At 44.8% G+C, this 118,788-nt stretch overlaps 1 protein-coding gene across 1 annotated transcript; it reads left to right on the top strand.

The window, feature by feature from the left end:
- The first annotated feature begins 25,442 nt into the window (after positions 1-25,442).
- Positions 25,443-113,138, top strand: CCDC38 (coiled-coil domain containing 38). The gene is made up of 11 exons (XM_040413412.1): positions 25,443-25,484; positions 27,029-27,192; positions 27,261-27,341; positions 54,959-55,134; positions 56,516-56,627; positions 63,705-63,768; positions 75,698-75,849; positions 77,909-78,044; positions 91,302-91,504; positions 92,687-92,780; positions 113,019-113,138. Exons 1-11 carry the CDS (start codon positions 25,443-25,445, stop codon positions 113,136-113,138), a joined length of 1,344 nt encoding a protein of 447 aa, XP_040269346.1.
- The last annotated feature ends 5,650 nt before the right edge of the window (positions 113,139-118,788 follow it).

Raw genomic sequence — 118,788 nt, 5'->3', positions numbered from 1 at the left:
TTAGTGAAAGACGCATTTCATCTGGATGCCTTCCATTATTCACACAAGCCCCATTCACTTCTATGGAGCCAGAGCTGTGTAAAAAACACACAATATAGAACATGCTGCGATTTTTTCTGAACGCAAAGATGATGCATGAAAAACTATGCTCATGTGCACAGACCTAATGGAATGAATAGGTCAGTATTCAGTCTGGATTCTATGCATTCACTACACACATCAGTGGCGTAGCATGGGAGGGGCCAGGGGGGGCGTTGCCCCGGGTGCAAAATTGCACAGGCGCCAGCAGGGACGCACCGCCAATTAGGCGAGCTGCAAGCGCTCATCTCCATAGTCATCTGTATCGCCGTCCTCAGGATAGCGATACAGATGGATGTGCTGAGGCGGGGCAGGGGAGGGAGAGGAGTCTACCTTCCCCGTTCCTCTGATAGGCTGCAGGCCTAGTGCCTGCAGCCTATCAGAGGAAAGGGCAGGCGGCGAGATGACGTCATAGCCCCGCCTGAGCCGTACAGCACGGGACACAGGCCGGAAGAGGCCTGCATCACATCGGTGCCAAAGTGTTTATTTTTTTTATACGGTACAATACAGGAGAAGAGCGCTATGGGGGCACTTGTTACTGGCAAATGATTGGGGGGGCATCTATGGGGGGGCACTTGTTACTGGCACATGATTGGGGACACTTGTTTCTGGCACATGATTGGGGGGCATCTATGGGGGAATTTCTTACTGGCACATTATTGGGGGGCATCTATGGGGGCACTTCTTATTGGCACATTATTGGGGGGCACTTTTTAATGGCACATTATTAGGTGGCACTATGGGGGATTCTATTGAGGCCACAAAGAAGGGGTATTTTATATGGGGGGCTCTGTATAGGGGCATTTTATACTGGGACACATTATGGTGGGTACTATAGGAAAGGGGGTAGATGAGTACTATGGGGTCATCTATAGGGGCACTAAGAAGGGGTATTTTATACTGGTACGTTATGGGGGCACTAGGAGGAAGGATGGAGAGGAGCACTATGGGGGCATTTACTGGGGGCACTATATAGTGGTATTTTATACTGACACATCATGGGGGCAATATGGGGACATTATCGCAACTGGGGGCATTTAAAGGTGGTATTTTTTGCGCTAGCACACATTATAAGGAAGCATTTTTTGTACTGTCACATTATAAGGAGAATTATTACTACTGTGGGGCATTATGATGGGCTTTATTACTACTGGGGTCTATGGGGAACATGATTATTAGCATGGGCACTATGGAGCATTATTACTTCTGGGGCACAGTAGGGACATGTTGGGGGCACTGTAGGAGCACTATACTACCATGTGTGTTCTAGCAGAGAATTATTCCTATTGGTGGGACTTTTGGGAGCACTATTACTGTGGGGGCACCTTGGCACAGTATCGGCTTACCACAATTATTTTTGGGGGACCTTATGTTTACACTATTAGTGCCAGGGGCACTATTTGCTGGGTGCAGTTATTTTATGGCATTTTGTGCCAATAATTATTGAAAGGTGCTATCTGCATGGTACTAATATTATCAGGGGGTTTATCTGTTTCTGCAGTATAGAATTGGGGAGCACAGCGGCACAGTATTGGGGGTGGTAGGATGATTTGTCCAGAAGATGGGAGGATGATGGAAAAGTAGTAAACTAAGATTTTGTTGTGGTGGTCTGGTCTGAAGGTCTGAAAGGAGAAGATGAGGAAAGAGAACATCTACATCAAAGAGACGTCATTGGATGGAAGAGGTATGGTGCGCTGTATTAGGCTACTTTCACACTTGCGCTTGATCGGATCTGTTCTGAACGGATCCGATCATATTAATGCAGACGGAGGCTCCGTTCGGATCCGCTTGAAGATTGAGCCATATGGTGTCATCTTTAAGCGGATCCGTTCCCATTGACTTACATTGTAAGTCTGGACGGATCCGCACGCCTCCGCACGGCCAGGCGGACACCCGAACGCTGCAAGCAGCGTTCAGCTGTCCGCCTGGCCGTGCGGAGGCGAGCGGAGCGGAGGCTGAACACCGCCAGACTGATGCAGTCTGAGCGGATCCGCATCCATTCAGACTGCATCAGGGCTGGACGGAAGCGTTCTGCTCCGCTCGTGAGCCCCTTCAAACGGAGCTCACGAGTGGACAGCAGAACGCTAGTGTGAAAGTAGCCTTACCCTGTATGTTCTGTAGTGATAGGAGGGTGGATATAGAATATGGCCCACCGTGCTGCCTCCTGGCCCCAGACTTCAGGTCACACTGTGCGTGTTCTGAATTCTGGGGGCTCACACCCATCTACTACATTATCTGTATTCAGAGAGTTATCACTGTGTTATCTGTGGTGTTACATAGGACTGCAGGGGAATCTACTACATTATCTGTACTCAGAGAGTTATCACTGTGTTATCTGTGGTGTTACATAGGACTGCAGGTGACATCTACTACATTATCTGTACTCAGAGAGTTATCACTGTGTTATCTGTGGTGTTACGTATGACTACAAGTTATATCTACTACATTATCTGTACTCAGAGAGTTATCACTGTGTTATCTGTGGTGTTACATAGGACTGCAGGTGATATCTACTACATTATCTGTACACGGAGAGTTATCACTGTGTTATCTGTGGTGTTACATAGGACTGCAGGTGATATCTACTACATTATCTGTACACGGAGAGTTATCACTGTTATCTGTGGTGTTACATAGGAGTGCAGGTGACATCTACTACATTATCTGTACTCAGAGAGTTATCACTGTGTTATCTGTGGTGTTACGTATGACTACAAGTTATATCTACTACATTATCTGTACTCAGAGAGTTATCACTGTGTTATCTGTGGTGTTACATAGGACTGCAGGTGATATCTACTACATTATCTGTACACGGAGAGTTATCACTGTGTTATCTGTGGTGTTACATAGGACTGCAGGTGAATCTACTACATTATCTGTAAAAAGGGGCATGGTCACAGGTTGGGGGGCACAATACTTGGCTTGCCCCGGGTGCTGGCAATCCACGCTACGCCACTGACACACATCCCATTCTGACAGAAAACTTGATTGTGGGAAAGACGCCTATTTCATCCGAATTTACATGTGTATTCCTTCCTTCCTGCATTTTTTGATGCACGCCATAGTCTATAATGTGCACATTTGGCAGCAAATACGCACAAAATTAGGACATGCTGCAGATTTCAAATACTGACAGAAATTATATGCCCATGTGAATAGCCCTATAACCTATAACATTAGCAAAATCTGGGCCTTATATGCTAGCCGGTATGAAGATTGGCTGTGATATGGACCATTGAGCCTGGTCCTTTCAAAAATGGCCCAAGATTATATCTGAGGAAACCCTGCCCTTCATCTTGCACTTCTCATGTTCCCTTCTCACCATCATCTTTAGCAGACTGTAGAAAGATAGGATACTTATGAATGTTATGCTTAGCACCCTCCCTAGATCTCCGTTGTAACATCCAGCATAGATTTTATAGGATGATCAAACCCCCATCAGCTCCCTTTGGTTCTGTCTGTCCATGATCGATATAGATGCAGACAGTTGCAGTGACCGTTAAACCGACAGCTCAGAGGAGACGGAGAACAGGTCCGGTGTGTGCAGGTTGTAGAAGTCTCTTATTATATTTGGAGATTTCCCTATTTAAGAGTATACAGTACGTGGAGATGTCCCTAATCATTGCCAACATCAAAGATGTATTTTTATACTTCAGTGATTTTTGTTAAAATGTATTTTGGATATCTTTTCAGTGACATATAGGAGGCATATAGCCTCAAGAGTTTTATTTCATCTATCTAGAGCCAGAATGTTATGTTCACCCGTGTTTGTTTTATACATCGGAGGTATATCTGGAGTATTCGGAATGTATACCTCTGACATATACCACTACATGTCTATACATCAGCCATTGACCACAATACATACTTTTTAGTGGTGGCTCACTGTTTAGTAAAGTGCATTCCGCTATACTTTCCTATAAAGTAGAAAATGGTAAGCTGGCACATATCACTCTAACAGAGGCCAAAAGAACACTCCTTTAACCTCCACTGCCTGAAATGGGGGCCCAGTGCTCTATTTAATGTATATGTCAGGAGCTTTCCCACCACTTGTGCCAAACGTATACTTCTTAAATGCAGTGTTAATGTAGCCTAAGGGTGTCCATAGTACAAATAAATTATTTTTGGAGAATTCACCCTAAGCACCATACGATAACCTTAAAGCCTCCAATATGGGCCACCCTTGCTACTCAGTGTTGCCATTATGACTACTTGACTGCTGCAGGTCCTAGTGCTGAATTCATAGAGATGCATTTAGTGTAGGCCAACCCTGCTCCTTTGTGTGGCAGCTGTAGGTCTAGGAACGGCAAACTGTAGAGTTCTAAGGTGCTCCTGAATTAGTGAGTATACCTACTGTATTAACTAAACCAGACATGTCAAGAGAGTTGACAGGTTCTCTTTAAGGAGAGAATATCATGCCTCCAGCATCAGCAACTCCATGCACATTGTGGCTGTCTGGCAGTTGTGGGTACTGGAATTTATGTTATGAGTATAGCAAGCCTTTCGACAGAAGCCATCAACATCCACCACTGTGATTTCACCATGGAAGGGGCCTTAAAGGGGTTTGCATCAAAATCCTTAGGATAGGCCATCTATGTCTGATCAACAGGGGTCCAACACCTTGCACCCCCGCCAATCAGCTCTGGCAGAGGATGTTGGCACTGGAACTACAGCTGATTACTTTGTAGTGAAGTTGATTACCGCAGGGCTGCTTCGATTCACTTCAGTAGAAGCATTACTGCAATATTTCCGTCCACTACAGAAACGTTAGGCACCATTGCTACTTTAGCTACTGCAGAACAGCTGAACGGTGGGGGTAGCGGGCAACATTACTTCTGTAGGAAGTAGAGTATGGGCCAAAAAAGGGTCGATATTACTGTAAGGGGAGTAAATTGGGCCAAATGACTGTGTGGAGCACAAAGGAGTGTACTTTTACTGTGTGGAACACCATTCAGTCACTATTACTGTGTGGAACACTAGCTTTTTAACATTATGATTTTTGGAAACACTATCTGCCATTGTTTTTGGGTCATTTTCCGTGTGTCACAATTTTTTTTTTAAATATGGTATTTAGGGGTCATTTGCAGCACAACAAGTACAGTAATGGGGCAGCAACAAGCACATAATTTAGGATAGCAGTAGGATGAGGACTTTGTGTGAAGGTTGGGGAATAGTTGAAGAGGATGCTGTAAATACAAGTAGCCAAATATGTCTGGGCAGCAAACTGTACAGAAACAATTTCAATAAATAAGGTCGAGCAGTCCTACGAGAATGTCAGGTGCTGCGTATCCAAGGGTGCTGTAGCTATATATTCCATGCAGTCTGCAAGATTTAAATGCCAAATTCGTAATGTACTGAATGTGAGACAAAAAGTGCAAACTTGAAAGGTGCAATCAGTTGCCTTCTTGGTGGTCAGTCACCACAATCTATGTTGTACTATGTAATTCTTGCAAGGCCACACATTAATCCCACTGTTTCTGTCCATTATGGACCTTTTTTATAGTGTGAGATGATATAACCAGTGCACACTGTGCCTTATGCTTTCCCTACTTCATATTCACATTGCAACACTATGAAAAAGGTCTCCACAGAAATAAGGCATGGCTGGAAGAAGTTGTCATTATGGTCTGTGCCAGTTAGAGAAGAAAGGGGAAAGCAAACTACTTCAGTTAGAGAACTGTTTTATAATGTTTAAGTTACTTTGAAGACATAAAGTTCTAATGGACAATGTTCAGAAAAGGGGGGCACTCACGAACCCTTGGCCAACTAACTTATTTAAACAGCCCTAATTATAAAAATATTAAAGGGGTTGTCCTGACATTTATATTGATCCCCTGTCGTCAGGATAGGTCATCAATATCAGATCAGATTGTGCAGTGTAATGAATAGGAAGCAGCAATCTCATGGAACCCTGACGATCAGATATTTAATGACCTATCCTGACGATAAGTCATCAATATGTATGACAGGACAACCCCTTTAATATAGCATCAATATGTATGGCAGGACAACCCAACTTTATAGTTGAAATTTGTACTATGTTCTGATGTGTCTGCAGACTGAAGCATGTCCAAGTATACAGCGTCCCTTCCCCGACATCGGATCACTGATCGGACAGGTATGTTGCGTCATTTCTTAAAACTTGCAGATGGAAAAAAAGCCATCTCATAGAAATCAAGCAGTTTCCAACTTTCATTTTGAAACCGTAGGATAAAAAAAATAAAAGCAAGTCTAATGGTTAGGTCCCTTTCACACGGGCGAGTTTTCCGCGCGGGTGCAATGCGTGAGTTGAATGCATTGCACCCGTACTGAATCCGGACCCATTCATTTCTATGGGGCTATGCACATGAGCGGTGATTTTCACGCATCACTTGTGCGTTGCGTGAAAATCGCAGCAAGCTCTATTTTGTGTGTTTTTCACGCAACACAGGCCCCATAGAAGTGAATGGGGCTGCTTGAAAATCGCAAGCATCCGCAAGCAAGTGCGGATGCGATACGATTTTCACGCACGGTTGCTAGGAGACGATCGGGATGGAGACCCGATCATTATTATTTTCCCTTATAACATGGTTATATGGGAAAATAATAGCTCTCTGAATACAGAACACAATTCACAGTATTGGTTTGAAATAAATATGTTGTAGGAGCAATTAAACTGTATCACTGATTTGTTATCCTACTAAAACTTAACTTTTATCAGATAATATATATAAAAAATATGTCCCACAATTATAGTAGTAGATGACTGCATATAGAAGAAATCTGACCAGGCATATACATCAGCAATAATTACTTGGCACTACGTATATGTATATACAATACAATATTATGCATGAATATACACTGCGTGCAGAATTATTAGGCAAATGAGTATTTTGACCACATCATCCTCTTTATGCATGTTGTCTTACTCCAAGCTGTATAGGCTCGAAAGCCTACTACCAATTAAGCATATTAGGTGATGTGCATCTCTGTAATGAGAAGGGGTGTGGTCTAATGACATCAACACCCTATATCAGGTGTGCATAATTATTAGGCAACTTCCTTTCCTTTGGCAAAATGGGTCAAAAGAAGGACTTGACAGGCTTAGAAAAGTCAAAAATAGTGAGATATCTTGCAGAGGGATGCAGCACTCTTAAGATTGCAAAGCTTCTGAAGCGTGATCATCGAACAATCAAGCGTTTCATTCAAAATAGTCAACAGGGTCGCAAGAAGCGTGTGGAAAAACCAAGGCGCAAAATAACTGCCCATGAACTGAGAAAAGTCAAGCGTGCAGCTGCCAAGATGCCACTTGCCACCAGTTTGGCCATATTTCAGAGCTGCAACATCACTGGAGTGCCCAAAAGCACAAGGTGTGCAATACTCAGAGACATGGCCAAGGTAAGAAAGGCTGAAAGACGACCACCACTGAACAAGACACACAAGCTGAAACGTCAAGACTGGGCCAAGAAATATCTCAAGACTGATTTTTCTAAGGTTTTATGGACTGATGAAATGAGAGTGAGTCTTGATGGGCCAGATGGATGGGCCCGTGGCTGGATTGGTAAAGGGCAGAGAGCTCCAGTCCGACTCAGACGCCAGCAAGGTGGAGGTGGAGTACTGGTTTGGGCTGGTATCATCAAAGATGAGCTTGTGGGGCCTTTTCGGGTTGAGGATGGAGTCAAGCTCAACTCCCAGTCCTACTGCCAGTTTCTGGAAGACACCTTCTTCAAGCAGTGGTACAGGAAGAAGTCTGCATCCTTCAAGAAAAACATGATTTTCATGCAGGACAATGCTCCATCACACACGTCCAAGTACTCCACAGCGTGGCTGGCAAGAAAGGGTATAAAAGAAGAAAATCTAATGACATGGCCTCCTTGTTCACCTGATCTGAACCCCATTGAGAACCTGTGGTCCATCATCAAATGTGAGATTTACAAGGAGGGAAAACAGTACACCTCTCTGAACAGTGTCTGGGAGGCTGTGGTTGCTGCTGCACGCAATGTTGATGGTGAACAGATCAAAACACTGACAGAATCCATGGATGGCAGGCTTTTGAGTGTCCTTGCAAAGAAAGGTGGCTATATTGGTCACTGATTTGTTTTTGTTTTGTTTTTGAATGTCAGAAATGTATATTTGTGAATGTTGAGATGTTATATTGGTTTCACTGGTAAAAATTAATAATTGAAATGGGTATATATTTGTTTTTTGTTAAGTTGCCTAATAATTATGCACAGTAATAGTCACCTGCACACACAGATATCCCCCTAAAATAGCTAAAACTAAAAACAAACTAAAAACTACTTCCAAAAATATTCAGCTTTGATATTAATGAGTTTTTTGGGTTCATTGAGAACATGGTTGTTGTTCAATAATAAAATTAATCCTCGAAAATACAACTTGCCTAATAATTCTGCACTCCCTGTACGCAGTCCAGTATTATAGATAACAAATGGCAATATGGTTTGACCACTTATTATGATCACCACTCACGGTTTGTTGTATGGAAGATGCGTGATCTTGGTATCCAGACAGCTGAGTGATCTATTGGATCCGTAGTAGTCACCTTTGTCTGCTGAAAAAAGTGGTTCCAAACGATGTTTAGTTGCTGAGTCACTTAGGTAATAGGTCAGGCAGGTAGGAGAATGTCCCTAGTGAGCTGTTATTCCCCTGCCTAAAAGCAGAGAGGTCTCCCGCCTATATGCGGGAGAATCACCCCCTAAGGAGCGACCCCACTTCTCGAAGGCTGGCCCTATTATTCTCACCCTATTGTTGTCTCCTGGTGCTGGCCTGGTCAGATATTTTTCCCAGTAGTCGTTCCCGACGCGTTTCCTCTGACAGACAATGCTGTCAGATTCATCAGGGGTTAAAGAGATGATGTAAATACGGTGTAATAACCGTCAGCTCGATCGCTTTTGATGGTGTCCCAGCTGAATAGATGCAGTCCAGACAGATGTCTGAAACTGCCCCCTTATATATACCATCATATTGTCTTTAATTAGTGTGTAGTTAGTCACTTACAATGCATTCCGGCGTGCGTTCCATTAGGTTGGGGCCGGATCCGGAAGTATGTCACTCTGCGCATGCGCAGTAGTTGACAAAGTACTCTGTGGAACGCATAATGTCAGAGTCATGCGTCCAGGCTCGACCTAGGATACCGCACGTTTGTGTGGAACACATCGACGTCAATACCAGCACTTGGCGATACCACGTGATACTGTGGAACGCATAGACGTCATATTATTGTGTCTCAGGAAATCCGATGGGAACGCTATGAAAATATATCGATTGTATCGTCGAATGTACAGGGATACATGCAAAACACATTTATTTATTTATGTATAGTGCCTGAATATCATAAGTAGTCCAGATACATATGATCTGGTCCATTATGAGGTTAGTTGTATGACACGGTTATCCTGCAATTTGGTCCAAATGCATTCCTTAATGTTATCTATATGAGACCTTGGGTATATTAGTTTTAGGGGCTACACTGGTACGTAGGTGGGGGGACTTTTTTGGAGTAGGAGGAAGGTTAGTCTGGGGTCATGTGCATTATGTAAAAAATTAATCATGTGCCCAGGACCATTGTATCTCGGTAGATGTAATGTTTTTCCTATCCCGTCCATATTCTTTTATCTTTACACTTGTCAGTTGGTTTGGAGTATTTAGATATATCGGGCCTAAATAAAACACCCAAAGGACAATATTTCGTTTAGGCCAAGTGGGCTCACTGTTTTTAACCTATGAGTCCACTCTGTCTCTTTCTGCAATATTTTTCTATTGAGGTCACCGCCTCTGGGGGATGGACGTATCACTTCGATTACGCAGAATTTCAGTAACCTGAAATCTCCATCATGACAGATCTGTATATGTCTTGCGATTGGAGTATCTCGTTGGTGTCTAATGTCTCCCAGATGATCCCCAATCCTCTTCCTGAGTTCTCTTTTGGTCTTGCCCACGTATTGAAGGTTACAGGTGCAAGTGCATAAGTATACAACCCCTGTAGTTTTGCAATTTGCAAAATCCCTAATAGTATATATTTTCTTGGTAATGTTACTGATGAAGGTTTTGGTCTTAGTAATATGTGGGCAGGCTATGCATGAGCCACACTTGAACATGCCTAGGGGTTTCCTATCCAGCCAGGTTCCAGGTTTTTTGATCGGTATGTAATGGCTGTGTACAAATCTGTCCCCCAGTGATCTTCCTCTACGGTATGTAATTGCCGGGAAAGGAGGAAGGGTGTCCTGAATGTCAAGGTCAGTGAGCAGCAAATCCCAGTATTTTTGGAGGATGTCCCTGACTTGTCTATTGCAGTTATCAAAAGTGCCTACAATACGAAAAGTGGGATCTGTTGTGGATTTTGTCACTTGTTTAGGAGACAGTAGTTCTGCTCTTTCTACATTTAGTGCCGATTTAAAGGCTTTTTGTAATGGACGATCCGGGTATCCCCTTTGACTGAACCTGGTTCTCAGGTCCCTAGCTTGGTTATGAAAGTCTGTCTTCGTAGTACAATTTCTGCGAATCCGCAGATATTGTCCCTTAGGGATACCGCATTTGAGATTTGTGGGATGATGACTCTCCCATATTTGTAGCTGTGGGTTTCCTGTATGTTTTGGTGGAGATCATGCCATTGTTTAGAGTAATGGATAAATCCAGGAAAGCCAGTCTGTGTTCATTGACCTCTGAGGTAAAGTGCATACCTATTTTGTTGTTATTTAGGTCAGCTACAAAATCCGAGAACTGTCTTCTGGAGCCGCTCCAAAATATCAGTATATCGTCGATATAGCGGCCCCAGAAGACAATCCTCGACATCCAGATGCTGTCCTCTGTAAACACCAAAGTGTCCTCCCACCAGCCCAGGAACAGGTTGGCATAAGTGGGGGCACATAGGCTCCCTATCGCCCCTGAGCTGGTGGAAGTATCTGGAATTAAAGAGAAAGTAGTTATGTCTTAGAACAAACTGTTAACTTATAGATGAACTCATTGTGGGCTGTGAATTGAGTACCCCTGGTTTTTAGAAAGTACTCAACTGCATGTAGTCCCAGATCATGGGGGATATTACTATAAAGCGCCTCAACATCTATTGAGGCTAGTAAGATACCATCCTCTAACTGTAACCCATCAATTTTTGTTAATAGGTCCGAGGTGTCTCTAATATACGATGGGAGTGCTGAGACAAAAGACCTAAGTATCTTATCAACGTATATACCGATGTTTTTGCTGATGTATATGCCTGGTCAGATTTCTTCTATATGCAGTCATCTACTACTATAATCGTGGTGCATTCTGAATACAGAATGCATAGTACAATAGGGCTTGAGGGGTTCAAAAATAGAAAAATAAAATTTGAACTCACCTTAATCCACTTGTTCGCGCAGCCGGCATCTCTTCTGTCTTCATCTGTGAATTCCTCACTACGCTCATCACATGGTCCATCACATGACGTCATCAAAGGTCCTATTCCTCAAAGAAGAAGACAGAAGAGATGCCGGGCTAAGCGAACAAGTGGATTAAGGTGAGTTAAATAATTTTTTATTTTTTTAACCCCTCCAGCCCTATTTTACTTAGCATTCTGTATTCAGAATGCTATTATTTTCCCTTATAACCATGTTATAAGGGAAAATAATACAATCTACACAACCTTGAACCCAAACCTGAACTTCTGTGAAGAAGTTCGGGTATGGGCACCACAGTCAGTTTTTTATCACACACGTGCAAAACGCATTGCACCCGCGCGATAAAAATTGAACAACGGAACGCAATCGCAGTCAAAACTGACTGCAATTGGGTACCTACTCACACGGGTTTGCCGCAACGCATCCGGACCTTATCCGGACACGCACTTGCTTGCAGAATTTCTATGGGGCCTGCTTTACGTGAAAAACGCACAAAGAGGAGCTTGCTGCGATTTTCACGCAACGTGCAAGTAATGCGTGAAAATCACCGCTCATGTGCACAGCCCCATATAAATGAATGGGTCCGGATTCAGTGCGGGTGCAATGCGTTCACATCACGCATTGCACCCGTACGGAAATCTCGCCCGTGTGAAAGAGGCCTTAGCCCCTGTCTGGGTACCACAGTCAGTTTTTTATCACGCGCGTGCAAAACACCAGGGCTGGGACAAGGTCCACCACCAACAAAGGCTGAGCTGCCCAAGTGCGACCCCCCCCCCCCCCCCCCCCGCCGCCATTTAGATATGTATGTTTGTTATTAATCATCATCCAGATCCCCCTCCCCTAAACAGTGCCATCCACAGATCCCCCTCCGGTATTAGGTAACAGCAGTAAGTGCGGGCGGGCGGCGCTCACTCACTGACGTCACGCGCCTGCGCCGCCTAGTGGGAGGAGCAGGCGCGTGACGTCAGTGAGTGAGCGCCGTCCGCACGTACTTACTGCTGTTACCGGAGCTAAGACAGAGTAAGATATTCAAGTAAAGAGATCAGCAATGATTAAAGTTAAAGTTACTGATTAGTTTATAAATGTGCTCCTGGGGGCGGCGTGGCCCTGTATATTCTACCCCTCAGGCAAGCGTCCCTGTCACCATGGGAACGCCTGGGGGTTAGTATATACCATCGGATTTGAGTTTTCACACTCGTGAAAACTCAGATCCGATGGCATATTCTAACCCCCAGGCAAGCTCCCCGTCACCATGGGAACGCCTGGGGGTTAGAATATACCATCGTATCTTCTGGCTCAGTGGCCTGCCTGCCGCCCAGAGGCTGGGGAGCTGGCCTGCGCCCTGAGGCTGGAGCCTACCCAGCCTCTGTGTCGGCCCGGCCCTGCAAAACACATTGCACCCGCGTGATAAAAACTGAACAACGGAACGCAATCGCAGTCAAAACTGACTGCAACTGCGTACCTACTCGCGCGGGTTTGCCGCAATGCACCGGGACGCATCCGGACACGCTTGTGTGAAAGAGGCCTTAGAGTACCATTGCAGAGTCATTTTCTCATATTTTCTTTGAATGTGCATAAAAAATTGTTACATCTTTTATGCTGTGGTGGCCATTGTGAATGGAGAGGTGGGCACACATGCTATTGGAGTTCTGAAAATAGCCGCGTAAGCACACTCTGCTGTTTCTCAAGATAGACTCAGGACCCCCTTTGGGACCTCTGTAGCTTTCATTGGTACCATTTTGGGGCACATGGTATTTTGAGGATTTTTTTCTTTCATTTTTCTTTTGTTCTTCAGATCAGTGTAATTATGGCAATAATATATATATATATATATATATATATATATATACACACACTGCTCAAAAAAATAAAGGGAACACAAAAATAACACATCCTAGATCTGAGTTAATTAAATATTCTTCTGAAATACTTTGTTCTTTACATAGTTGAATGTGCTGACAACAAAATCACACAAAAATAAAAAAATGGAAATCAAATTTTTCAACCCATGGAGGTCTGGATTTGGAGTCACACTCAAAATTAAAGTGGAAAAACACACTACAGGCTGATCCAACTTTGATGTAATGTCCTTAAAACAAGTCAAAATGAGGCTCAGTAGTGTGTGTGGCCTCCACGTGCCTGTATGACCTCCCTACAACGCCTGTGCATGCTCCTGATGAGGTGGCGGACGGTCTCCTGAGGGATTTCCTCCCAGACCTGGACTAAAGCATCTGCCAACTCCTGGACAGTCTGTGATGCAACGTGACGTTGGTGGATAGAGCGAGACATGATGTCCCAGATGTGCTCAATTGGATTCAGGTCTGGGGAACGGGCGGGCCAGTCCATAGCATCAATGCCTTCGTCTTGCAGGAACTGCTGACACACTCCAGCCACATGAGGTCTAGCATTGTCTTGCATTAGGAGGAACCCAGGGCCAACCGCACCAGCATATGGTCTCGTAAGGGGTCTGAGGATCTCATCTCGGTACCTAATGGCAGTCAGGCTACCTCTGGCGAGCACATGGAGGGCTGTGCGGCCCTCCAAAGAAATGCCATCCCACACCATTACTGACCCAATGCCAAACCGGTCATGCTGGAGGATGTTGCAGGCAGCAGAACGTTCTCCACGGCGTTTCCAGACTCTGTCACGTCTATCACATGTGCTCAGTGTGAACCTGCTTTCATCTGTGAAGAGCACAGGGCGCCAGTGGCGAATTTGCCAATCTTGGTGTTCTCTGGCAAATGCCAAACGTCCTGCACGGTGTTGGGCTGTAAGCACAACCCCCACCTGTGGACGTCGGGCCCTGATATCACCCTCATGGAGTCTGTTTCTGACCGTTTAAGCAGACACATGCACATTTGTGGCCTGCTGGAGGTCATTTTGCAGGGCTCTGGCAGTGCTCCTCCTGTTCCTCCTTGCACAAAGGCGGAGGTAGCGGTCCTGCTGCTGGGTTGTTGCCCTCCTACGGCCTCCTCCACGTCTCCTGATGTACTGGCCTGTCTCCTGGTAGCTCCTCCATGCTCTGGACACTACGCTGACAGACACAGCAAGCCTTCTTGCCACAGCTCGCATTGATGTGCCATGCTGGATAAGCTGCACTACCTGAGCCACTTGTGTGGGTTGTAGACTCCGTCTCATGCTACCACTAGAGTGAAAGCACCGCCAGCATTCAAAAGTGACCAAAACATCAGCCAGGAAGCATAGGAACTGAGAAGTAGTCTGTGGTCACCACCTGCAGAACCACTCCTTTATTGGGGGTGTCTTGCTAATTGCCTATAATTTCCACCTGTTGTCTATCCCATTTGCACAACAGCATGTGAAATTGATTGTCACTCAGTGTTGCTTCCTAAGTGGACAGTTTGATTTCACAGAAGTGTGATTGACTTGGAGTTACATTGTGTTGTTTAAGTGTTCTCTTTATTTTTTTGAGCAGTGTATATATATATATATATATATATATATATATACACTGCTCAAAAAAATAAAGGGAACACTTAAACAACACAATGTAACTCCAAGTCAATCACACTTCTGTGAAATCAAACTGTCCACTTAGGAAGCAACACTGAGTGACAATCAATTTCACATGCTGTTGTGCAAATGGGATAGACAACAGGTGGAAATTATAGGCAATTAGCAAGACACCCCCAATAAAGGAGTGGTTCTGCAGGTGGTGACCTGACCACTTCTCAGTTCCTATGCTTCCTGGCTGATGTTTTGGTCACTTTTGAATGCTGACAGTGCTTTCACTCTAGTGGTAGCATGAGACGGAGTCTACAACCCACACAAGTGGCTCAGGTAGTGCAGCTTATCCAGGATGGCACATCAATGCGAGCTGTGGCAAGAAGGTTTGCTGTGTCTGTCAGCGTAGTGTCCAGAGCATGGAGGCGCTACCAGGAGACAGGCCAGTACATCAGGAGACATGGAGGAGGCCGTAGGAGGGCAACAACCCAGCAGCAGGACCGCTACCTCCGCCTTTGTGCAAGGAGGAACAGGAGGAGCACTGCCAGAGCCCTGCAAAATGACCTCCAGCAGGCCACAAATGTGCATGTGTCTGCTCAAACGGTCAGAAACAGACTCCATGAGGGTGATATGAGGGTCCGACGTCCACAGGTGGGGGTTATGCTTACAGCCCAACACCGTGCAGGACGTTTGGCATTTGCCAGAAAACACCAAGATTGGCAAATTCGCCACTGGCGCCCTGTGCTCTTCACAGATGAAAGCAGGTTCACACTGAGCACATGTGACAGACGTGACAGAGTCTGGAGACGCCGTGGAGAACGTTCTGCTGCCTGCAACATCCTCCAGCATGACCGGTTTGGCATTGGGTCAGTAATGGTGTGGGGTGGCATTTCTTTGGAGGGCCGCACAGCCCTCCATGTGCTCGCCAGAGGTAGCCTGACTGCCATTAGGTACCGAGATGAGATCCTCAGACCCCTTGTGAGACCATATGCTGGTGCGGTTGGCCCTGGGTTCCTCCTAATGCAAGACAATGCTAAACCTCATGTGGCTGGAGTGTGTCAGCAGTTCCTGCAAGACGAAGGCATTGATGCTATGGACTGGCCCGCCCGTTTCCCAGACCTGAATCCAATTGAGCACATCTGGGACATCACGTCTCGCTCTATCCACCAACGTCACGTTGCACCACAGACTGTCCAGGAGTTGGCAGATGCTTTAGTCCAGATCTGGGAGGAGATCCCTCAGGAGACCGTCCGCCACCTCATCAGGAGCATGCACAGGCGTTGTAGGGAGGTCATACAGGTACGTGGAGGCCACACACACTACTGAGCCTGATTTTGACTTGTTTTAAGGACATTACATCAAAGTTGGATCAGCCTGTAGTGTGTTTTTCCACTTTAATTTTGAGGGTGACTCCAAATCCAGACCTCCATGGGTTAAAAAATTTGATTTCCATATTTTATTTTTGTGTGATTTTGTTGTCAGCACATTAAACTATGTAAAGAACAAAGTATTTCAGAAGAATATTTAATTAATTCAGATCTAGGATGTGTTATTTTTGTGTTCCCTTTATTTTTTTGAGCAGTGTATATATATATATATGTGTGTGTGTTTCACTAATTTTCACAATAAAAGCAAAAAAAGAAAGTTTATGTGACGCTGCATTCAAGTCATAACATTTGTAGTTTTCCATTGAATACTTATTTTTCTGCAGGATGAGTTGTGTGTTCTATTGGTACCACTTTGGGGTACATTTTAATCACTTTTTATTACGCTATTTTTTTGGGGATAAACAAAAAAATACCAATTCTATTATTTTTTTTATTTTTTTTACCGCTTTCAATGTGTGGGTTAAATAACATGAGTTTATAGTTCAGATTCTATAAGAGGTGGCAATACAAATTACAAGTCTCAGTAATGCTGACAGGCATCCTATTAGGCTTTGTACACAGAGCTGACACTCGCTGCAGATGGCACAGGCGTACATGTATGGTAGCTGTCCTTAGTGCATTTTTTTGTTTAATTACATTACCTTTACTTGTATGAATAAACATTTGTTTAAAAAAAATAAGTTTACATGGGGTGTCCCTTTTTCGTCTAACTATACATAAAATATATAGTGACAATGTAGTACATATGCTTATAGGGGTTTTCTGACCTCCACTGCAATTTTACTTATGTATCCAAATCTACTCTGCCTAAAGAAGGAAAGGCACTTGCCTAATCACTGACACTTCATTCCAGCGCCGAGGTCCCATCCCCACTGAATCCAGTTGCCTGTGCACTGGAAGTTACATAACATCCATCATCATCTGCAGCTATTCACTGACCTCAGTGATAACGTGACCCAAGTGGCACTTGACTGCTGAAGTCAGTGAATGACTGCAGCGGACCTCATGATGACGGACAGGACAGCATACTTGCGATCCACTGGAGACTAGAAGCAGCGAGGACAGGATCCCTTAGCACAGGAATGGAGCATCGGTGACCAGGTAAGTGCCTTTTTTTCTTTGGCAAAGTATACCACAATTGCAGACAATTCCTTTAATTTTAATCAATATCTTTTCACAGCTATATTTAAGAAACATGATGGCCTTACTTCAAACCCCTTTGTATGCCAGGACTTACTTACTTATAGGATTAAAGAGGCAGAAGAAATGGTCAGTTGATCTTTGTCAGTTTGCTTTTCATTGTGTATTGGTTTTATTATTTCTTGTTGACTTTTTATTGTTGTTTGGTTATACAGAGTCACATTACTTATCATTTCTGTATCAAAATTGCATGTTGACTTGAGCAAAATGCGCTCACCTTAACTATACACTGTAACAAAAAACCCTAAATGTAAATAGAAACTATCATAGTTTGGGGGGTACTCTCTCTCCTTGGGGAGGGAACGCCTTAATCGGCATGAGGAGACTTATAGCTTATACATGTTCCTCTGTCAGTGTTAGACCCTTTAAATAGGCCTTGAGTCATGACTCGGATATTAACTAAGCTGATGAGATGCTGGCTTGTTAAGAGCTCATTTTCATATTATCTTCCTGGAGGGGAGGAAACAGGGGAAGAGGATTTATGATTATGGACATTTCCCATTGTCAGAAAGGAGATCATTAACTGTTTAATGCAAAAAAAATAACATAGGTTAGTCTATAGTCAAGGAAGGGAAGCCATTGAGAAAAATGCAGAGCGTGTTAAGAGCTCATTTGCATATCACCATGTAAGGCCTCTTTCACACGGGCGTCGCTAAGAAAATTAGAAATGGAGGGGTTAAAAAAAATAAAAATATTAAACTCACCTCATCCACTTGATCGCGCAGCCCGGCTTCTCTTCTGTCTTCTTCTTTGATGACCTGGGAGGAAAAGGACCTTTGTTGACGTCACTGCGCTCATCACATGGTCCATCACATGGTGCATCACCAAGGTTACGCCACTGCATAGACATAGTCTTACGGGGATTTCCAGTAATTCTATATTGATGGTCTATCCTCAGGATAATCCATCAATATCTGATCATCGGGGGTCTGACAGCCCGCAACCTTGCTGGTCAGCTGTTCTGAAGTAGCTCCAGTGCGGAAAATACTGGAATTACACAGCTCTGTCTATTGTGTAGTGGATGGAGCTGCTTACCCCAGCATTGCTCCCAGTGAAGTGAATGTGAGCAGCACTGCAGTCACCAGCTTCATCCACTACACAATGGATAGAGCTGTGTAATTCTAGCATCCAATGTTGGTGCTGGAGCTACTGCAGAACATCAGTAGGCCATGAATATAAAAGGACCAGAAAACGCTTGCCCAGCCACCTCTTATTTTTTTTAAATAGCCTTAGAATATTATAAATTAATAAAGAAGTAATACTCGCCTTATCCCCCACCAATCCTGTTCCGACCACTGAAGTCACATCTGTGGCCGGTGTTTGGCTGCAGTGGTCACATTTCCATATTGACGTGTAGTTGCTGGAGACCATTATACAGAGAATGGGACTGGAGAACAGCAGGTTTGGTAAGGTAAGTATTAGACCTTATTCATGAAACCATGTCCAATGAGCATTGGACATGGTTTCATGAATAAGGCCTAACACTTACCTTACCAAACCTGCTGCTCTCCAATTACACTTACACCCGCACTGTCCATAAAAAAAAGGACACATGTGCATTTATTTTCCTCACTTTTCTCACATTTGAACAAGCAAATCTGATTTGCAAAAATGAACCAGAATATGACATTCTTGGATCAGGCACACAAATGTGTGAATAGCCCCGTACACTTTTACTGGTCCATGTGCTGTTTTTTAGTTTTTTTAAAAAAAATAGCACACAGAAGGTAAAAACACTGCATAAATAAACCCTTACTACTTCAATTGTTTTAGGGCATTCTAAGCATTTATTTTTTATTTAAGTAGCTGGATAACCCTTCAATACAATATTTTGTATTGGCCCTATGTATTGTATTATTGCTGTATTATTTTATGTGTTTTTACTGCAATATAGGCTCAGAACAAAATCCTCTCCCGAGAGCTGAAAGTTTGCGATAAGACTACATACGCCTCCAGGGAAAAATCGGTTTCATTTCCTTTAATAGATGTTCTAGAAACTGATGCAAGACCAAATGAAGATAAAGAAACTGATGCAAGACCAAATGAAGATAAAGATAACTTTTATTTGTCTATAAAATATGACCAACAATCAACTCTTTCTACACCAGGTTGTGAGATATGCTTTGCCTTTATTCATTTCAGCATTTCATATTATTTTTGTCAGCATTTCATATTTCATTGTTCTTTAGTTGACTGCAGTTCAGAGTTTATTCAGTGTTAAGCCTCATGCACACGTCCATGAAACACGGACCGTGTGATACCGGCCTGGATTTCTTCTGAGTGCAGGAGCGCACGGCGTCATTGGTTGCTATGACGCTGTGCGCTTCTTGCTGCCAGCAGGAAGCGCACGGTGTCATAGCAACCAATGACGCTCCAGGCCGGTATCACACGGTCCGTGTTTCACGGACGTGTGCATGAGGCTTTATTGAATGGTTTAACCCCTTCACTACTTTTCACCTTAAATCCTAGGCCGATTTTTGCAAATCTGACATGTGTCACTTTATGTGGTAATGACTTAAAAACACTTTTACTTATCCAGGCCATTCTGAGATTGTTTTCTCGTCACATATTGTACTTAATAACAGTGGTAAAATTTACAAAATTTACCAATAATGTGGAAAAATTAGCAAATTTAAATTTCTCTACTTTTATAATAGATAGCAATAATTTCAATTTCAGTTATTACTTTACATTCCCCATATGTCTACTTCATGTTTGGATCATTTTGTGAATGCCATTTTATTTTTTGCGGACGTTAGAAGGCTTAGAAGTTTAGAAGCAAATCTTGAAGTTTTTCCGAAAATTTCCAAAACCCACTTTTTAAGGACCAGTTCAGGTCTGAAGTTACTTTGTGAGGCTTACATAATAGAAACCACTCCAAAATTACCCCATTTTAAAACCTACATCCCCACAAGGTATTCAAAACTGATTTTACAAACTTTGTTAACCCTTTAGGTGTTCCACGAGAATTAATGGAAAATGGAGATTAAATTTCAGAATTTCACTTTTTTGGCAGATTTTCCATTTTCTACAGTAACAAAGCAAGGGTTAACAGCCAAACATTCGATATTTTTTGCCCTGATTCTGTCGTTTGCAAAACACCCCATATGTGATCGTAAACTGCTGTATGGGCACACGGCAGGGCGCAGAAAGAAAGGAACGCCATATGGTTTTTGGAAGGCAGATTTTGCTGGACTGGTTTTTTGACACCATGTCCCAATTGAAGCCCCCCTGATGCACCCCTAGAGTAAAAACTCCCGAAAAAATTACCCCATTTTGGAAACTAAGGGACAAAGTTGTTACAGACGCGACAATACCAAATATACCAGCATTTTTAAAAAAAAAAATTTGCGTCTCCATATTCTGAAAGCCATATTTTTATTTTTATTTTGGGCGACTGTCTTATATAGGTGCTCATTTTTTTCAGTATGAGATGAAGGTTTGATTGGTACTGTTTTAGGGTGCATATGACTTTTTAATCGCTTGGTATTACATTTTTTGTGATGCGAGGTGACAAAAAATGGCTTTTTTTACACAATTTTTTTATGGTGTTCCCCTGAGTGGTTAGGTCATGTGATATTTTTATAGAGCAGGTTGTTACGGATGCGACAATACCTAATATGTATACTTTTTATTTATTTATTTCACTTTAGCACAATAATAGCAGTTTTGAAGCAAATCATATTTTAGTGTCTCCATTGTCTGAGAGCCATAGCTTTTTTATTTTTTGACCAATTGTCTTAGGTAGAGTCTTATTTTTTGTGGGATGAGGTGACGGTTTGATTTGTACTATTTTGGTGATGTAAGGTGACAAAAAATTGCTTTTTTTGGCACTGTTTTTATTTTTTACGGCGTTCACCTGAGGGGTTAGGTCATGTGATATTTTTATAGAGCAGGTTGTTACGGACGTTGGCAATACCTAATATGTATACTTTTTTTATTTAAGTTTTACACAATTATATCATTTTTGAAACAAAAAAAAATGTTTCATTAGTGTCTCCATAGTCTGAGAGCCATAGTTTTTTTTAATTTTTAAGGCAATTGTCTTAGGAAGAGTATCATTTTTGTGGGATGAGATGACAGTTTGATTGTCACTATTTTGGGGTGCATATGACTTTTTGATTGCTTGCTCTTACACTTTTTGTGATGTAAGGTGACAAAATGGCTTTTTGACATAGTTTTTTTTTTTTTTTACGGTGTTCATCTGAGGGGTTAAATCATGTGATATTTTTTATAGAGCAGGTCGTTATGGACGTGGCAATACTGAATATGTATACTTTTTTATTTATTTAAGTTTTATACACTAATATCATTTTTGAAACCAAAAAATTATGTTTTAGTGTCTCCATAGTCTGAGAGCTATAGTTTTTTTTTTTGCGCGATTGTCTTAGGTAGGGTATAATTTTAGCGAAATGAGATGACCGTTTGATTGCCACTATTTTGGGGTGCATATGACATTTTGATCGCTTGCTATTAAACTTTTTGTGATGTGAGGTGACAAAAAATGACTTTTTTGACACCGTTTTTATATATATATATATTTTTTTTTTAATGATGTTCATCTGAAGGGTTAGGTCATGTGGTATTTTTGTAGAGCAGGTTGTACGGACGCGGCGGTACTTAATATCTCAACTTTTTTTTTACATTTAACACAATAAAAGCATTTTTGAAACAAAAAAAATCATGTTTTAGTCTGAGAGCCATAGTTTTTTTTAATTTGTGGGCGATTGTCTTAGGTAGGGACTCCTACCTTTTTGATCGCTTGGTGTTGCACTTTTAGTGATATAAGGTGACAAAAAATGTTTTTTAGCAGTTTTTATTAAAAAATTTTGACGGTGTTCACCTGAGGGGTTAGGTCATGTGATATTTTTATAGAGTTGGTCGAAACGGATGTGGCAATACCTAATATTTTCCCTATTTTTTACAATTTTTTTTACATTCTTTTTGGAAAAGGACGCTTTTTTTTTTTTTTACTTGAAACTTTACATTTTTTGGGGGAAAACTTTTTTTTTTTTACTTTGTTTTTCACTTTATTTTTTGTCCCACTCTGGGACTTTAACTTTTGGGGGTCTGATTCCCTTTACAATGCATTACAATACTTCTGTATTGTAATGAATTGGCTGTAAGTGTATTACCACTGTGATACGCTTACAGCCTGCTTGCCTGTGAGATCCAGGGGGCTGGATCTCACAGGCTCTCCCGGAAGGCAGCCACGATGCCTAAGGAAGGCATCGGGCTGCCTTCCCTGCCATGGGGTCCCCGTCACAGTAGCGCAGGGACCCCATGGACACTGGCACCCATGAGGATACGGCACGTGCTGCCGTCAGCGCTGACCGTGGCCGTGCAAGGGTTAATGCGCCGGCATCGGTGATTTCACCAATGCCGGCGCATACAGCAGGGGTCCGGCTATCAGTGACAGCTGGACCCCTGCCTCTAATCGGGCTGGAGAAGCTCCTGCACCCGCCCGATCAGCGCGCCGTACCTGTACTGCGCTGGGATTTCTGTTCTGCATTTCTGCGCCATACACGTACGGCGCTGGTATCCTAAGAGTTAAAGCAGGGAAGCTTGACCTGCGGCCCTCCAGCTGTTGTAAAACTACAATTCCCATAATGCCCTGCTGTAGGTTGAAAGCTGTAGTCTGTCCGAGAATGCTGGGAGTTGTAGTTTTGCAACAGCTGGAGGGCCGCAGGTTGAGCATGCCTGGTTTAAAGAGTTACTGCACTTTTTTTAAAATCTCTGATATGTAATAGCAACATATCAAAGGTTTTCATCTTTTCATCGGTGGAGGGGTCCAAGTGCTGGCGATCACTAGAAAAAGGAATTAGAAGCTCAAAGCCGAGCGTTGTTTCTTCTCGTTGCTGAATACGGAAATGAAGATGGGGTCAGTAGAATGTCTATGAAAAAAAATAAGATGAAACAAATTAAATGAAAGGTGAAGAAAAAAAGAAAAAAAATTGCCATGATAAAGATCAGTATAAGGGCTCATGCACACAAAATTGCAAATTGTGGTCCCCAATATACAGGCACCCTCCGTGTGGCCAGCGCTTACAGATGCAGACCCATTCAACTTAAGCATGTTCTATTTTTTTTGCGTAGCGGAGGTATAGACCAAAATACCACGGAAGCACTCCATAGTGCTTCCGTGACCTTCTGCTATGTGCCTCCACTCCGTATGTTTTAGATTGTGGACCCATTCAAGTAAATACAGTGCGCACTTGGCCGGAGATACAGTGGGCACATGGCCGGTACCCGTATATTGCGGACTCGCTGTTTGCGGGCCTCAAAACGGGCACGGGCGGCACATGAGGCCTACAGCATAGTGCATATTCAGGCATTTTTATCCGTATCTCACACCTGTGAAATCTGTAAAGGTGTCCAAAAATTGTGATCCCCCCCCCACCCCCAGTGTATTTAACTCTTTTCTAAAGCCATCTACCTTTTTTTAAGTTCAAAAGCCGTAACTTTTTTTTTTTTTTTCATTTACATAGCCATATCAGGGCTTGTTTTTTGCAGGACAAGTTGTACTTTCTAATCACACCAATTAGTTATATATACAATGTATTGAGAAGCTGTAAAAAATGATTAATGGGGTGGAAATAGAAATAAGGTATACTGCCTGTTACAGTGGCCTCAATTCGCCTGCTGCCTACCCAGAAGGTCTGGCCACCAGGTCTGCTCTATTTCTTCACCCAGGCTGCGGCTTGCTTGCTGGCAAGGCCTCGCCTTCTCTGCCCATTGGGCGCATGCACTCCCTCTAGCCCTTAGAGGCCCAGCACATGCAACCTAATCTTCACCAGCCAATGGCTGGCCACCCTGGGGTACTTAATGCCCCCTACCCTGTGGGAGGGTGCCTGAGCAATAGGTTTCATAGTTTGCTAAGTTTCTTTGACGGTATCATGTCTCTGTTATCTGCCCGTGTACCGATTTTCTGCCTGTTTACTGGTCCTGACCTGACATGTGTCTAACCTCAGTCTAATCTGTTGACACAGTGGTTTCACACCCACTGCCATAACACTGCCATTGTTAACACTGCCATTGTTAGCACTATTAATAACTCCCCCCCTTGTGTTAATGTTGTAGTGCCTTCTGTAGTATTGATGGACAATAATTGTGCTGTTTATTAAAAAATATATATATATTTGTATTTAGGCTACCAGTTTGGAAGACAAACCATAAGAGACTACATAGCTCAAAGGAGAGAAATGTTTCTTGCTCAGGTATTTTTCACATAAAGAATATCTAATAATAAAAAGAATATGGCTGCACTGAAACAAAAATTCCCAGATCTAATTTGTTGTCCACACTTGGGCTTATCAACTATTTTTGTACTGCAGCCTCACCAGCCAGAATAATGCAATGCCAGGGATTTGCCTTTGGTCAATATTTATGCAAAGATTATATAGTATAATACAGCATAATATATTATTTAGTATGTCCACTGCTGAGCTTTCTTATGATGCCACAGTAGCTTACCTGACTAAAACACACTTGTGATGTCACAGCAGTTTACCTCACATAGTTGTGATGTCATGGGTGCTAACCTTAAAGAAACGGAGTGTCCATGTCACAGCATCTTACTTGTTTGAAAATTTGTGATGTCACATCAGTTTACCTTACTTCAACACACTTGCCATGCCAAAGTAGCTTACATCTGAATACAGCCTCCAAAATATATGACTGCCCCATGGTTCCTGGAGGACTGTAGCATGTCTGTGAGCAGAGCATGATGTGCTCCATTCATTGGGGCTTGGTGAGTATTCAGCGGGGCTTGGTGAGTATTACTTTATTTTATTAAACCTACCAGTAAAAAACTACTGTGAAGGGGCACTAAGAGAGTATTCTACTGTGAAGGGGGCATAACTACCGTGTGGGGCCACAAAGGGTACTGGGGGGATTGGGTGTATAGATAGGCATTGGGTGGAGAGTTAGCGGCATGGTTCTCTTGTCCCTCCTTGGGCTTCTCATAAGTTGGGAGGTATGTATGTTTGTGATGTTACAGCATGTTACTTGGCCAGAAACCTCACTTTAACAAAATTGTGATGTCACAGATACCGACATCCATTTATCTGAATAAAAACTACTTGTGATGTCACAGTTGCTTACCTAAGTGCCACACATCTTTTGCTGTGTGAAACCCAGTTGTGATGTTACAGCTGTTTATTTCACTTTAACAGACTTGTGATTTCACAGATGCTGACAGTCAGTTACCTCATGAATACCTCTTGTGATGTCACAGGCGTTGTCTGATGGAAACATAGTTATGATGTCATAGTAGCTTACCTGAGTGATACAGATTTGTGATGTCACACAAGATGTTACTTGTCTAAAACCCATTTGTAATGTCACAGAAGCTTACCTAAGGGAAGCGCATTTGTGATGTCATAGCTGTCTACTAAATTGGAAACACTCATGTGATATCATAGTAGCTTACCCAGGGGCAGACACCAAAACAAAGTGCAATAACAGTATATGGTGCTAGCTGTACGACACCTGATTCCTGACTGGGGCTGGAGCGGAATTTCTTTATATGACAAGTTTTTTTTGTTTTTTTTTCCCTAAGCTTTTAGACAGTTCTTTAATTACAAAAGAGAGACTAATAAAATCCTACCGCACAGTTAGGTATACAAATTCGTTTAACAATATTCTGTCCTATAGGTAAATGCCACTTAAGCATTCTTAGGGTGTGTCCACATGTAATGGATTTCCTATGGAAAATTTTCCACAGCAAATCCCTTTAAAGCCACAGGAAAATCAGCATCAGCAAATCCGCACAAAATCACGTGGATTTTGCTGGAGATTTCCTTGTGTGGATAATCCTTTCAAGAAATATACTCCCCTAACAATCGTTTGTTTTGGCACAGCTTTTAACTTCCCATTCAACTAAATTGGTAAAATTGGCAACAAATCCACAACTGACAGATTTGACAAATTGACATGCTGCAGATTTAAAAATTTGCATTGCCAATCAATTTCACTCAGAATGTTTCCACTGTATGTAGACGTAGCATTTCCTCCCATGTGGGCGTACCTTTAAAGGGGTTGGTCCACAAATTAAAAAATCTCAGACATGCCACTGATTGCTGTAAAATAAAAAAATTATAGTATGCTTGGTATATCTCTTTCTCTGGTGCCATTCTCTGTGCTAACAGTCTGGTCCTCCTGTGGCTGCTTATTTAAAGACTGTAGCGGTGACTTGCAGGCACACATTGTGTGACCACTGCAGCCAATTACTGTCATCAGTGGTATTCCACTGCAGCCAATCACTGTTATCAGCGGTTCATGTCTCTGATGCAGTCTGTAAACAATCAGTGGCAGGAGGACTGGACCAGCAATATAGAGAACAGTGTTGACAAAAAGAGACAAGTATACCATCATTTATTTTATTTTACAGTATTCTAGGTCATGTCTAAGATTTTTATCTTGGACAGCTCCTTTAAAGTAGCATGTTTTCAGTAATGGTTAGCGAAATATACTGTAGGCTGCTGTATCTGAGCTTAAACTGTCTTATTTTCATCCCAGTTCTCTATCAACACAAAACAAGATGCAATAAAAGAGATGAAGAAAATTCTTTTAAAAAACAAGAAAAAAATAGGTGATGCTGAAGGGAAACTTGAAGAGGACACTGAAAGATTTGAAGAATTTTTGAAGGAAACTGATAGAAATGTAGTGGAGGCTTTGAAACTGTAAGCATTTGTCTAATTTTTACTCAACTAGTTTTACTTTGCTTGTTACAGTTCTTATTTTCTTACAGTGCAGACCAAGAAACTAAAGCTAAACTTGAAAAGATCACAGAAACCAAGAAAGTCACTGCAGAAATTCTGGCACTTAAAAGGTATGGCTGCAGGATGTCATGTAATGACTACTCACGAGATACAGGTATAACCAAACCTTTAGGATGTTGATCACTGGGTGCTGCCATTTTGAATATTTAGGTCCCACACAGTCAACAGTCAAACCTCTGTGGACTTCTTCCTGTCACAAACATACCTGCTGGGTGCTGCTATCCTAGCGATGCTGGCAGAGGTGTTGGTTGGCTTGTGCAACAATTACACAATCGTATTGCTAGTTGTGGCCTATTTACTCCACTGTTCCTTTCTTGCTATCTGGACTTTATGTTGCCATGCTTTCTGAGTTGTTTTTGTGCAGTAATTGCTAGTTAAGGCTAGGCTCACATCTGTGCTGTGAACTCCGGCAGTCTGTTCTGGCGGAGGAGTTTACCATATCCGGCATAGCTGGATACCACAGTGCACCACTGGATCGCCATTCACTGTAATGGGAGCTGGCGGTAATCCGGCCTCTTTGTCCGGCTCAAAGCTGGAATGTACGCCAGAAACGGTGACGTAATACAGTACTGGAGTTACAGCAGATGTGAACCGGGCCTAGGTAATCGAGGTCTGTTTTTTCCCCAGGATGCCAGTTATTGAGTTTATTTCTGGTTCACTGTTGGCTTAATGTAGATTTCCTGTTATTCTGGCCTTGGTTTTGCTCTTGACTATGTCTTCCAGATTAACCTTTGTTTCACTGAGTGCTAGAACCTGGACTGTTTATTGGACTTGCATCTGTTTTGCCCTTTTGTGCATTGTGCTTCTCCAGTTCTGACCCCGCTCAGGGCCGTCTTTAATATTGATTGGACCCTGGGCAAGAATTTACTTGGGCCCCCTGGATCCCGCCTTCCCACACCTTAAAAAAAAGCGAAAATCTTATACTCACCTGTTTCCTTTCACTGGCGCTCACTAGCTGCTGGTACGGCGAGGGATGGTGCAACGCAGACGCGCACACCTCACCGCGTCCTGGCACAGGCGGGCGTGATGACATCATCACGCCTGCCTGCGCTGGGATTTCACTACCAAATAGACCTCAGGCCTGTAGTCTATGACAAGTCTTGTCGCCATCTGCAAATTTTAAGGCACATTGGCGACCATTTTGCTCGCCATCTGGAGCGCTGTATTGCATCAGTGACATGAACACTCTCCACATATAATGATATATTACATCAGTGACATCACCGCTCTCCACATATAATGTTATATTGCATCAGTGACATCACCGCTCTCCACATATAAGTGATATTTTACATCAGTGACATCACCGCTCTCCACATATAAGTGATATATTACATCAGTGACATTACCGCTGTCCACATATACCGGTAAGTAATATATTACATCAGTGACATCACCGCTCTCCACATATAATGTTATATTGCATCAGTGACATCACCGCTCTCCACATATAAGTGATATTTTACATCAGTGACATCACCGCTCTCCACATATAAGTGATATATTACATCAGTGACATTACCGCTGTCCACATATAGGCGATATATTACATCAGTGACATCACCGCTCTCCACATATATGTGATGAGCGGTGATGTCACTGATGTAATATATTACTTACCGGTATATGTGGACAGCAGTGATGTCACTGATGTAATATATTACTTATGTGTGGAGAGTGGTGATGTCACTGATGTAATATATCACTTATAAGTAATATATTACATCAGTGACATCACCGCTGTCCATATATAGGTGATATATTACATCTGTGACATCACCGCTCTCCACATATAAGAGGCATATTACATCAGTGACGTCATCCCTTGGCGCTGGGGTGTGCAGCCAGGGCCGGCCTTAGGTGTTCAGGCGCCCTGTGTGAGCTAACCTTGTGGTAGTGTTACCTGCAGTCCTATGTAAAACCACAGATAATACTAGTGCTAAATAATGTAGTAGTGTTACCTGCAGTCCTATGTAAAACCACAGATAACACTAGTAGGGATCGACCGATTATCGGTTTGGCCGATATTATCGGCCGATATTGAGGATTTTGAACGTTATCGGTAGGGTTGTCCCGATACCGATACTAGTATCGGTATCGGGACCGATTACGAGTTTTCTCGGCGGTACTCAGCCGCCGATACCCCGCCCCGATACATAAATAGAATACTTTTTTTTTTTCCCGCAATGAATATTTTTGCGGCCCGGCAAAGATGCAGCATCGGGAGAGAGGAGGGGCTGGAGTCCGTAACTATGGGCGGGGCCCGGTGCAGTCACTGTACTCTTACACCGGGCCCCGCCGCTCACCAAAGTATTTATAAACGTGAATCCTTATCCTGTTATTAAGTTGAACTAACGCTGCCCTCTCCCATGTTCCCATGTTCCCCTGTAAGCTTCAATAGCAGGCAGAGCAGACGGCAGCAGTAACGTCACTCACTGACGTAGAGCGCCTGCTCCGCCCACTTTATGAATGAAGCAGGCGGAGCAGACGCGCAACGTCAGTGAGTGACGTTACTGGTGCCGTCCGCTCTGCCTGCTATGGAAGCTTAAGTAAGTGCTGTGGGGATACAGGGGGATACAGGGGAACATGGGAGAGGGCAGCGTTAGTTCAACTTAATAACAGGATAAGGATTCACGTTTATAAATACTTCGGTGAGCGGCGGGGCCCGGTGTATTGGGGGACACTGTTATGAGGGGGATCTGTGGATGACATATAGCAGTGTCATCCACAGATCCTCCCCATAACAGTTCCATCCACAGATCCCCTATAACAGCACCATTCACAGATCCCCCACCAAATAACAATGCCATCCTCAGATCCCCCCACCCCATAACAATGCCATCCACAGATATCCCACCCCATAGCAGTACCATCCACAGATCCCCATAACAGTGCCATCCACAAATCCCCATAACAGTGCCATCCACAGATCCCCCATAACAGTGCCATCCACAGATCCCCCATAACAGTGCCATCCACAGATCCCCATAACAGTGCCATCCACAGATCCCCATAACAGTGCCATCCACAGATCCCCCATAACAGCACCATCCACAGATCCCCATAACAGTGCCATCCACAGATCCCCCATAACAGTGCCATCCACAGATCCCCCATAACAGTGCCATCCACAGATCCCCCATAACAGTGCCATCCACAGATCCCCCATAACAGTGCCATCCACAGATCCCCATAACAGTGCCATCCACAGATCCCCCATAACAGTGCCATCCACAGATCCCCCATAACAGTGCCATCCACAGATCCCCCATAACAGCGCCATCCACAGATCCCCCATAACAGTTCCATCCACAGATCCCCCATAACAGTGCCATCCACAGATCCCCCATAACAGTGCCATCCACAGGTCCCCCATAACAGTGCCATCCACAGATCCCCCACATGACAGTGCGTCATCCACAGATCCACAGATCCCCCAAAACGGTCACATGACATTTAAAAAAAGTATCGGTATTCGGTATCGGTGACTACTTGAAAAAAAGTATCGGTACTTGTACTCGGTCCTAAAAAAGTGGTATCGGGACAACCCTAGTTATCGGTATCGGCATCTATTTTGCCGATATACCGATAACGTATTGGGAACACAGAACGCGCTGCTCAGCGCTCTCTGTGTTCCCTCCGCAGCACAGGGGAGAAGGAAGCAGTGTCTCCCTCCCCCTGTGCTGCTGCTGCCGCCAATGAGAGGAGAGAACATAAGAGGAGGGGAGGGGCTCTTGGCCACCGCTCCACCAATGAAGATAAGCCTTTCATTCATTCATATACAGGAGGCGGGAGCTGGGTGCAGAATCACATAGCCGGCTCCCGACCTCTATGAGTGGTAACTGCGGTCCGCGGTAGTTAATTCCTCAGGTGCAGCGGATCGCAGCTACCGCTCATAGAGGTCGGGAGCCGGCTATGTGATTCTGCAGCCAGCTCCCGCCTCCTGTATATGAATGATTGAGAGACTTATCTTCATTGGTGGCGCAGTGCCCCCCCCCCAAGCACCCCAGTATTAATCATTGGTGGCGCAGTGCGCCCCCCATCCCAATCCCAATAGTAAAAACATTGGTGGCAGTATTACTCATTGGTGGCAGTGGCCGCAGGATCCCCTCTCCCCTGCTCCTCCGATCGGAGCCCCAGCTGTGTAATCCTGGGGCTCCGATCGGTTACCATGGCAGCCAGGACGCTATTGAAGCCCTGGCTGCCATGGTAAGCTCCATGCTGCTGTGTGCACAAAGCACAGAGCAGCAGGGACAGTGTGAGATCCTATTCACCCTGATAGAGATCTATCAGGGGGAATAGGACAAGGGTTCTAGTCCCTAAGGGGGCTAAAAGTTAGTAAAAAAAAAAAAACACAAAAATATTAAGTATAAATGAAAAAGATTTAAAAAAAACTAAAATAAAAAAATACACATTAACAATTAACAAAAAAAATACACATTAACAATAAACATATTAATTTTCAGCAGATTTGTGTAGGAAATTTTTTTTTTTCTCAAAAATTAAAATTCCCAGAATATCGGTATAAATTATCGGCTATCGGCCTGAAAGTTCACAAATTATCGGTATCGGTATCGGCCCTAAAAAATCAATATCGGTCGATCCCTAAACACTAGTGTAGATCATGTGGAAGTGTTACCTTCGTCCTTAGTGTGCCTCCCTGTGTCTATCGCACAGACTCCATGCTGGCGCTGCCTCCTCTTCCATCTTCTTCCTCTTGTCCCGCACAGAACGTTCTGAAGCAGCTGCGTCAAGACATAGGAACACTGTGGGCATGGTGATACACACAGGGAGAGACACACACACACAGGGCCAGACACACACACACACAGGGACAGACACACACACACACAGGGACGGACACACACACACACACAGGGACGGACACACACACACACAGGGACGGACACACACACACACAGGGACGGACACACACACACAGGGACGGACACACACACACAGGGACGGACAGTCACACACACAGGGACGGACACACACACTGGCACACTCAACATCAGCAGCAAGGAGTTAAAGGGCTTCTGTCACCCCATTTAACCGTTTTTCTTTTTTTTCTTTACTAATAATCCCTACACTGCGATCTCATCATACATAAGCTAATTAATGATTTTCGTTCAGTAGAATTTGTTAAAAATTGATTTTTATAATATGTAAATTACCTTGCTACCAGCAAGTAGGGCGGCTACTTGCTGGTAGCAGCCGCATCCTCCGATGGTAATGACGCCCCCTCTGCTTGTTGATTGACAGGGCCAGGGAACCGAATCCTTCTCTGCTGGCCCTGCCTCTCTTCAATCTGCGCAGGCGCACTGAGAGGCGGCCACTCACTCGGCCGCTCCATCCTCAATGCGCCTGCGCCGATGACGTCACATCTACACCCGGCGCAGGCGCATTGAGGAGCGAGCGGCCGAGTGAGTGGCCGCCTCTCAGTGCGCCTGCGCAGATTGAAGAGAGGTACGGCCGCGGCGCAGGCGCCAGATATTGAATCAAAACAGGCAGGGCCAGCAGAGAAGGATTCGGTTCCCTGGCCCTGTCAATCAACAAGCAGAGGGGGCGTCATTACCATCGGAGGATGCGGCTGCTACCAGCAAGTAGCCGCCCTACTTGCTGGTAGCAAGGTAATTTACATATTATAAAAATCGATTTTTAACAAATTCTACTGAACGAAAATCATTAATTAGCTTATGTATGATGAGATCGCAGTGTAGGGATTATTAGTAAAGAAAAAAAAAAAAAACGGTTTAATGGGGTGACAGAAGCCCTTTAAAGTCCAACCCTTAATGCCCCCAAGATCCCTGGGGGGAGGGGGTGGGGTTGATGTAGTAGCAGGAAAGCACACACTGTCCCCCTGTCCTATATGAGCCCCCCCCTGTCCTATATGAGCCCCCCCTGTCCTATATGAGCCCCCCCCCTGTCCTATATGAGCCCCCCCTGTCCTATATGAGCCCCCCTGTCCTATATGAGCCCCCCCCTGTCCTATATGAGCCCCCCCCTGTCCTATATGAGCCCCCCCTGTCCTATATGAGCCCCCCCTGTCCTATATGAGCCCCCCCCTGTCCTATATGAACCCCCCCCCCCATGGCTACCACATACCTGTAAGTTCTGTTAGTTGCTTGGCTGGCTCAGGCTGTCTGTTGTGGCTGCCGGCTGGGGCTCCGCCTCCTTCTTCTCTCTGCCTGTGCGGCAGCTGCGTCATGCTCCAGCAGCCACTGGTCTGCTCTGTTAAAGAGACAGGCAGGCCAGGCAGCAGAGCGGCCCCGGGTCCCGCCCCCTCCTCACTCTCTCTTTCTATAGTCCGGACCATGACTTTGTTATGTTACAGGGCCAGCGGGCGGCGGCGGCAACAAAATATAGGGGGCCCAAGTAAAATCCAAGTAAAATGCTGCTTGGGCCCCCCAGGAGCAACTGGGCCCGGGGCAGCTGCCCCTTTTGCCCTGCGGTAAAGACGGCCCTGACCCCGCTAGCTGACTATTCTTTTTCAGTGCACCCATCTGATGCTCTGTTGAATGTCTGTTAGGCTAGGTTCACATGTGACTGAATACCTGCGGACTTGTTGTGGCTCATTTTTGCGCGGCAAATTCGCAAGGTTGTACAGCACTAGCAACATGGATGAGAACTTCTGTACTCTTATATACATGCTGCCTTAAAAAATGCAGTAGAAAAGTTGCAGCATTGCAGATTTGAAATCCGCAGAATTTCAATTTATACAGCTTCAGAAACACAGCAAAATCTGCAGTGAATAATTCTGCTGGATTGTCGTCAGTTGTGAACCCAGCCGTAAAGCCCTCAGGCTGTACTAAAAGTGGACAGTGTAAAGTCTGACTATGGAAGCCCTTTTAGTGGAAGGGTATGTTATTGTCACAGATGTTCCTGTGACAAGTGCCAGGAGATCAGTGAGACTGGCAACAAGTGGTTTGATCTGACAGGTTCCTTTTGGATCAATTCGTGTCTGTGTTGTCTCTGGTCATGACCACACCCCTTGCCTCAGGTTTTGGTTATGTGGTCATTTAACCTACCCTATTTATTGTGGCTTCTCCCACCATGCTGTGCGGTTTATAGCTTCCGTCTTGTTTTGGATTGCTGGTGTTTGGATCTCGGCGGAATTCCTGTGCTTCCATAGCTATTTGATGCTAAGTGTCTTCTTCCCCTTTTGTTAATTGTTTGGGTTTTCTTGTGTTGCTCTTTTCCTTGTCATTTGTATTAAGGCCCGAGGGAGACTACTGTTCGTCCTACCGTTTGGAGGAACAGGTTGTCTCTTGTCCTGACATTAGTACCAGGGTACTACAGGGTGAGTTAGGACTTTAGGTTCCTGTGTACGAACTCACCTACCTCTGTGGTCAGTTCCTACTTGCAGTCAGTCAGGACTTTGATTATGGTTTCTCTAGGAGGTGACCTGCTCCTTTCCCCAGTTTCCAGGCCTTTTCCCCTCACCCCTTTCCCTCCTACGTTCGGTGTGGGCTTCCCTCCCATACCGAAGAGTGACATTATAAACCGCCAAATCGTCTTTTTTTTTTTTGCTTGTGTCAGTACAGCCATTCAGAGACCACAGGCTGCTGGTCCTAGTGGTGGTTACCAGGCCTGTCCTGAACCAAAAGTGGCCCTCCCGGACAGATTCTTTGGGGGAAGTGATAATTTCATTTTGTTTAGAGATGCATGCAAATTGTATTTTAAGCTACGTCCACACTCATCTGGGAATGAGAGTCAGAGAGTTGGTGTGGTTATTTTGTTGCTTAAAGGGGACGCTCAGTTTTAGGCTTTTTCTCTGTCGACCGGATCGCAGTCTCTCCAGTCGGTGGATGAATTTTTCAGAGCTCTGGGTCTCATATATGATGACCCAGACCGAACCTCCCTGGCCGAGACCAAGTTACGTGGCCTTCGTCAGGGAGAGCATTCTGCTGAGATCTATTGCTCTGAGTTTAGGAGTTGGGCTACGGATACTGAGTGGAATGATCCGGCTCTCTGTATAGTCAGTTCTGTCAGGGCTTATCAGAAAGGCTAAAGGACGCTTTGGCCTTTCATGAGAATCCTGAGTCTTTGAAAGCCGCTATGTCTCTTGCTGTATGCATTGATAGACGCCTGAGAGAGAGATCTAAGGGGCCCCCACTCTCAGGATGTACTATCACATAACATATCGTCTTCCTCTGACAATTTGGGTGAAGATACTCCTGAGTTTAGGTCTGGGGACGAACCCATGCAATTAGGGGGAGCTACTCTTGGATCCGCTTTCAAGAGTATTAGTTGTAGGAAGGGTGTGTGTTTTTTTTCTGCAGACAAAAGGGACATTTTATCAATGTATGTCCATGCATTCAGCGTCAAAAAGAAAAAGGGGTGGGGCGGAGCCAACTGAGCATGGTGGAAGACATGTGAGCGCTGAGCTCCACAGCACCCGATCTAATAGCTTTTAAAGTACGCTCACCAGTCTGACTATGGGCAAACTCAGCAAGGAGAAGAGCGGAGACGTGGGGCATGCAGTCAGAGCAAAGAAACCACATGGGGACATGAATAAATACCTTTAGAAGAAGATGGCCTCACCGGCAGGGAGAGGGAAGATGGCGGCAGCTGAAGACACAGCGGCTGCTCTGGATAATGAGTCGGATGACGCCAGCTCCTGCGTTCCTTCAGATCTACCTGACGATGTCGACCCTGCGCCGATCACCAGAGCCTTTCTTCAGCACTCTCTCCAGCAGTCTCTGGCACAAGCCCTGTCCACTGTGCTTCAGGAATTGGCAGCCATTAAGTCAGAGGTAACACACGTGGGGCAAAGGGTGGAGGCGCTGGAGGATTTTCAGACAGGGCTGGTGCAACACAGTAAGGGACTTCAGACCCAAATAAGATCGCTAAGTGCCCAAGTGGATAGCGTTTTTCTCCACCAGGAAGACCAGGAAAACAGAGGAAGAAGGAAAAATGTGAGGATAAGGGGCATCCCTGAATCTGTGGCAGCGGAGGCACTGACAGACAGTGTGAGGCAGATATTTGCCATGCTTGTAGGCGCAGAGCGGGCCGAAAACATCACTGTAGAAAGAGCGCACAGAGCGCTCAGGCCGAAATCTGCAGCAAGCGACCCGCCTAGGGATACAATATGTGCCCTCCTGAACTACCTTGACACTGCTGCGGTGCTCAAAGCAGCGAGGGAGCAAGCCAATGTCATATTTGAAGGAAATAAAGTTTTACTGTTTCAGGACTTAGCCGCCACCAACCTAGCTAAACGCAAAGCGCTGAAACCTCTCACAGCTGAATTGAGAGAGAGGAGACTACCTATGAGATGGCTCTTTCCCTTTGGTCTTAGCACCACAATTAACGGACGACAGATAGTCATCCGCCATCCTGATGAACTTCCCAAGATTTGGGAGGCGCTGGAGACCTCCCCGATGGAAATCCCTTCATGGCTTCCTTCTGCCAACATGGAAAGATTGCCCAGACTTCCCGCCACAACACCATGGCAATCGATGTCCAAGCAAAAACAACCAAAAAAGAAGCAGCCGGCGGGAGACTGAGACTGAGATTTTGAACCCTGAGGTTTTTCTGTTTAGAGTTCCTTAGGATCAGCCTTACATAATGCTGCTTCTAGTTCTAATGCTGGCGAGATAAGTCATCTCCGCCTTGGTATAAAAGTGTCTTATGTAATTGAGTTTTAGGGGTAGCTAAAGTTTAAATGTGAACAACCCCAAATATTTCTTGTTAAACTTTGCTTATATGTACCTGCATATTCTGTTCTGCTTTGGGAGATAAGAGGCGGTTTTTGGTGCTTTAACATCACCACTTGTTTTTATGAGAGGGTGAGATAATAATCTTGATCAGCTTGCTCCTCCCGCCTATCAGCTCCTAAACAAACTATTGAGTCAGATGGTCAAATGTTTGTTTTAACACAAGAAGATCGGGTGACTGGGTCAACTAGATTCTTCTAGAGGTCTTTACCTATGTCCCCTCCCCCAATCTTTTATATTCAGTATTTCACAGCTTTAATGCGCTATGTTGCGCCTATGGGGCCTATGTGCCCTTTCACCTTGTTAATAACTGTTTTACTGTCCCTTCACCTAGTCCCTTTGAGTCGGGTAACATGGTCCACACCCAATAGAATAGAATTAGGTGCCTGTGCTAGAATATTATGACATGGCACACATCACACTTTACTCGCTTAATGTGAATGGAATGAATATACCTCAGAAACGTAGCCAGGTCTATCATATGCTTAGGAAAGAGAACCCAGACATAGTGTTTATACAAGAGACACATTATAGACATAATCATGTCCCCAATATGGCTAGTAAGCACTTCCCTGACTGGCATCACGCAACCCACTCCTCGGCATCAAGAGGCGTCTCCATAGGCTTAAGTAAGAACCTCCCCTTTCAGGTAACAACGAAATTGATAGACCCCAATGGAAGGTTTTTGTTTCTTAAAGGGAAGGTCCTAAACACACCGGTCACTTTAGCCGCTGTCTATGCCCCGAACACAGGGCAAATTAAGTGGCTTCTTCAGATGCTTGATTCCTTGAAAAGCTTTGCTGAGGGCGTATTACTGTTAGGAGGGGATTTCAATCTCCCGTTAGACCATGTGGTTGATTCTACGTCTGCCACGCCCCATTTATCAGAGAAACAAAGGCGCAGACTCCAAGCGGCCTTGGCAGACATGGGATTATCTGACATTTGGAGACTGTTCCACCCGGAGGTTAAAGATTTAACTTTTTTCTCCAAAGTCCATGGCACTTACCAGCGCCTAGATTATGTTTTCCTATCTAACAGTGCTATACCTGCAGCCTTGAGTGCCACTATAGGGTCTATCACAATTTCGGATAATGCCCCTGTGAGTGTGAAGTTGCAAATTAGAGCTATTCCTAGGAAGTCCTGGTCCAGGAGATTAAACGCCACTTTGTTAGAGGAGAATGCGCATAAGGAACGTGTTAATAAGGTACACTTGGATTATTTTAGTTTAAACGAGTCTCCCCAGATTTCAGTTCCGATATTATGGGAAGCCCACACGGCAGTAGAAAGAGGCGGAGCTCATCAGTTTAGGAGCTAAAGTAAAACGACAAAGGACTCAGATTATAGACTCCCTGCTCTTACAAATATCCACCTTAGAGAGAATACATAAAACAGCTCAAATTGCTGAACCAGCTGAAATCTCTTAGATCCCAATTGAAGGACCAACTGAATATTAAATCTGCTAAAATACTCCAGCCTCTGCGCTTTAAATATTACTCCCATGGGGACAAAGGTTCCAAGTTAATGTCGAACCTGTTGAAATCCCATTTTACGGAATTGTGTAACTCCATTATGCGAGGTTCGGGTCTTCCCCCACAAGCTCAGGAGGCAAACATCACTATTATACCCAAAGAGGGGAAGGATCCGGAGGCTTGTGGTAGCTAACGACCGATCTCGCTCCTTAATACGAGATCGGTCAGTAGCTACCACAAGCCTCCGGATCCTTCCCCTCTTTGGGTATAATAGTGATGTTGCGCCACCGCATGTCTGGCTTGTTGCCTGAGCTTGTGGGCGAGGAACAGGTTGGTTTTGTGCAGGGAAGAGAAGTGTCAAGACCATGGTCTTGGTCGTGACTCCTTGGGAGCCGCATGCATTTGCCCGCGGTCTGGTATTGTTGTCAACCACAGGTGAGGGCTAGTATCTTGCCTCATGTGTGGTTGCCGCTGGCAACTTGTGGTTGTTGGGCAGTGGAGCAGCCTGAGCTGGTTGCTGGGCGGCTCGCTGTCCATGCATGTGGTTGTCTTTGGCAACGTGTAGTTTTGTGTATGCACTTTGTCTGTTTGTTGTGCACGAGGTTATTTATATGTGCACGTCCCCTTTAACCACTTAAGGACCACAGGTTTATACCCCCCTAAAGACCAGGCCCTTTTTTACAAATCGGCACTCCACAACTTTAGCGGTTTATTGCTCGGTCATGCAACTTACCACCCAAATGAATTTTACCTCCTTTTCTTCTCACTAATAGAGCTTTCATTTGGTGGTATTTCATTGCTGCTGACATTTTTACTTTTTTTGTTATTAATCGAAATTTAACGATTTTTTTGCAAAAAAAATGACATTTTTCACTTTCAGTTGTAAAATTTTGCAAAAAAAACGACATCCATATATAAATTTTGCTCTAAATTTATTGTTCTACATGTCTTTGATAAAAAAAAATGTTTGGGTAAAAAAAAAATGGTTTGGGTAAAAGTTATAGCGTTTACAAACTATGGTACAAAAATGTGAATTTCCGCTTTTTGAAGCAGCTCTGACTTTCTGAGCACCTGTCATGTTTCCTGAGGTTCTACAATGCCCAGACAGTACAAACACCCCACAAATGACCCCATTTCGGAAAGTAGACACCCTAAGGTATTCGCTGATGGGCATAGTGAGTTCATAGAACTTTTTATTTTTTGTCACAAGTTAGCGGAAAATGATGATTTTTTATTTTTATTTTTTTTCCTTACAAAGTCTCATATTCCACTAACTTCTGACAAAAAATAAAAGCTTCCATGAACTCACTATGCCCATCAGCGAATACCTTGGGATGTCTTCTTTCCAAAATGGGGTCACTTGTGGGGTAGTTATACTGCCCTGGCATTCTAGGGGCCCAAATGTGTGGTAAGGAGTTTGAAATCAAATTCTGTAAAAAATGGCTGGTGAAATCCGAAAGGTGCTCTTTGGAATGTGGGCCCCTTTGCCCACCTAGGCTGCAAAAAAGTGTCACACATGTGGTATCTCCGTATTCAGGAGAAGTTGGGGAATGTGTTTGGGGTGTCATTTTACATATACCCATGCTGGGTGAGAGAAATATCTTGGCAAAAAACAACTTTGTATAAAAAAATGGTAAAAGTTGTCTTTTGCCAAGATATTTCTCTCACCCAGCATGGGAATATGTAAAATGACACCCCAAAACACATTCCCCAACTTCTCCTGAATACGGAGATACCACATGTGTGACACTTTTTTGCAGCCTAGGTGGGCAAAGGGGCCCATATTCCAAAGAGCACCTTTCGGATTTCACTGGTCATTTTTTACAGAATTTGATTTCAAACTCCTTACCACACATTTGGGCCCCTAGAATGCCAGGGCAGTATAACTACCCCACAAGTGACCCCATTTTGGAAAGAAGACACCCCAAGGTATTCGCTGATGGGCATAGTGAGTTCATGGAAGTTTTTATTTTTTGTCACAAGTTAGTGGAATATGAGACTTTGTAAGAAAAAAAAATAAAAATCATCATTTTCCGCTAACTTGTGACAAAAAATAAAAACTTCCATGAACTCACTATGCCCATCAGCGAATACCTTGGGATGTCTTCTTTCCAAAATGGGGTCACTTGTGGGGTAGTTATACTGCCCTGGCATTCTAGGGGCCCAAATGTGTGGTAAGGAGTTTGAAATCAAATTCTGTAAAAAATGGCCAGTGAAATCCGAAAGGTGCTCTTTGGAATATGGGCCCCTTTGCCCACCTAGACTGCAAAAAAGTGTCACACATGTGGTATCTCCGTATTCAGGAGAAGTTGGGGAATGTGTTTTGGGGTGTCATTTTACATATACCCATGCTGGGTGAGAGAAATATCTTGGCAAAAGACAACTTTGTATAAAAAAATGGTAAAAGTTGTCTTTTGCCAAGATATTTCTCTCACCCAGCATGGGTATATGTAAAATGACACCCCAAAACACATTCCCCAACTTCTCCTGAATACGGAGATACCACATGTGTGACACTTTTTTGCAGCCTAGGTGGGCAAAGGGGCCCATATTCCAAAGAGCACCTTTCGGATTTCACTGGTCATTTTTTACAGAATTTGATTTCAAACTCCTTACCACACATTTGGGCCCCTAGAATGGCAGGGCAGTATAACTACCCCACAAGTGACCCCATTTTGGAAAGAAGACACCCCAAGGTATTCGCTGATGGGCATAGTGAGTTTGTGGAAGTTTTTATTTTTTGTCACAAGTTTGTGAAATATGAGACTTTGTAAGAAAAAAAATAAAAATAAAATCATCATTTTCCACTAACTTGTGACAAAAAATAAAAAATTCTAGGAACTCGGCATGCCCCTCACGGAATACCTTGGGATGTCTTCTTTCTAAAATGTGGTCACTTGTGGGGTAGTTATACTGCCCTGGCATTTTCCAGGGGCCCTAATGTGTGGTAAGTAGGTAAATGACCTGTGAAATCCTAAAGGTGCTCTTTGGAATATGGGCCCCTTTGCCCACCTAGGCTGCAAAAAAGTGTCACACATGTGGTATCGCCGTATTCAGGAGAAGTTGGGGAATGTGTTTTGGGGTGTCATTTTACATATACCCATGCTGGGTGAGAAAAATATCTTGGCAAAAGACAACTTTTCCCATTTTTTTATACAAAGTTGGCATTTGACCAAGATATTTCTCTCACCCAGCATGGGTATATGTAAAATGACACCCCAAAACACATTCCCCAACTTCTCCTGAGTACGGCGATACCAGATGTGTGACACTTTTTTTGCAGCCTAGATGCGCAAAGGTGCCCAAATTCCTTTTAGGAGGGCATTTTTAGACATTTGGATACCAGACTTCTTCTCACGCTTTGGGGCCCCTAGAATGCCAGGGCAGTATAAATACCCCACATGTGACCCCATTTTGGAAAGAAGACACCCCAAGGTATTCAATGAGGGGCATGGCAAGTTCATAGAATTTTTTTTTTTTGGCACAAGTTAGCGGAAATTGATATTTTTTATTTTTTTCTCACAAAGTCTCCCTTTCCGCTAACTTGGGACAAAAATTTTAATCTTTCATGGACTCAATATGCCCCTCACGGAATACCTGGGGGTGTCTTCTTTCCGAAATGGGGTCACATGTGGGGTATTTATACTGCCCTGGCATTCTAGGGGCCCTAAAGCGTGAGAAGAAGTCTGGAATATAAATGTCTAAAAAATTTTACGCATTTGGATTCCGTGAGGGGTATGGTGAGTTCATGTGAGATTTAATTTTTTGACACAAGTTAGTGGAATATGAGACTTTGTAAGAAAAAAATAATAATTTCCGCTAACTTGGGCCAAAAAAATGTCTGAATGGAGCCTGACAGGGGGGTGATCAATGACAGGGGGGGTGATCAATGACAGGGGGGGGTGATCAATGACAGGGGGGGTGATCAGGGAGTCTATATGGGGTGATCACCCCCCTGTCATTGATCACCCCCCTATAAGGCTCCATTCAGATGTCCGTATGTGTTTTGCGGATCCGATCCATCTATCAGTGGATCCGTAAAAATCATGCGGACGTCTGAATGGAGCTTTACAGGGGTGTGATCAATGACAGGGGGGTAATCAATGACAGGAGGGTGATCAGGGAGTCTATATGGGGTGATCACCACAGTCATTGATCACGCCCCTGTAAGGCTCCATTCAGACGTCCGTGTGCGTTTTGCGGATCCGATCCATCTATCAGTGGATCCGTAAAAATCATGCGGACGTCTGAATGGAGCTTTACAGGGGTGTGATCAATGACAGGGGGGGTGATGAGGGAGTCTATATGGGGTGATCACCACAGTCATTGATCACGCCCCTGTAAGGCTCCATTCAGACGTCCGTATGCGTTTTGCGGATCCGATCCATCTATCAGTGGATCCGTAAAAATCATGCGGACGTCTGAATGGAGCTTTACAGGGGTGTGATCAATGACAGGGGGGTAATCAATGACAGGGGGGTGATGAGGGAGTCTATATGGGGTGATCACCACAGTCATTGATCACGCCCCTGTAAGGCTCCATTCAGACGTCCGTGTGCATTTTGCGGATCCGATCCATCTATCAGTGGATCCGTAAAAATCATGCGGACGTCTGAATGGAACTTTACAGGGGTGTGATCAATGACAGGGGGGTGATGAGGGAGTCTATATGGGGTGATCACCACAGTCATTGATCACGCCCCTGTAAGGCTCCATTCAGACGTCCGTGTGCGTTTTGCGGATCCGATCCATCTATCAGTGGATCCGTAAAAATCATGCGGACATCTGAATGGAGCTTTACAGCGGTGTGATCAATGACAGGGGGGTAATCAATGACAGGGGGGTGATCAGGGAGTCTATATGGGGTGATCAGGGGCTAATAAGGGGTTAATAAGTGACGGGGGGGGGTGTAGTGTAGTGTAGTTGTGCTTGGTGCTACTTTACTAAGCTACCTGTGTCCTCTGGTGGTCGATCCAAACAAAGGGGACCACCAGAGGACCAGGTAGCAGGTATATTAGACGCTGTTATCAAAACAGCGTCTAATATACCTGTTAGGGGTTAAAAAAAACACATCTCCAGCCTGCCAGCGAACGATCGCCGCTGGCAGGCTGGAGATCAACTCTCTTACCTTCCGTTCCTGTGAGCGCGCACGCCTGTGTGCGCGCGTTCACAGGAAATCTCGGCTCACGCGAGATGACGCCAATTGGCGTTAGCGTAGCCTGGGGGAGCCGCCGCAATGACGCCTTTCGGCGTTAGCGTGGCGGCAAGCGGTTAAGTGGCTGTCTTCCCTTCCCTGGTGTGAGAAGGGTTAAATCCCTTCCTAGTATGTGAGCACTGGGTGTGTCTGCGTGGGTGTGGCTACTTGGGCCTATATAGCCTTTGCTGAGAGCAGTAGTCAGAGGGGTACTTCAGCCATGGTCTGCTGGAGTCATCCTCCTACTTTTATATCACCTGCCAGTGAGGGCCACCCTTGTGGTCATAAGCAAATGTTGTTATGTGATGTTAAGTTTATGTTTATGTGGTGTCTGTTATTAGTGCAGCTATGGTTCTGGCTTCCTGTGTGTTTATGTGTGCTGTGTCCTTTTGTCTGTGTGTGGACTTCAGCACTTGTGTCCAGGGATCCAGTCAGTGTGTCTGTGGCAGGTAGGGGTGGAAGTCTTTCACTCTCCTGCCATATCCATAGTCTGTTTATGTTTATATCCCCTTGCAGCTCAGCCAGTTTTAGACTCCTGTTTCTCCGCATCCAGGAGGAACAGGTGGTCTACCCAGCTCCTAGTTCAGGGATCGGCGGAGGGTGAGTAGGGATCCGAGGTTCCTTAGCATGAGCCCTCCTACAATCAAGGTCGGATCATGCAGCTAGGAGTCAGGGTCAGATTAGGGATGCGATAGGAGGTGACCTGCTCCCTAATTCTGTGGTCCTGGCCGAGCAGCCACTTACATCTCCTGGCATCGCACGGCTGAGGGTTTTCCCCATCCTCAGCCCTGACAGTATGACCACAATGGCTCCTCACATGGTGTTAACCTTCGCAAGAGGGTGCAGCATGCTTCGCCATACGTTTGTGGGGTGCATGCGCGTTCTCCGGAGGGAGAGCGTTTTGGGGGTTTCGCCGCTGACGGTGCGGTGAGTGGCTTTTCCCCACCATTCCTTCACCGTTGTCTGTCTTGGCGTCCCCTTTACCTTTTTTTTTCTGCACTGTTGTTTGTTTGGTGTGCGGTTGCACACCTTCGAAAGAGGGTGCAGCATGCATCCTCATCTCTTTTGAGGTGCATGCGCGTTCTCCGGAGGGAGAGCGTTTTGGGGATCACCGTAAACGGCGCGGTTGGTGGCTTATTCCCCGCCACCTTACCTTCCGTGTCCGTGTTGGTGATCCCTTGTCCCTCTCTATGTTCCTATCCCTGGTCGACTGCTGGCAGCGTTCCGTTAGTGTTCCTGCTGTGTGCTGGGTAGGAGTGTCTGTTGGCAGCGGCTGGAGTAGGGACGTTAATAGAGAGTGGACGCAGTGTCAGTGCGGTCTCCTCGGGCTGTTTCTTTGCTGGTCTCTGGTTCCTGTGTGTTGCTCCAGAGGCTGGCAGTCGGATCCTGGTTCCTGTGTGTTGCTCCAGGGTCTGGCAGCAGTCCTGGGGAGACTCGCTGGTACTGATGCTGTTTCCTTTATTTTCCCTTTCTCCTATCCCCTTGTTGGGTCCCACACCAGTTTCCTTTTTTTTTTGGTGGGGGGGCTTTGAGGGGTGGGAGTGTCACGACCATGGTCATGGTCGTGACTCCTTGGGAGCCGCATGCATTTGCCCGCGGTCTGGTATTGTCAACCACAGGTGAGGGCTAGTATCTTGCCTCATGTGTGGTTGCCGCTGGCAACTTGTGGTTGTGGAGCAGCCTGAGCTGGGCTGGGCGGCTCGCTGTCCATGCATGTGGTTGTCTTTGGTAACGTGTATGTGGTGTCTGTTATCAGTGCAGCTATGGTTCTGGCTTCCTGTGTGTTTGTGTGCTGTGTCCTTTTATGTCTGTGTGTGGACTTCAGCACTTGTGTCCAGGGATCCAGTCAGTGTGTCTGTGGCAGGTAGGGGTGGAAGTCTTTCATTCTCCTGCCATATCCATAGTCTGTTTATGTTTATATCCCCTTGCAGCTCATCCAGTTTTAGACTCCTGTTTCTCCGCATCCAGGAGGAACAGGTGGTCTACCCAGCTCCTAGTTCAGGGATCAGCGGAGGGTGAGTAGGGATCCGAGGTTCCTGAGCATGAGCCCTCCTACCTTCAAGGTCGGCTCATGCAGCTAGGAGTCAGGGTCAGATTAGGGATGCGATAGGAGGTGACCTGCTCCCTAATTCTGTGGTCCTGGCCGAGCAGCCACTTACATCTCCTGGCATCGCACGGCTGAGGGTTTTCCCCATTCTCAGCCGTGACAGTATGACCACAAGGGTGGCCCTCACTGGCAGGTGGTATAAAAGTAGGAGGATGACTCCAGCAGACCATGGCTGAAGTACCCCCCTGACTACTGCTCTCAGCAGAGGCTATATAGGCCCAAGTAGCCACACCCACGCAGACACACCCAGTGCTCACATACTAGGAAGGGATTTAACCCTTCTCACACCAGGGAAGGGAAGACAGCCACTTAAAGGGGACGTGCACATATAAATAACCTCGTGCACAACAAACAGACAAAGTGCATACACAAAACTACACGTTGCCAAAGACAACCGCATGCATGGACAGCGAGTCGCCCAGCTCAGGCTGCTCCACTGCCCAACAACCAGAAGTTGCCAGCGGCAACCACACATGAGGCAAGATACTAGCCCTCACCTGTGGTTGACAACAATACCAGACCGCGGGCAAATGCATGCGGCTGCCAAGGAGTCACGACCATGACCATGGTCGTGACAAGAAGGGAGACATAATATTAAGTCGGGTGGTGAACGTGTTTGCTATGCTAGGAAAAAAAATATGCCTTTAGTCCTACTGGGGACTGATGCCGAAAAGGCATTTGACAGAGTAAGCTGGACTTACATGAGTAGCGCGTTAAAGGCCTTTGGTTTCCCACCAGATTTTATAACAGCTATTTTCTCCTTGTATTCAGCTCCCACAGCCCGCATTATGGTAAATGGCTCCCTGTCCGACCCCTTCATAATTAAAAATGGTACGAGACAGGGTTGCCCCCTCTCCCCCATGCTCTTCATATTAGTTCTAGAAACATTGCTGCTGAAATTTAGACAGGACTCTGTCATCAAGGGACTCCAGCTAGGGGGCTTCATGCACAAGATGGCAGCCTTTGCTGACGATTTGCTATTGATGATCACCAATCCTAGTGTAGCCATGCCGAGGGTATTAGATATCTTCAAGACCTTTGGAGAAATCTCCAATTTTAAAATTAATCTTGAGAAATCTGAGGTCTTAGGGGTCTCGTTATCTCCCACACACCTGAGACGGATTAAAACTTTGTCCCCTTTCAAATGGCCTACCTCTGCGATAAAATACTTAGGAGTATTAATTCCAGCTAACCCCGCTCACATGTTTCGCCTAAATTACTCTCCCCTAGTAGCGAAAATACATACGTTTTTGAATAAATCCTTGATGCCTAGGATTTCCTGGATAGGAAGGAAAAATGTGATAACTACATACATACTCCCCCAGTTATTATATATGCTTCGTTCCCTGACAATCTCTGTACCTAAATGCTTTCTAGAGAAGCTGAAGACCAGTATGGGGAAATAGCTGTGGGCCAATAAGAAAGCTAGGTTACCCTACTCCCTACTGACGCAAAAGAAAAAGCAGGGAGGGATTTTGCTTCCAGATATATATGCATATGTCCAGGCTATACATTTGGAGAAGTGGTTAGCTTTGGTCAGACCATGTGATGCACTTTTACATATACGCGTGGAAAGAGCAATACTAGGGAAACAGAAGGAGCATTTGTTATGGCACAAAGTTCCCACACTTGGCGCTTCAGAACTTATAAGTGAAATTACCAAAAGCACTATTAAATGGTGTCAGAAATCTCCTGCGCTGAATCTTGGTAACAACCAACTGTCCCCAGCAACTCCACTTAACATGTTGCCTCATGTGCTCTCTGACAAGATGGTTGAGACTAACCCGGTGTGGGAGTCAGTCTCTGAGCTCAGAATAGGAGATATCTCAAGGTCCCTGGCCTCATCTAATTATTACAAATCCCTTTTGGGTGAGGAGCCGAGGGTGGGAACTGCTATTCAAAAATGGGACTTTGAAGTCACGTGCAAGAGGTTTAAATCATCTAAACACCTTCCACTGACAGACCCCACCTGGCTAGAGACCATGGCTCTATTACCAAAGCTGCTACCTAAAAGTCTCTCACTAATATACAGACAGATCTTAGCAAAAAGGGACGATCAACCACCCCCTTACTTGAGGGATTGGGAGTCTGAATTAGGCATCAGATTAGATGAGCCTAGTATTGCGTTCATAATGTCTCACTCTCATGGGTTTTCCAGGTGTGTCCGGGTTCAGGAAAACTCACTTAAAATCCTCACAAGATGGTACCGCACGCCTGAATATTTGTATAAGATCCATCTAAATACGACAAGCGAGTGCTGGAGATGTCTCGGGGGCACAGGCAACATATCTCACATTTGGTGGTTTTGCCCTAAAATCAGGCAGTTCTGGATAACCATAGAGGAAACCATTAATAAAATCTGCCCGGACCACTTGACGCTCAGTGCACCTTTGATATTATTATGGAGACCTGAAACTAACTTCATCCCCCATAAAAATGCTTTGCAGACCCACATGATTACAGCAGCCAAGCTCCTTATTCCTGTACTCTGGAGATCCCCTGACCCGCCAACCATATCCATGTGGTATGAGAAAATGAATCACCTATGTAGGATGGAGGAGTTGGCGGGCTTGAGCACTTACAACAGACGGGGGTTCCTGGACACTTGGCAACCTTGGCTGACGCATATTAGAGAACAAACGGGAACCGGAACTCACACAGACACTCTAGGAATTCAAGATCCCCTAAACAGACAGTAAAACCCCGGGACCTTTGGTACCCCGGAGGTATGACAATACAGTAGCTGTGTAGCTCTTTCCATCCCCCCCCCCCCCTTTTCTGTAGGTATTAGAATGTCAAAATATGAGACTATTGGGTGAAATTGAAAACAACACCAGTAACTCCACGTTGCGTATCATCATCAGCTGAAATCAGGATTATAATGTGATCATACCCGACCATATTCCCCCCCCCCCCACCCCCGCCCTCATCAGTTTATGTATTTAGTCTATTGATTTTTATTCTGCTTAGTCATTGGAAACTGGCCTCTCTCAGATGACCCAAGCTCCAGTGTCTAACACCTGTCATTTTTGTGAATCTTGATGTAATGCCTTTTGACCAGTTGCACTGGTCCTGCCTTTTCTCCAATGACGTTTGACATGATATTCATATACTCTTTGTTTTCATAAATAAAAAGAGATTGATGAAAAAAAAAGAAAAGGGGATGTCTAATTCCCATCTGACTCTTGGAGGGGTAAGAGGGGAGTCAGAGAATGTGCATTTGTCTTTGACAGGTAGTACACGATTTCTCCTGACTGCCGAGGTGGCGTTAGAGTCCAAGACTGTGGGGATTGAGGTGTTTAATGACAGTGGGGCAGGGGTGAATCTGATTGATGGTCAGCTCGTCCGTATGCATGGGTTGTCACCGAGTACATTAGAGAAAAACAGTTCCGTTTTTCCCATTATTCTGCACTTCTAACTCAGAAGTGTTTGTCTCAGATGGTGCATGACATCCAATTAGGAGTTCATCTTGTGTTTTGTGATGGAAGGTGTGGCAAAAATAACCTCGCCACTGGGTTTTGGAGGGGCCTGGTTGCCAGCCTCTTGCCCCAGGATTATGGGCCCTCCCATCAGCCCATGCAAAACTTAAACCCCATGGCGATTTGACTGTGTTTGTGGCATCTGAGCGCTCAGATCCAAGCCATATGGGGACATGTGGGGTTTTGAGGTGTGTGACAGAACCATCTGTCTGTGTAATTGTATTGTATGTTATGTGAGGGTACCCAGATAGCTCATTTTATTGTATTCATCTTGTCTGAGTGCCATTCACCTAATAATATGCACTCAGACTTGAGCTATCTGGGAATATGTTAAATGTCTGTGTTTGCTGTGAGGGTGTGACATTGTGTGTTTGGGTGGTGATTCCTGTCCTGTTGTTCCCACATGTGTATTGGTGATTTCCCTTTGTCCTGAGAGATAATTGAATTGCTCCTCGGGTGTCTCCAGGGCAGAGAGGAGGAAACCATGATGCATTGTGGGAATGTGTTGTGTTTGTGTATCCTGAGTGCTACGTATCTGTCCTGTGTCACAGTCTTCCTTCTGGTCCCCTAGGGGCGTGTACACCAGATGGGGACCTGCATAAATACGGACGGGTAGCCGTCAATAAAGTGTTCCTGTTTTACACTCAACATAGAGCCTCGTCTCATGTGTGTGGGGATTGCTATACGTGTATACTCCCCTGGCTATTACTCCTAGCTCTTGTAAGAGCTGTTCCTGGTTCCTGTGGTGGTATCGGTGTCGAGTGGAGTGCTTGGAGTCCTCGGGAGGCACAGGGAGCATTTATCAACGGAGGTACCCGGTCGGGGTGCTAGGAGATCCGTTACAGAAGGTCTCACTGCTCCGTTGGCTCTGGGTTTACTGTGGTTAAGCAAGCATAATCCAACCATCGATTGGCAAGTTAGACAGATTCTGGATTGGGATGATTATTGGGTTGATAATTGTCTGAATACGTCTTTTTCTGTTTTAACCTCTTCAGGACACATGACGTACCGGTACGGCATGTTGTCCTGGTACTTAAGGACACATGACGTACCGGAATGTCATGTGTATTTCCGATCACCACCGCCCGGCGGGCGGTGATCAGAACAAGATGCCTGCTCAAATCATTGAGCAGGCACCTTGGCTAAATGCGCGGGGGGGTTCCGTGACCCCCCTGTGTTGGTGATCGCCGCAAACCACAGGTCAATTCAGACCTGCGGTTTGCGGCTTTACCTGCGGTTTGCGGCTGCTGGCAGCGGTGGCATCGGGTCCCCATGCGGCTGTAGGGGGGACCCGATGGCATGGAAGGCAGCGCGATGCCTAAGGAAGGCATTGCGCTGCCTTCCGGTGACGAGCCGGTGAGATCCAGCCCCCTGGATCTCACAGGCCGGAAGCTGTATGAGTAATACTCACTGTATTACTCATACAGCCAATACAGAAGTATTGGAATGCATTGTAAAGGATTAGACCCCCAAAAAGAAAGTTTTCCCCCCCAAAAATTTAAAGTTTCAAGTAAAAATAAACAAAAACGTTTTCCCCAAATAAAGTTAAAAAAAATTGGTAAAAAATAGGGGGGGGGAGTATACATATTAGGTATCGCCGCATCTGTATCGACCGCTTCTATAAACATATCACAGGACCTAACCCCTCAGATGAACACCGTAAAAAATAAAAAATAAAAACTGTGCTAAATAAACCATTTTTTTTTGTCACCTTACATCACAAAAAGTACAACAGCAAGCGATCAAAAAGGCGTTTGTTCACCAAAATAGTACCAATCTAACCGTCACCTCATCCCGCCAAAAATGAGCCCCTACTTGAGACAATCGCCCAAAAAAAAAAATATATGGCTCAGAATATAGAGACACTAAAACATTATTTTTTTTGTTTAAAAAATTATATTATCGTGTAAAACTTACATAAATAAAAAAAGTATGCATATTAGGTATCGCCGCATCCATATCGACCGGCTCTATAAAAATATCACATGACCTAACCCCTCAGATGTACACCGTAAAAAAAAAAAAAAATTAAAACTGTGCTAAATAAACAATTTTTTGTCACCTTGTATCACAAAAAGTGTAAAAGCAAGCTATCAAAAAGTCACACGCGCCCCAAAATAGTGCCAATAAAACCGTCATCTCATCCTGCAAAAATCATACCCTACCCAAGGTAATCGCCCAAAAACTGAAAAAATTATGGCTCTCAGACTATGGAAACACTAAAACATGATTTTTTTTGCTTCAAAAATGAAATCATTGTGTAAAACTTACATAAATAAAAAAAAGTATACATATTAGGTATTGCAGCGTCCGTAATAACTTGCTCTATAAAAATATCACATGACCTAACCCCTCAGGTGAATACCGTAAAAAAATTAAAATTAAAACGGTGTAAAAAAAGCTATTTTTTGTCACCTTACATCACAAAAAGTGTAATAGCAAGCGATCAAAAAGTCACACGCACCCCAAAATAGTTCCAATAAAACCGTCATCTCATCCCGCAAAAATCATACCCTACCCAAGGTAATCGCCCAAAAACTGAAAAAATTATGGCTCTCAGACTATGGAAACACTAAAACATGATTTTTGTTTGTTTAAAAAAAGAAATCATTGTGTAAAACTTACATAAATAAAAAAAAGTACATATTAGGTATCGCCGCATCCAGGACAACCTGGTCTATAAAACTATCACATGATCTAATCTGTCAGATGAATGTTGTAAATAACAAAAAATAAAAACGGTGCCAAAACAGCTATTTCGTGCTACCTTGCCTCACAAAAAGTGTAATATAGAGCAACCAAAAATCATATGTACCCTAAACTAGTACCAACAATACTGCCACCCTATCCTGTAAAATGGGGTCACTTTTATGGAGTTTCTACTCTAGGGGTGCATCAGGGGGGCTTCAAATGGGACATGGTGTCAAAAAAAACAGTCCAGCAAAATCTGCCTTCCAAAAACCGTATGGCATTCCTTTCCTTCTGCGCCCTGCCGTGTGCCCGTACAGCAGTTTACAACCACATATGGGGTGTTTCTGTAAACTACAGAATCAGGGCCATAAATATTGAGTTTTGTTTGGCTGTTAACCCTTGCTTTGTTACTGGGAAAAATGGATTAAAATGGAAAATTTGCCCAAAAATTTTAATTCTGAAATTTCATCTCCATTTGCCAATAACTCTTGTGGAACACCTAAAGGGTTAACGATGTTTGTAAAATCTGTTTTGAATACCTTGAGGGGTGTCGTTTCTTAGATGGGGTCACTTTTATGGAGTTTCTACTCTAGGGGTGCATCAGGGGGGCCTAAATTTGGACATGGTGTCAAAAAAAACAGTCCAGCAAAACCTGCCTTCCAAAAACCATATGGCATTCCTTTCCTTCTGCGCCCTGCCGTGTGCCCGTACAGCGGTTTACGACCACATATGGGGTGTTTCTGTAAACTACAGAATCAGGGCCATAAATATTGAGTTTGGGTTGGCTGTTAACCCTTGCTTTGTAACTGGAAAAAAATGATTAAAATGGAAAATCTGCCAAAAAAGTGAAATTTTGAAATTGTATCTCTATTTTCCATTAATTCTTGTGGAACACCTAAAGGGTTAACAAAGTTTGTAAAATCAGTTTTGAATACCTTGAGGGGTGTAGTTTATAGAATGGGGTCATTTTTGGGTGGTTTCTATTATGTAAGCCTCGCAAAGTGACTTCCGACCTGAACTGGTCCCTAAGAATTGGGATTTGCTTCTAAACTTCTAAGCCTTGTAACATCCCCAAAAAATAAAATATCATTCCCAAAATGATCCAAACATGAAGTAGACATATGGGAAATGTAAAGTAATAACTATTTTTGGAGGTACTACTATGTATTATAGAAGTAGAGAAATTGAAACTTGGAAATTTGGTATTTTTTACAAATTTTGGGTAAATTTGGTATTTTTTTATAAATAAAAATGAATTTTTTTTTACTTCATTTTACCAGTGTCATGAAGTCCAATATGTGACGAAAAAACTATCTCAGAATGGCCTGGATAAGTCAAAGCGTTTTAAAGTTATCACCACTTAAAGTGACACTGGTCAGATTTGCAAAAAATGGCCTGGTCCTAAGGTGAAATAAGGCTGTGTCCTTAAGGGGTTAACCACTAAAACATTACCCTCTTTTTTTATCAGTTTTTTTCCGATGTATTTTCTGAAAGTGGATGCCAGGATTTAACTCCGCATCGGGAATATGATTGTCCTATCAGCCTTATTCCCGGAGCTAAGTTGCCCAAATCTAGGTCGTATAACCTTTCTGGACCTGAAAGAACGGCCATGAGAGAGTTTGGCTAAAGGACACATAAGACCTTCCAAATCTTCAGTGAAAGCAGGGATTACTGTCCGTGATCCTTACCCCTTTCCTTTGATTCCTGATTTGTTTAACCAGATTGTTGATACCAAGGTGTTCTCCAAGTTGGACTTAAGACGGGCATATAATCTGGTCAGGATCAAGGAAGGGGATGAATGGAAGACGGCTTTTAATACCCCAGAGGGTCACTTTAAGAACCTGGTCCTGCCTTTTGCTCCTGGGTTTTCTGGCATTTTGTGAATTACATTTTTCATCACCTTTTAGTTTGGAGATGGTGGCCCTGCTATGGTTGGCTCAGTCACAAGTACAAACAAGACAAACTTGACATTGAAGCTAGTTAATGTATGCATGTATATCAAAAATGATTTGCGTAGTATGTGCTCATTTGGTGTAGAGAGAGGTGTGGATATTTGTTTTACATGTGAAATTAATTGGAGAGTTGCGCTATGTGCATGTCCAGAACACTACGGCAGGGCAATCTTTACAAAAAGTGCACATTTGCGTCTCTTATATTATAAGTAGGTTTCGATTCTTGGCTCATATTGGTTCTCTATACAGGTGAAACTCGAAAAATTAGAATATCGTGCAAAAGTTCATTTATTTCAGTTATGGAAATTAAAAGGAATTGCATTAATGCAGCTTAAAATTAGAATTTTGTGAAAAGGTTCAATATTCAAGGCTCAGGCTGGGTTCAGACCTGAGCGTTTTTGATATGCGCATTTAACGCGCGTTTTTGTCGCGCGTTTTTATGCGCGTTTTTTGCAATAGTAAACGCGCGTTTGTGTGATTGACTGCAGTGTCCTATGGCCACAAACGCGCGTCAAAACGCCCCAAAGAAGCTCAAGAACTTGTTTGAGCTTGGGCGTTTTTCAGCGCGTTCAAACGCGCTGTAAAACGCTCAAGTGAGAACCAGGGCCATAGGGAAGCATTGGTTTTCATGTGTTGAGCGTTTTACAGCGCGTTTGAACGCGCTGTAAAACGCTCAAGTGTGAACCCAGCCTCAAAGTGTCACACTCTAGTCAGCTAATTAATCCATACCCCCTGAGCAAAGGGTACCTCAAAATTGAGACTTTGGGGTTTCATAAGCTGTAAGCCATAATCATCCAAATTATAACAAATAAAGGCTTGAAATATCTTGCTTTGCATGTAATGAGTCTATCTCATATATTAGTTTCACCTTTTGAGTTGCATTACTGAAATAAATGAACTTTGCACGATATTCAAATTTTTCGAGTTTCACCTGTACTCTGTGTCTTAATAATAAAGTAGTGCATTTCTTGAAGCTATTGAGAAGGGTGGCTCCTTTTGACTTTTGCAATGGAGTCCCTATGATTTCTGTCTATGCGTATTCTGTCTCCCTCACAGTGACATTGCTAAATGTGAAGAGACTCTTAAGGAGTACAAATTATATGAACATTTCCTTAGCCTGTTGTCTCCATCGGAATGGCGGGAAGCTCAAAATGAGAAAAGAGTAATCAGGGAGGAGGCAGCAAAGAAAACATATAGAGAAAGAAGTTTGCTTTTTCCACCTGTAACAAAAAGTATGTACTTTACTCACCTAAAGTTTAGTTTTAGAACTATAGGGCTGATGTCACACCATTTTTTCTAAAATAATCTATATGGTCAGCACCATAGGTATAGTGTGTAGGTGCTCTGTGGTAAGGTAGCACTACTGTAAATCTAGAATAGAAAACTACGGCACTCAGACGTAGCTCGGTCAATATGTGTGCTTTTTATTGGTATTTTCAGCAAAACAAGAGGTACAGTCCACTGAATTACACAAAAGACAGAGGGGGTCATTTACTATACTGAAATATGACTAAATTAGGCGTATTTCAGGTGTATTTCGCAACACTCACGCCAGATCTAAAATTGTGGGCAGGGAAGGGGACAGGCTGGTAGGCCCGTCTCATTCATCATTTTGTACGCCTATTTTAGGCATAGAAAATGGTCTAAATGTAAGACAGCAACAAAGGGCCTTTATTAAGACTGGCGTTTGGTGGCTGGTGTTTTTTGCAGCTTTATTAAGGCAAAAAAAAAGCCAGCTCCAGATGTTGCATGGGAGTCTATGGGAAATATTATACTCAGGACAAACAGTCTTTATTGTAGTGGCTTTTTTTCCACACTTTTTTTGGTCACTGGCGTTTTTTTTTATTGCAGTATGCTCTGGGTGTACTAGATGTTTTTCCATAGACCTCTCTATAGGGGAAATAACCGTCACACTGTGTGACTAAAAAACTACACGAGTGAAAAATAAAAAAATCTAATATGACAGAATTTCCTGGCATTTTTTACAAGCCAAAAAAAGGCTATAAAAGTACTATGTGTGTGGCAGCACCCTAATGGAGCACAAGGCAGGCAGCAGCTTGTCTCAGCAGTGACAAATCAAGCAATCTGACCACCATGCCTTCCAGGGGCATGGCTATAGGGGGTGCAGAGGTAGCAGTCGCTACAGGGCCTGGGAGCCTGAGGGGGACCCTTGCGCCCTCATAAGACACCTGTATTATAGAAAGTGCATTCTGGTCAAGTTATACCTCTCGCTGGAGGGAAGGGGCTAGGTCGAGAATTTGTCATGATGGAGAGGTGCGGTTTCAAATTTTGCCTCAGGCAGCACAAAAGCTATGTGCTTCCCTGCCCATTGCCACAAAGCACTGAGGGAAGGGGGCCCAAGCTGATCTCTTGCACCAGGGCCCATGAGCCTTTAGCTACGCCCCTGCCTACAACACGGGATACATATTCCCTACAGTGAGTGGAGAGTAGAATATCCAGATGAGGCCTACAGTTTTCATATATCTCATTGCTTGATTACATTCCAGGCCAACATGTCAGCAAATATAATTAACTACAATAACTTTCTGTAAACTTTTGTGACTGTATTTTTCTCCCATTGAATTAATGATGCCGTAATTATTTCTATTGCAGGGTCAGATGGAAAGTTAATGAGATTATTGTCTAAAGCAGAAGCTATGAGAGAGCATAGATATCTGCCCTCTCGTATGTCATCTGTCACTGAAAGTAAGAGATCATCAACTAGGTAATACAATATTGTGCAGTGGATGTATTCCCTGTTCCTTATATAGCACCAACATATTCCACAGAGCTGTACAGAGATAACCTTCATATCTTCTGTCTCCAGTGGGGCTCAAAAGATCATTTTCATGTCTGAAACACACACCACGGTCAACTACTGTGCATTTTACCTTGAGTCTTTTCCAATGTGTGGTAGGCTCTTTCTGAACTGCAGCTGCATCTACAGTAAACATGCTCTTCTGTCTACTAGATGTAAGCCAGCATGTGCAGTGCACACTTTCCCCCACACCTTGGGCTGTCACTGCTTAAAAGGCTTTTCTAAGTCTTTACAACTGATGACCTATCTTCTGGATAGGTTATCAGTATCTGATCGGCAGGGTTCAAAATCCGGGAACCCCGCCGATCAGCTGTTTGAGAGGGCATCGTCACTCATATTGGTGATGCAGCCTTCTCATGTTCTGAGAGTGCATACATACTGTCATCTGATGTAATTTACATTATGTCTTTCACAAATGTGCATATAAATCCAAGTTAAATGTAATTGTTCCTGTAATTTGCATAGGTGGCAGCATCACATTAGCAAGACAGTTTAGTGAATGTAGGCTGGAATGGATTATTCCAGCTTAGCTTCCCCTCTGTGAGAGAAGTGGGCGTTTCCCACATCCTGCAGCATCGGTGGAGAAGGAAGCTAGAGTCAATGTGCCAGCCACCCCTGTTGGGGAAGGCTGTGTGATAGCGTTCAGGAGTCCCCCTGCATAGGGAAGACAGCAAGTACCTAGTCTCAGCTGAGACTTGGCAATATACCCAGTCTGAGCACCTTCAGCTCTGCTGGATGGAACAAAGCAGAAAACTACAGACAAACTCCACAGTACCAGGAAGAAAGCATCCCCTGAGAATCCATATGAGAGATAAGTCCAGAGATCTAGGAGAAGCCTATTCCTCCTCAGCTAGTCTGTCCCCACACAGCAGAGGTCAAATTTAAAGCAGAAGCACTCATTCCTGCCAATCATTGCCAAAATCTGCTGGGACCAAGAGACCAAAGCTGTATACTGCTTGGATGCAAGTTATTTCAAGTAAAGCAACATTTGAACTTCATCTAAAGGTCTGGACATAATTTCTTCTGCAAAATTCCTCTATTACTCCTACTATCACTACACTCAAATTTATTGCAAGTGAGCCAGGAGCCAGCCGTACCCAGGTAGGAGACACTGTGACACAACTACCACCAAACTATAGAGACATTATAGGCCATTACACCACTCTGACATTCCTAATCTGGGACGTGCGTTAAAACACCTTGGAAGGGCCCTGGGATAGTACCCTGCGCATGCCGCAATTGGCGTCACAAACAAATACAGACTATTATTCACCTGACCCGGCCACTGCATTTAAGTGGCATCAGCGTACCCGTTCCTGGTTACTGCACATGAAACTTTTATGTGGAGCAGGGTATTTTCCCTCTGTTCCATATGTTAGATGGACCATGTCTACAGAGCAGGGAAACACTATAAAATGATCCTCAAGACAGTAGTAAGGAGGGATAATAATGTAGTAGTAGCAGGCAACTAAGAACCAGGTCTGGTCCATGGAAATAGTGAATACTGACATACAGTGCCTTGCAAAAGTATTCACCCCCCTTGACTTTTTTCGTATTTTGGTGCCTCACAACCTCGAATAAACATGGATTATTATCTTTAAAGTTCTGCAGTTTGTTTAAACTGATGATCTATCCTCTGGATAGATCATCAGCATCTGACCGGCGGGGGTCCGACACCTGGGACCCCCACCGATCAGCTGTTTGAGAAGGCAGCAGCGCTCCAGCAGCGCCGCGGCCTTCTCACTGTTTACTGCTGGCCCAATGACGTCACGACTAGTATCAACTGGCGTGGGTGGGGCTAAGCTCCATTCAAGTGAATGTCACTGGGCCAGCGGTCACTAGTCGTGACGTCACTAGGCCAGCGGTAAACAGTGAGAAGGCCGCGGTGCTGCTGGAGTGCCGCTGCCTTCTCAAACAGCTGATCAGCGGGGGGTCCCGGGTGTCGGACCCCTGCCGGTCAGATGCTGATGACAAACTGCAGAACCCCTTTAAGTCTGACCACAGATTTTCTATTGGATTGATATCCCTGTATTTAGCACCATCCATCTTTCCCTCAACTCTGACCAGTTTCCCAGTCCCGGCTGCTGAAAAACATCCTGACAAGATGATGCTGCCACCACCATGATTTACTGTGGGGATGGTGTTCTTTGGGTGATGTAATGTGTTGGGTTTGCGCCAGACATAGCGTTTTCTTTGATGGCCGAAAAGTTCAATTTTAGTCTCATCAGACCAGAGCACCTTCCTCCATACATTTTGGGAATCTCCCACATGCCTTTTCGCAAACTCACAACGTGCCTTTTTGTTTTTAGCTGAAAGTAATGGCTTTCTTCTGGCCACTCTGCCATAAAGCCCAACTCTATGGAGCGTACAGCTTATTGTCATCCTATGTACAGATAGTCCAGTCTCTGCTGTGGAACTCTGCAGCTCCTCCAGGGTTACCTTAGGTCTCTGTGCTGCCTCTCTGATTAATGCCCTCCTTGCCTGGTCCGTGAGTTTTGGTGGGCGGCCGTCTCTTGGCAGGTTTGCTGTTGTGCCATGTTCTTTCCATTTGGTTATGATAGATTTGATGGTGCTCCTGGGGATCATCAAAGATTTTAATATTTTTTTATAACCTAACCCGGACTTGTACTTCTCAACAACATTGTCCCTTACTTGTTTGGAGAGTTCCTTGGTCTTCATGGCAGTGTTTGGTTAGTGATGCCTCTTGCTTAGGTGTTGCAGGCCTCTGGGGCCTTTCAAAAAAGGTGTGTATATGTAATGTCAGACCATGTGACACTTAGATTGCACACAGGTGGACATCATTTCACTAATTATGTGACTTCTGAAGGTAATTGGTTGCACCAGAGCTTTTTATGGGCTTCATAACAAACGGGGTGAATACATACGCACATGCCAATTTTCTGTTTTCTATTTCTGAATAGTTTTATTTATATATTTTTCTCATTTCACCTCACCACCTTAAACTATTGTGTTCTGATCATCACATAAAATTCAGATTAACAAAACATTGAATTTAAGGGGGTGAATACTTTTGCAAAGCACTGTAAGTGCTGGATGTTAAGCAGTGGCGGACTGGGAACTTAAAGTGGCCCTGGAAAAAAAAAATGTGCCCCATTTTGCAGTTGGGTCCAAATTGATAAAAGGCAGGGTCAACACCATATTGCACACATTGTACCACCCCAGAAGAGCCGAATAGCACAGTGCATCACAAAATAATGCCCCAGCAGCACAGCATACTTCACAGCGCCAGCTGCCAGGATGGGAATACAGTTGAATTCAGTAGTCAGGAAGGGAGCGTCAGATCATTACTTACCTAGCTGGCAGCCATGAGGAGGGTGCAGGTGGCCCCCTGGGCATCGCCCTGTCAGGAATTTTCACTGTAGAGCCTATGGCCAGTCCACCCCTAATGTCAAGGAAACTAGAACATGTGCAGGTAGGTCATGGACGTGTAGAATCACATGATCTTCCATTTCCTGCCATTTCATGTACGTGAGCAGCCTGCTATTCAGAGAGAAGGTATTGCTGAACCACGCGATATGGCTTTCCAGACTGGAAAAACTAGACAGAACTTTTAATGAATATATAGTGGCAAATTATCTACTGTATATTTCTGCCTTCCACACATTTGAAAAGACTCAACATAAGCTGGCTAACCCATTTAAAGTGAATTTGAACCATAATCTAAATAGGTTCTAAATAGGATAAAAATTCTGTGCTGCAATTGTAATTGCTGAAGCTTTATTTTTTTCTGAGACATATCCTCTCTGAATAGACATATACTGTCATGTAAGAGCTTTTATTCTTGCTTCCTGCAGCTGCCACTAGAGGGAGCTTACTAGCTGACCGCATACTGTTATACACTAAAGATGATCTGTCATCCGTACTGATATGTTTTAGTACATATTTATATTCTTCATGATTTAACACTTCTGGCACATCGTAGAGCTCTGCACTGAACCGTTTTTTCTTTTTTTCCTCCTACAAATTTATGAATAAATTGGTAACTGGATGTTACGAGTGGGGGGTGTCACTGCACACGCTCACACTGCCCTATCTGTGCTGACAGTATGAGACTGTGTAGGGACACAAGGGGAATAGTAAAATCCAGTTTTTATATTTAATTAAGTCAGAAATTTTAATCACCCTCTGACATCCGTGGTACACATATGGCAGCTGTCAGGTCCTTAAAAGGGTTTTCTGCAGGGCCGGACTGGGGATAAAAACCAGCCCTGGAAAAAGTTGCACACCAGCCCCACAGCTTTGCGTCATTATTTACTTGTTTATAAAAGGCGAAAGCGTTCATTTTAAAACACGTGTGTAAACACGAATATGAACTTTGCCCCACAATAGCTCTTTTGTAGAACCACCATTGTTAATATTATCACAGTGTTTTCCCAACCAGGATGCCTCCAACTGTTGCAAAACTACAACTCTCAGCATGCTCAGACAGTGTTTTACCACGCCCTTTGACCCGCCCCTTTTTTTGTTGGCCACCTATTTAATGATTGTTGCATGCAACATTTTACTTGACCAGCTATTTTAGATATTCTACGGCAGTCCTGTTACAATCCCCCCTCCCCCCAATGAACTTTTCGACCAAATAATAAAAATATTTATAAAATCTTACCCATATGCTGCAAAAAATATAAAAAATCTGCAATGTAAAATCGATAATAAAGATCAACTACAAACAAACATATTTCACATGAAAACAATTACTTGGCTTGGCCCTTGGGGATCTCGGATGCCACTTCACCACTTTGGCCGGGGGCTCGGTGGAGCTGATTTTTATCCTAATGAGAAAGATTTCATAATAAGGATTTGGAGAAGGGGCAGAGGGATAGCAGAGCAGGGAGAGGTTGGTGCTGCTACTAGGGGGTCATACCATGGGGGAGTAATAAAGCCCACCATAATGCCCTCCCCAGTAGTAATAATTCTCCTTATAATGTGCAAAACATACCCCTTTGTAATGCCCCCAGTTGAGCTAATGTCCCCATAATGTGCCAATATAAAATACCCCTTCTCAGTGCTCCTGTAGATGACCCCAAAGTGCCCCCCCTTCTCCATAGTACCCACCATAATGTGTCCCAGTATAAAATGCCCCTATACAGAGCCCCCCATATAAAATACCCCTTCTTTTTAGCCTCAGTAGATGCCCCTATAGTGCCACCCAATAATCTGCCAGTAATAAGTGCCCCAATAGATGCCCCCAATCACGCGCCAGTAAGATGTGCCCCCATAGATGCCCCCCAAATCATGTGCCAGTAAGATGTGCCCCCATAGATGCCTCCCAATCATATGCCAGTAATAAGAGCCCCCCTACCATCATGTGCCAGCAGCCAGAGCCCCCCATATCATGTGCCAGTAGCCCCCCCTTATTATGTGCCAGTAGTCCCCCTTATGTGCCAGTAGTCCCCCTTATGTGCCAGTAGCCTCCCTCATGTACCAGTAGCCCCCTTATGTGCCAATAGCCACCCCTTATCATGTGCCAGTAGCCCCCCTTATGTGCCAGTAGCCCCCTTATGTGCCAGTAGCCCCCATATCATGTGCCAATAGCCCCCATATAATGTGCCAATAGCCCCCTTATGTGCCAGTAGCCCCCTTATCATGTGCCAATAGCCCCCAATATGCCAGCAGCCCCTATCATGTGCCAGTAGCCCCCCTTATGTGCCAGTAGTCATCCTTATGTGCCAGTAGTCCCCCCTCATCATGTTCCAGTAGCCCCCATCATGTGCCAGTAGCCCCCCTTATGTGCCAGTAGGCGTCCTTATGTGCCAGTAGCCCCCCCTTATCATGTTCCAGTAGCCCTCTTATGTGCCAGTAGCCGCCCCTTATTATGTGCCAGTAGCCGCCCCTTATTATGTGCCAGTAGCTGCCCCTTATCATGTGTCAGTAGCCCCCTTATCATGTGCCAGAAGCCCCCCTTATGTGCCAATAGCCCCCCCATGTGCCAGTAGCCCCCCTATCATGTGCCAGTAGCCCCCCATCATGTGCCAGTAGTCGTCCTTATGTGCCAGTAGCCCCCCCTTATCATGTTCCAGTAGCCCCCCCATCATGATCCAGTATTGTACCTATATATAAAAATAAAAAAAACACTTATACTTACCTCCAGCGATGCGATGCAGGCCTCTTCCGGCCTTCTCCGGCCTGTGTCCCTCGTTATACGGCTCAGGCGGCGCGATGACGTCATCGCGCCGCCTGCACCGGCCTCTGATAGGCTGCCGGCCTAGTGCTGGCAGCCTATCAGAGGAACAGGAGGGGACACACCTTTCCCTCCCCTGCCGTAGCATAGACATCTGTATCGCCGTCCTGAGGACAGCGATACAGATGACTATGGAGATGAGCGCTTCCACAATGGAAGCGCTCATCTCCTGCTGTGCCCGACCGCCCCCACTTGTCACCAGGGCCGCGGCCTTGCGGCACTCAGGCCTGCCGGCCTAACGGGAAATTTCCCGGTATCCCGGCAGGCCAGTCCAGCCCTGGTTTTCTGGGTCGCCGTAAAAATCTTCAAACAGCTGATTGGCACCGATCACATATTGATGACCTATCCTAAGGATAGGTCATCAATAAAGAAGACCTGGAAAGCCCCTTTATTGATACTGTACAGCAGACATCTGGCAGCAGAGCCCATTTTTAGAGAAAACTTCGATAATGGACCTTTAAACCCCTCAAATGCCGTGGTCAGTTGCGACCACAATATCTCAGTGGTGGTCGTTTACCAAGAGCACCGAGCCCTGGACTACCAAAAGGTGTGTTTTTCTACCTCCCATTCATTTTTTATTTATGTTGGACAATAAAACACCATAGAGTAAACGCTCATGCTTCCTTACTGCAAGGAAGCCAGAACATTTTTGTTTTAAAGCTATGTCTATTCAGGGGCTTTGGAGGTCTGTATCACAAAAACAGAGCCTCAGACTACTATTAAGAAATATTAAGAAATGAATGAGCACAGGAATTAAAATTTTCATTGTAATCTGAATTTAGAACTCCCAGTGAAGCTTCTACTGATGAGCGGGAAACGCAAACTGGCAATTCAGACAGTGAAGAGGTAAGCTTGTATCGCCATGCTAAATTCATAATTCCAATCTTCATTTCATATTTTAAGTGCATTCATGTAAGAAGAATGGAATCTCTAACAGAGGTGTGACAGGCATAGACATTACCCACGCCAATCTTCCTGGTCTCTCTTAAAATGTGCCCTGCAGAGTCAGGGGTGGGCTTGGCATCTCAGGGGCCCCAAGCAAAGTTTTGTCTGGGAGCTCTAATGAATGACAATTTTTTTGTATAGCAAAATACTATATTTTCCCACCTTGTACAGAAGCCATGAGATGCCAATACACTAAGCTAGCCTAGTAGATGATGGACAGTCCGCAGTCACATGGAGTGGTATTTCATCATTCGGCTGGGCTTATCTTCTGCACTGTGCTTCTGGTCTGGTCTAGGACTGCAGGTAACATCCACTACATGATCTGTACTCCGAGAGTTATCACTATGTTATCTGTGTTATTACATAGGACTGCAGGTAACATGTACCACATTACCTACAATCTTGCTGGCTGAGAGCTGACACCTGATGGAGTTTGGGCTGAGGGCTGAGGTAGGAGGTATTTTTTGCCTGACGTCTGAGGAACGAGGGAGTTTTGGATGAGGGAGGAGGGAGTTTTGGCTGACGTATGAGGTAGGAAGGAGTTTGGGCTGACGGAGGATGGAGTTTTGCCTGACGGAGAAGGGAGTTGTGGATGATGTCTGAGGATGTACTTATATGTATGCCGTACACTGTGATATCTGTGGTGATTCATAGGACTGCAGGTAACATTGACTACATTATCTGTACAGAGAATGATCACTATATTACCTGTGGCGTTACATAGGACTGAAGTTACATGATGCTACACTATCTGTACTCCATTCATGAAGTAATATATCATATTTGTCAGGTTGCTTCATGACTAGAGTGCAGATAATGAATGATCATGTACCTGTTGTCCCATGTAACACCACAGATAATGCAGTGATTATTCTCTGTGTACAGATAATATAGTTGATGCTACCTGCAGTCCTATGTAACATCACAAATAACACAGGGATATAATATTCTGTTGGGCAGCACTACAGCAGACTAGTACTTGCGCATCGTCCCTTATCGTCCACAGACATAGACTCCATAGGCAGAGTGAACTCAGCGAAGCAGAGCCAAGACATCACACCTGCTGAGTGCTGCTCCTCTCCCGCGTTCTGTCCCAGTTAAAGGGACCGCCACTGGTATACAGCAACTGTAGCTGTGTCCTTAGGATTTAGATACAGTTAAAAATGTTGGCGCTGTCTGACCCCTACAATTGCATGGTTTGAGACTACCACTGTGCACAGGTATATCAGTTATGTCATAGCAAATATGAGCATAAAGAAAGTATGGACCAGGCAGTATACAAGAGAGGAGTTATAGGATTAGAATATGTCCCTTGTGCCTTCACTCTTTTCTCACACTGTGAGCCAAGCCTTACCAGCTAGGTGCCACCTAGTTGTTGGTAAAAAGCGATTATGCAATCACGCCCTTTCCTCGGGTACAGGAAACTTTGGTTTAGCAACACAATTGACTACTTTTGTACTTATTTCACTAGGTTGTACCAAGCTTAGGAGACACATGAAAGTAACCAATATTTAGGCCCCTTTCACACGAACAATACGGATTGGCTCAGGATGCGTTCAGTGAAACTCGCATTATTTTGCAAACAAGTTCAGTCAGTTTTGGTTGCAATTGTGTTCAGTGTGGGTGCAATCCATTTTGATGCGGTTCTCATGGGCTTGAAAAAAAACTGAAGGTTTACAAACAACATCTCCTATCAACCATCAGTGAAAAATGCATTGCACCCGGACTGCATTCAGGTTACATCCGGATGCAATATGTTTTTCACTGAAGCCCCATTCACTTCTATGGGACCAGGGCTGGTGAAAAACACACAGTATAGAACATGCTGCGATTCTCACGCAACGCAGAACTGATGCATTAAAAAAAACACTCATGTACACATGGGTCAGGATTCAGTGCGGGCGCTAGGCGTTCACATCATGCATCGCACCCGCGTGAAAAACTCGCTCGTGTGAAAGGGGCCTTATAATGTTGGCATGGATTTAAATCACTGGTGGTGATGCTAAGGAGTCATCATATTCTGTTTAGACATTCTATATGAAAAGCATCTGCTGGTAAAAGGAGAACATCACATGGAGGATGTTCACCTTTCACCAGGAGATGGCAGAGAGCATTACAGACAGCGGTACAGTTGGAAAATGAGAACTCTTTCACAGCTCCAGCGTATCCACATCAGTGCTTTCTAGAGAGGTCCTGTTCTACCGTGCCCAGGTCTTCTGACCTAGTAACAATAAAAGAAAGCCACCAGAGAAGGTAAGTCTATACACATATGTGTGGACGTGTGTATGTATGCACGTACACTGCAAATGTACAGTCAAAAACACCCTTCTCTGCAAAATCCTGCGTATACCTCTGGTATGGACATTTCTGTGCAGAACATGTCAAAGAGATAGCAGACAGTGTACAATCTCATTAACACTACAGCAAATATTGAGGTATATTATTGATGCTCCAGTGTGAGCTCAAATGCATGTACATAGACAGTAGACAGTTATATAGAGAGGCCAAAATGTGTCTTAGTATCTCACTCTACAGAAGTTTGGATACTGACTTGCAGGATAGGCAAATATAGGGGGCACTAGAGAGACAGTGGATAGGGGCATATGTTTTGGTTCTCGGAAAAGCAAGGTCTATTTATTTACCATTTGTGATGTACACTGAGAAGCCATAACAATAAATGAAGTGAATAACATTGATTATCTTATGACAATCATCCAACAAGAGGTAGGATATATTAGGCAGCAAGTTTTGGAATTTGATGTGCTGGAAGAAAAATGGGTAAGGATCAAAGCGACTTTGCAAGGGAGAAATTGTGATGGCTGGATGATTGGTACAGAAAATATGCAAAGTTTAATTTGCATGACATGGATAACTGGATAAGTACACTGCTCAAAAAAATAAAGGGAACACAAAAATAACACATCATAGATCTGAATTAATTAAATATTCTTCCGAAATACTTTGTTCTTTACATAGTTGAATTTGCTGACAACAAAATCACACAAAAATAAAAAAAATGGAAATCAAATTTTTTAACCCATGGAGGTCTGGATTTGGAGTCACACTCAAAATTAAAGTGGAAAAACACACTACAGGCTGATCCAACTTTGATGTAATGTCCTTAAAACAAGTCAAAATGAGGCTCAGTAGTGTGTGTGGCCTCCACGTGCCTGTATGACCTCCCTACAACGCCTGTGCATGCTCCTGATGAGGTGGCGGACGGTCTCCTGAGGGATCTCCTCCCAGACCTGGACTAAAGCATCTGCCAACTCCTGGACAGTCTGTGGTGCAACGTGACGTTGGTGGATAGAGCGAGACATGATGTCCCAGATGTGCTCAATTGGATTCAGGTCTGGGGAACAGGCGGGCCAGTCCATAGCATCAATGCTTTCGTCTTGCAGGAACTGCTGACACACTCCAGCCACATGAGGTCTAGCATTGTCTTGCATTAGGAGGAACCCAGGGCCAACCGCACCAGCATATGGTCTCACAAGGGGTCTGAGGATCTCATCTCGGTACCTAATGGCAGTCAGGCTACCTCTGGCGAGCACATGGAGGGCTGTGCGGCCCTCCAAAGAAATGCCACCCCACATCATTACTGACCCAATGCCAAACCGGTCATGCTGGAGGATGTTGCAGGCAGCAGAACGTTCTCCACGGCGTCTCCAGACTCTGTCACGTCTGTCACATGTGCTCAGTGTGAACCTGCTTTCATCTGTGAAGAGCACAGGGTGCCAGTGGCGAATTTGCCAATCTTGGTGTTCTCTGGCAAATGCCAAACGTCCTGCACGGTGTTGGGCTGTAAGCACAACCCCCACCTGTGGACGTCGGGCCCTCATATCACCCTCATGGAGTCTGTTTCTGACCGTTTGAGCAGACACATGCACATTTGTGGCCTGCTGGAGGTCATTTTGCAGGACTCTGGCAGTGCTCCTCCTTTTCCTCCTTGCACAAAGGCGGAGGTAGCGGTCCTCCTGCTGGGTTGTTGCCCTCCTACGGTCTCCTGATGTACTGGCCTGTCTCCTGGTAGCGCCTCCATGCTCTGGACACTACGCTGACAGACACAGCAAACCTTCTTGCCACAGCTCGCATTGATGTGCCATCCTGGATAAGCTGCACTACCTGAGCCACTTGTGTGGGTTGTAGACTCCGTCTCATGCTACCACTAGAGTGAAAGCACCGCCAGCATTCAAAAGTGACCAAAACATCAGCCAGGAAGCATAGGAACTGAGAAGTGGTCTGTGGTCACCACCTGCAGAACCACTCCTTTATTGCTAATTGCCTATAATTTCCACCTGTTGTCTATCCCATTTGCACAACAGCATGTGAAATTGATTGTCACTCAGTGTTGCTTCCTAAGTGGACAGTTTGATTTCACAGAAGTGTGATTGACTTGGAGTTACATTGTGTTGTTTAAGTGTTCCCTTTATTTTTTTGAGCAGTGTATACAGTCATGTGAAAAAATTAGGACACCCTTTGAAAGCATGTGGTTTTTTGTAACATTTTTAATAAATGGTTATTTCATCTCCGTTTCAACAATACAGAGAGATTAAAGTAATCCGACTAAACAAAGAAAACTGAAGAAAAGTCTTTTCAAGATCTTCTGTAAATGTCATTCTACAAAAATGCCTATTCTAACTGAGGAAAAAGATAGGACACCCTTGCCCCTAATAGCGAGTGTTACCTCCTTTGGCTGAAATAACTGCAGTGAGACGGTTCTTGTAGCCATCTACCAGTCTTCGACATCGGTCTGAGGAAATTTTACCCCACTCCTCAATGCAGAACTTTTTCAGCTGTGAGATGTTTGAGGGGTTTCTTGCACGTACAGCCCTTTTCAAGTCACCCCACAGCATCTCAATGGGATTCAAATCTGGACTTTGACTTGGCCATTCCAGGACTCTCCATTTCTTCTTTTTCAGCCAATCTTTGGTTGATTTACTAGTATGTTTTGGGTCATTGTCATGTTGCATGGTCCAGTTCCGCTTCAGCTTTAATTTTCTAACTGATGGTCTCACATGTTCTTCAAGCACCTTCTGATACACAGTAGAATTCATCGTGGATTCTATGATGGTGAGCTGACCAGGTCCTGCTGCAGCAAAGCAGCCCCAAACCATGACACTTCCACCTCCATGCTTCACAGTTGGTATGAGGTTCTTTTCTTGGAATGCTGTGTTTGGTTTACGCCAAACATGTCCTCTGCTGTTGTGTCCAAATAATTCAATTTTGGACTCATCTGTCCAAAGAACATTATTCCAGAAGTCCTGGTCTTTGTCAACTTTATCGCTGGCAAATGTCAGTCTGGCCTCGATGTTTCTCTTGGAAAGCAAAGGTTTCCTCCTTGCACACCTCCCATGCAAGTTAAACTTGTACAGTCTCTTTCTGATTGTAGAGGCATGTACTTCTACATCAACAGTAGCCAGAGCCTGCTGTAGTTCTCGAGATGACACTTTAGGGTTTTTGGATACCTCTTTTAGCATCTTGCGGTCTGCTCTTGGGGTGAACTTGCTGGGGCGACCAGTCCTGGGCATGTTGGCAGTTGTTTTGAAAGCCCTCCACTTGTAGACTATCTTCCGGACAGTGGAATGGCTGATTTCAAAATCTTTTGAGATCTTTTTAAATCCCTTCCCAGACTCATAGGCTGCTACAATCTTTTTTCTGAAGTCCTCTGACAGCTCTTTTGCTCTCACCATGGTGCTCACTCTCACTTCAACAGTCAGGAGCACACCAAACTAAATGTCTGAGGTTTAAATAGGGCAAGCCTCATTCAACATGCAGAGTAACGATCTACTAATTATGTGCACCTGGTGTGATATACCTGTGTGAGATCTGAGCCAATTTAAGAGGGAATACATGTGAGGGTGTCCTATCTTTTTCCTCAGTTAGAATAGGCATTTTTGTAGAATGACATTTACAGAAGATCTTGAAAAGACTTTTCTTCAGTTTTCTTTGTTTAGTTGGATTACTTTAATCTCTCTGTATTGTTGAAACGGAGATGAAATAACCATTTATTAAAAATGTTACAAAAAACCACATGCTTTCAAAGGGTGTCCTAATTTTTTCACATGACTGTATGTCACTTACCTTGTGATGTTAAGTACTTTAGCGTTAAAAATGAAAAAGTATTATAGTGGTGATCCCTTTATTGGGTAGCAAAAAAAGAGCCAATTTCAAAAAGCCAAATTCAGAGCTTTGTAAAATCACATCTTCAAAGTAAGAGCTTTATCTTCAAAGTAAGATCAGTAGTACAGTAGTAGTTCATCCATAACCTATGCATTTCAGACTCTTTACTGAGGCCGTTTTCACAAATGCTTCTCTATACATGTATGAACTATTTGAAAGCAATGCTGAACTACACCCATGTTAAAAAAAACTCCCTTCCAAAACTGTTTGGAATATTATATTAATGGGTCCTGGTATTAATGTGGATCTTCCTTTGACATCTACCACCTATTTAATCATTATACAAGACAAGCAATGGCAGTGGTCTGTTTCAAAAGGATAAAGCGTCCTGCAACACTGCAGAAATTGTTCAGGAATGTTTTGAAGAGTTGATGGGGATTGGGGAAGATGAGTAATTCCCCAAATCTCAGTCTCAATCTGAACATCTATGGAATGTGCTAGAAAAACAAGTCTGATCCGTGCAGATCACAGTTAGCAAATTAGAGGACTTGAAGAAGCATTTTTGGGGAAAAAATATTACCTCCCACCATACTCCATTTGTAAAGTACATTTTATAAATGGTGCTACATGTAATTATCTTACAGGCGGCTATATTGCCAAATTAAACTCTCCTTTCCAGTCTGTTGTTGCTTCTGCTGTGATCTCCCCACTCTGTGACTCACTTTAGGTCTATATAGAAGTAGCTGTAGACCAGAACACAACACGTAAAGGGGTTGTGCAACACAACAATACTGAGGACCTATCCTCATGATCATCAATATCATATCAGCTGTTTGAAGCAGTAGAGGCGCTCGTGTGACCCTGCTCGTCATCTCACTTGTAGTGGTGGCATAGTGTAATTACAACTGCTCATCCTATTCAAATGAATGCATAAGCCCTTTAACCCCTTCGCACATTTGGACGTAACTGTATGTCCAAATTGCAGGTAATTTACTGCATTTGGACTTACAGTCATATTCAAACTGCTTACCGGGGCTGTGACACTATAAAGTGTCACAGCCCCGGAGTCTCTCTGCAGACCAACCAATCAGAGCGCTTTAGTGTGAAAATGCAGGTTTGAGGCTGTGATCTCCAGCATGGAGAAATCGGGTAAGACCCCCCAATGTGCCCCAAGTAATTTAGTGGCTCCCATAATGCCCCCATATGCAGCCGGCCTCAGTGTGATGGCAGTGGCCCAGGAATCAGGTAACAAATGCCTAACAAGGGTGACCGGGCTGCCATGTACCTAAGGCTGAGCAGACCCTGAGGGTCTGATCAGGCTTAGGCCTCATGCACACGACCGTTGTGTGCATCCGTGGCCGTTGTGCCGTTTTCCGTTTTTTTTCGCGGACCCATTGACTTTCACTGGGTCCGTGGAAAAAACGGAAAATGCACCGTTTGGCAGCCGCATCCGTGAGCCGTGTTTCCTGGCCGTGAAAAAAATATGACCTGTCCCATTTTTTTCACGGCCAACGGTTCACGGACCCATTCAAGTCAATGGGTCCGTGAAAGAACACGGATGCACACAAGATTGGCATCCGTGTCCGTGATCCGTGGCCGTAGGTTAGTTTTTATACAGACGGATCCGAAGATCCGTCTGCATAAAAGCTTTTTCAAAGCTGAGTTTTCACTTCGTGAAAACTCAGAACCGACAGTATATTCTAACACAGAAGCGTTCCCATGGTGATGGGGACGCTTCTAGTTAGAATACACTACAAACTGTGTACAAGACTGCCCCCTGCTGCCTGGCAGCATCCGATCTCTTACAGGGGGCCGTGATCAGCACAATTAACCCCTTCAGGTGCGGCACCTGAAGGGGTTAATTGTGCTGATCACGGCCCCCTGTAAGAGATCAGGGCTGCCAGGCAGCAGGGGGCAGACCCCCCTCCCTCCCCAGTTTGAATATCATTGGTGGCCAGTGCGGCCCCCCCCTCCCTCTATTGTAATAATTCGTTGGTGGCACAGTGTGCGCCCCCCCCCCTCCCTCCCTCTATTGTAATAATTAGTTGGTGGCACAGTGTGCGCCCCCCATCGGCCCCCCCTCCCTCTATAGCATTAACAACATTGGTGGCCAGTGTGCGGCCTCCCATCTCCCCCCCCCCATCATTGGTGGCAGCGGAGTTCCGATCGGAGTCCCAGTTTAATCGCTGGGGCTCCGATCGGTAACCATGGCAACCGGGACGCTACTACAGTCCTGGTTGCCATGGTTACTTAGCAATAGTACAATAGTAGAAGATTCATACTTACCTGCTGCTGGCTGCTGCTGCGATGTTCGTGTCCGGCCGGGAGCTCCACCTACTGGTAAGTGATAGGTCTGTGCGGCGCATTGCTAAATGAACTGTCACTTACTAGTAGGAGGAGCTCCCGCCCGGACACGAACATCGCAGCTCCCAGGTAAGTATGAATCTTTTACTATTGTACTATTGCTAGTAACCCGCTGCCACCAATGATCGGGGGGTGGGGGGGGGTAGGTTAGATGGGAGGCCGCACACTGGCCACCAATGTTGTTAATGCTATAGAGGGAGGGGGGGCCGATGGGGGGCGCACACTGTGCCACCAACGATTTATTACAATAGAGGGAGGAAGGGGGGGGGGCGCACACTGTGCCACCAACGATTTATTACAATAGAGGGAGGAAGGGGGGGGGCACACACTGTGCCACCAACGATTTATTACAATAGAGGGAGGAAGGGGGGGGGGCGCACACTGTGCCACCAACGATTTATTACAATAGAGGGAGGATGGGGGGGGGGCGCACACTGTGCCACCTACGATTTATTACAATAGAGGGAGGAAGGGGGGGGGGGCGCACACTGTGCCACCAACGAATTATTACAATAGAGGGAGGAAGGGGGGGGGGGGCGCACACTGTGCCACCAACGAATTATTACAATAGAGGGAGGAAGGGGGGGGGCACACTGTGCCACCAACGAATTATTACAATAGAGGGAGGAGGGGGGGGGGTCTGCCCCCTGCTGCCTGGCAGCCCTGATCTCTTACAGGGGGATATGATAGTACAATTAACCCCTTCAGGTGCGGCACCTGAGGGGTTAATTGTGCTGATCATGGCCCCCTGTAAGAGATCGGATGCTGCTAGGCAGCAGGGGGCAGTCATGTACACAGTTTGTAGTATATTCTAACTAGAAGCGTCCCCATCACCATGGGAACGCCTCTGTGTTAGAATATACTGTCGGAAATGAGGTTTCACGATCTAACTCATATCCGACAGTATATTCTAACATAGAGGCGTTCCCATGGTGATGGGGACGCTTCAAGTTAAAATATACCATCGGATTGGAGAAAACTCCGATCTGATGGTATAAAAGGGACTCCAGACTTTACATTGAAAGTCAATGGGGACGGATCCGTTTGAAATGGCACCATATTGTGTCAACGTCAAACGGATCCGTCCCCATTGACTTGCATTGTAATTCAGGACGGATCCGTTTGGCTCCGCACGGCCAGGCGGACACCAAAACGACTTTTTTTTTCATGTCCGTGGATCCTCCAAAAATCAAGGAAGACCCACGGACGAAAAAACGGTCACGGATCACGGTAAAACGGAACCCCGTTTTGCGGACCGCAAAAAAATACGGTCGTGTGCATGAGGCCTTAGTGTAAGTGTAATACAGAGCATTGCATTAGATGACTATTGCAATGCACTGTATAGCCATCAGGCCCACTGGATCTTCAAGATCGGAATGGATCTTGATAAAAAAAAAAGTACAAAATAAAAAAATGAATAAAAATAAAATAAAAATTGTCTTCTCATATTCGTTCATTTATGTCATTAAAAAAAATGAAATAAATAAAAAAACTACACAATTGATATCGCAGCGTCCGTAATTACCTGATCTATAAAAGTATCATGTTACTAATCCCGCGCAGTGAACGCCATAAAAAATAGTGTAGAAAACAATGACGGAATTGCTGTTTTTGTCACCTCAGTCACCTCAGTCACCTCAGTGATCAAAAAGTCATATGTACCCCAAAATGATACCAATAAAAACTACAGCCCGTCCTGCAAAAAAGACAAGCCCCCACACAACTACACGACTTTAGAATATAATGATGCAAAATATAATTAATTTTTAACACAAAAGTGATTTTATGCCAAAAAAGTAGTAAAACATAAAAAACTATATAACTTAGGTATCATTATAACCGTATCAACCCACAGAATAAAATTATTATATCATATTTACCTGCAAGAGGAACCGCATAAAAAATAAAAATAAAAAACACTGACAATTGCCAATTTTACCGAATTCACCTCCATAAAAAATGTTATAAAAAGTGATCAAAACTTCATATGTACTCCAAAATGATACCAATAAAAACTACAGCCCACCCCACAAAAAAACACACAGCTACATTGGTGAAAAAAAAATAATGTTATGGCCCCTAAAAACAATTTCAGCAAATTACATGTTCGAAAATCCCGATGCCACTCCTACCCTTCTGAATGCGGCTGTGTCCCCAAACAGTGGTTTACGACCACATATATGGTATTGCCGTATTCAGGAAAAAATGCATAACAAATTGTGGAGTGCATAATCTCCTGTTAGACCTTGTGAAAATAAAAAAATTTGGGCTAAAGCAACATTATATTGGAAATAAAAGTTAATTTTTCATTTTCACAGCCATGCGTTTCTAAATTCTAGTAAACGCTTGTTGGGTCAAAGCATTCACTTAACCACTAGATTTATTCCTTGAGGGGTATAGTTTCCAAAATGGGGTCAATTTTGGGGATTTTATTTCTAGGGGTACCTCAGGTTCTCTTCAAATGTGACATGGCACCTCAAAACCATTCCAGCAAAATCTGCCCTCCGTTAACAATATGGCGCTCCTTTCCTCCTGTGCCTTGCCGTGTGCCCATACTGTGCTGTGACGCTCTTCGCTGTGATTGGACCGCGCTAAACCCAGGGAGAAGGAGACGCCTATTGAGAAACAGTGTCTCCTACCTGTACCAATGCTATTCATTAGCATACCAGGCGGGAGAAGTAAACAGGGGCACAGCGGGCGAACGAAGCGGTGCCCATAAAAAATAGTAAGCGATCTTACATCCATGGACTATGCCCTCCATAACCTGCTACTTATTTCATAATGTCTGGACCCATGAAAGGTCCTCTTTAAAAGCTGAGAAATTCTAACTTTGAAAATAGCGAATTTTCCCACATTTTCTGCAAATTTTATTTTATTTTTTTTATGCATAAAGATAAAACGAATCAACTCAAATTCACCACTAACATGAAGTATGATGTGTCACCAGAAAACAATCTCAGAATGGCTTGGATAAGTAAAAGTGTTCCAAAGTTATTACCACATAAACTGACATGTCAGATTTGAAAAATGGGGCTCCGGCATTTTGTCGAAACTGGCTGTCGCTTGAACGGGTTAATTTAATAAGAGAATTCCATTTACCACTTTTACAAACAGATGGGAGGAATTCCCAGAGTACTTCTTTAAAGAATCTGCTGCTAATGCCTTGGTGCCAGATACCACAGGACATCTTCAGAGGTCTTGTGGTCCATGCCTCAACTGGTAAAAGCTGTTGTGGCAGCATGAGAGGGCCCTACATAAGATTAGGCAAAAAGTTACCGGTAACTATACTTGATTCTAGGAAATACAGAATATGTTATGAATGTAATCATCCTTTATCTCTACACAGGAGCCTGAACTATATTTCACTGATCCCCAACAGCTACTTCAGATTTTTGCAGATCTGGAAGAACAAAATGCAATTTTAATGAAAAAGGCTCAAGAATTAGATGAAGCTATGCAGGAAATCAAAGCAAGAAAGACCACCAGTCAGGAAAGAATGTGAGCGTTTTCATTTTGTCATTAGGGATAACATTTCATATGATAATTTCAATCGTCTGCTGACATTTTTTGGCACTGTTCACATCTGTGTTGTGGGTTCTGCTTGAGACTTTTTTGCCTGGTTACAAAAGGATTTTGCGGTCAAGAGAGATTGTTTGTTTGGGTGGAGGGTTTTGATCACCATCTAATGGAAGTAAGTGGGTGTCTCTCATACGTTTTTTTCTGGTGTTTTTGAGAGCTTTTGGTGAGCTTTTTTTGCAGCATGTTTAGGTAAATAATGCCAGCTCCTGATGTTGCATGGAAGTCTATGGGAAATAGTAAGTACTGGGCAAACAGACCTTTTTTCACCCTTGATGTGCGTTTTTGGGTCAATGGCGTTTATTTCAAACCACAGTATGCTCTAGGTCGGATGTTTTTTTACAAAAATAGTCAGGTGTTTTCTGATGATTTTTTTGCCCAAACTGTGTGTGAAGGAGCCCTAAACGGGGGTTTCCAGGGATGATTGGTTTAGTGCCATATCCTGTGTGCCACACAGGGACCAGAGGAGCGATGGAATTGCAGTGATGGGTGATCAGTGCATTAAGGTGAGTAATGTTCCTTTTTGGCCAGTTTAAAATTGGGAATCTTCTCCAAGAGCTCTTTTCTGGAGATGCCAACTTGGTTGTCCCTAGTCAAGAGACTACTGGCATTGCAGCTAGGATTGCCACCTAGCCAGTAAACCACTGGCCTAGCCGATATTACCAGCAGGAGGTCGGTGCAGTGTTTAATTTTTACCAGCAAACAGAAGTGCCGGTAATTTTCAGTAGCCAAGTTATTCAATCTGTTTAACAAATCCATTTTTTTTCATGACGGAACAGAACAAAAATAAAGCCAACAGAGATGTGAACTCAGCCTAACCAATCCCACCCATCATCCATAGCAAACTTGCTCTCTTAGGCCTCATACACACGTCTGTATGTATTTTGCGGTCCACAAAAAATACGGATGACGTCCGTGTGCATTCCGTATTTTGCGGAACAGAACAGCTGGCCTCTAATAGAACAGTTCTATACTTGTCCGTAATGCGGACAATAATAGGACATGTTCTGTTTATTGGGAAAGGGAAATACGGAAATACGAAAACGGAATGCACACGGAGTAACTTCCGTTTTTTTTTGCAGACCTATTGAAATGAATGGTTCCATATACGGTCAGCAAAAAAAACTGAACAGACACGGAAGGAAAATTAGTTTGTGTGCATGAGGCCTTAGGCTCCATTCACACGTCCGCAAAATGGGTCCGCATCCTTTCCGCAATTTTGGGGGTGACGGGCAATTTGCGGGTCCGAAACACACCACGGACGTGTGAATGTAGCCTTAGTGTTATTGATGCCACGACCCAGACATTTACCAGCGTCAGGATCACAGTGCCAAATTAGTTGCACCAAACACACAATGTCAATAAAGTTTTCATTTTTCATCTTCAAAATGTGGACTACTTGCAGCCACTCCATCATTTGGTTACTTTTTTCACTAAACCTAGATATCTCTACAATTATGTCAAAACAGTTCTTACTGTTGCTTCAGCCCTGCTTCAAGTCTCCTTTCCTTGCTGCAATCTTGCCATAAGACATAAGTAGAAGGACAGAATGGTTAGTCCTATCTAAATCACATGATGGAGTAACTGAAAATGAGGATGTGAATTTCTGTATAGACTAAGCATCTAGAAATGTAACTTTATTAGTAATGGAGGTTTAATATTTATTTAAAATGCAAGTCTGACAAAAAAAAAAACATGGGAGTGGTTCTTTAAAGTATGACTAGATGGCAAGACTGCCTGCATGCAGCCATTGCCACATTATTTTATGGCAAATTTGTGTAGTCATTTGCTAATGTGGGTGGCCGTGGTTTAGCCACATTTGGGTCAGCTGTACATCTGTGAGATGTAATGTAGATGGTAACAATTCTTTGAATGTCTCAATGAGGAGCTAATTTTGCATATCCTAAATATTAAATACATAAAACATTAAGAAGTCAGATACAGTAGTTTTTATTCTTATTCTTGATTGTGTGACTTACAGGAACCAGAAAATAAAAGCTCTTAATGAACAGAAGAACATGCTTTCAGAGGCCTTAGTCAAAGAACAAGAACAGATTGCAGAACTTGAGCTGAAAACTAAGATGTTTACTTTTGAGAATGTGACATTAGAAGATCAGGTACAGTAATTTTTTTTAAATTAAAAAAAAAATAACTTATGCCAACTAGATCAGCATGGTGAAAAACCAGTGTAGTTGATCGGTTCCAGTAAACATGACATATCTAAAAATGGTTGCCCAGCATTCGGAAATTAAAATAATAACGGCTTTATTCACATAACAGATTCAAATCACTGCAGTGGTATACAATAGCTGAGTCTAGGCTTTTTGATTGTCATCCAATCTTACTCATGACATAGATCCAATGGAGCTAATATAGCTTAAAATCTGTTGTAGTTCACTTTATTTATTTTTTTGTTACCTTAGGCAAATCAATGTAGCCTGAAGATATAAAAGAAACTTATAGGACATGTTTCATATATCTTCATTGAAAACTATTTTCGTACAAGTGGTACTTTTGTATACTGCTGTACATTCAGTCACTATAAGGGCTCGTTCACACGAACGTGTGAAGCCCGTGCTGTGGACCGCAAATTGCGGTCCGCAATGCACGGGCACTGTCAGTGGGGCAGGCGCATGGGGATTGCAGACCCATTCACTTGAGCAAGTTCTGTCTTTTTGCGGTGCGGAAGCACGGAACGGAACCACAGAAAGCACTCCGTAGTGCTTCCGTAGTGTTCCGTTCCGCATCTCCGGATTTGCGGACCCGTTGAAATGTATGGGTCCGCATCCGTGATGCGGAATCGCCACGGAATGGTGCCTGTGTATTGCGGATCCGCAAATGCGGTCCGCAATACGGCAATGGGGATAAAACGTTAGTGTGATTGAGCCCTAAGATCTCATGCACACAAACGTTTTTTGTCCCTATTCTTGTGTGCATTACGGACAAAGATAGGTCTGTCCTATTATGACACGGACGTTCAGTTCCACAAAATGCGAACGCACACAGCTGGTATCGGTGTTTTGCAGATCCGCAAATTGCGGACTGCAAAACAGGCAACGCTTGTGTGCATGAATACATTTACAGAAAAGACACATTATTTTCTACACTTGCTTAGTGTATATTTCATAGACTATACCAGTGGTCGGCAAGCCGCGGCTCGCGAGCCACATGCGGCTCTTTACACACTTTAATGCGGCTCTTCTGCAGGGCTCCAGATGCCATTTGCGACTGGACCCGCCGCCGCAGCTCTGCTCAATACAGCGGCGGGCACAGGAGATGATCGTTCTCAGCAGCGCAGGAGGAGTCTCTCCCTCCCCCCTGTGCTGCTGCTGCCCCCGCCGCTGCCAATAAGAAGAGACGGGAGGAGGAGGGGAGGGGCTGTGGCCACTGCGCCAATGAAGAAAACTGACCTGTTAATACAAATACAGGAGGCGGGTGCCGGAATCAAATAGCCGGCACCCGACCTCTGTGACAGGGAGCTGCGATCCGCTGCAGTTGAGTTAACCCTTCAGGTGCGGTACCTGAGGGGTTAACTGCCGCTGATCGCAGCTCCCTGTCACAAAGGTCGGGTGCCGGCTATTTGATTCCGGCACCCGCCTCCTGTATTTGTATAAGAAACGTTGGTGGCACAGTGCGCCCCCCCCCCCCCAGTATAATAAACGTTGGTGACACAGTGCGCCCCCCCCCCAGTATAATAAGTGCGCCCCCCCCCCCCCCAGTATAATAAACGTTGGTGACACAGTGCGCCCCCCCCCCAGTATAATAAGTGCGCCCCCCCAGTATAATAAACGTTGGTGGCACAGTGCGCCCCCCCCAGTATAATAAGTGCGCCCCCCCCCCCCAGTATGATAAACGTTGGTGGCACAGTGCGCCCCCCCCCCCAGTATAATAAACGTTGGTGGCACAGTGCGGTTCCCCCCCCCCCAGTATAATAAACGTTGGTGGCACAGTGGGAAGTGCCAATGAGGGTTAAAAATAATAAAAGAAAATTAACTCACCTCTTCCAGTTGATCAGGTAGCTGCCGGTCTCCTGTTCTTACTTCTTTCTAGTTTCTTCAGGACCTGTGGTGACGTCACTGAGCTCATCACATGGCCCATTACCATGGTGATGGATCATGTGATGAGCACAGTGTTGTCACCACAGGTCCTGCGTCCTGAAGAAACTAGAAAGAAGTAAGAACAGGAGACGATCAATTGGAGGAGGTGAGTTAATTATTTTTTTATTTTTTAACCCTCATTGGCACTGCCCACTGCGCCACCAATGTTTATTATATTGAGGGGGGGCCGCACTGCGCCACCAATGTTTATTATACTGGGGTGTAGGGGGGGCGCACTGCGCCACCAATGTTTATTATATTGGGGTGATGGGGGGGGGCGCACTGCGCCACCAATGTTTATTATATTGGGGTGATGGGGGGGCGCACTGCGCCACCAATGTTTATTATATTGGGGTGATGGGGGGGCGCACTGCGCCACCAATGTTTATTATATTGAGGGGGCACACTGCGCCACCAATGTTTATTATATTGGGGTGATGGGGGGGGCGCACTGCGCCACCAATGTTTATTATATTGGGGTGATGGGGGGGCGCACTGCGCCACCAATGTTTATTATATTGACCTTCTACTATGCATTCTGTATTCAGAATGCTATTATTTTCCCTTATAACCATGTTATAAGGGAAAATAATACAGTGAATAGACTTTCATCCTAGGAACCATGCGTGAAAATCGCACTTGCTTGCGATTTTCACACAGCCCCATTAACTTCTATGGGGCCTGCGTTGCGCGAAAAACGCACAACAGAGCATGCTGCGATTTTCACGCAACGCACAAGTGATGTGTGAAAATCACCACTCATGTGCACAGCCCCATAGAAGTGAATGGGTCCGGATTTAGTGCGGGTGAATTCCAGTATTTTGAATGCCGGATCCAGCACTAATACATTCCTATGGGGAAAAATGCCAGAGCCGGCATTCAGGCAAATCTTCATTTTTTTTCGCCGAAGATAAAACCGTAGCATGCTACGGTTTTATCTTTTGCCTGATCAGTCAAAATGACTGAACTGAAGACATCCTGATGCATCCTGAACGGATTACTCTCCATTCAGAATGCATGGGGATAAAACTGATCAGTTATTTTCCGGTATAGAGCCCCTGTGACGGAACTCAGTGCCGGAAATGAAAAACGCTAATGTGAAAGTACTTTAAAATATTAAGTTTAAATCCCCCCTTTCCCAATTTTACATATAAAATATATAAACAATAAATAAATAAACATATTACATAGCCTTTTTAGTCACCTTGTCACCCCAAAAAATAGCATAGGACTGTTCTATTATGGGCCGAATGTTTCATAAAATGCGAAATGCACGCAGCTTTTTTTGGTGTTTTTTTTTTTTGCACGGTATTGAGTATCACAATACTTTTTTATGGTGACGAAAGCGAATCAAAATTTTGGTTTCAAAACAACCCTGATCGGCGTAGCGTTGTCACGATACCAAAATTTTGATTTGGCTCCTAAATTTTTCAGTTCAGGAGCCAATGGCTACTAGGAATTTTTTTTTGTCTGGAGCACTGTTCTGTGTGCCGGGCGCCCGCTCCCCTCCCTCCTCTCGGGGGCGGCAGCCTGCGGCTGTCCTGCCTACATGTGTGCCGTGCGGCGCTCAGGCCAAAGGAGGCGTCACTGACTGTATTTTCGGTTTTAAAAATGTGGCTCTCAAAATAAATTTCAATCGTGGTTTTGGCGAGATTTGGCTCAGTTGAAAAAAAAGGTTGCCCACCACTGGACTATACCTAGAATTTAAGATTAAGGATAGGTTCACATATGCGTTTCAAGGGCTTCTGTCATCAGGAACATCGTTATTAAACTGGCTGACTTTACACATGTGCTAATGTCAGATGAGGCTAACAGTCTTTGTCCCTTTTTTCTAGGTGCCTCTGTTTTCGAATGAACTTTCATTTTATGCAAATGAGCCTCTGGCCGCACCCTCATGTTGATTGACAGGGCCAGGCAATGTTGACATCATCCTGCCTGGATGATGAGGGCATGGCCAGAGGAAGGAGAACAGAGTATCTAGGAGTAGTGGCAACATCCCCATTGCGCTGGCCAGATCCTTGATGGATTCCTTTTTGTCAATAGGGTCCAGCGATGAATAGTACTACACTTTGCCTTCGCCTTTTTTGATCCACTTTTAGGCCTCTTTCACACGGGTGTTGCAGGAAAATGTGCGGGTGCGTTATGGGAACACCCGCGATTTTTCTGCGCGAGTGCAAAACATTGTAATGCGTTTTGCACTCGCGTGAGAAAAATCGCACATGTTTGGTACCCAAACCCGAACTTCTTCACAGAAGTTCGGGCTTGGGATCGGTGTTCTGTAGATTGTATTATTTTCCCTTATAACATGGTTACAAGGGAAAATAATAGCATTCTGAATACAGAATGCTTAGTAAAACAGCGCTGGAGGGGTTAAAAAATAAATAAATAATAATTTAACTCACCTTAGTCCACTTAATCGCGATGCCGGCATCTCCTTCTGTCTCCTTTGTTGAATAGGACCTGTGGTGAGCATTAAATACAGGAACAGGACCTTTGATGACGTCACCCGGTGTCACGACCCTTGGTCATGGTCGTGACTCCTTGGGAGCCGCATGCAGTTACCCGTGGTTTTGGTGTTGTGTCAACCGCAGCTGGGGGCACTTGGTGGTTTGCCTCAGGTGCGGTTGCCGCGGATAACAAGCATGCGTGCGGTTGCCCTTGGCAACGTGTTTTATGTGCACTCCCTTTGTCTGTTTGTGGTGCACTAGGTCATGTGTTGTATGCACGGAGACACCTTCCTTTACCTGCGGTTGTCCGCGGCAACGTTGTTGTTGTGTGCATGTGGTGGCAGGGTCTCGGCCTGCTGGCTGTTCCCCAGAACATTTTTGCCACGCATGCCGTTGCTGGCGGTAACAGGTGAGTGTGTTTGTGTGTTTCTTAGTTTGTGTGCACTTCCCCTTATATGTGAGTCCTCCCTTCTGGTCATAAAACCTTTGTTACACGGTGTTATCTAGGTGTGTGTGGGGTTTCTGTATCATTGCAGCTTATGGTCCGGGTCCCTGTGTGATGTCTGTGTGTGCTGTCATTGTTGGTGTCCTGAACTAACAGCACCTGCACATGGGTTCCTGGTTGTGTTGCTCTGTGACAGGTGAGTGTTGTGTTGATTGCGTTTGCCTGTCACTGCCATAAGGTGTTTACTGTTTCCCCTTGTTGCTTGGCCATTAAGACTCCTGCTCCTCCGTGCCAAGGAGGAGTAGGTCGTCTCACCCAGCTCCTAGGTCAGGGATCTGCGGAGGGTCAGCAGGGATCCGAGGTTCCTGAGTATGGGCCCTCCTACCATCAAGGTCGGCCCATGCAGGTAGGAGACAGGGTCAGAGTTAGGGACGTAACAGGAGGTGACCTGCTCCCTAATTCTGTGTTGTTTGGCCAAGTGGTAACCCTACCATCTCCTGGCACCGCACGGCTGGGGGTTTCCCCCACCACCAGCCGTGACACCCGGTCATCACATGATCCATCACCATGGTAAAAGATCATGTGACGTACCATGTGATGACCGGAGTGACGTCATCAAAGGTCCTGTTCCTGTATTTAATGCTCATCACAGGTCCTATTCAACAAAGGAGACAGAAGGAGATGCCGGGCTACGCGATCAAGTGGACTAAGGTGAGTTAATTTTTTTCTTTTTCTTTTTTTTAACCCCTCCAGCGCTGTTTTACTATGCATTCTGTATTCAGAATGCTATTATTTTCCCTTATAACCATGTTATAAGGGAAAATAATAATGATCGGATCTCCATCCCGATCGTCTCCTAGCAACCGTGCGTGAAAATCGCACCGCATCCGCACTTGCTTGCGGATGCTTGCGATTTTCACGCAACCCCATTCACTTCTATGGGCCTGCGTTGCGTGAAAAACGCAGAATATAGACCATGCTGCGATTTTCACGCAACGCACAAGTGATGCGTGAAAATCACCGCTCATGTGCACAGCTCCATATAAATGAATGGGTCGGTATTCAGTGCGGGTGCAATGCGTTCACCTCACGCATCGCATCCGCGCGGAATACTCGCTCGTGTGAAAGGGGCCTTAGGGTTTCCTCACATGTGGCAGATTTTGTTGAAAAAATTTCTGCAACTCAAAATCAGTTCCATTAGGCTAGGTTCACACCTGAGCGTTTTACAGCGTATTCCTACGCGCTGCAAAACGCTCAACAGGCAAAAACAAATGTTTCCCTATGGGCATGGTTCTCACCTGAGCATTTTACAGCGCGTACGAACGCGCTGTAAAACGCCCTACGCCCCAAGAAGTACAGGAGCTTCAGCGGGAACGCGCCTAAATGGGCGTTTGCTTGTTTCTGCCCATTAAAAACGCCTGATACAAACGCCCGATAAAAACGCCTGTAAAAAGCGCTTATCGAATACGCTCAGGTGTGAACCCAGCCTAAATCTAAATGGGGTCGTTTTGGCAGTAAGCACATGGTTTTCTGTAACAAAATCTGCCATGTGTGAAGGCACCCTTAGTTGTGCTGGTTAACTCACATCCAATAGAAGAAAGCTGTTTGTATCGTGGGAAAACTCCTTCAGAGCTGAACCTGGACATACCCTTAATTTCACCCAGGCAGCCCCCCTGAGGCTAGCATCTCATGCTCCGATGCTCTCCCTTGCCCTGTGCTAAATCGCGCAGGGCAAGGGCTCTTTTGTTTATCATAACATACTGCCGGGCGGAGACTGCCTCAAGGCCCTGATTTTTTCTGACTGGGAAAGAGCAGGCCGGAGTACCTGGCCAACACTTTCCAGGTGTGGTCCCCCATACTGGAGAGAAGGGACGGTCCCAAAAAAAGAGCAGAGTGTGTAATAGGAGGGGGATACGGAAGGACGCCACCACTCAATGAGACACGTGCCCCGATCATCCGGGCCTCTGCATTGACGGTTGCTTCAGGGAGTACCACACTTCCATGGAGTACAAAATTTATAATCCCCTTCCCCCATTTTAATTTATTTGTTAGTGTAAAAAAAGGAGATTTTGAATATTCTTCTCCACTTTGCAGCTATTCCTGTTAAACACTTAAAGGGTTAACAAACTTTCTGAATGTCATTTTGAATACTTTGAGGGGTGCAGTTTTCATAATGGGGTCATTTATGGGGGATTTCTAACATAAAGACCCTCAAATTCGCTTCAAAACTGAAATGGTCCCTGAAAAAAATCTGATTTTGAAATTTTCATGAAAAATGTTAAAATTGCAGCTCAACTTTGAAGCGTCTTCAAAAAGTAAAAACATGTCAACTTTATGATGTCAACATAAAGTAGACATATTGAATATGCAAAATCAATATATAATTTATTTGGCATGTCCATTTTTCTTACAAGCAGAGAGTTTCAAAAATTTTATGAAATTTTGGAATTTTTCACAAAGAAATTAGGTAAGTATTGGCGAAAATTTACCACTAACATAAATTAGAATATGTCACGAAAAAAACAATCTCGGAATCAGTATGATAGGTAAAAGCATCCTAGAGTTATTAATGCATAAAGTGACACTGGTCAGATTTAAAAAAAAATGGCCTGGTCCTCAAGGTGAAAATGAGCCCAGTCCTTAAGGGGTTAAAGGGGTTGTGTCACTTCAGCTAGTGGAATTTATTATGTAGAGAATGTTAATGCAAGGCACTTACTAATGCCACTTACTTATTATCCATATTTCTTCCTTCGCAGGCGTGATTCATTTTCCCATCACATTATGCACTGCTCGTTTCTATGGTTACGACCACCATCAGCTGTGGCTGTGCTTGCAGACTATAGGAAAAAGTGTTGGCCTCTCTAGTGGCCGAGACCAAGGGGGGACACACCGCCTGGTGCTTTTTCCTATAGCGCACAAGCACAGCCACCGCTTCTGGATTGCAGGGTGGTCGTAACTATGGAAATGAGGAGTGTAGATTTTCGCTGCAGAACAAAAAGTATAATTCATGTGAGAGGGGTTTAGAAAGCACAATTTCCCAATGATGGGAAAAAAAATCTGTGGGTTTGAGAGTGTGCTGCAGAAAAATTAGATTACACTTGCCGGTAATCGTTTCTCTTTAGCCTATGACAGCACCCTGGAGAGACTGCCTCCTCCTCCTCAGGATAGGAAGACAGGAACCAGAACCACTTTAAAAGAGGGTCCACCCCCTCTACCCCAGTCCTTTTCCAAGAACTAACGAACATAACATTTCAATAAGGCTACATGCACACAACTGTATCTGTTTTGCGGTCCGCAAATTGCGGATTCGCAAAAAAACTGATGCCATCCGTATGCCATCAGTTTTCTTTTTGCAGATCCATTGTAACAATGTCTAAAACGGAAAAGAATAGGACATGTTCTATTTTTTTTGAGGGGCTATGGAACGGACATACTGATGCAGACAGCACACGCATTTTTTGCGGACATATTGAAATGAATGGGTCCGCATCCTATCCGCAAAAAAAAACGGAACGGACACGGAAACAAACAACGTTTGTCTGCATGTAGCCTAAATCTAATCATTTCTACATCCCTTTCTTTTTTTTTCTTTTTTTAATTATAAATATTAGGCCTCTTGCACACGTTTCCGTTCCATTGAAAGATAGAACATGTCCTATTATTGCCCGCAAATCACGTTCCGTAGCTCTATTCAAGTCAATGGGTCCGCAAAAAAAAGGGACACATATGGAAATGCATCCGTATGTCTTCCGTATCCATTCCGTTTTTGCGGAACCATCTATTGAAAATTTTATGCCCAGCCCAACTTTTTCTATGTTATTACTGTATACTGTATATGCCATACGGAAAAACGGAACAAAAAACGGACCAGAACTGGATCCGTGAAAAATGAACCGCAAAATACTGAAAAAGCCATACGGTCGTGTGCTAGAGGGTGGCCATAGGCTCAAAGAAAACCGATTACCGGTAAGGCTCCATTCACACATCCGCAAGTGTGGTCCGCATCCGTTCCGCAATTGTGCGGACCCATTCTTTCTCTATAGGGACAGAATAGATGCGGAGAGCACACTATGTGCTCTCGGCATCCGCATTTCCGGAGCGCGGCCCCGAACTTCCGGTCCGCAGCTCCGCAAAAAAATAGAGCATGGCCTATTCTTGTCCGCAGCTGCTATTTAGTGCCGGCCATGTGCGGCCCGGTGAATTGCGGATCCGCAATACACCACGGACATGTGAATGGACCCTAAATTTAATCTAATTTTTCCCCTTCGCCTATGACAGCACCCCTGGAGATTAGGCGAGAATAATCTAGGGCGGGACAACAGCTTGGAGCACCTTACGGCCAAAAGCAAGGCCCTTAATAGAAGGCAGCTGAAGTCTATAGCGTCTGAAAAATGTATGTGGGGAACTCCAGGTGGCAGCCCTACAAATCTGCTCTATAGAAGCGGAGGCCCTCTCTGCCCAAGAAGTGGAGACTGATCTAGTAGAGTGAGCGCCGAACCCCGAGGGAGGAACAACCCACTTGGAAGAGTACGCCAAGTAAATAGCCTGTCTAATCCACCTAGCAATGGTCTGAGAAGAAGCAGCAGAGCCCTTCTTCACACCTTGGAATAAAACCAACAGACAGGAGGAGGACCTCCAAGGCTGAGTGACCTGTAGATATTGAATTATACACCTCCTAACATCTAAACAATGAAATTCTTATTCCCTCTCATTTTTTAGAGAAGCACAGAAGGAGGGTAAAACTATCTCCTGGGAACGGTGAAAACGGGAAGAGAGTGAGACCTTGGGTAAAAAAAGAAGGATCAGTATAAATCACCACCCGATCCTCCAAGATCCTCAAGTAAGGCTGGTCAATGGAAAGTGCAGCGATCCCACTAACTCTCCTAGCGGTTTTAGGGAGATACAGTTAACTCCGATATATAACTCAAACCAAAAATATCACGTATGGAAAAATGCCATGAACTCCTATAAATGTACTCAACACCACACGATATGCTGAACAAGAAGCTTTATTGATAAAAACACATCAAGACAATTGTATAAATACTAAAAACATATATTGAGAAGTGCAAGGATGTAAGAAAGAGATCCCTCCAACCACAGGTCTAAGTACAAATCAATAATACAGCTCAGCAACCTTGATGGTGTAATGCCACACGCCCATAATCATGGAAGTAAAGCGGTACCAACAGGCATCCATAACCTACGTGTCACTAGGAACATCTGCAAGAACTCACAGGAGCCACAGAGTCCAACCGATATGGCTGAGAGCTGTGATTTGCATATCCATAATACCTACCCGGGTACAAGGGAACGGCCCAACGTCCGTTTTGCTATCGCGCTTTGTCAAGTGCCCTTTGTCAAGGTTTATATCCCATTCCAGTCTGTCCAGAACTTCCCTTAACCAGGCAATTTGTTCCCTCAGGATGTGACTTGACCGGGGCGACAAGAAGAAAATCGTCTAGATAGGGTATAATAACTATGTCCTTCTCCCTCATGTGAGCCATCATCTCTGCAATGATCTTTGTGAAAACCCTCGGGCCTGAGATAGTCCAAAGGGAAGGGCCTGAAACTGAACAAGTAGGATCTCCTTCTCTAGCTGAACTGCTACTCTCAAAAATCTCTGGTGACTGGGATGGATAGGGATATGATAATACGCATCCCTCAGATCTACTGTAGCCATATAACAGTCTGGAAAGAGATTGTCCAATGCCGACCTGATGGATTCCATCCGAAATTTCTCGTACACCAGATAACGATTCAGACATTTTAAATTTATTATTGTTCGAAATTAACCGTTCGGTTTTTTGACAAGAAAAAGGGTCGAGTGAAAACTTCTTGTCACCTCCTGCCTTGGAACTTCCACCAACACTTTTTTCTCTAATAGGGAAAAAACTTCTGAGATGATGGCCGACTGTCTTGGGGGGTCTGACCGATAATCTGTTATCATAAATTTTTCTACAGGCAACCTTTGAAACCTTAACCCCTCTCCACGGGCTGTTGGAGATCTTCTGCCACTGACCTGAAAACAGAGACAGACGATCCCCCACTGGAGGCCTGGCGTCATTGGGGTTGCTTTTTTGAGACATCTGATCCGAAAAAAAGAAACCCCTTAGACTTCTTAGCTGCTGCTGCAAACTGTCTAGCCCTTTCCCTCTGAAACCTTCTCTATTAAACCTGGGACGGAAGGCTCTCCTAGGGAGCTGCTGACTGGTGGAGGGAAAGCGCTTTTTTCTATCAGAGGCCTGTTCTAGTAAATCATCAAGGATCGTCCCAAATAAGTATTCACCTTGACACTGAATGGTGCAAAGCTTAGCTTTAGAAATAGCATCCCCATTCAAGCTTTTTAACCAAATAGCTATACAAGCAGAGTTAGATAAGGCTGAAGCTCTGGCAGATAACCTTAATGAGTCAGCGGAAGCACCGGCCAGGAAATCCAGAGCATTATATATAGTAGGGAAAGAGGATATTAACTGTTCCCTAGGGGTACCCCCTTTTATGTGAGCCTCCAGCTCCCCTATCCACACTTTTAGGGATCTAGCAACAGAAGTGGCGGCAATAGCAGGTTTAAAGGCCGCCACCAAGGCTTTCCAATTCTTTTTAAAATAAATTTCTGCCCTTCTGTCCATCGGGTCTTTAAGAGAACCCATATCCTCAAAAGGAAGCACAGCTTTTTTTAGACATCTTAGCTACCGGGGCATCAAGTTTTGGAGCCCTATCCCAAGAGGCAGACACTTCTTCATCAAAAGGATATTTATGTTTTACAGAGGAAAGAATAAAAAAACTTCCTATCAGTTTTTTTTACACTCTTTAGCAATGGCTGCCTGAAAGAAACCTTCCTGGACCAAGGAGACGGAGTGGGGTAGGAGAAAGAGGCCCAGTCTCTTGCAGGCTCCTAAAGGAGGCTTAAGCCGCCTGGGATAACATCCCAATACTATAAACTAGTCGGGGCTCCCTTAGCTCCTCTTCAGCTCTTTAGAGGTTCCGATTCCCAGGAAGCAGAACTGGGGGTAGAGGGAGTGGACCCTCTTTTAAAGCGGTTCTGGTTCCCGTTTCCTGTCCTGAGGAGGCGGTCTCTCCCGGGCTGCTGTCATAGGCAAAGGGGAAATTTTAAATGAAGGGGTTTTTCAACACATTTTAACTGATGATCTATCCAGAGGATAGGTCATCAGTATCTGATAGGTGAGAGTCCTATACCTGGGACCCCCACCGATCAGCTGTTTGAGGAGGCAACAAAGCTCCTGTGAGAGCTGCGGCCTTCTCTCAGCTTATCCTAGGACACTGACTTCACGTTCATCGGTCACATGCCTCGGCGCAGCTCAGCTCAAGTGAATGAGGCTGAACTGCGATAAAAGGTACAGCGCTGTGATCGTGAGCTGTGAGGAGGCTGTGCCTTCTCAAACAGCTGATTGGTGGGGGTACCAGGTGTTGGACCCCCAACACTGATCAGATACTGATGACCTATAGGTCAGCAGCTAGAAAGTGTCAGAAAACCCCTTTAAAAAAGTATCTACTGACTAAATAAAAAATATTTAAAAGTACCAGCTGTCTCACATAGTTTCTTTGTATCTACTATCAGCCACTGTTTGGGTCACAGTGTGAATTAACTAGCTAAGGGATATGGTGACCCTTTCCAGCGCGCTAATGTAGGTTCACTCATATTCCATCCCTGCCCTATGTTCATTTTCTTATAAGTCGTTTCTTAGATACTGTATCTTATGAGCAGTTTCTCACATATCTATGTGCAACTACTGTCTAAAAATAATAACTCAAACACTGCTCCCCGACGTTTCGCCAGCTGATCTGGCGTCCTCAGGGGATTTGGGAAGAGTATGTTTGAAAGGGGCGGGAACGGCTTCTTAAACCCTCTGATGCTGACGTCATTCACATGGGTGGCATATCGCTAGTCAGTAGATACTTATAATATGGATTTAATGAATGTTACATTTTAACAAGCAGAAAGTAGCACATGGAACATAGGCGTTATTGGTCTTATGGACCATTTGTAAATAATACAAGTTGTGAGTTGCCTAAGGGCTCATTCAGACGGCCGTATGCTATCCGCAAAAATGCGGATCCGTTTTTTTGCGGATTAGATGCTGACCCATTCACTTCTATGGGGCCCTTTTCTATACCACGGTTCCGCAAAACAAATGAAACATGTCCTATACTTGTCCGTGAAAATCAGGACATGGCCCCATTGAAGTCTATGGGCCAGCAAAAATACTGAATGCTATCCGTTTTTTTTACAGACATGCTGAATTGTCCGCAAAAAAACGGATCTGCATTTTTGCAGTCACCATACGGCCGTCTGAATGAGGCCTAAGAAATAATAAAAGTTGTGAGATTTAGCTTTCTAAGTATTGCATATATTTCTTACCACAGGATAACATTTTAGCTACACTAAAGAAAAAAATTACAGATGTATACACAAGTTGTATAGGTGAGGTCCAGGCAGCAATAGACACTGTGCAAATGTTATCAAGCATTGAAAATCGACTTGGAGAATTGCAAGACGCATTAGAGTCACTTCCAAAGGAAATGGTTGCAGCTGCACAAAAAGCAAAGCAAAGGGAAAGAAGGATGAGGTAAATATAGTAATCGTGACCATTCCATGAACATTTCTAACCTTAAAGGGTTTCTAGTTCTACCACTTCGTTTCACATAATTAGCTTTCAGACACTAGCGATCCGCTAGTGTCTGCTCTCCCAAACAATCCAAATATGATAGGTTTTGGGGCAGCCGTTTCGCTAAAAAAAGAACTTTTATTGATATGCTAATGAGCCTCTAGGTGCTATGGGGGCGTCATTAGCACCTAGAGGCTCCGTCTACCTTCACAAACTGCCGCCGCCCAGCGCGTCCCTCCAGCCCGCCCATCTCCTCCGGAATGCGATCCTCCCTGTGAGCGTATGTATTCTGCGCATGCGCAGTGAATGTCCGACCGCTTCCCTGCTCAGACATCTCCACTGACGGTGACGTCATAGTGCTCCGACGAACAGGCGCAGTGGAGATGTCTGTGCAGGGAAGCGGTCAGACATTCACTGCGCATGCGCAGAATACATACGCTCACAGGGAGGATCGCATTCCGGAGGAGATGGGCGGGCTGGAGGGACGCGCTGGGCGGCGGCAGTTTGTGAAGGTAGACCGAGCCTCTAGGTGCTAATGACGCCCCCATAGCACCTAGAGGCTCATTAGCATATCAATACAAGTTCTTTTTTTAGCGAAACGGCTGCCCCAAAAGCTATTATATTAGGATGGTTCGGTAGAGCAGACACTAGTGGATCGCTAGTGTCTGAAAGCTAATTATGTGAAACGAAGTGGTAGAAACCCTTTAAGCTGCCCATACTTTTTAGATAGTTGCTAGCAGAACACTCACTCACCAGACAGCCCCGACTCTCCTGAGCCCCCATATACATGCATGCTCAGCCAAGCATGCATGTGTTCTAGTTGCTGTCAGATGAAAATATTTACATCCAAATGTTTAAAACCTGTCTATAAATATATAGAAAGAAAATCTGTAAAATACCCAACTGATAAAAGAAAAAGTGATGAACCAACCGTTTCACTACTTAAACAGGTTGTTCTGCCGAGGAGCTGACAATCCTAATGGTCCTAAAATGCTCCATGAAAACCTCACTCACCTGTCCATAGTCCTGCCATGCCCATGCCATCGCTCAGTTCCCGGTCATTGGGGTTGTCGGTACCTAGGCTGGACAATCCCTTAAATTTTGTTTAGATTCAATTAAATAAAACACTGTGATATGTTACAGAAACCATCAAGAAAAGGTAAAGGATGAATTAGTAAAACAAGAAAAGCGTATGATGCGATCCCTGGAAAGAGCAACCGCATCTCCTTGCAGAACTGTAAGTTTATAATAACACTATCCCACAACAGCAGACTGTGCACAATTGTCAAGGAGCTGTCCAGAAAACTGTTTTCATGAACTAAATCTCCATGAAAATCCACACCAAATTTGGCAAAAATAAAAACACATTATTCATTACTTGAACTGCAATGAAATCTGTGGTGAAAACCGCTGCAATTCGTTTTACGCTGAGTGAGTGAGGTTTGTTAAAACCCATTTGCTAACATTGTACTTTGTTGCAGAATTTCTCAGTAGATTCTGCAAGTGAAATTTTTGAAAAAAAATTAATGTGAACTTACATTAAGGGAAATACATGCCTGAAAAATCTGACATGTATTTACCGTGAAATCTGCGTCAGAAATCCAAGGCTGGCCCTTACATTTCTGCCACAGATTTTTAGCTGCACAGGCTGCAGATCTGCATACCGACTTAGTGAAGAACTGTCTTTCTTTTTCCCATGATGCGGATTTCAAATTTGTACCATATGAACTACAGCACAGATTCACTTTTAAATCAATGGGAAGCTTCTCTGCGCCCTGCGAGCCCTCAGTGCAGACATAGTGATCTCAAAGAGAAGTAGGTGGTCCAGACACCCTTCATTCATCCCTACTTCAAAAGTCATAAAAATATATAACCCTCTCTCTCGACAGTGGAGAAGGAAATGGTGGGGACACTACTTACCATACAGTTGCAAGAAAAAGTATGTGAACCCTTTGAAATGATATGGATTTCTGCACAAATTGGTCATAAAATGTGATCTGATCTTCATCTAAGTCACAACAATAGACAATCCCAGTCTGCTTAAACTAATAGCACACAAAGAATTAAATGTTGCCATGTTTTTATTGAACACACCATGTAAACTTTCACAGTGCAGGTGGAATAAGTATGTGAACCCATAGACTAATGACATCTCCAAGAGCTAATTGAAGTGAGGTGTCAGCCAACTGGAGTCCAATCAATGAGATGAGATTGGAGGTGTTGGTTACAGCTGCCCTGCCCTATAAAAAACACACACCAGTTCTGGGTTTGCTTTTCACAAGAAGCATTGCCTGATGTGAATGATGTCTCACACAAAAGAGCTATCAGAAGACCTACGATTAAGAATTGTTGACTTGCATAAAGCTGGAAAGGGTTATAAAAGTATCTCCAAAAGCCTTGCTGTTCATCAGTCCACGGTAAGACAAATTGTCTATAAATGGAGAAAGTTCAGCACTGCTGCTACTCTCCCTAGGAGTGGCCATCCTGTAAAGATGACTGCAAGAGCACAGCGCAGACTGCTCAATGAGGTGAAGAAGAATCCTAGAGTGTCAGCTAAAGACTTACAAAAGTCTCTGGCATATGCTAACATCCCTGTTAGCAGGGGCGTAGCTAGAAATGCATGGGCCCCATAGCAAAAAAAAAATGATGGGCCCCCCCCTGTGCCATCCACAGATCCCCCTCCCCTAAATAGTGCCATCAACAGATCCCCCTCCCCTAAATAGTGCCATCCACAGATCCCTCTCCCCTAAACAGTGCCATCAACAGATCCCCCCTCCCCTAAACAGTGCCATCCACAGATCCCCTCCCCTAAACAGTGCCATCCACAGATACCCTCCCCTAAACAGTGCCATCCACAGATCCCCCTCCCCTAAACAGTGCCATCCACAGTATCAGGTGCCTCCCTCCCCCCCCCATGTGCCAGTATCAGGTGCCAGTATCAGGTGCCAACCCCCCTCCCCCCATGTGCCAGTATCAAGTGCCCCCGCTCCCCCCATGACAGTAACAGTCGGGTATTAAAAAAATAAAATAAACACTTCTACTTCTACCTCCATGTCCGCGATGCGATGCAGCCTCTTCCTGTGTCCCGCCCTGTATGTCCATAGATGGAGTCAGTGCTTGTATTTCAGAAAAGTTTCTGCTGGGATTCGAACCCACGACCTTCTGTATCAGAGGCAAAGCACCTAACCACAAGACCATAAGAGATGCCTTGCTGCTGACTGAAAAAATATGAGACTTCTACTGTTATAGCTGGCTAAGTGTACATCTATACACATGACAGCTGCTCATATATAGAGACATAGCAGAGCTGAGTGTGCTGGGACAGCTGTCATATAGAGATATAGCAAGGCTGGGTGTGTTGGGGCAGCTGTCATGTGTATAGATGTACACTTAGCCAGCTATAACAGTAGAAGTCTCATATTTTTTCAATCAGTTGCAATGCCTCCTTTATGGCTGTGAGGGTAAATGCTTTGGTTCGAATCCCAGACACATCAGGAGACTTTAGAATACAGTAAGATTAGATCACATTAGCGAGGGGGCCTGAACATTAAGACTGCTGCTGTGAAGGGGCCCTGAACATTAAGACAAGAATCGATATTTAACTAACTTGAAAATAAACTGTCACACAGCCTGGCCCCGAAGCAGCTGCTTCCCCGGTAGTTACGCCGCTGCCTGTGTGTAGTGTCTGTGTGTGTTAATAAAAAAAAAAAAAAAAAACTGAATGCGGTCCGGACGGGCCCCCAGTGGCGTAGGGCCCCATAGCCACTGCTATGGTTGCTATGGCGATCCCTACGCCACTGCCTGTTAGCGAATCTACGATACGTAAAACACTAAGCAAGAATGGATTTCATGGGAGGATACCACAGAGGAAGCCACTAATGTCCAAAAAAAAACATTGCTGCACGTTTACAGTTTGCACAAGAGCACCGGGATGTTCCACAGCAGTACTGGCAAAATATTCTGTGGACAGATGAAAACAAAGTTGAGTTGTTTGGAAGAAACACACAACACTATGTGTGGAGAAAAAGAGGCACAGCACACCAACATCAAAACCTCATCCCAACTGTGAAGTATGGTGGTGGGGGCATCATGGTTTGGGGCTGCTTTGCTGCATCAGGGCCTGTACATTTTGCAGGAGAACTTAAGGCCATCTGTCCACCAGCTGAAGCTCAACAGAAGATGGGTGTTGCAACAGGACAACGACCCAAAGCATAGAAGTAAATAAACAACAGAATGGCTTAAACAGAAGAAAATACGCCTTCTGGAGTGGCCCAGTCAGTCCTGACCTCAACCCGATTGAGATGCTGTGGTATGACCTCAAGAAAGCGATTCACACCAGACATCCCAAGAATATTGCTGAACTGAAACAGTTCTGTAAAGAGAAATGGTCAAGAATTACTCCTGACCATTGTGCACGTCTGATCTGCAACTACAGGAAACGTTTGGTTGAAGTTATTGCTGCCAAAGGAGGTTCAACCAGTTATTAAATCCAAGGGTTCACATCCTTTTTCCACCTGCATTGTGAATGTTTACATGGTGTGTTCAATAAAAACCAGACTGTGATTGTCTATTGTTGTGACTTAGATGAAGATCAGATCACATTTTATGACCAATTTGTGCAGAAATCCATATCATTCCAAAGGGTTCACATACTTTTTCTTGCAACTGTATGTGTTTCTGGGAGAGGATGTATGGGCTATTTTGTATGCAGAAGAGGAAGGGGTTAACAACTAATTGGAATTCATCCTGGGAGATTCAGGGGCTTGATGAGCTTCTGACCACCGACATAAAGGAATCACATTCGTGGGATAACACTTTTAGGCCTCGTTCACATTCCCATGTCTGTTTGACATCTGTGAAGGATCCATGTTTGGTCCCCGTGTCTGTGTTTTGCCATATGTCATGCGTATTCCACGTGCACTGCTAGGCTGAAAAATTTATTTCCAAACCATCTCCTGCCAATAGTCTGTGAAACACCACTGACATAACACAGATGCCATCCGTGTTGTGTCAGTGTTTTTTTACAGACTCATAGACTTTACATTGGTCCATGATGTGGACCAAACACACCCATTAAAGTAGTGCATGTCTGAACACATTAAAATGATGTGGAAAATGCAGATAGCACACATCCGTGAAAATGAGGCCTTTAGGCCTCATGCACACGACCGTTGTGTGCACCCGTGGCCGTTGTGCCGTTTTCCGTTTTTTTTCGCGGACCCATTGACTTTCAATGGGTCCGTGGAAAAATCGGAAAATGCACCGTTTTGCAGCCGCATCCGTGATCCGTGTTTCCTGGCCGTGAAAAAAATATGACCTGTCCTATTTTTTTCACGGCCAACGGTTCACGGACCCATTCAAGTCAATGGGTCCGTGAAAGAACACGGATGCACACAAGATTGGCATCCGTGTCCGTGATCCGTGGCCGTAGTTTAGTTTTTATACAGACGGATCCGAAGATCCGTCTGCATAAAAGCTTTTTCAAAGCTGAGTTTTCACTTCGTGAAAACTCAGAACCGACAGTATATTCTAACACAGAAGCGTTCCCATGGTGATGGGGACGCTTCTAGTTAGAATACACTACAAACTGTGTACAAGACTGCCCCCTGCTGCCTGGCAGCACCCGATCTCTTACAGGGGGCCTTGATCAGCACAATTAACCCCTTCAGGTGCGGCACCTGAAAGGGTTAATTGTACTATCATATCCCCCTGTAAGAGATCAGGGCTGCCAGGCAGCAGGGGGCAGACCCTCCCCCCCCCCCTCCCCAGTTTGAATATCATTGGTGGCCAGTGCGGCCCCCCCCCCTCCCTCTATTGTAATAATTCGTTGGTGGCACAGTGTGCGCCCCCCCCCCCCTTCCTCCCTCTATTGTAATAAATCGTTGGTGGCACAGTGTGCGCCCCCCATTGCCCCCCCCCCCTCTATAGCATTAACAACGTTGGTGGCCAGTGTGCAGCCTCCCATCTCCCCCCCCCCTCCCCCCCATCATCATTGGTGGCAGCGGAGTTCCGATCGGAGTCCCAGTTTATTCGCTGGGGCTCCGATCGGTAACCATGGCAACCAGGACGCTACTACAGTCCTCGTTGCCATGGTTACTTAGCAATAGTACAATAGTAGAAGATTAATACTTACCTGCTGCTGCGATGTTCGTGTCCGGCCGGGAGCTCCACCTACTGGTAAGTGACAGTGACAGGTCTGTGCGGCGCATTGCTAAATGAACCGTCACTTACCAGTAGGAGGAGCTCCCGGCCGGACACGAACATCACAGCTCCCAGGTAAGTATGAATCTTGTACTATTGCTAGTAACCCGCTGCCACCAATGATCGGGGGGGGGGGGGGGGGGCGCAAGATGGGTGGCCGCACACTGGCCACCAATGTTGAAAATGCTATAGAGGGAGGGGGGCCAATGATTGCCACCAACGATTTATTACAATAGAGGGAGGAAGGGGGGGGGGGGGGGGGCGCACACTGTGCCACCAACGAATTATTACAATAGAGGGAGGAAGGGGGGGGGAGGCGGGGGGGGGCACACTGTGCCACCAACGAATTATTACAATAGAGGGAGGAAGGGGGGGGCGCACACTGTGCCACCAACGATTTATTACAATGGAGGAAGGGGGGGGGGGGGCCGCCCCGGCCCCCAATGATATTCAAACTGGGGAGGGGGGGGGGTCTGCCCCCTGCTGCCTGGCAGCCCTGATCTCTTACAGGGGGATATGATAGTACAATTAACCCCTTCAGGTGCGGCACCTGAGGGGTTAATTGTGCTGATCACGGCCCCCTGTAAGAGATCGGATGCTGCTAGGCAGCAGGGGGCAGTCATGTACACAGTTTGTAGTATATTCTAACTAGAAGCGTCCCCATCACCATGGGAACGCCTCTGTGTTAGAATATACTGTCGGAAATGAGGTTTCACGATCTAACTCATATCCGACAGTATATTCTAACATAGAGGCGTTCCCATGGTGATGGGGACGCTTCAAGTTAAAATATACCATCGGATTGGAGAAAACTCCGATCTGATGGTATAAAAGGGACTCCGGACTTTACATTGAAAGTCAATGGGGACGGATCCGTTTGAAATGGCACCATATTGTGTCAACGTCAAACGGATCCGTCCCCATTGACTTGCATTGTAATTCAGGACGGATCCGTTTGGCTCCGCACGGCCAGGCGGACACCAAAATGACTTTTTTTTCATGTCCGTGGATCCGCCAAAAATCAAGGAAGACCCACGGACGAAAAAACGGTCACGGATCACGGACCTACGGACCCTGTTTTTGCGGACCGTGAAAAAAAACGTTCGTGTGCATGAGGCCTAAAGGGAACCTGTCACCAGGATTTTGTGTATAGAGCTGAGGACATGGGTTGCTAGATGACCACTAGCACATCCGCAATACCCAGTCCCCATAGCTCTTTGTGCTTTTATTGTGTAAAAAAATGATTTGATACATATGCAAATTAACCTGAGATGAGTCCTGTCCCTCACATCTCACATACAGGACTCATCTCAGGTTAATTTGCATATGTATCAAATCGGGTTTTTTACACAATAAAAGCAGACAGAGCTATGGGGACTGGATATTGCGGATGTGCTAGCGGCCATCTAGCAACCCATGTCCTCGGCTCTATACACAAAATCCCGGTGACAGGTTCCCTTTAACCCCTTAAGGACACATGACGTACCGGTACGGCATGTTTCCCGAGCCCTTAAGGACACATGACGTACCGGTACGTCATGGCTTTAAATCGCAATGCCGGCGCTACGGGGATTAATCGGAACGGGATGCCGGCTGAAATCATTCAGCCGGCATCCTGTAACAACGCCAGGGGGGGGTCATTTGACCCCCCCGTATCGCCGATCGCAGAAAACCGCGTTTCCGGTCCATTCGGGTCTCCGATGAACCGAAAAAAGACTGCGATCGGTGGCGTGATTATACACCACCAATAACAGTCCGAAGATTTGAAGAGGCGGTGCTGGCCCTGGTGCTGATTGCTGCTGTCCAGGGTGCTGATTGGTGCAGGGGAGAGAGGCGCGAGATTCAAACTTCCTGCGCTCCTCTCTCCCCTCCTCTTCCTGTTCTGCACGAGCACCCGGCAGCATCGTCCAGCACCAGCTCCTGAGTCCCCCCTAATTGCCATCCATCACCCTCCTGCACCCATCGCCACCCAGGTAGGTTAGGGTCAGTGAGGGAGAGGCACCTTTAGGCAGGGATAGAAGGGAAAAGTTAGAAGAAAAATAAAATAACATTTATTCTAAACTTTTTTGTTTCAGCTTTCAAACCCCAGACCCCCCCTGCCACTTGCCCCCCCGCATCCCCCTCATTTTTGGCTAGACCCGGTGGCTGGACGCCAGTCAGTGCAGCCGAGATGAGGACATTTTGGGGCCTCGTGCTGCATATGGGTCTAGTGCAAAAACCCAGTGTCAGGCAATACTGGAGTGGAGACATACTCTACCAGACCCCACTGTACAGTACGGCCATGACACGCTCCCGGTTTGAGGCCATCCGGAAATGTCTGCATTATTCCGATAATGCAGCATGTCCCCCCCGAAGTGATCCTGCCTATGACCGGCTGTATAAGATACGGCCGGTCATCGATCACTTTGGGGCCACATTTCAGCAGGCCTACGTACCTGGAAGGGAGGTCGCGGTTGATGAGTCTCTCGTTGCGTTCAAGGGGAGACTCAGTTTCCGCCAATACATTCCCACAAAGCGGGCGAGGTATGGCGTGAAGCTATACAAAATTTGTGAGAGTACCTCAGGGTACACTTACAAATTTCGTGTGTACGAGGGGCGAGATTCCCGGAATCACCCCCCAGAATGTCCCCCCACTCTGGGTGTTATCGGGAAACTCGTGTGGGACCTTATGTACCCACTGCTGGATAAGGGTTACCACTTGTACGTGGACAACTTTTATACCAGCATTCCCTTGTTCAGGTCCCTTGCCGCCAGATCCACGTTCGCTTGTGGGACCGTGCGGAAAAATCAACGCGGCCTCCCTGCCCACCCCCTCCAGGTACCTATCCCCAGGGGTGAGACCCGTGCCCTTACCAGTGGAAGCCTGTTGCTGGTCAGGTATAAGGACAAGAGGGATGTCCTTATGCTGTCCACAATCCACTGTAACAGCACCACCCCCGTCTCTGTGCGAGGTACCGCGGCAACGGTCCTCAAGCCCGATTGTATCGTCGACTACAATCGGTATATGGGAGGAGTTGATCGCTCTGATCAAGTCCTCAAGCCATATAATGCAATGCGCAAAACCCGGGCATGGTACAAATGAGTTGCGGTCTACTTGGTACAGGTTGCCATGTACAACTCTTTTGTACTATCCCGAAGCGCTGGCAGCACAGGGACATTCCTCCAATTCTATGAGGCAGTCCTCAAGGACCTGATCTTTTCGGATCGGGAAAGAGCAGGCCGGAGTACCTCGGGAACTGGAGGCGCCCGGATCGTCCCTGGCCAACACTTTCCAGGTGTGGTCCCCCATACTGGAAAGAAGGGACGAACCCAAAAAAGATGCAGAGTGTGTCACAAGAGGGGGATACGGAAGGACACCACTACTCAATGTGACACTTGCCCCGATCATCCGGGCCTCTGCGTTATCGATTGCTTCAGGGAGTATCGCACTTCCATGGAGTACTAAATTTTTATAATCTCCAACAGTCCACTAGAGAACATAAAAAACTATGTCTCTCAGACTTTGGAGACACAGAAACAATTTTTTTTCCCCAAAAAAATATTAGTTTTAGTGCAGGCATCCTCAAACTGCGGCCCTCCAGATGTTGTAAAACTATAACTCCCAGCATGCCCAGACAACCTACAGCCATCAGCAGGGCATGGTGGGAATTGTAGTTTTACAACATCTGGAGGGCCGCAGTTTTAGGATGCCTGCTTAGTGTCTCCAAAGTCTAAGAGCCATACATATTGGGCATCGTCGCGTCCGTAAAAATCGTCTCTATAAAAAAAACATTTAACCCAACCCCCCCCCCCCCCCGGGTGAAGAGCGTTAACAAAATGTCATATGCCCCCCTAATTAGTGCCAATAAAACCGCCATCTCATCCCGCAAAAAATGAGCCCCTACATTAGATAGTCGCCCAACAAAAAAAAAAAATTTTTGCTCCCAGGCTAATGGAGATACTAAAATAATTTTTTGGGGTTCCTAAAATGATAATGTAGTGTAAAATCTAAATAACTTCTAAAATGTAGACATATTAGGTATCGACGCGTTCGTAAGAATCTGCTCTATAAAAATAACATTTTACCAAACCCCTTGGATGAACAGCGTTAAAAATATAAAATAAAAACGGTGCCAAAACACCAATTTTGGGGCAAAATTTCCATTTGAGTCCTTTTTTTCCGGTAATAAAGCAAGGGTTAACAGCCAAACAAAACTTAATATTTATGGCCCTGATTCTGTAGTTTGCAGAAACACCCCATATGTGGTCGTAAATGGCTATATAGCCACACGGCAGGGCGTAGAACAAAGTGAACTCCATATGGTTTCTGGAAGGCAGATTTTGATGGACAGTTTTTTTGGACACCATGTCCCATTAGAAGCCCCCCCCTGATGTAGCCTAGACTAGAAACTCCAAAAAAGTGACCCATCTAAGAAACTACACCCCTCAAGGTATTCAAAAGTTACTTTACAAACTTTGTTAACCCTTTAGGTGTTCCACAAAACTAAATAGCGAATGTAGAAAAATTTTTGAATTTTATTTTTTTGTTACCTTGCCTCAAAAAAGTGTAATATAGAGCAACCAAAAATCATATTTACCCCTAAAATAGTCCCAAAACAACAACCACCTTATCCCGTAGTTTCCTAGATGGGGTCACTTTTATGGAGTTTCTACTCTAGGGGTGCATCAGGGGGCTTGAAAGGATACATTGTCTAAATAAACCAGTCCAGCAAAATCTGCCTTCCAAAAACCATATGGCGTTCCCCTTCTTCTATGTCCTGCCGTTTAGCCAAATAGTAGTTTACGACCACATTTGGGGTGTTTCTGCAAACTACAGAATCAGGGCAACCCATTTTTTTCAGTAATAAAGTAAGGGTTAAAATGGAAAATTTTCCAAAAAATAGAAAATTTCTAAATTGTTTCTCCATCTGCCATTAACTCTTGTGGAACACCTAAAGGGTTAACAAAGTTTGTAAACCCAGTTTTGAATACCTTGAGGGGTGTACTTTCTTAGATGGAGTCACTTTTTTGAAATTTCTATTCTAGGGGTGCAACAGGGGGCTTCAAATGGGACATGGTATAAACAAAACCAGTCCTGCAAAATCTGCCTTCCAAAACCCATATGGCGTTCCCCTCTTTCTACGTGCTCCCGTTTGGCCAAACAGTAGTTTACGACCACATATGGGGTGTTTTTCAAACTACAGAATCAGGGCAACCCATATTGAGTTTTGTTTGGCTGTTAACCCTTACTTTATTGCTGGAAAAAATGGGTTAAAATGGAAAATTTTCCAAAAAATAGAAATTTCTAAATTGTTTCTCCATCTGCCATTAACTCTTGTGGAACACCTAAAGGGTTAACAAAGTTTGTAAACCCAGTTTTGAATACCTTGAGGGGTGTACTTTCTTAGATGGAGTCACTTTTTTGAAATTTCTATTCTAGGGGTGCAACAGGGGGCTTCAAATGGGACATGGTATAAACAAAACCAGTCCTGCAAAATCTGCCTTCCAAAACCCATATGGCGTTCCCCTCTTTCTATGTCCTCCCGTTTGGCCAAACAGTAGTTTACGACCACATATGGGGTGTTTTTGCAAACTACAGAATCAGGGAAACCCATATTGAGTTTTATTTGGCTGTTAACCCTTACTTTATTGCTGGAAAAAAATGGGTTAAAATTAAAAAAAATTCCAAAAAATAGAAATTTCTAAATTGTTTCTCCATCTGCCATTAACTCTTGTGGAACACCTAAAGGGTTAACAAAGTTTGTAAACCCAGTTTTGAATACCTTGAGGGGTGTACTTTTTTAGATGGAGTCACTTTTTTGGAATTTCTATTCTAGGGGTTCCACGTGGGGGCTTGAAATGGGACATGGTATAAACAAAACCAGACCTGCAAAATCTGCCTTGCAAAACCCATATGGTGTTCCCCTCCTTATATGTCCTCCCGTTTGGCCAAACAGTAGTTTACGTCCACATATGGGGTGTTTCTGCAAACTACAGAATCAGGGCAACCCATTTTGAGTTTTGTTTGGCAGTTAACCCTTGTTTTTTTCCTGGAAAAAATTGATTATATTGGAAAATTTTCCAAAAAATCTAAATTCTTAAAATTTATGTCCATTTGCCATGAAGTCTTGTGGAAGACCTAAAGGGTTAACAAAGTTTGTAAAAACTGTTTTGAATACCTTGAGGGGTGTAGTTTCTAGAATGGGGTCATTTTTGGGTGGTTTCTATTATGTAAGCCTCACAAAGTGACTTCAAACCTGAACTGGTCCATAAAAAGTGGGATTTTGAAGATTTCTGAAAAATTTCTAAATTTGCTTCTAAACTTCTAAGCCTTGTAACATCCCCAAAAAATAAAATATCATTCCCAAAATGCTACAAACATGAAGTAGACATATGGGGAATGTAAAGTCATCACAATTTTTGGGGGTATTACTATGTATTACAGAAGTAGAGAAACTGAAACTTTGAAATTTGCTAATTTTTCCACATTTTTGGTAAATATGGTATTTTTTTATGCAAAAAAATTTACTTTTTTGACCCAATTTTAGCAGAGTCATGAAGTACAATATGTGACGAAAAAACAATCTCAGAACGGCCTGGGTAAGTCAAAGCGTTTTAAAGTTATCAGCACTTAAAGTGACACTGGTCAGATTTGCAAAAAATGGCCTGGTCCCTAAAGAGGACCTTTCACCTGTATAAACGATGTTAACTGAGTATGCTGCCATATAGAGCGGCGCCCGGGGATCTCACTGCACTTACTATTATCCCCGGGCGCCGCTCCGTTCTCCCGTTCTAGGCTCCGGTACCTTTGCTTCTTAACCACCTCAGCCCCCAGTGCTTAAACACCCTGAAAGACCAGGCCACTTTTTACACTTCTGACCTACACTACTTTCACCGTTTATTGCTCGGTCATGCAACTTACCACCCAAATGAATTTTACCTCCTTTTCTTCTCACTAATAGAGCTTTCATTTGGTGGTATTTCTTTGCTGCTGACATTTTTACTTTTTTTGTTATTAATCGAAATTTAACGATTTTTTTGCAAAAAAATGACATTTTTCACTTTCAGGTGTAAAATTTTGCAAAAAAAACGACATCCATATAGAAATTTTGCTCTAAATTTATAGTTCTACATGTCTTTGATAAAAAAAAAATGTTTGGGTAAAAAAAAAAAATGGTTTGGGTAAAAGTTATAGCGTTTACAAACTATGGTACAAAAATGTGAATTTCCGCTTTTTGAAGCAGCTCTGACTTTCTGAGCACCTGTCATGTTTCCTGAGGTTCTACAATGCCCAGACAGTACAAACACCCCACAAATGACCCCATTTCTGAAAGTAGACACCCTAAGGTATTCACTGATGGGCATAGTGAGTTCATAGAACTTTTTATTTTTTGTCACAAGTTAGCGGAAAATGATGATTTTTTATTTTTTTTTTTCTTACAAAGTCTCATATTCCACTAACTTGTGACAAAAAATAAAAAGTTCTATGAACTCACTATGCCCATCAGCGAATACCTTGGGGTCTCTTCTTTCCAAAATGGGGTCACTTGTGGGGTAGTTATACTGCCCTGGCATTCTAGGGGCCCAAATGTGTGGTAAGGAGTTTGAAATCAAATTCTGTAAAAATTGACCTGTGAAATCCGAAAGGTGCTCTTTGGAATATGGGCCCCTTTGCCCACCTAGGCTGCAAAAAAGTGTCACACATCTGGTATCTCCGTACTCAGGAGAAGGTGGGGAATGTGTTTTGGGGTGTCATTTTATATATACCCATGCTGGGTGAGAGAAATATCTTGGCAAAAGACAACTTTTCCCATTTTTTTATACAAAGTTGGCATTTGACCAAGATATTTATCTCACCCAGCATGGGTATATGTAAAAAGACACCCCAAAACACATTCCTCAACCTCTCCTGAGTACGGAGATACCAGATGTGTGACACTTTTTTGCAGCCTAGGTGGGCAAAGGGGCCCATATTCCAAAGAGCACCTTTCGGATTTCACAGGTCAATTTTTACAGAATTTGATTTCAAACTCCTTACCACACATTTGGGCCCCTAGAATGCCAGGGCAGTATAACTACCCCACAAGTGACCCCATTTTGGAAAGAAGAGACCCCAAGGTATTCGCTGATGGGCATAGTGAGTTCATGGAAGTTTTTATTTTTTGTCACAAGTTAGTGGAATATGAGACTTTGTATGAAAAAAAAAAAAAAAAAAAAATCATCATTTTCCACTAACTTGTGACAAAAAATAAAAAATTCTAGGAACTCGCCATGCCCCTCACGGAATACCTTGGGGTGTCTTCTTTCCAAAATGGGGTCACTTGTGGGGTAGTTATACTGCCCTGGCATTCTAGGGGCCCAAATGTGTGGTAAGGAGTTTGAAATCAAATTCTGTAAAAATTGACCTGTGAAATCCGAAAGGTGCTCTTTGGAATATGGGCCCCTTTGCCCACCTAGGCTGCAAAAAAGTGTCACACATCTGGTATCTCCGTACTCAGGAGAAGGTGGGGAATGTGTTTTGGGGTGTCATTTTATATATACCCATGCTGGGTGAGAGAAATATCTTGGCAAAAGACAACTTTTCCCATTTTTTTATACAAAGTTGGCATTTGACCAAGATATTTATCTCACCCAGCATGGGTATATGTAAAAAGACACCCCAAAACACATTCCTCAACTTCTCCTGAGTACGGAGATACCAGATGTGTGACACTTTTTTGCAGCCTAGGTGGGCAAAGGGGCCCACATTCCAAAGAGCACCTTTCGGATTTCACAGGTCATTTTTTACTGAATTTGATTTCAAACTCCTTACCACACATTTGGGCCCCTAGAATGCCAGGGCAGTATAACTACCCCACAAGTGACCCCATTTTGGAAAGAAGAGACCCCAAGGTATTCGCTGATGGGCATAGTGAGTTCATGGAAGTTTTTATTTTTTGTCACAAGTTAGTGGAATATGAGACTTTGTATGAAAAAAAAAAAAAAAAAAAAATCATCATTTTCCACTAACTTGTGACTAAAAATTAAAAATTCTAGGAACTTGCCATGCCCCTCACGGAATACCTTGGGGTGTCTTCTTTCCAAAATGGGGTCACTTGTGGGGTAGTTATACTGCCCTGGCATTTTACAGGGGCCCTAATGTGTGGTAAGTAGGTAAATGACCTGTGAAATCCGAAAGGTGCTCTTTGGAATGTGGGCCCCTTTGCCCACCTAGGCTGCAAAAAAGTGTCACACATCTGGTATCTCCGTACTCAGGAGAAGGTGGGGAATGTGTTTTGGGGTGTCATTTTACATATACCCATGCTGGGTGAGAGAAATATCTTGGCAAAGACAACTTTTCCCATTTTTTTTATACAAAGTTTGCATTTGACCAAGATATTTATCTCACCCAGCATGGGTATATGTAAAAAGACACCCCAAAACACATTCCTCAACTTCTCCTGAGTACGGAGATACCAGATGTGTGACACTTTTTTGCAGCCTAGGTGGGCAAAGGGGCCCAAATTCCTTTTAGCAGGGCATTTTTAGACATTTGGATACCAGACTTCTTCTCACGCTTTGGGGCCCCTAAAATGCCAGGGCAGTATAAATACCCCACATGTGACCCCATTTTGGAAAGAAGACACCCCAAGGTATTCAATGAGGGGCATGGCGAGTTCATTGAAAAAAAAAAATTTTGGCACAAGTTAGCGGAAATTGATTTTTTTGATTTTGTTCTCACAAAGTCTCCCTTTCCGCTAACTTGGGACAAAAATTTCAATCTTTCATGGACTCAATATGCCCCTCAGCGAATACCTTGGGGTGTCTTCTTTCCAAAATGGTGTTATTTGTGGGGTGTTTGTACTGCCCTGGCATTTGAGGGTCTCCGCAATCATTACATGTATGCCCAGCATTAGGAGTTTCTGCTATTCTCCTTATATTGAGCATACGGGTAATGAGATTTTTTTTTTCCGTTCAGCCTCTGGGCTGAAAGAAAAAAATGAACGGCACAGATTTCTTCATTCGCATCGATCAATGTGGATGAAAAAATCTCGGCCAAAAAAAGAAAAAAGGAGGGGAAAGGCGTCTGCCAGGACATAGGAGCTCCGCCCAACATCCATACCCACTTCAGCTCGTATGCCCTGGCAAACCAGATTTCTCCATTCACATCAATCGATGTGGATGAATAAATCATTGCCGGGATTTTTTTTTTTATATATACAAAGTGTTTGCCAAAGTATATGAACACCGCCACCTCCTCAGCTCATATGCCTCGGCAAACATATCTTTTACTGCAGAGGAGAAATCTCGTCTTGCAGCGCCGCATACACCGACTTGCGTGTAATCTGACAGCAGCGCAATGCTTCTGTCCGAATGCACATCAGTGCTGCAGCTGGTCGATCGGATGGTCCACCTGGAAGGTAAAAAAAACAAAACAAAAAAGAAAAAACCAGGCCGCAAAGCAATAACTTTATTAACTTTAGAACAGAACATATTAACTTTTTTAAACTTTTTTAACTTTTTTACTTACCGGTAATTTTTTTTTTGTTTTGTTTTTTTTACCTTTATAGAACAAACCTCTCCTTCCCCATGGGACAATGTGCAAAGCGCAAATCGCCCAAAGATGTGGCGAAGTACGTTATGCACTTTATCCCAGGTGAAAGGAGAGGTTTGCAGCAGCTGTGAGAGAAAGGGCCCTAATAGCCCTGTGTGCCTGTCCTGGTGAGATGTGATCCCTATGCTAGGTGTACCTGTGTGTGGTACTTCCGGAAACACTCTCCTAAGCATAGGGCAGGGTGGTCCGGACAGTCAGGACAGAAATAGCGGGTGTCACGCCTTATTCCACTCCTGCTACAGACACGACATTTTTTTCGGGGTGGCGGTTGGGTTGAGGTACCAGCAACGACACTGGGGAAATGTCGCTCGTGTAGACGGCTAACTACACTGGTGGATGGGGCCACGGAACCTCCTGGGTAAAGGAGGTTCTCGATGATCTCTTCCTGGAATTTGAGGAAGGATCGTGTTCTCCCAGCCTTACTGTAGAGAACAAAACTATTGTAGAGCGCCAATTGAATTAAATATACAGACACCTTCTTATACCAGCGTCTGGTTCTGCGGGAAACTAAATAGGGAGCCAACATCTGGTCATTGAAGTCCACCCCTCCCATGAGCGCATTATAGTCGTGGACTGAGAGGGGCTTTTCAATGACACGGGTTGCCCTTTGAATTTGTATTGTCGTGTCTGCGTGAATGGAGGAGAGCATGTAAACGTCACGCTTGTCTCTCCATTTCACCGCGAGCAGTTCTTCGTTACACAAGGCAGCCCTCTCCCCCCTTGCAAGACGGGTGGTTACAAGCCGTTGGGGGAAGCCCACGCGACTAGTTCGCGCGGTGCCACAGGCGCAAATCCGTTCTAGAAACAAATGCCTAAAGAGGGCCACACTTGTGTAAAAATTGTCCACATAAAGATGGTACCCCTTGCCGAATAAGGGTGACACCAAGTCCCAGACTGTCTTCCCACTGCTCCCCAGGTAGTCAGGGCAACCGACCGGCTCCAGGGTCTGATCTTTTCCCTCATAGATCCGAAATTTGTGGGTATAGCCTGTGGCCCTTTCACAGAGCTTATACAATTTGACCCCATACCGGGCACGCTTGCTTGGGATGTACTGTTTGAAGCCAAGGCGCCCGGTAAAATGTATTAGGGACTCGTCTACGCAGATGTTTTGCTCAGGGGTATACAAATCTGCAAATTTCTGGTTGAAATGGTCTATGAGGGGCCGAATTTTGTGGAGCCGGTCAAAAGCTGGGTGGCCTCTGGGACGGGAGGTGGTGTTGTCGCTAAAGTGCAGGAAACGCAGGATGGCCTCAAATCGTGTCCTGGACATAGCAGCAGAGAACATGGGCATGTGATGAATTGGGTGCGTTGACCAATATGACCGCAATTCATGCTTTTTTGTCAGGCCCATGTTGAGGAGAAGGCCCAGAAAAATTTTAAGTTCGGAAACTTGGACTGGTTTCCACCGGAAAGGCTGGGCATAAAAGCTTCCCGGGTTTGCGGTTATAAATTGTGTGGCATATTGGTTGGTCTCTGCCACGACTAAGTCCAAGAGCTCCGCAGTCAAGAACAGCTCAAAAAATCCCAGGGCCGTACTGATCTGAGCCGTCTCAACCCGAACTCCAGACTGGGCGGTGAAAGGGGGAACTACTGGTGCGGCTGAAGTTGGTGACTGCCAATCAGGGTTTGCCAGCACCTCAGGGATTCTAGGGGCTCTACGGGCCTGTCTGTGCGGTGGCTGCGACGGGGTAACTAGTGCACGTGCCACCGTACCAGCTTCAACTGCCCTTCTGGTGCTCGCTACTTCACCATGTTGTACGGCAGTGCTGGTACTAGGTCCAGGAAGGGCTGCGCTGCTGGTGTATGCCTCACCACGTGATCCGGCAGCGACAGCCCCACTCTGCTGCTCTTGAAGCGGATCCTGCATAACCTGTGGTCTAGCGACACGGGGCCGGGTACGCCTGGTGCTGCCAGGGACCTCAACCTCCTCGTCCGAACTTTGGGTCAGAGAGCCACTGCTTTCTACAGGTTCATATTCTGACCCGCTAGATTCATCAGATGAGGGTTCCCACTCCTCATCCGACTGGGTCAGAATCCTGTAGGCCTCTTCAGAAGAATACCCCCTGTTTGACATTTGGACTACTAAATTTAGGGGTATTCCCTGAGACTACCCAAGAAAAAAAGCAAGCCTGTCTTACAAAGGGGAGGCTAGCGAAGTACCGGAGGCCGCTGCGGTTGATAAAAAATATCAAAACTGATTTTTTTATCGCCGCAGAGCGTGTAAAGTGAATGTGCAGTGATCAAAAAAAAAAATTTTTTTGTCACTGCGGTGGGGCGGGCGTGGGTGAACGCACGTGTGGGCGACCGATCAGGCCTGATCGGGCAAACACTGCGTTTTGGGTGGAGGGCGAACTAAAGTGACACTAATACTATTATAGATCTGACCGTGATCAGTTTTGATCACTTACAGATACTAATAAAAGTACAAATGCTGATTAGCGATACGCTAAACAGCGAATAAAAGTGACTGCGGTGCGGTGGGGTGGGCGCTAACTGACGCTAACTACCTAACCAAGGGGCCTAAACTATCCCTAAAACCTAACAGCCAATACTAGTGAAAAAAAAAAGTGTCAGTTTACACTGATCACTTTTTGTCTTTCACTAAGTGATTGACAGGGGGCGATCAAGGGGTTAATTTGGATGATGAGGGTGATGGATGGTGATCAGGGGCTAAGGGCAGTGTTTGGTGTGTACTCACAGTGATGTCTGCTTCTCTGCTGGATCCAACCGACGAAAAGGACCAGCAGAGAAGCAGAGAAGCCATATAACAGATCATATTTACTAATATGATCTGTTATCTGGCTTGTGATTCGATTTTTTAAAAATCAGCAACCTGCCAGCGACGATCATTGGCTGGCAGGTTGCTGATGAAATACTCCTCTAACTTTTGCCGGCCCGCGATGCGCATGCGCGGGCCGGCTGTGACCGAAATCTCGCGTCTCGCGAGATGACGCGCCGGCGCGTCCAGGAGGAATGAATCAACCACCTCCAGGACGCGTCTGTGCGTACAGCGGTCCGGAGGTGGTTAAGTTATAGTAGGTGGGTCTTCTCTTGTCCTGTGGGCGTCTCCTTCTCCTAGGCTGCAGCGCTGGCTAATCGCAGCGCACAGCTCACAGCCTGGGAGAAAAAAAACTCCCATGCTGTGAGCTGTGCGCCTCGATTGGCCAGCGCTGCAGCCTAGGAGAAGGAGACGCCCACAGGACAAGAGAAGACCCGCCTACTATAACTTAAGAAGCAAAGGTACCGAAGCCTAGAACGGGAGAACGGAGCGGCGACCGGGGATAATAGTAAGTGCAGTGAGATCCCCGGGCGCCGCTCTATATGGCAGCATACTCAGTTAACATCGTTTATACAGGTGAAAGGTCCTCTTTAAGGTGAAATAGGGCTGTGTCCTTAAGGGGTTAAGCATTTTCTTGACATGGACATCCAAACCAAATCTGAAATGAAATCCACTTCGCTTATATCCGGGATTTCATTGTGGATTTTTGTGTGGATAGATTTCACTCATTGTATGGCAATAAATTAAATCTGTAGTGAAAATTTGCGACATTTCTGTAGATAACTGCAGATTTGAAAATGTCTTCCATTTTACCAATACTGACTGTTTAACCCCTTAGATCTCATTATCAACAGTGACCATGGCATCTAACTAAGGGAGGTGGCTTACTCGCTGTCGTGGGAGGGGGGAATAATGGGGTGACAATCACAGGGAGCTGATGGGTTGCTATGGCAGCTGGGGTCTAACCATGCAATCTAAAAAAAACTATGTCAGAATTGCTGGGTTTTTTTTGTTCATCATCTCCTAAAAATACAGAATAAAAAGTGATCAGTATGTCATATGTATCTCAAAATGGTACCAATGAAAAATGCATCGTGGAAAAAAGAAAAAAGCCCTCACACAGCTCCATCCATGGAAAAAAAATGACATTATTTCCAATATATCTGTCCCAAAATGTTGGCACTAAAAAATAAAACTCATTTTGCCAACAGGTCCCTAATCAGCTACATTTGTGGAAAAATAATAAAAACATTATGGTCCTCAGAATTTGGGGGATGAAAAAAAAAAGCCATTAAGGTCAAAACTAGTTGTGGTATTTAGGGTGAGATGTAACAAAACTGGTGCCTCTTAAATTTAGCGCATCTTACGCGAGCGCAACATCTAAGTAATGCCTTATTGACACAGTGGGGGAAATATATCAAGGCTGGTGGATCCATCCGTCAGTCTTGATCTCCCTGTGATGGCGTGAGATGCGCCTGATTTGTTAAGAGGCAGAAGCCTTTTAATAAATCAGGCGCACCTCTGCCCTGTTGTGCGCCAGAAACGGAAGTCTACACCAGCTACAGGCTGGCGTAGACTTCAGCTATAACTTCCGCAAACAGTGGAATCTGCACCTTTTCAGAAAATGGGGGCATATCCTAGCGATATTGCCTGAGATGAGACAACCCCTTTAACCAGCCTAAAGGAGTTGTCCGGTTTCCTACTCCCGGGACCGCTGCGTTCTCTTCAAAAAGCTGACAGGTGGGAGTGCCAGTGCCGATCTGATATTGGTGGCACGCATATCTTGAGGATAGGGCATCAATATCGGAAACCAGACAACCTCTTTAGGCTTGTAAAATGTTTGCTATTTATATAAATAAAAAAAATATTTGTCAAATGCTAATTGTTTTAGTGTGTTAATATATCACCATAATGTTCTTCAGGAAGGGAGGAAACTTATGAAACGTTCTGAGCCTCCACTACAATCAAGGCGGCAAAAAAAAATGGTTGCTGAGAATCTGGCAGCAAAGAAACAGGAAGAATATCAGTATTTCTTTACTTGAATACAATAAACCTTATATTGTCAACCCTCTCTAGACACAGACCACTTTATTCAAACCCCTGGATGTTTTATTGATATAGGGTAAAACTGTAACTGTTGTGCTATTATTTCTTCTAGAAGTTAATCAATGAAGTGCCAGGAGTCTGGAAAAGGGGCATGGCCAGGCACCGGAGGAAGATGGACGCATAATCCCTGCGCTCCCACACCCAGCGACTAATTTAGCCATCAGCCCAGCGCCTATCCCCGCTAATCAGGGCTTACAGCTGCTGTACTGCAACAGCTGACCTGCCAAAACCCGAGATGGGGAAAACCCGCAGAATGCCAGTCGGACTTGAAGCAATTCTTCGAGCCAGAGCGCGGGAAAGATGGCGGCACAGCGTCCTCCTCACTCCGCTATTCGTCGACTCCACCAGACCCAGAGAGCCACCCTTCACCCGCCTCACAGACATCACCGGTGAGTGCGACACCATATAGGTCAGAGCACCGGGTCTTACCAGCTCCCTCTTTGCAAACCTTATAACGCATGAAGGAGAGCGGGGAATGCGCCATGACACCAGGCCTGAAGCGCCTTCACCGCCAAGGTCCGACCTGCATGGCATGGAACAGGGCAAGGGACATTGTGAACGTCCTCATAGCCCACCTGAGACAGAGGAAGCTTCCTCCTCAGATGAAGGGGCAAATACCCATATGATGGACGCATTAACAGCACTACCTGCGTCCCACTCTCCAGTGTCTGAACAAGTTCTTAAACGCATGTTAATTGCACTGAAATCATCCCTCCATGAGGACATTACTACTTTCCTGACGCCCATATCAGCCTTTGTGCAAGCTCTTGATGCTAGTGTTACACATTGAAACGAAAAGGGGGGAATTTGCGGAGTCTCAAAATACAATAACCGACGCCCATAATGACATAGCGGTTGAGCTGGAATGAGTGAAATCTAAACTTGCTGACTTGGAAGACCTCTCCCGGCGCAATAATATAAAGTTGAGGGGCATCCCAGAAACAGTCCCCTCCGTGAGCATTACCTCCTACATACAAAAATTATTCTGGTCTTTATTACCCACTTTATCAGCTCAAGACGTGATTATAGACCGAGCACACAGGGTCCCTAGACCCACTCATCTGGCAGAAACAATCCCCAGGGACACACTAGCTAGAGTGCACTTCTTTCATGTTAAAGAGGCCATACTCTCAGCTGCCCGAAAGATGCCAGTCCTGCCAGACCCTTTTTTCAAACAGTCAAGCTCTACACAGACCTTTCAACTACAACTCTCCGCCAGAGGAAATTGCTGGCTGCCATTACTATCAAGCTGAGACAAAACAACGTTCCTTACCGTTGGGGATACCCAGGGAAGATCCTAATAACTAAAGATGGCAGCAAAATTTGAAAAACTATGGGAACCATGGCTGTCGTTTCGACGTCTGAATAGAAATGTCTAACAGTGTGCCTTTGTATTGTGCAGGTTAGGGTGGGGTGGGATGGGAGGGGTTGGGGGGTTGGGTTGAAATTTGATTATTACACATGGTTTGGTATCCTTTTTGTTATCAGCCTTATGGAAAATATGTCTATGTCATCTTGGTACGTGATATGTTAAAATGTGTATTTACATTGTAAAATGTTCAATAAAAAATGATCTGATTTTAAAAAAAAAGATGGCACTTCACACTCAATCAAAACCTTAGAAGAAGGGAGAAAACGACTACTTTCTTGGAAAATGAATCCAGCATCAATTGAACCAACTCAACCTCGGAGGACCACAGACCGGCAGCGGAACTTAGCTACACCCTATCCACTGGGCTGACTTCACTATCGCTCTGGCAAGATAACTGGGTGCAGAGGAAAGGCGGACACCCTCCTGGTAACACACTGGGACTATACCCCCACACTGCTAATAGCAGCCTAGAGCTGCGTCCTGTATCTACTCCTACACTGGGACTCTTAATTCGGATGATCCCATGTGTTCTGCAGTTTACACAGTTTTTTATGTTTGATTACAGTTGTATGTACCGTCCAAGTGCCCCTATACCAACCAAATGGTGCTGCACTTTATGCCACTTAATGTGAAGGGTCTAAATTGTCCACAGAAAAGAGCTTATCTGTGGAAGGAGGCAATGTTACATCACGCCGATATCTTGTGTGCACAAGATACACATATTATGGAAAAAGATGCACATAGATTGCAGCACCATTCCTTTCCAACAATCCTACAATCACACTCCGAAATAAAGACAAGAGGTGTTCTAATCGCTATCAGAAATACAGTTACCTTCACACAGATTGCACAAATAATTGATCCCAGAGGTCGCTATGTGATTCTGGTGTGTTCCCTGAATAATAACATCTACACTATCGCTAATATGTATGCGCCTAACCGCAGACAAATCTCATTCCTACATAGGATAATGAGGAAAGTCAACAAAGTTAAACAGGGTAGCCTGTTACTATGCAGAGATTTTAATTGCATACTGGACCCCTCAATAGACACTAGCAACCCCACTAGATCTGTAGATACTGGCCTATCATCATGTATACACTCAGAGGAACTCTTTGAGGTATGGAGAGCACAACATAGCACAGAAAGAGATGCCATAGAACATATTCTCACATTGACTTATTTTTAATAGATCGCGCATTACTGGGATTGATTTAATCAAGCGGTCAGATCCTGCAGTGATAACGCTCGAGGTTCAGGAAGGCGCTGACAGCAACCCAGACAAAATATGGAGAAACAACGCCTTTCTCTTGGGTCATTCTACATTAGGATTGTTTCGGGTATCGAAAATTCGATACCCAATGGATACTTTTACACCAGTATCGATTCGGTACTGTGATGTTCATTTCTTCGATACTAGACTGCGCAGCCTAGTATCTCTTTTTACATGGCGTGTGCCGCGCAAGTTCTCTCCGGCCAGACAGTGGAGAAGGAGGGAGGGAAGGAATCCCCTCCTCCTATGATGCGGCAGCCACTGAGCCCAATGAATGGGCGGGTAATTAATATAGGAGGAGGGACGTGGGCTTTTACTATGCAGTGGGCTGACTGCACTATCATTACCATACACTGTGTATGATAAGGACATTGGGCGGGTAATTAATGCAGGAGGAGGGACGTGGGCTTTTACTATGCAGTGGGCTGACTGCACTATCATTACCATACACTGTGTATGATAAGGACAGCCCTGACCTGTGTGCTACAGTCTAATACAGGCATGCTCAACCTGCGGCCCTCCAGCTGTTGCAAAACTACAACTCCCAGCATGCCCGAACAGCCTACAGCTATCAGCCTACAGCAGGGCATTGTGGGAGTTGTAGTTTTACAACAGCTGGAGGGCCGCAGGCTGCTGACCCTGCTGCGCTCTCATTATCATAACAAGAGCACAGCAGGGCTGTCATTACCACACACAGTGTATGATAAGGACAGCGCAGCACTGCAGGGCCGATAGTTCTGGTAGCTTAACTGTGCAAAACCGGCTACTAGAAGTTCCTGTGTTGCACTGAAAGAGTTAACAGGGACAGCTCTGATCTGGAAAGGAAAGGGTTACCCAGGCGCTGCCACTTGCTGTATTTCTGTGATCCAGGAGCAGGAATGAAGGACGAGCAGCTCAGCCAATAAAAGAGAGGAGGCAAGTCAGGTCAGCCAATCAGATGATAGACCCTCCCTGTCTGCAGTTTATATACCGGAGAGTACAGACACGTGCTTCTGCCTGAGAAGAGGAAGGTGGGGGGGGGGGGACACTGCATTGTGTGTATGGGGGGTGACTACATAGTGTATAGTGTGTATATGTGAGCAGTGCAAGAGTATTAGGCTGGGGCTACACTGCGACTTTTTGTAGTGTGACTGATTGATTTAAACTATTGAATGACAGCTGCAGTCCATAAGATTGCATTCATTTGGATTGCTGCTGTCACTTAATAGTTAAAATCAATCAGTCGTGCTACAAAAAGTCGCAGTGTAGCTCTAGTCTAAGCCTGCCTCAAAATAAAGGCAGGCAAAAACAACATGTATCAGGCAGCCAGCAAGATAAGGGGTTAATGTGACTCATTAACCCCAATCTTGCCACTACCATGTTTTAAACATGATGGGGGTCACTTATTTTTAATGTCAGGCTAGGCACACGCTTTTGGACTGGACCCCATGTGCCTCACATTAATAGTAAGTGAGGTTTTTCAGTTTAATTCAATCAATGTTTTACGTTTAAATAATCAAAAAAAAAAATTGTTTTATTTTTTTTTCCGCGTGGTATCGAATGGTATCGAGTATCGCAATATTTTTTCACTTGCTCCTACATAATTATGAACAGGTCCTAGCTAACACTAACACTATGCACAAAACAATAAAGCTGGCATATTTTTAGCCTCCAAATTGAAGCTCCAGCATACGTGTCATGAATCCCTTAGGCCTCTTTCACACGGGCATTGCGGGAAAATGTGCGGGTGCGTTCCGGGAACACCCGCGATTTTTCCGCGCGAGTGCAAAACATTGTAATGCGTTTTGCACTGGCGTGAGAAAAATCACGCATGTTTGGTACCCAAACCCGAACTTCTTCACAGAAGTTCGGGTTTGGGTTAGGTGTTGTGTAGATGTTATTATTTTCCCTTATAACATGGTTATAAGGGAAAATAATAGCATTCTGAATACAGAATTCTTAGTAGGTGATCAATTCAGGGTTAAAAAAAATAAAAATAATTAACTCACCTTCTCCTCTTGTTCGCGTAGTTCCCGGTCTCGTCTTTATTTCTTTAATGATGAGCTGTGGGCTAAAGGACCTTTGGTGACATCAGATCACATGCTCCAATCACATGGTACATCAGCGGTGATGGACCATGTGATTGGAGCATGTGATCTGACGTCACCACAGGTCCTAGCCGGTAGTTCATCTTTTAAGAAGTAAAGAAGAGACCGGGAACTACGCGAACAAGAGGAGAAGGTGAGTTAATTATTTTACAGTGAATAGACTGTCACCTAGCAACCATGCGTGAAAATCGCACCGCATCCGCACTTGCTTGCGGACGCTTGCGATTTTCACGCAACCCCATTCACTTCTATGGGGCCTGCGTTGCGTGAAAAACGCAGAATATAGAGCATGCTGTGATTTTCACGCAACGCACAAGTGATGCGTGAAAATCACCGCTCATGTGAACAGCCCCATAGAAATTAATGGGTCGGTATTCAGTGCGGGTGCAATGCATTCAACTCACGCATCGCATCCGCGCGGAATACTCGCACGTGTGAAAGGGGCCTTACATTAAGCATCTGACCACTGGAGCTAAACTCACAGACCCTAGAGACATAACTGCCCAATTTAAAGAATATTACCACACCCTTTATAATATAGAGAACCAACAACTTTCTCTGGATAATATGACCACCTTGACACAAAACTTCTTAGATTATGCACACCTACCGGTCTTAACTAATCAACAATTGGTCTCTCTTTGTGATCCCATCACCACAGCAGAAATTCTCAACACCATCAGAACGCTGCCTCCTGTGAAATCCCCAGGCCCAGAGTGCCTTTCAAGCGAATTTTATAAAAGATTCTCCACATTGATAACCCCATGCCTGGAATCGGTGTCCCCGCAGGCCGCACAGGGTGTCCCCTTCCTGTCTGAGATGTTGTCGGCATTAATTGTCACATTGCCCAAACC

Source organism: Bufo bufo, chromosome 1 (assembly GCF_905171765.1).
Source record: "Bufo bufo chromosome 1, aBufBuf1.1, whole genome shotgun sequence".
NCBI lineage: Eukaryota > Metazoa > Chordata > Amphibia > Anura > Bufonidae > Bufo > Bufo bufo.
The sequence above is the reverse complement of the archived record's forward strand: the minus strand, read 5'-3'. Positions and strand labels throughout refer to the sequence as shown.

What these genes read in the sequence shown, in the direction of transcription:
- CCDC38 (XM_040413412.1), top strand. Translation starts at nt 25,443, where the DNA reads ATGGTTCTCTTGTCCCTCCTTGGGCTTCTCATAAGTTGGGAG. An exon ending in TTTTCCACCTGTAACAAAAA is followed by an intron (nt 55,135 to 56,515) that starts GTATGTACTTTA and finishes TTTCTATTGCAG; the next exon opens with GGTCAGATGGAAAGTTAATG. An exon ending in AGTAAGAGATCATCAACTAG is followed by an intron (nt 56,628 to 63,704) that starts GTAATACAATAT and finishes ATCTGAATTTAG; the next exon opens with AACTCCCAGTGAAGCTTCTA.